The following is a 121,061-nucleotide window of genomic DNA, read 5'->3' as shown; positions in this document are numbered from 1 at the left end:
TTACTTTTATTTTAATTTATATACTTACCTTTTTGCTAATTATCTTACTTTTTTTTATAATATTCTTTATTTTAAGGGTTCTTAACCATTATCTTATAAACTTTGGTAGTTTAATTAGGATTTACTAGTTAAAAGTTAGGGTTTTATAATAGTTTTATATAATTAGGTATAATATAACTAGGTTTTCCACACTTAAAATATATTATAAAAGTTAATTTTAATTAATCCTAATTTAATATTATTTTAGTATAACTTTAAAAGGGTTTTATTATACTAGGAGCTTGTTCTATAGGTATTTTATTATAACTTTTTTTAAAAGTTTATTTTATAAAATAACTTTTTTTTTAGGTTTTTTTACCACGGGTAAATCCGTGTTAATTTTTTTTTAAATTAATGGTGTTTTCTTCTTATTTAGCGGGTTTTAATTATTTATTATAATATAAGGTAATATAAGGTTATAAATATAATATATAAAATTAATATTATAAGGTAAGTTAAACTAAATACTTTTTAATATCTAGGAGTTTTATATTATTAAAATTATAAATTTTATTTTAAAGTAAAAATAAAAGCTTGCTAAAATAGTATTAAATTTATATTTTTTTATTATTTTTTAAAAAATATTATTTTAATATAGCTAAATAATTAGCAAAGTCCCTAGAATCTTAATTTTTTTTTTAATAAGCTAACTTTAGTTTAACTATAGTATTTAGTAAACTAGTTATTAAACTTTTTAAGATTATAGCTATTTATTTTTTAAAGTATTTTTAAAAAGATTCTTGGTATTTTTTATTTATATTTTTTAATTTATTAGCATGTTAAATCTAGTTATTTTTATATACTAATTTTATTATAATTAAAGCTTCTAGAATTTATTATTAGTTTAATCTATATTTTTTAAGTACTTTTTTAAAGTTTAATTTTAAAGTGCTAAGCTAGTTAAGGCGTTACTACAGGCTAAAATTAAAATTATACTTAGGTATATTTTTATTTTTAATCTTACTATAATTTTCTAGTAAATTATCCTAATATTAATATTACTTTAAAGGTGTATTATATTTAGCTAATTAATTTTTTAAATATTTAATATACCTTTTTATATTTTATAATTATTAGGTTACTAGTGTTTTGCAAGTATTTTAATAGTTTTTTATAATAGTACTTTTAATAGTTTTAATAATAAAAGATTATTAAGTATTAAAGGGTCCTTTTCCAGGACTATTAAAATAGTTTTATTTAAAAATAAGGCGTGAGTATACTAGTGGTATAGTACATGTTTTATAGGTAGTTAATAAGTAAAAAAGTTAAAACTATAAAAACCTTAAATAAGCTAACCAGGTATAAAACAAAGTATTAAAAGGGCTATTTAATAAGGGATTAATATTAAATCTTAAGGCCTAAAATATATAAAAACTAACTTTTAGCTAACTATTTTTTGCTAGGGTATTGGCCTTAAATATATTATTAAAATAGTGATAATATTATTGCTGCGTGTTGGGTTAATATTACCATGACTCTTATTTTATTAGTTCCCTTATTTTATCGGGCTTGGCACCCGTGGGTGTGACAGTAATTACTTACTTTTTACTAGTTTTTTTTTACCTATTAGGGGAGCCTTATTTAAAAAAATATTAATATTTTAGTTAAATATAAAATTTAATTTTTTAGGCTTTAACATCCTAGTTCGCGAGAACCTAAAAAAATTTTATTTATTTAACTTTAATTTTAAATTTAATTTAAACTTAAAGCTTAAGCCTGTATAAAAAAAATTAACTTTATTTTTATACCTTATTATAGGTACCTTAAGCTTTAATACTTTAAGTTTAATTTTTAGTACCTTAGGCTTAAACTTATTTACTTTTAATATTTTAGGCCTAAATATATTAAACTTTACTACCTTAGCCTTAGGTATAGGAATATTAACCTTAAATATATTAATTTTAAGTATTTTAGGCTTTAATATTTTAGCCTTAAGTAAATTATTAAATAAAGGTAAAGGCTTAGGCTAAAATAAAAATTTAGCTTAAAAAGTAAAAGTAAAAAAAAAGGGTAGTTACTTAGCTTTATATAAATAATAGTATTTTTAGTTATATTAATAGCAGGTATAATATTATTTTTTATAAGGTTAATATTATTTTATATATTTTTTATAAACTTAGGGCTATTATTATAAGGGTTTAAACTTATTAATAAAAGTTTTTTATTAGCTATTTTATGTTTACACTTTTTTAGGGCGTTATTATTAAAATACCTAGTAATAGGGGCATCCGTGGTAAATAAGATAAATAAAATACTAAAAATATTAATATAAATATATATTATATTTTTATAAAAAAAAGCCCACTAAGGCACTAGTAAATTAAAAAATCTAGCTAATAATTAATATTAAAAACTAAAATAAACAAGTATTATTAATCTTACAGGCAACCTAAAACATGGTATAAGTTAAGGTAAAAAAATTTAAGGTTTTTTTAGTATAGTTATATATTATTATTTTAATAATTTAGGCCTTAATACCTTTTTTATTAGTAACCTAATTAATAAAGTAGTTAATAAAGGTAACCGTTGCCTGTAATAAATTAGGGTAGGTTTTATTATACTTAGGCTTAAAAAAATTACTAGAAATATTAAAAAAAAAAGCAAGTTAGTAAATAATATATTAATAATATAATAAATATATAGTAATATAAATTTTATATAAATAGTAAGAACTAGGTAGCCCTTAATATAATTAATAATAAATAGCTAGCCTTAGTAATAAGTTACTATTTTATAGTAAAAATTAGCGCGCTAGTAATTTTAAAAATTAATAATTAAAGGTATACTATCCCAGGGGTGCTTGGTATTATTATAATAGCCTAAATTTAGGCCTTAAATTATAGCTAAAATACAAGGCTTGCTATTCTTACCCTTATTAATTTTATTTAAGTATAATAAGCCATTAATAAAGTAATAAATATTATTAAGGGTTTTATAAATAAGAAAGGATATAATAATAATAATAGTAGTAGTAATAAAAAAATAAATAAAAAAAAAGGGAAAAAAAATAATTATATAAAAAAAAACTTTAAATAAAAACTTTAATAAATTAATAAAAGCCCGAACATAAAGACGCTAAATTATAAAAAATAAAGGTAAAAAAGGCCAGGCTAAAATAGGGTTACTAATAAAGTAATTTTATAATTAAAATTAAATATAATATTAGGCTAAAAATTTATAGCCCGCGCTAGTTTTTAAAACTAATAATACTTTTTTATTTTAATATACTTAGTATTATCCTATTCCGCCCTTTAGGTGGTTTATATATATATTTTATAAAAAAAACTATATTAGGCTTACTACCCTAGTAGTAACCACCTAGCTATGGCTCCTGGTAGGCTTATAGTAAACTATATATATTAAATAATATAATAAATAGGGGGATAACTTAACCTGCTTTTAAACCTTTAATTTAAAATAATTTTATAAGAAAAACCTAGTATTTTTTATAAATAAATTACTTAAAAATATTAATAACCCCATGTTAATAGGTATTAAGCTTTATATTTTTAGCTATATTAATATTAAAGGCATAATTATTTCCTTGCATAAATTAATATATTTTTTTTATAAAATTTAACACATGGTATTATAGTAGTGGTTAACTATTTAAATTAAAATAAAGGGGGCGGACCTATTACTTTTATTATTACCGCCAGTGTAGATGCTATAAATACTACTAAAAAAAATAGTTATAAAAATAATATAAAAAAGGGAATATTAAAAGGGTTTAAGGTTTTATAAAAATATTTAAAGGTGTATACTTAAATATTATTAGTAATTAATAATAATAATGCCTGGTATAAACAGGTACCTAATTAAAAACAGGGGTTTAGTAGCGCTTTTTAGGATTAAAAAAACCTAAAAAAATAATAAATTAAATATTAGTATTTATTATACTAGGATAATTATAAATAAACTATACTAAGAATAATAATATAACTTTTATTATTAAACTTAAATTTAAATATTATGTATAACATAAAAAGGTTAATATAAAAAATAAAGTTGTAAGGGCGCCCTAGCACCCAGATGTTCTTTACTAATAATAATAAAGCTTGGCAAAGTATCTTTAACTAATAAGAATAAAGTATTTAGAACCTTAATAAATTTAACTAAAAAAATTACTTAAAAAACTAAATATATTATGGCCTTTAGCCTTTTTATATAGGCCTTGCTTAAAGGCCTAAGGCCTTTAAGTAATTTTTTAAGCTATTTTTATTTAAAAAGTAGGTAATATTTAAATATTTTTATATCCACACCCTTTATAATTACTTTTTAGCTATTAAAATAATTTAATATAAGGCATGCCTTTATTTTATTACTTAAATAATATTTAAAACCCAAGGTCCCCAAGCTAAGGTCCCTGGTTAAAACTAATATTATATTAAACTTAATATTATATTAAATTTAACACTATATTAAGTCTTATATAATAATTTATAATAGTAAGGTTTACTAAGTTAAATAAATACTTAAAATATCCCGCATGGGTAATATTAATACTTTACAGTGGTATAACCTAGGTGCCTTAGGTATTATTTAATAATATAACTTAAATTAATATTAGCCCTAATAATTTTTTTTTTTTTAAAAAAATAAATTATTCGCGATCCAGCGCTAGTTATTTTAAAAAAATAATAAATAAGTAATTTATAATACTAACTTATTATTATATTATAATATAATAGTGTTTTTTATTATTACTATTCTTATTATTTATTATTCTTGGTTTAAGATATTAAATAATATTTAATATTTTATTTAAAATACCTTACTACCTATTTACTTTTAGAAAGGTATTTAATTATAAAAATAGCTTTTTTATTAGTTTAACCTAAGTTTGGTTTTTTTAAAATTTTAAACCTTAAATTACTTTTATATAATTAAATTATATAACTTTATTTTAGCTTTTATTTTACCTTTTTACCTTATTTTTTATTTTAATTATACTTAAGTAAAATTATTTTTTTTAGTACAGCACTACGCTTTATTAATATTAAAAAAATATAGCTAGCAGCCCTTTTTATAGGAAATTAAAAAAATAAGGTTTAAATAAAACCTTAAAGGCCTTTTACTTTTAAAAATTACCCTTTTTTAATTACTTATTTAGTTACTTTCTTAATAATAAATTTCCTAAATAATTTTAAATAAAGCTTTTAAGGCTTTTTTTTAGGTAGTAGTAAATAGCTAACTATAAATAATATTTTTTTATTTTACTAATTTTAAAAATAATTTTTTTTAATTTATATTTATATATAGGGCTTTACTTTAATAATAAGTATTTTTTTATTTATAATAGCTTATTTAAAAATATTTTAGTAATAATATATTAGTATTAAAGCATGCTAACTTAAAACTTATTAAAATTAATAATTTATTTTATTACTATTTTTTGTCCCCCGCTGGGCCGCTATTAATTAACTTATAAATAATATATATAATTATTATAAGCTTTTTAAGCCTAATAATATATTTTTTAATTTTTTTTTTTACTTATTAAGCATTTTAAATAAAAATATTTTAAATAATAATAATAATAATATTAATAATAATACTAGTATTACTACGCCCTTTATAATTACTTTTTTTAATTTTATTTTTTTTATTTTAACTTTTTTTACTTTTATTATAGCCAGCCCCGCCCTTTTAATAAAAATAAGTTTTTTTTATTTTTTTTTAAATAGCTTTTAGTATAAATAGCTAATAGCTTTTAAATATATTTTAAATATATTAAAGTAATCTTTTATAATAATAAAAAATAAAAAATAAAAATAATTAATAAATTTTTATTACTAGTAATAAACTAGTAATATTCCCCAAGGGGAATTTTTATAAGCCTTATTATAATTATATTTTTTAGGGTCCAGGTTTAGCATATATTTAATACTATAATAATAATAATAAATACAAGCCTATTTTTATTTATATATATAATAATATTAATATTTTATAATACTTGCCCGCTAATAGGAGCTTAAAAAAATATATAAGCATGTAAAAAATATTTAATAAACACATAAAAAATATTATTAAGGCTTTTAATAAGGTGCTAGTAAAAATTTAATTTATAAATAACTTATGTTATGCTATTTTTATATTTATTAATAAGCTTTATTTATCCGCCGGCAAGTTTCTAGCCGCTTTTAATAAAGGGTATTAAAAAATATATAATAAAAATATATTTAATATAACTAATCCTACTATTATAGTAATCTTAAATTTTATTTTTTAAAAACTTTATATTTTTATCCACGCCCCTTTTTAAGGTTTTATATAGCTAGCTTTTAGGCGGCCTTATRTTACTTTAATATTTTATTTATTTTTTATTTTTAAAAAAAGACTCTTTTTCCTTTTTAATATACTTTTATAAATATAACTTATAAATTTTAATAGTCCGGAGCCATTTAGGTTACAGTTTATTAAATTTTAAAACCATATAAAATAAAAAAAAAGGTAATTATTTTTACCTAGGTTTTTAATATATAAGTTTAATATTATTTTTAGGGCCACAGGTAGTCCGGATTTTATTAAAAGGTATTTTATTTATAATAATAGTTTATTAAACCTTTAAACCTTTTAAAATATAAAAAAAAGGTAATTACTCCACTAGTTCTTTAGCTTTAGTAATATAAAAACCTAGTAAGTAAAAAATTATTATTATTTTTTTTTAAATTAAGGGTGTTCTAGCACTATTCTAGCTAGTTTATAATAATTTTTTAAAGTTTTTTATATATACTTAAGGTTTTTAAGTAACTTTTATAAGTTTTTATAGCTAGGCCAGCCTTTTTATTTAACTAAAAACTAGTTTAGTTTATAAGCATGTTATTTAGCAAGAATAGCTTTAACTTTTTATTTTTACTTTTTATTAATAAGTTTTATATTAAGTATTTTTTTATCCCCCTTAAATTTAAATTACTTAATATAAGGCCTTAGCAAGGACATATAAAATATTAAATAAATTTTTAATTAAGCATAGTAACTAGTAAGCCAAAGCTAATATACCTATTTTTTAATAAGTTTAATAATTTTAAAAAAATTATTAAACTTTTAGTTAAGTTTTTTACTTAGCTAGATTATTTTAATATTATATAGTAATAGTAAAACATTATTCCTAACCTTAAATTTAATAGGGATATGCTTTTTATTATAATAAAGGGCTTACTTTTTTTAAGCCTTATTTATATAGTTTTATAATTTATTTTATAACTTTTATAATTAATAAAGTCTATTTTTTAACAAGAAATATAATATTTTTTTTTATAATTTTTTAGTAAGAAAATAATAGGTTTTTGGCCACGCGAGGCTATTTAGGGTACATACCTAGTTATATTATACTTTAAATTATTATAAGCAAATAATATAGCTAGCAAAAATACAACCTAGTTATTTTATTAAAAGTTATAATAAATACATAGGTATGTTTTAAATATTTAATTTTATTATTTAGTTTAATTATTTAACTATAAATAATATATAATACTAAGGCGTTTTTTAATTTATAGCACTTAATAAAATAATTATTAATAACCTAAGGTAAATAATAAGCCTTAGTTAATAACTAGGCTCCTGGGCGCCCTTATATTATATACTATTTTTTTAATAAACTTATTAGCTAGCTTTTTAATATTAACTTTTTAGGTAGTAAAAATATATTTTACTTTTTTATTAAAATAATTTATTACTATTAATATTATGTTATACACGCGGCCTTTATACTTTAATAAAGGTAGGCTAATAATAAAGTTTATAAAAAAATCTTTTTATAATATATTTAAAACTAGTAAAAAGGTAAGCTAGCCTTGGGCTAGCTATTATAAAGCTTTAAACCTTTAATATAAAAAATACCCTTTAATATACTCTTGTACTTTTTTATTAAGATTTTCTTATTAAAACTTATACTTAAGTAGCTTAATAATATACTTATAATTAAAATAGCCTATATAGGAATTATTATAGTATACCCTTATAATTTTATACTATAATATAAACACGGGAGGGATATAAATAGCTTTTTAGTAAAAAAAATTATTTTTTATATACTAGTGCTTTAAATAGGAGCCCTGCCTTATTTTAATTAAAATTATTTTTTTTAGCTATTACTAAATATAACTAGTATAAGTATTTTTATATTAAGCTTTAAGTAGCTTTTATTAAAGGGGTTTTATAGCTAGTTTAATAGGTTTTTTTTACAGGCTGTTTTTATAACCTATAATTTAAAATATATTAGCCTTAAAAGCTAATATTTTTTTTAATTTTTTTTTAAAAGGGTAGCTAGGCCCTTTAGCGCCTGTTTAGTATTAATTTAATTAAAAAATAATTTTAACTTTTTTTATAAAGTTAGGAATAAACTAACTTAATACTTTTTATTTTTTACTTAATAATCCAGGTGCCTTAATAATATATTTACTAGATTAAACCTTCCTGGCCTATACTTAATTTTAAAGTTATAAACTACTAATAATTTTACTTAATAAGCTTACCTTTAATTTAAGACCTTTATTTTAAAAAAGTACCATAAATTATTATAATTATACTAAATATATATAAAATATGCAAAGCCCTTTAGGTAGTATTATTACTTTTTAAAAAACTTAATAATTATAAATAATTTTTAATTATAAACCTTGTATCTTAGCTTTAGTTTATAAAGCTATTAAAAGTAAAAGGTAATAGGCTACTATTAATTTTATTTTTTTTTACTAAATATTTTTTTTAATTTAATTATATAATAATACTAGCTATAGTAAAACCTAACATATTTATAATAATAAAAATCTCCTTTTTTAAGTTAAAATACTATAATACTAAAGGCTAGGTAAAAGTAGATTTAACCCTTTTAAAAGCTTTTTATATATTATTTAGTTATAAAAAGGGGCTGTTTTTATACCCTTTAACCATACCTTTTAAAAGCTATATTATAGGGTAAGTTACTTTAGTATATTTTTTAATAAATTATTTAAAGTAGTTTACAAACCCTAAAAAAACTTATAACTTATAATATAATATTAATACTAGCTAATTAATAACTATTTAATTTTATACTAGGTTAATAAATATTCCACCCTAGCTAATAATAAAGCTAAGAAACTTTACCTTTTTTTAATAAAAATTATACTTTAATAACTTTATATATAAATTATGCTTTTGCAGGCGTTTTAAAACTTTTTAAATATATTAAATATACTTTTTTTTAATTTTTAAAAAGATTAGGATATTATTTAAGTAAACTATATAAAAATTATTAAGAACCTTACTTATTACTATATTAATATAGGACTAAAATATTACAAGTATATTAATAAAATTAAATAATATAACTATATACGTATAATAGCTATACTAGGTTTAAAATATTATTTTTTACTTATTTTTTTACTTTATGCGGATGCGGTAATACGTGTTATAAAGGTTAAGTTTAATAAAATATTATATATTTATTAACTAATTTATAAGTTTATTAATACAAGGTAATAAATAACAATTTTTTTAGGTTATTATATTTAAACCTTAATAATTAATATATAAACATAAAAATTTATTTACTTTTTAGGTAAAAAAAACAGGTATTTTTATTAAACTTTAAAATAGCTATATTTAACCCCTTGCTAGCATCTTATTAAAATACTTTTTTAAAATTAATAATTTATAATAGAAAAGGCTATAAATAGGCCCCTAAAAAAATATTTTACCTTTTTTTAAAAAAATTTTATAATATACTTTTTTGCTTAAAAATTAAGACACTTCTTTTTTAAAAAAAACCTAACTTTATTTAATATATTAAAAAGGTAGGACTGTAACTAGTACGCCTTTAGTTTTTTTTAATTTATATAAAATTAAAAGCATAAAACCCTTTTTTATTATTTTAATAAATTTTTTTACTAGTTTAATTTAAAAGCACGGGGTATAATACCGCTAACACTATTAATTAATAATTAAAAAAATATTTAAATTTACTTTAACTATTTAAGGCTATTTAAGCATGGCTTAGTACTTATTATAAATAAGATTAATAATATAAAATATTATATTAAATATTTTTATTTTACTAATAAAATTATAAATTTATGTTTTAACCTTAAATTAGCTATAATATAAAGTAGTTTTTTTATTAATATACTAAACTAGTTACAGTATCTAGTTTATAGCTATTTTAATTTTTTACTTTTTTAAAAATTAAATTAAAAAGAAATTTATACTAGCCCTAGTATTTAATAAAGCTTTAAACTATTTATTTAAATTATTTTTTTAAACTTATAAATCCGCTAGAATAGGAAATATAATAGGTTTATTTATATTAATTAAAGTTAATAGCTTAAGGCCTGGTAATTATTATTTAGTTTTTAATTTTTTATTTACTTTTATTTTAATTAGGTAATTTTTTATAAAATACCCTTTTATACTATATATATAGCAATAGTTCTTTTTTTTTATTTATCCTATTTTTTAAGTAAGAGCTAATGCTTAGCTTGCGCTAGCTTTTACCTGCTAGTTTTACTCTTAAAGTTATAATAATTTTTTTAACCTTGCTTTTTTAAGGGCTGCCCTAATAAATTTTAGTTTTTTTTATTTATTAAAATATTTTTATTTTAGCTTTAGTTAGTACCTTTTACTAGATTCTTGTTTTTTATAATAAAAGGGTTCTTATTATTTTTTAGCTACTATTTTTAAATGCTTTTTACTTTTCGCGTGCTAAAATTAACTTATATTAGGTTATTTTTATATTAATACTTTTAAAGATAATTAAAGGATTTTACAGGCGTGCTATATACTACTAATATAGCTTATTTAATATATAAATATAAATAATAGCCTCTTTAGTAGTACCCTAAAGGGGGTTAAAAACTATTTTTTAAAACTTTATTAACCATACTTTTAATAATTAGCTATTTTATTAATTATTTATAAAACACTTTATTTTTTAACTAGCTTAATTTTTTTTTAGGTTAACCTATTAATATATAAACTTCTTAAATATTACCTATATAAGTGGCTTAATAAGCTTTTTTTACTTTACACGTTATTTATATTATATATTTTTTTTAACTTTATTTATTAAATAAATAACTTTACTTATTTTAGTGCTATATTATATAGGGGCTTTATTAAATATATCCCTAAGATTATTAAAAAATATTTTTAGTTTTATTAAGTTCTTATTATTAAAAATCTTAATATTTAAAGGCTTTAATTTTTTTAACTTAAATTTATTTTATAATAATTACCGTGCTAATGCCTTAATAACCTTATTTTTAGTAAATATTTAAGGTTATTTATATACTTAGTTTTAGTTAGGTAGTGTTTTACCTGCAGTGCTATTACTATTATTTAAGCTTAATAAATTAAATAGTTTTTTAGGATTTTTAGTAAGTAAAAGTGGTTTATTTAGCTACTAATATTTTTTAATTTATTAAGCTATTTACTTACCCTTATTAAGCTTTAGTCTTAATAGCATGTCTTATTATAGTATTATAATAAATAGCCTAGCCATAGGTATTTTTAAGGTAATATTTTTAATTAAAATAATATTTATTATAATATATTTAGGGTTAATATATTACATAAGATTTTTAAAAAGGTAAGGTAATAAATAATTTTTTTAAGCCTTACTTACTAAAGGAAATAAGTTATTTAGTTTATAATTTAAGTTATTAACCTTAATAATAAGAGTATTATTATATATTAATAATATAGGTTTAGGTAAAAATAATAGCCCTAAGTTTTTTTATACCTAAGTTTATATTTTAGGGATTTTAACTAAAATAGCTCTGGTTTACCTTTATTTATTTAAAAATTTAGTTTAAAATATTATATTAATAATATTTAAAAATTAATAAAAAAAGTAATCTTAATTATAAGGGCGCCCTAGTACCTAAATATTTTTTACTAATAATAATAAAGCTTGGTAAAGTATTTTTAATTAATAAAAATAAAGTATTTAAAATCTTAATAAATTTAATTAAAAGAATTACTTAAAAAACTAAATATATTATAGCCTTTAACCTTTTTATATAAGCCTTGCCTAAAGGCCTAAGGCCTTTAAGTAATTTTTTAAGCTATTTTTATTTAAAAAGTAGGTAGTATTTAAATATTTTTATATTTATGCCTTTTATAATTACTTTTTAATTATTAAAATAATTTAATGCAAGGCATGCCTTTATTTTATTATTTAAATAATACTTAAAACCTAAGGTTCCTAAGCTAAGGTCCCTAGTTAAAGCTAATATTATATTAAACTTAATATTATATTAAATTTAATATTATATTAAGTTTTATATAATAATTTATGGTAGTAAGGTTTACTAAGCTAAATAAGTACCTAAAACATCCCGCACGGGTAACATCAATGCTTCGCGGTGGCATGACCTAGGTGCCTTAGGCATTGCTCAATGGCGTGACCCGGATCAATGTCGGCCCTGACAAAAGTTAATTAAATAAAAATATATAGGGCTGGATTATATAATAAGTAAATAAAATATAAAAATATACACCAGGAAAAAAATAATAACTTATTAAATTTTATATTAAGAGTTTTAGATCACGTGGTACTAACCAAAAATTAAAAGTAAAATATATAAATTTAAATATATAGCTATAATATATATATTACACATGCTAAGTATATATTATATTATTTTTATATTATTACCTGCCTTAAGTTTCTTAGCTTTTAGGGACATACTATTAATCCTACTTTAAAAATAATATAATACCTTTAAATATATAATATTTTTAGTTTCTTGCTTTATATTTTTTTTAAAAAAAAATATATAAATTATTAGCTAATATAATACAGGAAAAAACTATATATAGCTAGCCATGTATAAATACTAGGTAATAAAAATTAATTTTAATATAAAGCAAGAACTGCCCTTATAACTTATTAATAATTATAGTAAAGGCTAAATATACTAAAAATTATATTTAGTTTAGTATAAAGTAAAAATTATTTTTATTAAATAATAACTTTAGGCATGGTAATATATGCATATGTTTTTTTTAAATACTAGTTATAATATAAACACGTAGGTAATAATACTTAATACCCGTGATAATTAATTAGGTATTATTATATAAACTAAATAAAGGGTTATAATTATATATTAAAACCACGGGGGCTTTAACCTTAAAATATATTTTTTTTAATAAATTTAGATTATGTAAACCGCGGAGAAAATTAGGAGTATAGGTATTAATATTATCCGCTTTTTTAAAATTTATAGGATTAGCCTTAATATTATAAGTATTAATTAAAGGTAAATATATTACCTTACTAGGCAAAGTCTTTAAAAATAAGTAATTAAAATTATTAACCTTTATATTACAGGCGGTTAGGATAGCCTATTTCTTAAAAAAATTAATATATATAAAAAAATTAAAATTATTATAAGTACAGGCGTAAGGATTAGGTATAAAAAGGCAGGATAATATTATTAAAAAATAAATATTATTAATAAACACCTTAATTATATGCATAAATATAATAAAGTCTAGTAAGTAAATTTACTTATATATACTTTTATTTATATAAAGGCTTTAAAGCTATTTTTATAATAAATAATTAGTTTTTAAGGTAGCCTGCAAGCGCATGTTTTACTTTAGTATTAAAATTTATAAATAATTTTAAACTATAATATTTTAAAGGCAGGCACCTATTATAGCTATATAATTACTATATATAACTATAAGTAAAATTTATTAAAAATTATTACTAAGCATGGTTAGCAGCCCCTTAAAAGGCTTTATATTACTAGGTAATTTATACTAGATATTTTAAAGCATAACACTAATAGTATTAAAAATAAATTCTTATATTATTAATATTTTATTTTAAATTACTAACTTGGCCTAGTAAAATAGCTTAGCAAGACTAGTACAATGCTTTATTATATATTTAAAGCTTTTATTACAGGGAATTAAAATATAAAAGTATTTATAAGCTATATAGCTATTAAAAAGTAGTAATAAGGCTATACTAGTTAATATTATATAAAAAATAATTTTTTTTTATAATTAATAATACTTAGCAAGTATATTATAAATATATATTTTACCTAGCAGGTTAGCATAAAAAATATATATATATAAAATTAATAATATACCTGTCTTGCCCGGTCCATGCAGGAAAAAATAAGCATAAGTAGGATTTATATTAATATAATTAATAATAATATTAAAAGCTACCTACTAGCCAGGGTTAAAATTTTTATAATAATTAATATAAAAATATTCCTGGGAAACATAGTTATAAGTTATTTTATTATACATTTTTTTAAATTAATTATTAAGAAAATTGTGCCAGGGCTCCTGTGGTTTAGGTAAATTATATTAAAAAAGGGTTATATTTACTTAAGTAAAAAAATGCTATAAATACTAAAGTGCTAGGTTTATATAAAAATTATTTATATTTAGGTTATACCTAGTATTTTAATTAATAATTTATAATTTAAAATTAAAGCTAATATTCTTAATAAACTAAGCTTAAATAATAAATGCAGCTTCCTGGGTTAGGGAAATATAAATTAATATAATAAAAAATATTTAATATAATATAAATTTAGTCTTAAATTTCTTGGCCTTATTAAAATAATATACTTATTTATTATTTTATTTAAAAATACCCCGGGCATAGCAGGCCTTTTAATAAGTAGGATAAAGCACCCCCTTAATTATTTAAAAATTTTTAAAGCTAGTAACACCATGCACTATAAATAATAAATAATAAATATAATAAGATTTACCCTGGGTAAGCTAAAAGCTATATATATAGTTAATTTAAAATTCCTAGGTCTTGTAAGACTTTTAAATATTTTTTTTAATATTTTATATATAGTATTATGGCATGTTTTAATACTAGTATTTAAGGAAATTATTATTTTTTAGGTTGCTATAAAATTTAAAATAAACTATTAAATATATTTTTTTTTAATATTAAGCAAGTAACTATTTAAGTAACAGCACCCTATTTATATTAAAATATATATTTTAGTTTATATAATTATAAACTATTAAAGGCGTAATAAAAGGTAATATTTTATTTATACTATACTTTATAATACGCTAAAAGGCCTTAGTAAAACCTAAATATTAACTATTAATATAATTTTTAATTTTATTAAAGGTATATTTAACTATTGCATGGTCTAAACCTTTATAAAAATATTTATATAAGTATTAAATAGCCTTAATACTATTATAAACCTTAATATTAATATAAGCCTTGTACCATGCATAAAAATACTTATTATATAATATAACTTATTTATTTTTAACCTTTATTTACTCCTGGCTTTTGTTAGTATTTTAATAAGTAAGGTAATTAATTTAAAAATAGCCCTAATTATGGTAATAATATTTAGGATAATTATTTTTAAAAATAAAAGTTTTATTAAAAAAGGGCTTAAAATAGCCCTTACTATATACTATAGTGCTATTACCTAATTTTTTTATATATATAATATTTAAATTATGCTCCCCGCACGGAATATATATTATAAAAAACTATATAATATTATAAAGTTTTTTACCCCTATAACTAGCCAAATTTAGTAATTTTATAAAAATAATTTAATTAACCTAACCTATATTAAAAAATTAATAGCTATTTTTTAGCTATAATAATATATAGGTATAAGGTAAACCACGTTTTTAATATTTAATAATATAAATTAAAGCTTAACTTAGCCTAAAAATACCATGCTTTTTATTTTAAATCTTTTTTTAAGGCTTTAAGCTTTATATAAAAAACACGTGCCACTAAATTTAAACAAGCCTAGTAATTTTATATTAGCCTGTTATTATTATTTAAAAGTAATTTATATTAAATTTTTTTTTACTTAAAATTAATTATAAAGGTAATAAATAGTATTAGCTTTTTAAATACTTGTATAATAGCTATAAAATTTTAATATTAATTTATTTAATAATAATTATTATTAATATAAGTAAAAGGTAGTATAACAAGCTAGCCTAGCTTATTAAAATTAATATTATTCTTTTTAGTATATAAAAATACCTACTATATATTATAATAAAAATTTATATAGATTTTTTTTTAATGCTTCTGGTGCTATTTTAAGTTTTTTTTTTTAATTATAAAATAGGCCTTAATAATAAACTATTACTAAAGCATGGTACCTTATTAAAAAATATTAAAAGAGCTAGCCCGGGTATATATTACCTAATATACTTATATAAAATTAGTAAGGTTATATTTTTACTAGTTTAAACTATTTTAATTTTAATTTTTAAAAAGCTACATGGCCTAGTAATAGCTAACCCCCCCACGGGGATAAAATACTATAAAAAAAAGGGGTAAATAAAGGGGATAGGACTAATAAATTTAGGTAAAATATTATTAATTTAAGTTTTTTAAAATAGCTATATTATAAATATTATTTATTTTATTAACTACTTGGTTTAGGACTAACCGCATGTTATTTATATAATTAATTATATAATAATTATAGTATAACTAAATTAAATCCTATATATAAAGCTTACTAATACTAGGTAATATAAATAATATAATTATACCATGCATTTAGGGAATATTATAAAAAAAATATATATACTAATAGGACCTATTATACTTAATATTATTTATAATATTAGGTATAAAACCAGCTACCTTATTTAAGGTAGTAATATTATTAAATTAGCAGCCTTTGGCTTTATTTAATATTAGGTTTAAAAAGGGTAAAATTAAAAAAAATTTAATAAAATTATTATATAAAATATTACGGGTATATTAAAAAATCTAAATATATAATTAATACTACCTAATTAACTGCTTGTAGGGAAATACCTTTATAAATAAGTTATACTTATAAAATATATTACCTAAATAGTAAATAATAGCTTATATATTAATAAATTAGTATGTATTTTGCTTTTTTTATAGGGTTTAAGCTATTTTAAAATTTAGTATGTATATACTAGCATAAGAGGGTTTTAAGCCTAATATAATTAATAAAATAGCTTAAAATAAAGTATAAAAATATATATAATATATTTTTTAAGGGGCCCTAGTAATAGTAGGTAAACCCCTAAATTTAAAATATATATTTTTTAGTATAGCCAAGCTGTTTATCTTACGTGTAGCCAAGGGAGGTAAATAATAGCTAATTATTAATATAGTAAATTTATGCGTGAAACATGGTACTTATATAATTATTAAAACTAAAAAGCTATAAAATATAAAAATTTTTAGGTATTAAAGGGGGCTAAAGCCTAATTAAATTATTTTTATAATAATTATTAAAAAATTACTTAATATTATAGGAAATTAATACCTTTACTAGCTAATATAAAATATAATACTTAATATACTTAATATTTATATAGCTAAAGTTTAGATCCTTTTAGGGCTTTATTAAGTTATAAAATATTTTTAAAAAGGCTAGTTTATAATAATAAATAAGGTTAGTATATTAATATTTTTAATATTAAGTATTTTATTTTTTACATTATGGTAGGTTACCCCTACACTTTTTATAAATAAGGCTAATTAAGTAATTTTTAGGATTAATATTATTAATATAAAACTTGAATAAAAAGGGCTAAGTATAAGGGGGCTTACTAAAATAATATTAATTATATTTTACATGGTATTTTTAATTAAGTAAAAAAACCTTATAATTAGGCTTTATATAATAGTATTTAAGCTTGGGAAAAAAAGTAATATAGTTATTATAAATTTAGGTTAGGTATAATTTATATTTTATATTACTAAAGGCCTTAAAGTAGGACTTTTTATATTAAATATAGTAATAAAAATAAAAATTAAAGAAATCTGGCTAGCCATAGACCTAAATAGCCTAATAATAAAAAAAATAGTAAAAAAAGTTTTAATAAAAATTTTTAGGGATTTTCTCCTGGTAATAATTATAGTATATTATCCCTTATTTTAGGACTTTTTAATAAAAAAAAGGGGGGCGAGGGCCCGGGGGATAATAAAATATAAAAAATAAATTAAGTAATAGCAGGAAATTAATTAAAAAAAAAATATAAAAAATAAAAAAAATATTTAGTAAAAAAACCAGGGGGAAGTAATATATTTATATTTTTAAAAAACTTAATTTAAGTAAATATTTTAATTATAATAGGCCTGGTATTTTAGTTAAAACATACTAAAATATAATTAAAGTTATTAATTATAAAAAAATAAGGTTATCCCGGCCGCGGGAAGCTAAAATATATTAAAAAGTAAAATAAGCTAATATATTAAAAGTAAAAAATTTAATATTTAGTATATTATAAAGCCTATATTAATAATTAAAAGCCTTAAATTATTTTAACTAGGGCTATATTTAAAAATAAGTAAGCTTAATAATTTTTTAAAATACCACCCCTAGCTAGCAAGGCTATAAAAAAATTATATTAGTAGTTTAATTAAATAAATAAATTTATAAGCCTAGTTTATATAAAAGTTTTTTTATTATTACCTTTACCTTATATAAACTAGGCCCCCTAAAATAATAATTATACTTTTAAATATTTATACCTACTTTACTAGTAAGAAAGGGGTTATAAAAATAATAAAAAAAATAAAAATAATAAGTTAACTAGGGGTAAAACACTACTAGGAATATTAAATATAAGCTAAGCTATATTTAATTTAAGGATTAAAATACTTAAAATCTAGGAATTAAAAAGCCTAAATAAAGCTAAACTAGCCTAAAAAATTACTAGAATTAGCAGGGATAATAGTATAAAAAAATAAAAAAACATGCTTAATTATATACCGCTAGGGGCGCTAAATATAAGCTAAGTAAAAATAGCTTTAAAAATTATAAAGCTTAAATAAAGCTAAACTAGCCTAAAAAACTACTAGAGTTAACAGGGATAGTAATATAAAAAAATAAAAAAACATGCTTAATTATATACCGCTAGGGGCGCTAAATATAAGCTAAGTAAAAATAGCTTTAAAAATTAAAATACTTAAATAAAGCTAAACTAGCCTAAAGTTCCAGGGATTAAAAAGCTTAAATAAAGCTAAATTAGCTTAAAAAATTACTAAAGTTAGTAAAAATAGTAATATAAAAAAATAAAGGAACATACCTTATTATATATTATTAAGGGTTGTCAGGGCCGGAGCCGAGGGCTCCGGGCTGCCAAGCCCGGGCGCGGCCTAAAGGAGTTAGGTGTCGAGCGCTAGCGGGTTGGTGGGGCAAGCTAGTTGTCAGGTGACCAGAGGAGAGTGGATACATCCATGGAATCGGGATGGCTAGGCCTAAGCCTAGCCATGTTGGCCTTTTGGCTACCGTCACACCTCCATTTCCCGATTAGGAAGGTGAAGATCGCTGGCTTGACAAGGGTATTAAATATAGGCCAAGCAGTGCCTAAAAATCTAGGAATTAAAGTGCTTAAATAAAGCTAAACTAGCCTAAAAAATTATTACTAGGGGTGCTAAATATAGGCTAAGCAGTACCTAAAAATCTAGGGATTAAAGCTAGTTATAAAGGGCTAACTAGGGGTAAAATATTATTAAAGGCAAAAGTTATTAAAGCTAGTATATAAAAAGAATAATATACCTAAATATTTAGGGATTAAAAAACTTAAATAAAGCTAAATTAGCCTAAAAAAACCACTGGAGTTAGTAAGAATAATAATATAAAAAAATAAAAAAAATAATATGCTTAAACATCTAGGAATTATAAAGCCTAAATAAAGTTAAACTAGCTTAAGAAAACTACTAAAGTTAGTAAAAATAATAATATAAAAGGATAAAGGAATTAATATACCTAAAAATCTAGAAATTATAAAGCCTAAATAAAGCTAAACTAGCCTAAAAAACTATAAAAAAGCTAGTAAAAAAGGTAGCTATAAAAAATTAACTAGGGGGTAAAATATTACTAAAAGCACTAAATATAAGCTAAGTAGTATATAAAAATTTAAGAATTAAAGTACCTAAATAATAGCCTAAAAAATTACTAAAGTTAGTGTATAAAGAAAATTAAAGTGCTTAAAAATTTAGGAATTAAAGTGCCTAAATAATAGCCTAAAAAACCACTGGAGTTAACACATAAAAAAAATTAAAGTACCTAAAAATTTAGGAATTNTAATAGCCTAAAAAACCACTGGAGTTAACACATAAAAAAAATTAAAGTACCTAAAAATTTAGGAATTAAAGTGCCTAAATAATAGCCTAAAAAACTACTAAAATTAGTATATAAAAAAAATTAGCGTGCCTAAAGATCTAGGGATTAAAAAGCCTAAAAATAAAGCTAAAATAGCCTAAAAAACCACTAAAGTTAGCATATAAAAAAAATTAGCATGTCTAAAAATCTAGGGATTAAAAAGTCTAAAAATAAAGCTAAGCTAGCTTAAAAAACTACTAAAGTTAATATATAAAAAAAATTAACATACTTAAAAAATTACTAAAGTTAGTGCATGGAGGGGATTAACATGCCTAAAAAACTAGGAATTAAAAAGCTTAAAAAACCACCGGAGTTAGTATATAAAGGGAAATAAAGTATATTAAATAAAGCCAGGTAAATATAGTAATACAAAAAAATAAAAAGGCATGCCTAATTATAGCTAAAGCTAAAGTTAAATAAGAAGTGGCTTAATAAAAGGTATAAAATTATAAAAATAAAAGAAAATACTAAAGGCGGTACACGGGGGTAGAAGGTAAAAGGCGGAACAGGAAGGCAGAAACCAATAATTAAGCTAGAATATCCAGAAATATGGGAGGGGATAGGTATTGATTAGTCCAACAGCTAAAGTATAATTCTAGATCTCTAATATCCTCCCTGATCCACAAGACCCTCTGTATGAACCTGCGCAGGCGGAAGATCGACCTCCACAGGCCCAAAATACTCAGTAAACACCTTCTTCAGATCCTCATCAGCCAACTGCATATGCTCTCCGGAGAGCATCCCAAACTCCAATGCTCCTTTCTCATCCAGCTCCCTCAACCCCAGCCAATCCTCCTTATAGATGTCCCTCTCCCGCAACGGCGTCACCTCCCCTGTAGTCGTATTGACCTCCGCAAACCACGAGCTCTCTTTCGGATGCACAATAGTATCGTCCTCAAACATGAACATCGCAAAGCGGTTCAAGCTGCTCAGGTTCTTTTTGTAGGTCACATTCTTCAGCACCCTCTCGTTATTCACGTCCGCCAGGAAGTTGCTGTTCTCCAGGTACTCGTCCAGCTCGACGGGGTCGCGAAAGTACTGCGCCGGAACGAACCGTGATTGCACAAGATTCGACCACCGTCCGAGGCGGAGCAGGGCCTCTGCGCCCCGGCACACAAAGTCGCCCCAGCTGCACGCTTGGAATTCGAAGATCCCGTTATGTTGGCTGCCGAAAGTGACTAGGTTTCGGATTGGGGGTTTATTGCATCGCTCGACGTATGCGCGGAGAAATTGTCCGCCCTGCGAGAAGCCTAGGGCGTTGATTGCGGGTGCGGTGGAGAGGATCGGTTCGGCGGCGAGCTGGGCGCAGACGGTAGAAACTTGGTCAGAGACATTCCCGAGAAACGTGGCTTGTCGGTCGCTGGATGCGGAGTCGCCGATGTGAATTATGTGCACGTATGTCCCTGGGTTGATGGATTCTGCGAGCGATGCGACCTCTTTGAGGCCTGCGCGGGTGTAGTCATCGCCAAGGCCGTGCCAGATAACGAGCGGGAGGGGGGTGAGCTCGGAGGACGAGGTTGGGAGCGCGGCTGATAAGAATGGAAGGGCGACGAGCGAGACATAGGTAAAGGGTCGCATGTTGGAGTTGATGGTAAGAGATGTAAGATGTAGCAAGAGAGGCGCGAGGTACGACGGTATGGGGCGCGGGCGAAATGCGGAGAAGCTCCCGAGTCTCGTCCCACATGTGATCTGCCCTGTCTCTACCACGGATGGCTCGAACCATCGCAGCCGACGAAGAAACTACTCGAAGAGGATTTGCCGATACAAAACCTCTGCGGCAATTAATGGTCATTGATCAATCCATAACATGACAGAAGCATATCTTGAATGACACCAACCGCCAGAAGGATGACAGTCCCAAGCTAAAGAGATACGCACAAATCTGTAAATTTTCGTACACTGAACCATAACAGAGAGCTCAAATCACAGGGATATAATATAAAGGAAATCTAATAGTGCAGACCGCACAAGGAATGAATATCAGCCTGCCCAACAGGCAGAAATAGCAATGCAGAAGTATGTGCAGGAAGCCCGGAACAAAGAAATAAATGCGTGTGAAGTAGTCAATAGCCATAAAAACCAAATCAAGAAAGAAGGAAAGGTGGAAAGAGAAAGTAAAAGTAGGTTGCCTAGTATGGCGGGCGTCCAATTCCGCCAGTCACATTGCGTCGGCCACTGTAGTTGGAAGCAACTCTCGGTTGAAGAGTAGCAGCTGGGTCCGATGATGATAGAAACCCGTCCAGGAGTTTCTCTACATTGCGCCGCTGAGAGCTCTCCTCTACTCCCTGCAAGCCGTATGATTGAGCCCCGGTGGATTTACCGTTGATCGCTACTTCTGGCACATCAGCACCGTTTGCTAACCCGGCACCGGTCCGAGATTTTTGCCTGTGGAGAGTCTTGTTATCCGCAGACTTTCCATTGAGCGTGCCCTGTTTACGTGATGTAGCTGTCGACGGGCGGTCCGATGTAGGCAAGGAGCGCTGGGAGTCGTTGGGAAACCCGCCTGGGATAGAGATGCCGTGCGGAATCGGTGGGACTGGAGGTATCGAGTAGGAGGAAGCCCAAGAAGTGCTTGATTGCTGTTCGTAACTACCTCCGTTGCTCATCAGAGCCCTAGGTGTTTCCATACCATCGCCATCGAGTGGCTCCTGTCCATCTCTCGTGGGGGGTCGGATTGACACTGCGTCTCCTTCATATTCAGAGTTGGAAAAGCCGCTGACCATGCTCTCGCTGCTGGAAGAGATGATGCTGCCGCTGGAGGCATCTAATCGGCCCCGCAATGGGCTCAATCGTCGATCCCTATCAGGGGCCTGTACAGAGAGAACACGCCTTAGCTCGTTTACACGAACAGGAGAGTCTCTGCTGGAGCTGTGATTTGGGGTGGCCGTCTTATCCGGCATGCTCATACGCCGAGAGGTCTGGAGACCTGCGGTCGCCACGTGGGCGGTAGATGGTGAGTTTGTTGAAGTAGAACTACCAGTACCATTGGCGTGCGCATGGCCGCGCATACCTAAAGTCCCTGTTCTCGACCCGTTAAGAGAAAGGGCCTCCGCCTTTTCTCGTTCAGCGGCTTCCAGTGCGCTTTGCTTGGACCAGGGCGAGAGCATTTGTTCTCTGACAACCGATGGAAGAAGGTCGCTTGAGTGCAGATTGACAGGGTTTAGATGTCCTTCTATTACAGGCTTTCCCAAATTGCGTCCCGGGGAAGTTGGCGCATCATTAGCAGACAGAGTACGGTTGTAAGACTCCTCGATCCGGCGGACGAACTCTTCAACACCACTTTTGAACGGAGTCACGTTATTCGTTTCCCTGGTATTATGGCTCACAGCATGTTGATCTTCTCCGACAATGCTTTCAAGACTGTTGAAAGAGAGCCCGATGCCTTCCAACCAAATGCTTCGAGCTATTCGGTTTTCGATTTCGGTCACAATCTCCTGTCCAACCCTAGAAGTGTCCAGGCCGAAAGTCTCACACAATACCCACAGGTAACCATATACCAGGCTCCCAATGTTCACTTTAGCTGAAGGTGTGCTTAAACTCTGAGAGGTGGCCATGTCGTCTTGAAGCCTCAGGATCATTGGTAGCCCAAATCTAGCCGCATTGATGCCAAGATGTTGCACCAGGCTGCCTAGAAGTAGGTGTAGTATACGGACCTCGGTCTCTTGTGTCGGACGCTGGAGAGCAACTTCATAAATCGTCAAATGCAGCAAGCGAAGGAAGTTTGATTGAGCAACGACCACGGCCTTTTCCCTCGGATGAGCCCCCGTTGCTCGCTTAACACCTCTCTCTGAAGCATCTGAGAAATCACGCCTCGCTGACATTATAGCAGTTTTGGTTGATCGGTCTTTCAGCTTCAGATCGCTTTTGTTCGTCTCTAGTTTCAGCCAGTAAAGGAGTGCATCAACGTACGCGTACCTCACTTCCTTTTGCGGGTCCTGGAGGAGCCAGTGGGTTCCCTCCCAGACATGAATTCCAACAGGGTTCCGCGATTCAGCACCGGCTGACGCCATAGGTCGCTGAGAGTTTGCCACAAGTAGGATGTTTTTAATAGCCCTAAGAGCGCAGACTTTCGCGCTTGTTGAGAAAAAGGATGTTGGGTTTGCTTCCGATAAAGGGCCGTCTAGCTGTTCAGGTACTGCAGGCGATACCTTATCTTGGCCATGCGGCGGTTTTATCCGAGTCAAGATAGCCCTGAGCATATCAACAACCTGGTCCCCATAGTAGATGTGCGTAGTGAGGTCTCCGATGCACTTTTGGAGGAGTAAAAGCAGGTCCTTCTCCTTGTGAGAAAGTTCGGTATCATCATCGTTGCTTGGCTTTTCGTTTTCAACCGGGTGCTCATCGGTGGGTTTTGCAGAAGCCGGCGAGACCAGGATTGCCATGTAGCGCATCAACCCCAGCAAGACATCGATCACGCTAAGCCCAATCATGTTCACTGAAGATTTCAAGAGGTAGTCGATGATGTAAATAATAGTATAAGCCTGATCCAGTGTCTTCTCCTTGGGCGGGAATTCGAATAGGACTTCCATGGCAGCGGTAGAAATGATGAAACGAGCCTGAACGGGGCACCATTTGGCTACAACCTCAATCAACGATGTGGCCCAGTTGTTTTCGTCCGTTTCGAGCGATAGGTAAGTGTTGTTCGCTTGTCCTTTTCGCAGAATAAAATCCAGCACGAGTCTTGTGGTGAGGCGAATCTGACCACGGGTGCTGCCATTAACAATGATCTGTTCCAGACAGCGCAGGGCAAGTAGCCGCATATCTAATTCAGCTTTCTTGTCGACATCCGCAATGTTCTGAGCCGCCAAAGCGGGATCGCCTTCTGCAGTGTCAACGGTCTGCACGGTAACTGCGCTATATCTCCGGCGTACCGCTGGGTCCGGCGCATGCCGCTCCGTTTCCTGGAGTTTGCGCTCGAGAGATGCGATCATTGTGTCTTCTCCATTATACAGGTTTTCCAGGATGACTGGTAGTATTATTCGCAGTGAATCACCGCCATCGGCTGCCAGGCCAGCTTCGGAGCTGACTACTCCCTTGATAGCTCGTAGTCCTGCGTTCTTCCACCGTATCGCCTGCGGAGGGCTGGGAGCCTTTGACTGAAGCTGGTGTTCCTCCTCATGAGCAAATCCCGCATATATCTGGACGACTTCGCGGTACTGGTTGGCGAAGTCCTGTTCAGCAGACAGCGCAGCCATGTCCTGATGCCGGCAAAAGGTCTCGAAAGTGGCGATCGAATCCTCCACCATAGAGATATCACGAGACCGCAGCACAGTTTCGATAACGGTCAAGACAGATCGAGCGAAAATTGGTAGATCGCGGGGAACTTTCTCAATGAGCGCGCTAAGAATTTGGAGCGTAACTTGGACATTTCTAACGAAGAGATTCAAAGTCAGCGCGAACAGTCCAGACGGAGCATCAGGAAACGGTCTCTTGGTTTTTAATCTCCTAACTCACCCCATTTTACGGCGCCAGACGTCTCGGGCGGCTCTTTTCTCCAGGAAGGCGCTGACCTTGGGCAGCTTGCTGCGGCGCGTGCTCACATAGTAAAGAAGGTAGGAAAGTTCGCTGGAATTCGGTTTGACATCTTGGACCCCTTTTTGGTATTGGGGATAGCACTTAAGGACCAGTATCTGGTGTTTCGGCCGACATTTCTGGCGCACCGTTTCCATCGGCATGTTGAGATGGTGTCCGTAGGGGATGCTCCAGGGATACGCGTACCGGTTCCACGAAGTCGAAAAATCCAGGTCAGTCCGATGTAGAAGTCCGCGAATAGCCAAGAGGAATGAAGGGAGTCGGAGCGAGCGGGTCTGAGTGAGATCGTTGTTATACCATCGGGGCTCAGGAGAACTTGATGTCACCTCGCAGCAGTGATGAGCGGAGATTGGTGAGATTGCTGGCTAGAGGAGTTCGCAATCAGTGCGGATAATGCGGATCATCAAGGAGAGAGAAGATCCATCGGCAGAGGAGATCCAATGCGCACTGTGGCCTTCTGCCGCAACAATGTTGCTTGAAGAAGACGACAGTTGTCGTTTGGGAGTGACGAGGGGAACAGGGAAATAACGTGGTTGGGTCGGCGAGTCGGTTTCACCCTGTCAGCGGACGAAGACTTGACGATCAAATTTCCCAGAAGGCAGAGTGTTTAGAGGGCAATTATGGAGCCTTTAGAGATGAAGCATTATTTATTTGTTCTATGGAATATTCTCGGTCGTGTCCCTAAACATTGAGGTTCGTCTGTACCACCCGGCCGACCCTGGCGCCTTCCTGTTTGACCGGGGTTACGCCGCCGGGGCCATTCAAACGAAGAAGCTGTAACTTTATCCATGGATATTCCCAGGACCTCATTCCATTCTTCAGTCTTATTTTTTGTTTGCCAGCCACGATGTCGATACGCCAACTGGTGCGCGGTTGTAGATAGAATCTCCTAGAGACAGGATAGAGTGTACGCCGTATACTTCAGCTTCTTCTCGTTCTTCGCACACTGTTGGTGCTTTGGTTGAGTAACAAGCACGGATGCACACCCTCGGGTTCTCCGAGGATAGCAGTACTGGGAACCTGGTGTGTGCTCCGTATCAGCGTTCCCCTCGTCCTCGAAACTGGCGGCATCTCGATGGGCAATCACGGGAAGCGGACCTCGGTCACACATGATGCAACAAAAGCCCAAACATAGTGTCAGTGGACATTACCTTCGCGAGAAACACCACATATTGATAATAGAGACGCGGAGTATAACGCCGCAGTCTAAAACAGATTATGCCCAACCGAGACATTTCGGTTGCATAGAACCTCCAATCTGCAGCAAGTTCGTCTGGTTTCCAGGGAACAAAATCCATTGGCTCTTGATGGCTACAGAGCGCCCTGAAAAGGTCCAATCCCTGTCACAACAGGCATAATCAAGACTTGCTATCTTGATTTTCAGCGTTTCCCGGTTCCGCTTTATTTTGCTCCGCATCTTGTTCTCCCGATTCAACCACATTCTGCTCGCCGCTGAAGTCGACTCCCGCCAACCCTTCTATCACCTGCGGACGAATAATATCACGACGGAAGTTTTCTTCTTGAAGAAGCCGTAGCGCGCGCAGTGTTGCACCAGGATGTGTCAGGAATTGGGAGTACTCGGGCGTCTTCCAGTAGGAGTATAGATAAGCAAGGTAGGCTGCGAAGGCCTCGGCGTCCGGGTCTGAGTTGTCGTCATTAATTTCGCTCTCGTTACCAGATTTGGATATCCCTAGCAGGCTTGGATAGTTCACGGCAAGGTGAGAAAGGTAGTACGGATTGGCGAGGGAGGACACGAATTCGAGCTCGAGTGTGAACCGAGGATTGGTGAGAGTGGCCGGCGGTGGCTGCGCTTGATCTGGCTGTGGTTGAGCCATGTGACGAAATGACGGTAATTCTCGTAGATACTGAGGATAGTTGATGTATGTTAACGGAATTCTTTGATCCTCTTGTAGTTGTCGTGGGAAGACTGGAAAGTGTCGCGGGGACTCGGCGAGACTGAGAGAGTGAAGAGTGAAGCAGCTCCAGCTTGAACCGCACTAACTTGCCAAGACCGGGGATGCTGGTGTTGGCCGCAAAGGAACTCCGCGCTCTGCTCCACAGCCAACTCTCCCAAGTCTCGACCTGGTCGCCGACATCAGCTTATACGACATGATTGACAGGTAAAGCTTAATATGTGTCTAATCTTGTATAGTATTCACAATGGGATGGCTTATATATTCTTCCTCACCATGGGTTCTGTCAGTTCTGGGCTTCCAGCCGCTCCGCCCCGAATTCCTGAACTATCCACGCACACCATTCCTCAAACGCAGACCTCCATTGAGTCATCCGAAAAGCCTTGAGACCATTGCTGTTGCCATCAATCCCCTGCAGCCACTCGGAGTCCGTCTCGTCCTCGAAGGCTGCCCATCGGATACTATCTTCTGCCATGGTTGCAAGTCCCGCAAGGCCCGTGTTCTCAAAGGCTGCAGTCACCTGGTAGAAGTCATGGCTCAGCCCGTTCTTCCCGTGCCCGAGAACGGCCGGGTCGTCGTTATTCAGCGAAACAGCCACGCCGCGCGACAGCAGCGCTGGCATCGGGTGCATCAGTATATTCGATGTGAGGCGGAGAACTTCATGGGAAATCGGGCACATTTCAATAAGGATTTTCTTGTCCTTGACGAGGTCGATAAGGAGAGGATGTTTGTACAGCGAAAAGGCGTGTCCAATCCTTCGGGAGTTCAACAGGATGGCGTCCACTAGGTTGCTATCGGTGCTATCGCCGTCGCCTAGGCACTCGCCGGCGTGAAAGAAGAAGGGTATCTGAAGTTGCTTTTCGACACATTGTTGCTGGAACCACTTGGCGAGCGGGAGAAGTTCGACCAGAGGACGACCTGCGTCTTCCTGGCCGACGAAGTCAAAGCCCGCGATGATAGAGGGGTATGCCTTCTTACAATCCAGACACTGCATCATGGACTCCTTGATGGGTTCATCGGGAAAACTGCGTATCGCGGTCCAGATGATCCTTGCGTCCCAGAACCCTTTGCCTTGGGGAGAAGACAGATACGCAGTCACTTCTTCATGGAAGCATTGCAAGAAGTATAAGAAATCAGACTCGGCAACGTCCGAGCCTTCTCGGTAGAAGGGGCAAGGAGCTAGACGCAGTTCAACATACTTGATGCCGTCGTCATGAAGCTGCTGCAAAAGCCTGGGTATACACCGTCGAAAGATGGGCTCCGTAAAGAACAACCCACCGATAGCGCCAAAACAGGACTGAAATTTATTCCACACATCCTTGATCCCATGATGATGTTCCAAAGCCTCTTCCTCGTTAATAGTCATCCTCGAAACAGCCCACGCTTTGAAGGCCTCAACACCCCCAGGATAGGCCTTGGCCGCAGCAGCAACCGGCACAAGCTGATCTTGAGTATAATCCGCCTGCCATATATTCATCTCGGCCTCACACCCATTCTGCGCCTCTCCGGCAAATCCAGGCCTATACAAGAACTGGAACGGCTCCGACCATTTCCCGGCAGACCCAATCCCCGGACACAGCGGCACAGGACTCGAAATGTAGAACCCAGGCAACTCAATAGCCTGCTGCACCATCCAGTCGATATCAATCATGGCTTCCATGTGCGCATGCAGCAGACACCCCTTCGGCATCGCAGCAATAATCCTCCACAACACCGTCTTCTCCATGCGCTCTCTCGACAGCGCAAAAGACATACCCGGGAACGTAACATCCTTCAAGTCGAGTTTCCCTTCAGACGTAGATGCAGGCGTCCATACAGACTCCACTTCCTTCTTGCGGATGTTTGCGAGTACTTTCGCGGCGGTCTTCGCGACCGGCGACATGCGCTGACTGAAGGCGTAGTCGTGTCGACTGCTTTTCTCCTGCTCCAGAAGCGCGGCGCGCTTGGACAGGTGCGTTTCAATTGTATCTTGGGCCATGGTGCTGGTAATTGATGTTGAGTGGCGTTCTCTTTGAAAATCTTGGTTTTCAGGTACGAGCACGCAATATCTTTCTTGTGCTTGGTTATCAGACGAGATTGATTTTTTCCCTCGCCAAGGTGATAGCAGCAAAATCGATTGCAACGTCGGATATTGTCCTTGTGATTCTAGACTTGCATGGGACGATTGGCGGGCGCGATATGGAGGGACAATGGAGGGGCGTAAAGATTATCGGTTGGTCCCCCGCGCCAGAGGCCGTTTAACCCCAAAACACCTATTCTGGGGGTCGGAGGCTGCCGAAAGTCAGTGTTGAACTGTGGAAACCATGTTGATATGTTTATTTTTTTTGTCAAGATCCTTAATACCCTCTGATAATATTTCGCTGGGATATGGGAATTTCAGTAATTGTTTTGCTTTGGTAAACCTCCTTGTAGGCAGCGGACGCCATTTATATATTTTCTGGCACCAATATTCTTCGAAACTTAGGATTCTCGATCCTAAACGCAAAGCCCCAATATATTTAATGTAACTGATTGTCATGAGCAAACAAACTGTAGATTAATTTTAGTGACAGAGAACTGAAATCATCCTGTATATCAGGATAGGCCATCGACTTTATCTAGGGTTTCCTACAGGGTACGGAGTAGGGATATGGGAGGTGATCGACTAATGTCTTCAACTTCATAAACAGTCGTTCAAGGGCATCCCGAGAACAATAAATGCTTGCGTAGTAGTCTGGACGGTATTGCTGGTGATGATGGATTCCTCGGGGTAATCATCGCACATATTACTACGGGATTTGCTGAATACATAATAGATTCTGATCGTGGTCCAACTTCAATGTATAGAATGTGTCCAAATCTCGCTGATCAAGACTAACAGGGGCACCGCCCTGCATAAGTAGGCTTCGACAGGGTCATATATTGGTTGCCAAGTTCCGCTGCCCTCAAGGTACGCGCTTTAGAATGACTTGCAGGATAGCTTGGTCGATGAGGACCTTGAAGGGGATCGACAGGGCTCAGGATAAGCTTGAACGACAAGCTTTCTGATGCATGTATCATGAATTAGACCTTACGTCCAATATCAACAGTGATTGGGTCGTTGCGTCATGTCGGGTCGCGTATAACAGCGGTCAGACCAGAGTCAAACCCCATAGCGTCTTTTGATACACGGGGGATCAACAGGGATCGTGCGGGGAAGCTCAGCGACTGTTTATGCAAAAGGGTACTGGAAGGATACCGTGAAGAGTATGGAACAGGAACGCGTGCGTTGGTATCCTGGGGAGTCTCTGATCCCCGGTTATTGATCGCTTGGCCTCTGAACTGGAGGGATTTGGTATTTCGCAGATGGTTTGGATAGAGATCTGACCGGTACAGATATAAGAGCAAGGTTGAACATACGCAGTCACGCGTGTGTTGTCTGTTTTCCTGGCTGTTTTTATCAAGCTATCAGGACACTCCCGCTGCCGGTATAGTCCAGTGAGCTCACGGTTGATGTAGAGCGCGGGTTAGCTGATGAGTTCATCCGGTCCACTGGCCTCCAGTGCGCTACTTTGACCAACAATATTAGGCGAATGTTTCCCAGGTCCCGGGGCAATGTTCCTGACTTCGGATTGCCAGTTCCTGGCCAGTAAACGAAGCATGAGTTCATAACAATTGCCTCAGTGGACCAGGATATACCTACTACCATCGAACCGACCCCTCATCTCCGAGATGCTTCCCACCCTGTGCTGGACAGAGCATGGGTCGTTCAGCCACCGAGATTGGTGGAGTTGAGCATGAGCTGCACCGCATGATGTGAGATTGCATCGAACGTCAAGGTCGAGCATCGGTTACGCCGAAGGATTCTTTCTAGTTCGTGCCCCAACCTTCCATGCGTTTGACCCCACTCGCAGTAGATTGACTCGAGTTATTCTATGATCGCGCGACAAGGTAAGTGCGAGGAACGAAGGCAAGGCGTAGCCGCACGTGTAGGGGTATACCTGGGCCGGTGATACTTGGCGCCAAGCAGCCCGCCGGGCCGTGAGTCCAATCCAAGCTTCATGGCAATGTTTAGCTGCCGCACGTGGATGGCTTCCTCGCTTCTCATTCGCCTCGCCGGAGCTCAACTCTCGGTGCGTCACACTGCCAAGTCCTGCTAGACAGGGCCCCGGAGATGCGGTTGCTATCACTGTCGCTGCTGGGGCCTGGATCCTGGTGCCGGGCGGGAGCAGGTAGGGAATATTTCCCAGCTAAGAATCTGCTCGCAGCTCCCATCCGAGCAGAATCCATCGGAGCTCGCCCCCGGTGTTAATCCTCGGACGGGAGACAAATAAAGGGGCCTCATCCCCCCCTGCTTGAGGTCTCTGTTCCTCCCACCGCTGGTCTGAATCCGTTGACAGTGCTTCACCATCAACATGAAGCCTACCTCTTTCGCCGGTGTGGCATTGTTTGCCTCTGGCGCCTTCGGCCAATACTTCCAACGTCTGGGAGGTTGCCCTTCCCTGGGCTGCGTCTTTCCTCCCGACCAGTAAGCCCCTCCTGCATGCAGCTTCGGCAGGTGCGACAGCACTAACGATTGAGTCTCCAGGGCCGATTTCCTCCCCGGACAACACTTTGATATCCGTCTGGAGGTTCACTCTCCTGTCAATGGATCGGAGGCACGCGATGGCGTCCCCGACTCCAACTTTAAGTTCACCATTGGCAAGAAGGGCCAGGAAGGTGTTGCAGTGACCGAGTTCTTCGACATTGAGGATGCTGAGCTGGAGAGCTGGCAGTTCAGTTGGTACGAAGGTCAGAAGCACTTGATGAATGGGCCTTCATTGCTTTGAGTACTAAGAGGACATAGATCTATTTGCTCAGGATGCCGAGAGGCCCTCTGTGGTCAACGTCACCTCCAAGGCCTACAGAAACCTCGCTCTATACGAGCCCGGCGAGTATGAGGCTATCCTGACTTACTACGGCGAGGAACAGACCGTCGCCAACTGGCTTGTCCGTGATGTCCCCAAGAAGCGCCGCGCTAAGAACGTTGTCCTCTTCATAGGCGACGGAATGACCACCAATATGATCACTGCTGCTCGTCTGATTGCGCACAAGAGCATCAACGGAAAGTATCAGACCAAGCTGCAACTAGACAAGTTCCCCGTCCTTGGTCATCAAATGACCCACTCGATGGACTCCTTCATCACTGACTCTGCTAACTCCGCTGCTGCGCTGAACGGAGGTCACAAGACCACTGTCAACGCCCTCGGTGTCTATGCGGACTCGTCCGAGGATCCCTTTGATGACCCCAAGTTCGAGCTCCTTGCTGAGATTTTCCGCCGCCAGCACAACGCTGGTATCGGAATTGTCTCCACTGCTTTCCTTGCCGATGCCACTCCTGCAGCTCTGACATCCCACACCCGTCTCCGTGGTGAATATGACCACGTTATCAGCAGCTACCTGGAGGGTATTACCAACTACACGTGGACTGCATTCGACGGCCCTGACGTTCTCTTCGGTGCTGGTGCGGAGAACTTCCTCGCCAGCGAGGACGCCCCACGCGACTACTACAAGCTGTTCACCGACAAGGGTTACAGCTTGAGCTTGAACAAGACTTCCCTCGAAGCTGCATCCAACGCGGACAGGGCTCTCGGCCTCTTCTCTCTCTCCAACCTTCCCACTTGGCTCGACCGTAACGTCTACCAGGACAACCTCAAAGAGAGATCCAACCACCCTGATGGTTCCGGCCGCGATGCCGATGATCTTCCCGGTCTCAAGGAGATGACCGTCAAGGCTCTCGACATCCTGGACACCCGTCACAGTGAAGAGGGTTGGTTCTTGATGGCCGAGGCTGCCAGTATTGATAAGCAGATGCACACTCTCGACTATGACCGTTCCCTCGGTGAGCTCCTTGAGCTTGACGACACTGTCCGCGCTACCATTGAGAGACTCGAGAAGCTTGGTGTTCTCGAAGACACTCTAGTCCTCGTCACTGCTGACCACGGCCACGGTTTTGATGTCACTGGCGCCGTTGACACCGTCTACCTTGAGGAGCACGAAGACGACCGTGACAAACGCCGTGCTATCGGTGTTTACCAGAACTCTGGTCTCTCTCAGTACACTGTCGCTGGCTCCAACGCTCTCCGATACTCCGAGGGTGTTCACTTCCCTGCCCGTTGGGACCCCCGCTACGCTATTCACGCCGGTACCGTCGCTTTCCCTGACCACCGTGAGAACTACAAGGTGCACAAGGACGGCCCTCGCACTCCCGCGGAGGAGGGCGGCGATAGCACTGTCTACGCCAGCTACAAGGACGCTGTCAGTGGCTTCCTGATCAACGGGACCCTCGCTCCCAATGCTGACCAGGGTGTTCACTCCTTGACCGATGTCCCTGTTTACGCTCGCGGTCCTTGCCAGGAGCTCTTCGGTGGTACCATCAACTCTGTCGACATCTTCTTCGGCATCGCTGAGTGTCTGGGCTTAGCCGAGACCAAGGGCGGAAGCAACCACAGCGACGAGGGCCACTGCAATTCCAAGCAGTAGGCTTATTTGATTAACGACGGCTATGATAGTCATCTGACGTTTTTTCTATCTCATACCAAGCTGCTTCTGACGAACCGTCGAAACTGTACATTACCTTCGATATACCAATTAGTAGCAATCAACTCTTCATGTTGCCTCACCTTGTTTGCTAGCTAGAGCAGCCGTCGGATGATAAACTTCTCGGGCAAGTGCATGTACACATCATCAATGTAACACCCTGAGCCATCAGCCAGAAGAGCTTGAGCACTTTAGTCTGCCTTAGTATCCAGCCAAGAGAAACTGGTCGAAGAACGCAAGCGTCGACAATCCGCCAAGAAGCCCAGCATTCCTCAGCGACGCCTCTTACCAGCGTCGTCCATGAACCTCTACGCAAGGCGGCACGGAGATACGCAGAATTACTCAAGGTGGAAAATGCAATGACAATCTCGTGGATTGGGCCTGGGACGGGTTGCTTGGGCGATGCCGATCGAAGGCTGGGCTGGGCCAAATGACGGGCACCCAGCATCACCTCAGGCAAAGGGCAAAGGTGGCACAAGAGAAGTCAGTGTACGGAGTACGTAACTGTCTCTGATAACGAGGATGAGTTGACATGCTTGCGTCAATGGATGCTCGCATTCCTGCCTGCTATTTCTGTGCCTGCGCTGACTGCGAGTGATATCATCCATTGCGGGAGGAGGAATGTGCCTGGGGGAGCTGACGTAGACATGTGAAGGCCCTTGGGTTGAGTCCCGACGGTCTGGGTGGCCCTGGATGGAGTAAGCTGCAGAGAGAAGAAGGATAGGAGTAGTGTATCCCAGGGCCAAAAGATCCTTTTTGAACCTTCTGTCCTGAATGTAAAAAGATCCGGATTCATAATCACGAGCCAACAATCCGCACCCCCGACGATCGCTGGCCGCTGCTTCTTCTGTCCACCGTCAAGGGGCATCTCCGGACTCCGGGTCGTCTCCTCGCCGTCGCCTCTTCCTCTCTCCTCTCCTCTTTCATGCTCTCGCTCGCTCCATCCACTGCTGCTCTTCTTTCTTTTTCTTCATCAAACATCCACAGAGAAAAAGCCAGCAAGTACCTTGAGGTCTCGACTCTCGACTTCTCCAGTCCCAAAACCCCACTATTGTCATTCGTGCTTAAATCGCACCCCTCCAATAAACGCATCCCCCTGACCGACTCCCGCGGCTTCGCCGTTTCAGGACCTCTTGCGCTCTCGCTCGTCTTCTCCATCGACCTCCTATTTGGTGGCCCGTCCTCATCCTCCTCTGTGTCTATCTGTTTCTTTTCTTTGATGAGATCTCCTCCTCTCTCCAATCAACCCGCCCTGTCCGTTCTTGAATCGTCGCTGCCTTGCGCATCGCTGGCAAAATGAGCGCATCTCAGCAAACAACTCTTTCCTACTATCCACCCGGCGTCTCGCTGGGCCCGCAAGGTGCGTCATCTACTTGATTTCTTTTTCTTGTGTCCTTGAACTGTCCAGTGTTATCCATTATCGCTGCCAGCGATGTGTTTCAAGTCGAGTGGCGGCGTCTCCCTGACACGCCATCGCGACAACCCTGGTCCCTTTCATCTGTGGTGCATTTGGCTCAGTTCATCGCCAGTTCTTGTCGGTTATTTTTTATTCTGGCATACTGACAGTATGTTTCTGTGTTTCTAGCCTCTCCCTCTCCTTCTCGCCAACAGTTCCCTGTCAACCTGGGATCCAATAACCCTTTCCGAACCCGTACACTGTCTCCCTCCAGCTCTACGACTTCAGGCGGCCGACCTGAACGACCGAAGTCGACGAATCCATTCTTGGACGACAGCGAACCTATTTCTCCCCAATCAGCTCCAATCAACTCTTTGATTGACCAGCAAGATATGACGCAGAATACGCGCGACCTCTTCGTAAGTTCTCCTGACATCCGGAAATGAACAGACCTGACCGATCGCCTTTCCGGAGAATAGGAGAACCTTTCTCTGAACCCGGTTCCCAAAACCAATGGAATGCGACCAGCGCCTCCGCGCCCTGAGAAGCCTGCGCAGAATGTGCCTTTGAAGAGCCGACCGCCGCGCCCCACGAGAGAACGCTCTGAAGGCCGATCCGACGACCCCTTTAATATCTTTGCCGATCCTCCGAGCAAAGCCAGGCCTACTGGATCCGCATCTAAATCTCGAGACCGGGAAAGGCGACCACGTCGAAACTCTGAATCATCCATCATGGAGCGGCGGCCGAAACTTGTTGATGATGACGATGAGCGACGACGCCGTGAAAGGCGTCGGCGAGAGCGCGAGGGTCGCCATCGGGATGGCAAGTCCAGTTCCAAGAAGGCTAACTACCAGCTCGATATCATTGATAAACTGGATGTGACCAGCATCTACGGCACTGGGAGTAAGCACTTTACACTGCCCGTTCTGAAAGCCTGGTATTGATAACCACTCTAGTGTTCCACCACGACGGACCCTTCGATGCCTGCAACCCTAACCGCAACCGCAAAGGCCTCCGCGCCACTCCCATGCAAGCCTTCCCCAAAGACTCTTCCAACATGGCTCTTGGTGGTGCGGGTCCGAACAATGACAAGATAGATCTCGATCGGTTCCACGGCAGAATGGAGGAAGGATACAATGACTTTGCTGCGAGTGGCACGGATAACCGTAAGACTGAAGGAGGGTCATTTGATCCAACTTCTCGCATTGAGCCAATTCACGGTGCGGCCACGATGGGGTTGGGCACCAGTACCTTCCTGGACGGTGCCCCGGCTAGTCGCGCAGCTATCCGTGAGAACCAGACTGAACAGCAGAACTCTCTAAATGGTGCCGGAGGTTTGCAGCGGAAGAAGAGTCTTGCTCAAAGGATCCGCGGCGGTATCAATCGCCCTAACCCTCGGGTGACATCTCCGCAGGCTGCATACGGTTCTCCTTACACCTCTTCATCCCCGCGCAATGAAAAGAACCCGTTTTTCCAGGATTACGATGATGCTTGGGATAAGAAGGGTGCACGTATTAACTCTGAAGAGTCGCACGCTGCCCCTGAGGGTGGCCGGGTCCGTTCATCCAGCAGTCCCAAGCAGGCGACTTCCTCTCTAGAGCGACGGTATACTGATGATCGGGTCAACGGGCTCGACGAGGGCAAGAGCGTGGGCGGCGGCGGCGGCGGCGGCGGCTTTATCAGTCGCATGAAGAGTCTGCGGAAGCCGCCTCAACCCAAGAGACGTGTCACCGATGACTGAACTGTTTAATCATGCTTTAAGATGCCCGTTACCTCGTTTATACCTATGGTTGGCGGAAGAAAGCTAGACGGATGGAGTGCATTGAAACGGCGCTTCTACGCCAATCGCGTCCGTGAACCCGATCGAGACTTTTCAGAGTACCGTACTGTCCAACGCGGCGTGTCTACTGGGTCTACGAAACCACGATGGTCCCTAGCACAGCGAATGTACCTTTGCATGCGGCTTCATCTAGACACAATCTCTTATCACAATAACTAGCATGGCGAGGACCTGGTCAGTACGGTGCAATATGATTTGAGCTTTTTTCTTCTGTTTTTGCAAGCCTGTAAGCACCGCACAGGGTTCAAGAGAGTTGGGCGTTTTACGAGGTTGATTTGATTTGACTTTACAGCTCCTGGTTGGGATGCGGTATGAGGCCGGCCTTTATTCGTTTCTCACCTCTCTGCACTTGATCACATTTGTTATTTCAATGTGGATTGTAGCTACTTTGCCAATTTCGAAATGCATCGCATTTGAATTTCTCTTCACATGCCGTGACCAGTAACTGCTATGATCGCAGCTGAACCAGGAGGCAACTACGAGATATAAAATACCAATAACTACCGAGGTAGCTAGCCTTTTACTGGCAACGTCCTCGGCCACTTCCTTCGAGTTTTCAATCCTACTTCCGCGCTAAGGATTGGTAAACTACATAGAGGATGTTTCCAGATTGATCAATAATACGCCATATTTTCATTGGTATTTATCCCTAAAACTCTAACCCGTATCCTAACTCCATATACCAACACAAAGATTAGATAAAATCAGAGATCATCAGCATCAGCATCAGCATCAGCTTCCAGCCCAGCACCCTGGCGTCGTCGAACAAAGAAAGAGGCGCAAGTGCGAGTGTAAGTGCAAATCACGCAGGTGGTGTATCGTCCGTTAAATAAGTATCATATGTATGCATGTATTAAAAGAACCAGACCGCATTATGAAAGCCAGGAACCAATTGCGGATGGTGGCATGGCATGTCAAGGCAAAGTAGGGTAATCTACCTCGCCGCCTGCGACCTCCTCTCAAAGGAAGCAGGTGCGGCGATGCCAGCTCGTCGCTTTGACTGCGGTTTTGGGCGGGAGAGGGTGTATCTGATTTTCTCGTTAGCGTTGTTCACCGTATCACGATAGAAGGATTGGATTTGGCGGGATGACATACTTGGCGAAGGCCCTTGAAAGAGCGCGCTTCGCGCTGACCTTCTGGCTGCCGATGAAGGAGTCGACGGTCACGGCGATGGCGCGGTCGATGTCCTGGGAGGAACAGTACTCGGACAAGCGCATCTTGCAGAATGCTTCTGCGATACGCATGATGGCTTCGAGGTGACGGACCTGGATGGGGTTAGTGTTTGGTCATAAGAAAAAAGGGGGCGGCGTACAGTAATCGGGTAGGCACCGGTAGCAAGAGACTCGCGGCGCATGTCCGCGAAGAGACGCGCGACCTTGTCCTGGTCGATCTGGTAGAGTTTGGGGTGGCAGTGTTCCCGTGCGTAGAGGATGTACTTCCGCAGAAGCTCCTGGGGGATCTCGCCTTCCTTCTCGTCGTCGTCGCCCATAGCCGTGTCCCGGGAGCCGGATTCATCTGGGCGGAGCGGGAGACGGTTTCCTTCGTTATCGATGCGGTATCCATCCTCGTCGACCCGCTCTCCATCAACGTTGATGAGGTCGCCGTTTTCATCTCGCAGAGGCTTCGTGGGGTTCGCGCGGTGGTGAGACTCAATGACGAAGCTCGCGAGGCGCTCGTCTTCGGAGGGGTCGACGAGGTCGCGGACGACACAGAGGATATCGAAACGTGAGAGAATGGGCTCGGTGAGCTGCACGTTCTCGGAGAATGGCGCGCTGCTGTTGTAACGGCCGCCGATAGGGTTGGCAGCGGCAACGACAGCGCAGCGGGCTTGGAGGGTTGTGACGATACCGGCCTTTGAGATGGAGATGGTTTGCTGTTCCATGGCTTCGTGGATGGATGTGCGGTCTTGGTCGTTCATCTTGTCGAACTCATCAATAAGGCAGGTGCCGCGGTCCGCGAGGACGAGGGCGCCTCCTTCAAGGGTCCATTCGCTGGTCAATGGGTCGCGACGAACACTGGCCGTCAAACCAACGGCACTGGCTCCTTGACCGGTGGCAAAGACGGCACGGTGGGCGGACTTTTCGACGTACTTGAGAATCTGGGATTTGGCGGTACCGGGGTCACCGAGAAGGAGGACGTTGATATCTCCACGAATCGACATCTTGCCCTGTGCTTCCTTACGGACTCCACCGAAGAGAGAAAGGGCAACAGCTGTCTTGACGTCTTGGTGGCCGTAGATACTAGGGGCGATAGAGCGGATGATCTTCTCAACAATGTCGGGGTCGCGAGACAGAGCGCGAATCTCACGCTCGTCTTCTTCTGTCAAGTGGAAACCAGCCTGCTGGTCGTGGGACTTGACAACGTGATTGGCCTCGATGATTGTCGCGAAGACGGGGAATCCGTTCTTATTGTTAAGCTGTGCATCGTAGCTGTTGCGGTAGATACCGGTGATTTCGATCTCATCTCCTGGCTTGGCCGTATCAATGAGATCTGCAAGCAGGATCACCTCTCGTTGCCTGGGAAGTCGACCAGCGGGGACTGAACCGGGAGATTCTTGCAGAGTCAATTTCTGGTAGTTGCGGTAAACTGTCTTCTCGGAATTGACGGTGAATGGACCGCGTGATTGACAATTCTGGCACATTGTGACCTTCACTTCGGAGCTGCTCTCCTGCTGGTAGGGACCCAACGTCATGTTACACTTCTGGCAGGTGAACATGACATATTTGAGCTGTGGGAAGACACCCGTCCGGCGGGTGACGACTCCACTGACACGAACAAGACAGTTTAGATGAGACTGACGCAGTTGGCGGAGGGTGTAAACGATGGGGAGGTCGGTGATTCGGACATGGATCTCGTTATGAATGTCGTGGTATTGGGGGTAGTGGAACAGGGTAACATCCAGAGCGACCTGGTCAAACACCTTGAGCACTTCGGTGGGTTCGTTGGCAAGGAAGTAGCCAAGAACAGCCTTGGTGCTGCTCAAGTGGGTGTATGAAACCTCCAACGAAGCAGAGTTGACCTCACCGAGGGTCTTGATCTTGTTTCCGTAGACGGAGCTACCGGTGGGGTCAGTAAATTCTGTCAAGAAGGCCTTGAATTCTCGGTAGATAGAGCGCAGCACTTGAGGCTGCGTCACCCAGTCTGTGATGTTGGACGATTTGATGTCAACCAGCTCCTCCAAAGAAAGCTCTTCGAGGCCGTCGTCGGCCATCTCAATATCATCGCGGTCCTCGTCATAGGCGTGCCTGCGACGACGTGGCTGCGCAGTCAAATCGATATCGCCGTCCTCGTCGTCTTGGAGGAAGGCTGCTGGCATTCGGCGACGTTGATCAAATGCACGGTCTCTTCGGTCCATCTGAGCCTCCAACGCACGTCGAGCGCCAACATCAAGTTCCTCTTGCTCGTCATCGTCAATATATCGTCCGCGGTAGCGATCGTCTTTTCCACTCCGATAATCTCTCTCAAATGTGTCTCCGAAAAGGTCAATGCCATCTTCATCCTCAGCCATCTCCTCAATGTCGTCAATGTCTAGTTCTGCTTCCTCGTCTCGCTCGTCCTCGTCCTCGTCGAAGGGCAGCATAGGAGGGGACGAAGGGGGGGCTGTATACGTTAGTGAAACTGCATGACTCCTTTTGGCCTCCCCAAAACTTACGACTCGAAGGGGGGACCACGGATGAGGCATCGTCATCGGGCTCTCTGGAGCGCTTCCGCCGACTCAGATTTCCTAAGCCGCGGTTTGCAGCGGATGTGCTTTGACGAAGGGGTGAACTGAGATTATTAGAAAAAAATGAACTTAAAAAAAGGGCGAGTGGATATCGGCGGCATACCTCATTGTGTACGGGTTTGTGTATGTGAAGGGATTTGAGAGCTAAAGCCTCGGTGTGGATTGAAGCAAAAACGAGAGGACGGACAGAAAGGAGCCGAGTTTTTGCTTGGTCGCGTTGGAGCGCGTTTGACACGCGTTTTCTAATTTATGCCCGGTTGGGAGATGGCTTAGGTACGGGCGGAGTAGGGATGTTAAAATGCTGACATATTCTCCACTGTAAACTTACATACATACACGTAACTAGGTAGGCCAAACTAGTCCGTAAACTGCTTAAACTTGCCTAGAACTTCCTTGCCTAGCCTAGTACCTTACATGCCCGCCAAAACCGTTTTGTTTATGGAAGGTGGGGCGCTAATCGGACGTGTTTGATTGCCTTGTGTCAACCCACGTCGGACATATGACATGCGTGGACAAATACAACATAACATTTTGTCTTTTACATAACCGTTATAACATCTCTAGCCGGAAGTTGGAACACCACCAGGCCAGTCCACCATTGCCTGGACAACTGTGGGGCGCCATCTTAGAGTGGCTCGTGAGCCTTGGGAGCTGTCTCTGAGACTTTATCGCTCTGGAGTCACAAAAACCGCAACTCCGGAGAGCTGATTGCAAACCATCCATCCAAGTTTCACATTTCATTACTCAATTCATCTCTTCGATATCTCAGGATAATCTCGCCGGTAGCTTGCGATCATTGTCAAGAAAGATGAGCAACGACGAGGCCGCCACAGCCCCTAGGGATGCTCCGACGAGCAACGGGCAAAACGCCGCCAGTCGCCGTCCAAGCTGCAGCTCTCAGAACTCTCAGACAGCCAAAGAGTGAGTGAGAAAATCCCTCATCTACGCAGCGCCTTATCGCGTATTGTCGCATGGTACAATGTCACAATGCTAATGCCAGTCCCAGATTCATCGAATCTCAGATGCGCCTTGAAGCTGATGCCCGTGAAGTCCTCCCATATGTAAGCCTTCACCCTGCGATCCGATTGCGAACGGAAAGCTAATCATGCAGTCATTTGACTCATGTACACAAAGTTTAGGACCGCTACGACAAACACTCTATGCCTGTTTAACCTGCAACCCTTCACCCGCGACTCCCGACGCGCCCTGCACTCCTGCCGGCGTATGCTATTCCTGCTCAATTTCCTGCCATGGAGAACATACACTGGTCGAGCTCTTCAATAAACGAAACTTTGTTTGTGATTGCGGGACGACACGTATAGCTTCCGCTGCCCCGTGCAACCTCCGAAACGATCCTACAACTGGCGCAAAGGGCGTTCGGTCAGAGAAACCACACCCTGGCAACCGTTACAATGGCAACTTTCAGAACAAGTTCTGCGGCTGCGGCGAGGATTACAACGCGCACGAGGAAAAGGGGACAATGTTTCAGTGTCTTGGTCTAGGGTCACCTGAGACCGGCGGCTGTGGTGAAGACTGGTGGCACCCGGAGTGTCTCATCGGCCTTCCACGGGACTGGTACAAGAATTCGGACAAGAAGGGAACTACAGAAAACGGTGACTCTAATGAACAAGATTACGATGAAGACGAGACGCCGCTGCCTCCGGGATTCCCTGATGAGGATGATTTCGAGACCTTGCTATGCTACAAATGCCTCGAATCCAACCCTTGGTTGAAACAATATGCAGGAACACCAGGATTCCTGCCCCCAGTATTCAGAGAAGGTGGACTACAGAACACCGTCAAGGAAGAAAGCGCAGCAGCTCCAGATTCCATTCCAACTCGGCTCGAAGACCAGCCGAGTGACAACCCAAAGAAACGCAAGGCAGAAGACGACGCCGAAGGCCAAGTCAACGACGAACCTGCCTCAAAGCGACCTAAAGAAGAAACCCAACCGCAGAGCACGGCCTCGCCCTCCGAAACTAAACCAGAGCTCGATCAAGCACAACCACAAACACAAGAACAAAAACCCAAACACGCCTTCCTCCCGCAAACCACTCCAACCGCTCCCTTCTCCCTCTTTCTGAAAGAAGACTTTCGCGACCACCTCTGCCGCTGCCCAACCTGCTACCTCAACCTCGCCCCACACCTCCAACTCCGCGAAGAAGAGGAAACATACGAACCCCCTCTCTCTGAGAACGGCGACGGCGATGGTGCCGGAAGCACAGGGACCGGAAGCCTCCTAGACCGCGGCGAAGCGGCGCTGAGCAATATCGACCGCGTGCGCGCTATAGAAGGCGCCATGGTCTACAACCACCTGCGCGATAAGGTGAAGGAGTTCCTAAAGCCGTTTGCCGAGAGCGGGACGGCTGTCGGGGCGGAAGATATCAAGGCGTATTTTGCGAAGCTTAGGGGTGACGAAGGGCATATTGAGGATGCTGCCGCTGCGGGGAAGGCTTCTGCGGAGGATGATAACGGGGATGGTGGAGGTAGTGGCAGGCGGGAACAGAGCGGTATGTAAATGAGTTTCATGTGTTATGTTACTTCTCCTTGCTAACATGGAGTAGGTTACTGAGCTGTCTGTCACCTGCAACGGGCATATTTCGACTGGTCTTTTAATTTATTTTTGATGGTTTGGGTGTACGAAGGCGTCGAGGCGTATCTGCTTGGGGCTCAATGCAATATAATGATCATGCAATGAGCGGATAATGTGGGAAACTCTAATATTAGCAATGATACTATCAGTTTGTGATGCTACTAGCTGCCGGGTGTTGACAGTCGTCAGAGTCGTACAACAACAAATCCATGCATACAGCGAGATTGAATGACATAGCAAATCTAGAAGCTATTCCACTTGCCTTAACGTGAGCGTATAGTATGTGCTATAGGTTATGGCGCTAAAATGTGATATAAAACAAGCTACGCCAAAACCATGCTAAGCCAAAAGAAAGCTCAAATGCAACCGTGCCAATGTATAACTCCCATAAACGCCAGTACCCTCTAGGTTGATGTAGGGCTTCATCTATAGCCCGGTCATTCCTTCAGGCGTTTCGCCGCCCGACCCATCAAGCTATCATCGGGTAGGCCACTCCGCTTGGTGCCTGGAAGGCTTCCGGTCCTTATATCATTGTCATCATGGGTGATACGCCGGTGTGGATATTTGCCCTCGAATCCTTCAAAACAGTTGGCCGAGATCGGACCGCCGTTCTTGAAGTAGGGGTGTTCCAAGGCCTCTTGTGCTGTGATTCGAGTAGTGGGGTCGTAATCGAGCAAGCGCGATAGGAGATCGAAGCCGTCGTCGCCGGGCGTGCCGACGCTGGACGCGGGTGAGTACCCGCCATTCTTCAAACAATTCTGGTACCAGCTTCCCAGGTTCGAGGTTCGGCTGATATGGTTCGGGGCGCGTGACATTGCCAAGGACTGAAGCTGGTTGAATTCTGGCATGTGGACGATGCCGGGCCAGTTTTCTTTATTCGGTAAACCCATGATATCAATTATCTTCATCATTTGGTTGCGCTGAAATGGGACCGTCTTCTTGCTATCCATCTTGGCTTCTTCTCCTTTGAAGATTGGACGAAGGGAGAGCAGTTCCGCAAAGATGCACCCAACAGCCCATAGATCCACAGCGGGGGTATAATGCCGACTACCCATCAGCAATTCTGGAGCGCGATACCAAATGGTCACGACGACCTTGTCGCCGGAGAAGAGTGAATTTAGTGGCTTGTAGAAAAGCCTTGCAAGCCCTAGATCACCAATGCGGATCGCACCACTTGATGTCACCAGAATATTGGCTGGTTTCAGGTCTCGGTGCAGAACCCAGTTTGTATGAAGGTACAGCAAACCGTTAAGGAGCTGAAATAAGATCGATCTCACCATAGTTGCCGGGATCGGGTGTCTCTGTGGCTGAGTGTGGTGATGGATAATTTGGAGCAAGTCATGCTCAGTGTATTCGAATACCATAAAAATGCACTTGTCTTCCAGGATAATCTCCGCGAGTTGCACTACGTTGGCATGGTCAAGCTCGGAACAAAGCGCCATTTCTCGGATTGCAGACTGCGAAAGGCCTGTGTACTGAATGATATCGCCTTCTTTATCAGGCTTGAATCTAGTTATCGTCAGCAATGGTACAAGACTACAACTGGGGCTGCTGACTTTTTGATAGCGAACTCTCCACCCTGGCCATTTCGACCAAGCGCCTTGTACACTCGGCCATAAGTACCACTGCTGATGAAGCCGACGATGTGGTATTTGTCCCGTACACGAACCTTACTGGTGTATCCAGTTCCAGTTTGTCTCCGTGAGTTTTCTTGTGCAAGCCACGAGTCAGCATCATGAGGCTAGCACTTGCAACAACATAACAATCATGCTCAACCAAGAAAGGCAAATTAGATAATAAAAAATAACATAAAAGCCAACAAGGGGATAGCAGCAAGGTTGAGGTCCCCAAGCCAAGAATAGTTTAATAGGGGTTTAGGGGAAAGCCATTACCACGTGGATAAAACCCGCCAACAGAGTTGAAAAACGGAAAATTCCTTCCAAGCATGATGAAAGAGATACAGTCAGTTGCAACTGGAAAGCCACCGTTGGGAAGTGTTGAGTTCGTATAGGACAGGAAAGACAGATCCAATTCCCTTCAGTCGGTGTACATGGATGCTGGGGAACCCAACCAGATAAGGACCAGTGGCAATAGAAAGTGCCCGAAAAGGAAAGAGCCAAAGGAACAGAAGTTATAGTAAGAATGGATTAAGCGGTATTACCCTCAACAGCAGCCTGTAAACTCCTTTTCAGAGATAGACTTTGGCTGACGGTGGCCGCAGTAGGCCTGGTGGTAGCAGAGAGAGGACCAGATGATGAAGGCGGGTTGGTGAGACTCATGGAGAGTACAGTCCGTTGGCAACACAGTTGCAGCGCCAGCGGCAGTGGCAGTTGGCAGATGGAGGTGGAGGCAACGATGCCCGGCCGGTGGTCAGCTTGACTAGCTATCAATCAAGAGCCAAGCGCACAACTCGGGGCCCATGAACTAGGCAAGCACGGTGACAGTAGGAAACGACGCGGAGAGCCCGAGCCCACTAGAGCATCCTATCACTGAACTGATGCGGGAGGAGTAATTTGTTTGACAGTGATTGATGGACGGAGAAGAGTTGGGGAAAGTAGTGCAGCCGGTGGTTGGCGGCTGGTGAGCATAAGGCCGAGATAGGTAGGAGTGATTAGTCAGCAACACTGCACTCCCAACATTGACAACTCGACAAGCACAACCAGGGAATACGGAGTAATATGCCAGTCTCCTCATTGGCTCTAGTCTCCACGTACTGATGCAATATTGCTTGGTTCAAGTATAGAGGCTGATTTTGGCGATGGCTATATACATAATGCATACGCATTTCCCAGCACCACGGTACTCCGTATCAGTTGACTGATAACTGATAAGACGGACTTAGCCCGTGCTATCAGTTGACTGATAACCGATAAGACGGAGCCCGACCGTGTCCGTGCTACAACGTCACCTCCACGGTCCACCTGCATCTCTCGACCTCTGCCCATCAACTCTTCAGCTCAGTGGCCGTGGCTGAAATCTCGTGGGCAATACTTTCAATCTCACCATGGCGTCCGGTCACATGACCCATTCCAAGGTCACTCCGTACCTCATATACCTGGTGTTTATCACCACATTGGGTCCCCTCCAGTTCGGGTATCATCTGGTAGGTACCTTGAGTCCCTGGGAAGTGGCTCTCTATGGTTTCATCACTAACAATTCAATACAACAGGCCGAGCTTAATGCACCTCAGGCTGTCATTACCTGCGAACGGAAGAGCATTCATTCCTCCGCCAACGGCCTACCGCAATGCATCCCCATGAACTCCTCGCAGTTCGGCCTGGTATCGTCGATATACACTCTTGGTGGCCTTCTGGGAGCCCTGTTAGCAGGGCCCGTGTCAACAAAGCATGGACGTTTGTTTGCTTTACGGGCAACGACTATATTCTTCATCCTTGGGCCGGTGGCCGAAACTCTTGCGCCCAGCATCCCGATACTAGGCCTTGGTAGATTATTGTCCGGCGTCGGGTCCGGAGCAGCTATTGTCGTAGGTCCTATTTTCGTATCCGAAGTTGCTCCGCCCACTGCAAAGGGGTTCTTTGGTGCTTTTACTCAGGTCATGACCTGTGTTGGCATCCTCCTCACGCAGACACTGGGCTACTTCCTTAGCAGGGACAGTATGTGGAGGTTTATACTCGCAATCGCCGGTATTATCGGAGCTTTGGAACTCCTCGGTCTCGTCTTCGTCCCCGAGAGCCCTGCCTGGCTCGCTGACCGACAGAAGCACGATCTAGCCAGAAGGGTCCTCCAGCAGATACGCGGCAGAGATGCAGATATCCATAGCGAACTAGAAGGCATGGGAAGCTCCACAAGATCCGACGATGATGCTGGTGAGCAACAGTCACTGCTCTCACCCCCATCCAGCAACCTGCCCCCAAAGCAACCCCCAGTCACGATGGCACGAGTAATCACGGACCCCGAATACCGCCCAGCAATCGTCGCTGTCGTCGGAATTATGATAGCCCAGCAGTTTACCGGAATCAACAGCATCATCATGTACAGCGTTTCACTGCTCCAGAGTATCCTCCCCACAACCGCAGCGCTCCTCTCCGTTCTAATCTCGGCAATAAACCTCGTAATGACCCTCGTTTGCTCCCCACTCCCGGACAAAATCGGCCGGAAGACATGCCTCCTGTCTAGCATCATCGGAATGGGCACCACATCTATCCTTCTAGCTCTGGGCATCTACTTCAACATAAAAGCCCTTTCCGCAGTTTCTGTTTTGCTCTTCGTCGCTTCCTTCGCGGTCGGCGTGGGACCCGTGCCCTTCATCATGGCCTCCGAGCTGGTCGGCCCTGAATCCGTGGGCGCCACTCAGAGCTGGGCCCTTGCAGCCAACTGGATCTCGACCTTTGTTGTGGCCCAATTCTTCCCAATGCTGAATGATGCCCTGGGTGGACGCGGGAAGATATACTGGCTGTTTGCGGCAATGTCAGGTATTTTTGCTGTATTCATTTACCTCCGTGTTCCGGAGACTAAGGGCAAGAAGAATGCGGATGAGGTCTGGGGTAGAGAGGATCAGAGGAGGAGGGATTAGCCCTCTCCTCTATCTTGGATGCAGCTGAGTGAGCTGAGACCTGTGGATGTTCGTTGTAGTTGGCGTTTTGTTCCTCAACGGGTTCGATTGATGCCTCGGTATGGATGGGGGAACAGAATAAGATTCCAGCGAGCCCAACACAGTCTCGAGGTAGATGCGATTTAAACCTATAACGAAAGGTATCTTGGCGATATGCGCGACAGGGCCATAGTGAACCACTGTATATAGCATAACATATCTGCCATCTAGATTGGTAGCCCTAACTCAACGCCATATTATGATAATTGGTAGACCGGCCGTCACCACAGCTCAACCTTACTTAACATAACATGCACGGAAATTAGATGCGATGATCATTGTGCAGCACTCTATCCATAGAGTCCTACCCTCAGGAGTCGGTCTCAGTGGTTATCCTGATACGCTCAAAACTGACTAGTTCATCATGAATTATTCTACTGTTTAATTGTCAATGCTAAAGTTTAGCTTGGACATGTCCACAAGCACTGAATTAGAAAAGCAAGCAAGTTCGGTCCTCGAGACACCTCCTTCATGTAAATATTGCACAAATCATATGGTGGTCAAACCCACAATTTATTTTTTTTTATTTTCATTCACTTTAGCCTTAGGGATTGTCTCAACGAAGGAGTCGCCGGGCGTAGGCAGAATAACGTGTGAGGCGTAGCATCAGGGAAATAAATACATTAGTTACTAGTAGCAGTGGATATAAACTGCGAATTGATACTGGCAAATGGTATATCAAACAAAATGACCGTAAGGGATAATTAGGTATAGAAGACCAAGAACTCCATCCTCATACAGACAGATCATCACAAGCAGGCGGATATCATATCAATGTAACCCAACGCTCGCGCTCGCGCTCACATCCAAACTCGTGTCATTAGTCTCCTGCTCCGCAAACTGCATACCTCAAGCGACAGTATGACCAGTAATTAGGTGGGTAGGTATGTATACACTGCACCTTGTACTCGACGATTCGATTAACAGCGCCAGGGCAGAAGCCGTCGTCGCTAGGGTCGGCGAATTAGGGGCATTCGGGTTGTGCCGCGCGGATTTAAGGAACGGTCGTGACAGGTCCATCGTGGGGAGGAGCGGCGCCGGTGCCGGTGGTGGTGCCGGGGGGATGCTTCTCTACGACCGGAGTGGCGTGTTCACGGCGGTAGGACCAGAGGGAGTAGAGTTCGAGAAGCATGCCGAAGAAAGTTAAGATGCTAAGGAGATTATTAGCTGCGATGAACACGCACTCAAGTTGTAATGAGTATGGAACATACAATGCCAGGAAGATGAAAGTCTCGTTGGCCTTCTTTCTGCTGCAGCCTCGACCGGGAGGTGCGTTGAGGAAGCAGTTGTGCCAGTTGTAGTCTTGAGCGGCGAAGATGAAGGCCGTGAGCCAGCTGGTTTGAGATGGTATGTTAGCTTTATGCTCATCTTCAACTGAGCAGGGTCGGACGTACAGGTACGAGAAGATGACGTCGATACCGAAGACAAATCGGCTCAGCATGTTGGGCATGAATGGAGAGAGGAAAGCCGGAAGGAAGAAGACAACCGAGGCAACAGCCTGCATTGTACGGTTAGTACTGCGCAGCACGATTGAATGAAAGCTACACGCACAATGACTTCCTGGTAGATGATATGCTGGCCACGCGGGCCCTTGCTGATGAAGTAGGACGTTATTCCCATCACGATGACAGCGCTCGCCCATTGGAGGGCCCGAACTAAGAGCATCACCGGCCGAGCAAGAGCTTGACGAGGCATGCTGGTTGTTTAAAAGTTGAATTGGACTGAAAGCTTGCCCGTAGAGTTCAGAATGCTCGGTAGAATGCGCAGAGGATGGATGGAAACAAAGTAAAATGTGCGGCACACCTCGACCGGGTGGCCAGAACAGAGCTTTATAGTTGCCAGGAAGCAGAAAAAACAAGGATCATTGCATCTAGGTCGTCCAGTCGCGGTCAGGCCACGGGCCAGCTTCAGGCCAGTTCCAGCTTAGGGTTTGCGTCAGGATGCTCGATCGACATCGTGCCGGGAGCCATGCCAGCCAGGTGCTGGAGACCCACGTTGGGCAGGGCTGCCATTATTCCACGGTCCACCAGACACATGATCTCGCTTTTAAGTTTATCTCACGTTCGTCGAAGCTAAGTTGGCAGGGAGCTCCCGCTGAGGATAACTGCTGTATGCGGATGGGGGGGGGAAAGCTCCAGCTCATTTCTGCGTCATTGCAGGAAACCGAGTAGAGATGTCAGCGTACATAGACACAAGACATGCGATCGACCACTAGGGACCCGGGGCAGCGGAATGCAGAGAAGTGATTGACGGAAGTGATTGACGTATCGCGAGCAGAGACAAGTCTTGATGGTGTGGTTGTGTGACCTGAATCTTCATGAGCGAGCAGGTCCAGCTCTGAGAGGTTGCATGACTGCCGGATCCAGCGGAACCACGGCATACCTGTCGTTGACAGGCCAGATTGGAAGATGCGATCCGACTGAACCGAGCCGACACCACGCAACAGCCGACCATTGGATCGGTGGCTCTGATCACCGTCGCAGCAGTCGCATACTCGCAGTGGTCGTACATCGGTCACCGCTCTTCCCCTCCTCAGAGAATCAGAGACAGGGTCGAAGACTGGATTTGGCCCACAAGGCTGAAGCAGTCGAGCCCAGTGACGTCAATTATACTGAAGGATGTAAACATCTTCACATCGAGACAAGTTCGGTAGTCAGACGGATGGATTTCATGACGGATGGATGATGGGCAGGATGGGCAGCAAGGGTGGACGGAAGTGGGAAAGGCCTCATCAATTCCACGGGACCGGAGAAATGATCCTGGGTTCACACCTACAGGCCGATAGAGACGACATTATGGAGTAGGATTGGAAAGATCTCCTTCTCTTTAGGTAATGAAGGTTCGAGTGGTTTCTTTGTCCATTTCTGGACTGCAGTCTCCTTGCTCAGCGCAGAACCAAGGCAGGGCTATTGTGCTGCACACTACAACACTTTGTGCTAGGCAGGTCTACCTCCAAAAGTGAAATATTTGGTCTCAGTTGTAGTCACTGCAAACGCAGATGAAATGCAGATGATCATATGGTAGTATATCCTCGTCTAATTAAACAACTTGACCTGACGCCCGACTCCGAGCTACGCCTGTGCTGCCTGCCTTCTCCTTACCAGGACGTAACGTTGCCCAAATCGTGTTCCTGTTCATCATGTTAGAATATTGGAAGGAATCCATAGGAATGACGTACCTTAAGATATTCACTGCCCTTTTCCAGGTACTCCTCGCGTGTAATGGATGACTTGGCCAGCCCTGATCCAGAAGCCCATTGTGCTGCTCCTTTCCAAGCGTCTAAGATGGGATCCGAGGCGCGACGGACGGCCAACTGTGCTTCCAGAGGGAGGACCGCCCGGAAGTCGTTGCGAAACCGTTCGTCAAAATTCTGGAAAAGGGTGTTACCGCCAGTTAAGAAGACATCGCGCAGTAATCTTGACTGCTCCTCCGGATTCGAGAAACGCTGATTGACGATGTTCGCGGCTATCTCGACTATTCCCGCCTGGTCAATGCCGGCAATGGAAGGCTTGAAGGCCACTTCCGGTACTCGGATTCGTTCCACGTTAAGGTGTATTTGGTGGGCCTCACGCTGGCTCTCTGCATCGAATGGCCACGGACCGCGCAAAAACACATGGATCAGACTCTTTGTCCAGTCAGATTGAGCAGCCAGAGTGTGGTTTTCTGTAAACTCCGGATCGTATTCGAGCAGCTCCTTTTCCACGTTGTCGAGCATCCCGCCCAGGTCCTCTTCCTCTTCATCGTCGCTTTGTTCGCCGGTGGCCACAGTTCGATAGACACCCCAGTCTTCGTCGTTAGCACCAAAGTCATCATCATCTCCTCCTCTTCGTCGCTTCTTGGGACCATCAGCTGCGAGGTTCGCGAGAGTCTTCATGCGCATTTGGCTGGCTAATGACTTGCGATTGCCGAGATCAGCCTTCATGCGGTCGCGTTCCTTGATTCTTTGGAGGAGGTTCTGAGAGTTTGTTAGTTTTGTCTTGTATTCTAAAACGCAGGAGCCCTACCTGGCGTTGTGCTCTTCGTTCAGACACCCAGCCCTCAGGGTCATTTTCGCGCTTCTCACGATCAAGCCGTATTTCTTCATCCCGCCGCGCTTGTTCTCGCTCTTTCTCTTCCTTAGCACGTTGTCGCGCGTCGACGTTGGACTTCATAAGACGTTGATGGCGCTTCTCTTTCAGTCCAGCCTCATCTAATTCTTCGTCCGGTACATCCAGTAATGGAAACGACATCTCCTCCGGCGCTTCTTCCTGTTCTTCGTTTCCGAGGTCCTTGTTTCTCGACCTCTTTATTGAGCGCTCGAGATCCCGGACCAAACGTTCCAAGTGGGCTTCATCCTTCAGATCTTCGGCGTCGAGGATACGCGTCTTCTCTTTCTTCGTCTCTGACTGGAGACCGCGCTGTAAGTCCTTATAGTACTCCAATTCTTGCTCCTTTTTCATCAACTTTTCAAGGCGCATCTTGGCAGCCTGTTCTTGCAGCCGTCGTCCGCTCTCTTTTTTCCTCTCTGCAATCCTCGCAAGCTCCTCCTCGGTTTTCTCTGGCACAATGTGCTCTGTGAATGGGTATTGAATAACATGATCTCTGTCTTCCAACCCGGTCCAGTCCAAGTACCCGGTCAATTCCCGGTCGTAATCTTTCGATACATAACAGTGGCTGTGCACTAAATCTTCCATCTGATGCTCCGTCATCTTTCCCGGAAACGTTGGGTATTTGAGTCGCATAAGCTTTAGCAGGTACTCCGAGGCATGCATGCCACCGAAATTCAGGCGCGAACAGTTCGAGAGCACGGCTTTAGAGTTGAGAACCGGAATGACATGCGTCGATGTGTGCGAGGAGGAAATGATAAGACCGTCCGTTCCGCGATTATACCGGTAGGAAAACAGCGAGTCGATTCCGTAGGCGACCGATGGAGCAGAGTAACACTCGAACAGAATTTCGTTCATCACTAATAACATCAGCGCCGGCCTTCACGTCGCGTGCGTTCTTCTTACTCTTTCTGGGGTAGTTGGGATTCGCAACAGGCTCCGTCATTACGATGGGTCTGTCAACGCCTCCGTTGGCCCCGTCGACACCCAGTTTGATGAACAGGTAATCCAACACCCCTTCCATCACGTCCCAGTTTCCCACTACACTAGAACCGGGATCAAAGGCGTAGCGGAGTTGGCCGCGGGTTGTCGCATCGATGTAGGCATCATGCCCAATGAATTGGCAAGCCTTGTTGAGTTTCCGGTCTCGATACCGGCTCATCACAGGGGGGAGTATGAAACGAGGATTCTTGTCAAATGACCATCCTGCTTTGACGAGGTGAGAGCCTAATTTGTCATAGATTATTAGTTGTCGCCTGAGCTAGATATGGCCGAATGAGATCCCCTTACCATTATCAATGACAATTGCGCTCGTATCAGGCCTCGATTTGCTCTTTTGGTAACCGTCGGGCTGCGGGGGTTGATAGCCTTTAAAAGGACGCTCGTGGGCGTCGAAGATCTTGGGGGGAGGCTTCACAGCACCCTGCTCAGATGAATTGATTGAGGATCGAGCAGGAAGGACGGACTGCACTGATGTGATCGCCATCGTGTGCGGCGTAGGTCACGGAGGTCTCAGGAGCTTCGAGGGAAGAATCACCGCATCGCTGCCTGTCGCATACAGCGGGGCGTTGACCTGGACGAGCTGAGATCGAAACGACTTTCGCGCGCGAGATACAGATTGGCGAAGCGTGGGAAGTGGTTGGTCACAATAAGAAGATGGGCGGAACCCCAGCTTCGGCGCGGTGGAAAGTCTAGCCACCGCCGGTGTTTGTATCGCCAAGCCCGGTCACTAGGTACCCCGGCTCGAACTCTACGAACTATATTGCAGCAGTTTTAGAATATGTTCCTTGTGGCTACGCGACTTGAATGCATAGGTCATTGATTTCGATTATTCATAGGCAAAACTCAGTGGTATCATGTTTACTCATTAACATCAAAAGCTGGGGAGAAATCCTTCAAGCTCTATTCACGACGGCTCCTGCAAGTTCTCCGTGGCTATCCAAGTTAGCCAAATAGCCTCACCATCCAAGATCTGAAGCATACCTTCCAAGTGGAATAGAACATTTGACTGGTAGTTTTTGAACATCTGTGCCACCAGCTCAACGTCCATTGTCTGGATATTGGCCGCCTGGATGAAATGCGTTAGTGGACAGGACATACAGGACTAGGTAACCGTACCTGTAGCCGTTGGTTCATTTCCATGACAGCTTCATTCAGTTTTTGCTGGATGGGTATCAGAACAACCAGATCTGTCATACCGGGGGAACATACTACGTTCTCGATAATTCGAGAGAGGAGAAGGGTTTGCTGTTGCTCGTGGGGGTTTTCCTGGTAAATATCAGATTTGCATACAAGAAGCGGGCATATGTATGCTGTTACACGCTTACCATTGTTGCGGGTCAATTCGTTGTTGTTGCTGGAAAGAAACCCATGTTTTGTTGTCGTCGTTCATCTAACAACGGAACAGCCACGTGACTCTCGGGGATACCTATCTGTAACTGGCCTGCGTCTTCATTTTATTCCTCAAGAAAACGATTCACTGTCTTCCTGAATTATAGCTCTTGTCTGTCTCAATCAACAATTGCTGTGAAGGATTCTGCAGTCATTGACGGTCCATTCTTCGTCAATCGCGCCAAGGCCGAACTCTCCCCGGTCTCCTTCAGACACCCTCAGTTCACAACCCCATCGGCTTGTCATATCGCATTCTCATTACCTCCCTCCCCAAACTCACCGGTTGCCTCAACATGGCTCCTCCGACGGCTGCCGAGAGCGAAGCTCATCAGAAACTCCTTGACCGTCTCGACATTGCGACTGTTCCACGCCCCTTCCGAAGCCACACATGGAGACCATCGCAACGCCGAAACAAGAACGTCAAGCAGCTTCTCTCCGACAGCTCAAGAAAAGAGGCTTCGTCGCTTGCTACGCAAGCAAACTCCGGTGCAACGACCCCTGGAGCCACCGCCAGTACAGATGGGAGCCAAACACCTGCCGAGGGTAACCAGCGAACAGCAAACATTGCCCAGGCCGCCCAGAACCTCCAGACGCTTGTGCTGGAGAAGAATGCACGCGCTGCCTTTTCTTCGGGGCCGTCCGTGACTTATACGAACATCGAATCCGCTCCTTCGCTACACCCGTCGCAGCAACGGCCGTACTGCGACATTACTGGGTTGCCGGCTTCCTATACCGATCCGAAGACGCGGCTACGATATCATGACAAGGAAGTCTTCGGCGTGGTCAGAACCTTGGGACAGGGTGTGCCAGAGAGTTATCTCGAACTTAGGGCTGCCCATGTCGTGCTGAAATAAGGTCCTGGCTGACTTGAAACACATTCCATCAAAGGATAATCTACTAATCAGAGTAAGAAGTCCGTTGGATTCAGTGTCATTACTGCCTATCTAATCTTGCTACTATAGAAGCTACTCCAACGGATATGTACGACCAACACAGTCAAGCTCTTCCACCCACCATGCCCCTTTCGAGACAGGCTCAAGAAAGCGCTCCGGCTTATTCGTGATCTTGTATATTATACGGTTGATCTTCGCCTTGTGCTCGAAGCACTCGACTCATACCGACGCTCCACGAACGGAACGTCAGTTACAGCACCCGAAGATGCTGTTGCCGCGGCGTATGGGCTAGCAAAGCTAGCCAGGTGGGATTGAAAGAAAAGAGAAGCCCGTCTTGATAGACTAGCATTCGAGAGGATTCGCGAATCTCACGCCATGATGTGCGTAATTAGTTGTCGCATCTAATCTGGCTTCGTCAACGTCCCAAGTCCAAAGTTAGAATTATGGTGATATTGTATCGGAGGTTCTTCCAGTGTCGATAAATCGTATGATTCTCGCATCATTTGCTTTCATCATTGTAGCTGGTGATACCGTTGAACTTGGGTGTAGGACGAATAACGGAGATGAAGAGCTTTCCCGCTCGGAGTCGGTCGTTGTGCGTATATAGGATCTGCAGACCGCCTTCTGAGTGCACCCTAGCTGCCAGTCGCCAAGACACAATCCCGGCAGAATTTATGAATGATTGGTCGCGATCGCGGTGGTTGTTGACCAGCACTCCCGAAATTTTGGCAGACTCGCCGCGAGCTTCAAGACGACGTGTCCTCATACAAGCACCTACGACTATACGACTGTCCTAACGGCCTTTTGCTCTTCGAGTAAGTGGCATCCATTCACCACAGAAACCTCCGCTCAAGCCCCAGCGCCGACTCCTTATCAGCCACTTGCTAACCTTCCAAACAAAACCAGACCTCGTGTGCTCCTAGAACCACCTTCGTCGCGCGCCCTGACCTCCTTTCTACAAGTCGTCGCAACGTCGCACTAGAACCCCATCTATTACTTACATCGACATACATACGCAACGCCGAGATGCCGTCGGTATGGATGACAGACAACCAAAGTAAGAACAAGCCCGGTGTCGCCAAGCGGCCCTCCAAAGCCGTCGTCGTCTACGGACATGTCAGTGTTAACGAGTGCCTCAATTGAACAGAAATTGGTGTCATATTCTGCTCCGGCGGTACGTCCAGCCCTATTTTCGCATGCGCCGCGCCATATTCATCCTGCGCAGCCCAACCCAGATGCTAACAGTCACGCGACATAGGAGGATTATTTCTTTTCGGAGGAGTACTAATGTTCTTTGATCGCTCATTGTACGTATACACTGCCCAGGCAATACTCTAGCCCTCACTAACCAATTCGCTTCGCCAGACTCGCCATGGGAAACGTACGTCCAGCGACACCAAGCCCATCCCTCAGCATCTAACAAACAACCCACGTTCAGATCCTCTTCCTAATCGGCCTAACGCTCATAATCGGCCTCGAAAAAACAATCGCCTTCTTCTCCCGCCGCCAAAAGCTCAAAGGCACCGCCGCATTCACGCTCGGTATCATGCTAATCCTCTTCCGGTGGCCGCTAACAGGCTTCCTGATTGAGCTGTACGGCCTCTTCATTCTCTTTGGGGACTTCCTCGTCACAATCGGCCAGTTTGCCGCGAATATACCCGTTGTGGGGCCGGTTATTCAGCGAGTCTTGGAGACGCTGGCTGGGGGGAGGAGGAATGCGGAGTTGCCGGTTTAGTATGCTGGTGATTGATTCGCATTTGTTGTTTGCATCAGGCTGAAGGCGGTTAAGAGGGGCGGAGGGAAGTGCGGGGGAAGGGGATTTCAGTGGCACCTACTTACGAAGATTTGGAGGGCAGGATGATGTCCTTCGATAATGTCTATATTACTATGACGACGTATTATTATGTCTATAATGACCATGGTGTACTGGCTCGTGCACCACTTAATTTTATGAGAATACAACGATACCAGGACCACTCCCGAGTACTAGAAGTTGAACGAATACGGGAAACATCATAGCATATCATGGGAGCCTAGAGTTTGGAAAAATTATCCCAACGCAGGTGAAAATGAAGACGGTGCCTATCCAATAATATGGCGCGTCTACCTCTACCTGACAGAATCGTAAGCGCTAAAGAAGGTAAAAGGCAAGTGGTATCCCCGAGGATCCATTTTGTACTATAGGAGTACATATTACACATATTTACGCGTCTGATGCTGGAGATGAAGAGTAAGTAAAAGACATAAGAAAGCACCCCATCATGATTTACATTAGGCAAGCATATTGTCTGTCTGAACCACGCCCGAATGCCACGTCGTCATGCTCATTTACCGCCGCGGAGGTAGTCGCCAACCTTCTCGATGGCAGCGGCGGCGTTGGTAGTCTGGGTGGCCTCGGAGTGGTGGCCGACCAAGATGCAGGAAGGCGTCCTTACGATGATAACGCCCTCCTTGCCCTATAATAGAACGAGGGGATCAGTATCGAGCAGATAGTCGTGCTTTGGATAGAATATACCTTCTTGCCGTAAACACTCTGCTCGTCGGCCTTGATAGCAAGGAACTTCTCTCCGCCGATTGTGACACCGTTCTGCATGGCCCAGGTGCTGTCACCGAAGGCAGAGCCAATAGCTTGGACTTCCTGGGGGGAGATCTGTGCTCGCCGTCAGCGGTCATGGTCAGGACGACGGGAAGAAAGCAGAAGGCTGGCCGGGGCAGATAGTTTGCGTACCGTGAAGCCAGGAGAGTGGGCCTCAACGCTGGAGAAGTCGTAGCTCAAGATGGCGGCTTTGTCAAATTGGCCGGTTCCCATGATACTGTGAGAATTCTTGGGTCAGAATCGATGCGGAGGACGCGGGGGTTTCCAATGTTGGTTGAGGCGGGGTAATGACGGAGGTACGGTACCTAGAATCGACATATTCTAGAGGCAGGCAAAGGTCAGCTAACGCATCTCAATAATGAAAGATATCCAGGAACAGGGTAAACAGTACGTTGCCAGACAGCAGAGTGAGCACCCATGGTAACGGTTGGAAGAGGCGGCGGAACGCAAAAGGGGAAACGGTGGAGAAGAGGTCGTTCGGAGACGGACAGCAACGACTGCAAAGAAGGGACAGTGAGAGGTGTCAGAGGAATGGAAAGAGATCGACCAGCGATAGAGCTGTTGGGATTATTATTTGTTGTGATAGGGAGAAGAAGAGAGTTGGCGGTGGGAAGCAGAAAGAAGGTGAGGTAGGGTGGGGGGTGGGGTTACCTAGCCCAGTGCCTGAGCGCTGAGGCAACCAAGAGCTGCCCCGCCATTCGCTCTCGGATCAAGCGCTCATCTTGAAGTTGTAACTGACATACGATCACGACCTGAATGTGTGTTCTGAGCAGGTAGTGTTGATCAAATGCCTTTCGCAACGTCTTGGTTTCCTACAGACGGCATACTACTGGGCAGTCTCGACATGCTACGAATGGTTCCCGAAGATCAACGACTCGGCCTCGAGAGTTGAGTCTCACCGCCGCCAGGAGCGTGAGCCGAAGAGCATCCGCAACAGCAAGACAGCCGAGTCAGGGCCGCTGCGCAGGGTCTCCATCTTCAAAGCCAAAACTCGCTTCGAACCTCCTCTGAAACGATGGGTCTTGACGGATTCAACGGGTCCTCCCAGCTATCCAAGATCTAAGTATTTGTAGCCCTAATTTAGCCTCCCTGCTCAGTTGAGCTTCCGGACAAGATGCATACCCAAGCTTTCCTGGCCGGAAACGTATAGTTCCTCAACATACTACGTTTTCATACAAAATATGTACTCTGCAACGCTCTGCAGTGTACTACTCCGTACCTAACGGCACGGCACGTGTTCTTGTGTCAGGTGCCGATCATCTCCAGCTATAGCACTAGGCCATTTTGGGATCGTCCCTGCATCGCCAACTTGCTTGCAGGCCCAACTTATGTTACCACTCAGGACAGCTTGTGGAAATGCCAGCATCTATCAAACTCCGTTGTATAGGCTTCAAGAGAGCGCCACCCCGTCGCCTTCCAGATAGGGTTGACCAGCAGTCAAGGCTGTTGAGAGTATTCGCATCATACAGTAGGTAAGAAGGCCACCACCCATGCTGCCAGCAATGTCTAGTTACTGACCTTCGGAAGATAATTGATCTTGTCGCACATGGCGATCGCTCCGCCGACGACGGTAGAAAGCATCAGATCCTTGTGATAGTCTAGATCTTATGAAGATCCATCTTACTCTTGATACAGTGATACCAAGCTCCCAGCGGTCCACCGTTGCACGAACACTGCATCGGCCATGGTCCATCGAACACCTGGGCACACGAGATTCGACTTGCTCGCAGTTCCAGTTCCACCGATCAAACCGGCCCTTATCTTGCTATTCCATCTGGCATCCTCTCAGCTCGTTTGATTATCTTTATCGGAATCTGGCGTGATTAGTCTTTAATTGGCCGAGTGGGCCCGGTTTCAGAGTAAGATGAAACCAATAATGAATCAGGTCATTTTGCGCCGAGTGCCTTGCCGTCATGATAATTTAACCTTCGCGCAACCACAACGCTCATATTATCTGCGCTCCGATATAAGCAGGTCGTGCGGCACCTGATGGTGCTGGCGTAGGCAACAATGACTGGATCGGCTAATTTCATTCGGCTCATAGGTCCGCTATATGCATGACTCCTGTTGTCTGGTCACTCCCTGTCGACCCTGCGCTAATCACTCTCAGATGTCTCGTCCGGATCTTCGATGTGAGACTTTGGCCCACCAACCCCCCGACACTTTGTCGCGGACACGGGGGATTCAGCTAAATAAGGGCTCATGGGCCTTTTTAATATCATGGCCCGCCGCATCCTCCTCTCATTAACGACTTTATATTTCGCTTCTTTGATTCCTGATTCGCACTCGGCCTTCTGGAAGGCTGTCCATTCCTTGTATATTTATTTTACTTCAGTTCTTCATACAACCAACGCTTTTAATCGAATCTTGCTCTACTTTATATGAACCACGTCTATTGAGAATGGCCAGAGGAGTACTTGTGAAATCGCGCTCGCCACCTCAAGCGCCGGGCATTTCCCAGCCGCTTCTGGAATATACAGATGCCCTGCCTAGGAACGACACTCGGGAAATCCAGCCTGGTATCAGTTACAGCCGTCCAATACATCAAGTCGTTAAAGTCGGACAGCATCCTGCGGTGTCCAGGGGCCGTGATTTCGGAGAAAACCCAGAACCCCAGGCTCGCGAGTTTGATTTCCGGGTCACCAGCCCACCAATCGAAGCTACGACGTCGGACACGCACCTTGGAGTGGATGAGTCTATGATTGGTATTGCCCTGGGTAGCCCTCGTTTGTTGGAACAACATAACATTGCACCCCAAGTACAACGAATGCCACCACCCACACCACCTGAGGACGAACGGCCCAAATCGCCACTGCAACGGAAGCCGAGCAAATGGAAAAAGATTGGGGGCCTGTTCAGGGCAAAGAACGCAGTCGCCCCTAATGCCACTAAGCCGTTTTACCAGATCCACGCTACGAATGAGGGGCCGGTGCAGGAGTCTACGCATTCGGTAGACTACAAGTCTCGACGGAGAGCAGGTACCAGGACCGCGCCGATTGAGAATACAGAAGTGTGGCCGTGTCTTGCCTCGGAGAACGAAGCTACAGCCCACCAACAAGCGTCCAAGCCGAATCCTGGATCTTTCCTTCAGGTCGAGATCCCTCAGGTTGAAATGGAAAGGTATAGCGTCATGTTTGGTGGCCTTCTAAACAACGAACGGCCTTCACTGTTGGCTAGGCGAAGCAAGACACTGGATAATCTGACCATTCCTGGCAAAGAGGTGAGTAGTGGTCGTTCAACTTTGAGTCTCACTTCTGCTCATACGTCACAGTCACCATCTCCTTTGGGTCCACCACGGCGACGAGCCACTTCCCCGGCAATATCCCCTAGTTTCAACCTCTTTCCAACGATGCCAGCCAGCAAGGCTGCAAAGGTTCTCGGGACACAAAACTTATCACGGGTCTCAAATCAGTCACAAGCATTGACGTCTTCTCAAACCAAATCTCAGGAGACACTCCCCGAGCCGAACAAGCTCTCACTGGACAGTCGTCCAAAAGCCCTATCATCCCACCGTCCCCAGGCCTCCGTCACATCCTTTCTCTCTGCAACCTCGATAGGCTCTGATGACGAACCACTTCTCATCCACAAAGTCGAACCGGTCCGCACATATGCCGGCATGAAGGAGCCTTTCTGGAGCGTATCACGCCACAGTCCTGCGCCGGTGGCAATAACAGTGCCACCCTCCGATTTCCCGATGAAGGCCAAAAACCTCACCATCAACACGCGAGAGCTTCACTCACGCTCAGACTCGAATAGCTTCAGCTCAGTAGAAACATACCCATACACACCGACGGCGACATCGGCATCCTCGCCCATCCTCTCACCACTGAGCATAGCATCTCCGGCCAGGGGTCAAACCGAAGCCATAACCACGACAGTACCCACCTTTCCTCCACCACGAACAACATCCCGAGCTGGCCACAATGGAGCACCATTACCAACCATCGAAGTCTCCATCGCGCGCTCCGTCTCTGTTTCAAAGGGCAAAGGGCAGGTTCTGGTCCCCGTCAGAACGAGGGCTCCTCAGCTAAACTCGAGCAATGAGAGGCTTGTTGTGAGACAAGCTAAGACGCCCATGGTTACTGGCCCAGCTTACGGTCATCGGCCCGGTCTTTCCCAAGATGTGCGTATCGAGACAGTGTAGGTTTGTCTACACACTGGTTTTCTGTCTTTTATGAGGGTCTGGATCGGCTTTGGGTTTATTCTGTCTGGCTTAGCGTGGATACAATTATTGTTTCATACCCCTTGTGATTTGAGCAGGTTTAGTATGACAGTCTTCTTTGCTTTCGGTTTTTTGGGTTGATGTAGTTAGGTTTCTTCGGCTTACAGCGCAGCGTAGCGAGCATGAATCTTTTTAATTGAACCCTAGCTTTTTGGTTCTCTCAGCATATACCTGCTTACTGCCCCATGTCTCGCGTTGGCTCTTTTGCTACTCGCTTTGTTCAAACATTTTAACGTCCATGGGGAAATATCGCATTCCTTATGGGTGACCACCTAGTCAAACATACCCTTGCTTGGCACACAGATTCAGCAACTAAAGACATGGAGTGACTCGGTATGATCAACATCCTGACTCTCAATTGTCATATCATAATTACCATCAAATGCTGCCTTATGCAGCTATACTTGGCGACTACAGTTCGGCCAGAAATATATACTGTTTTTTTATGCTCAGTTTTTTGAGTTCTTGAGCCATTACTGACCGCAGCTGGCTGGAGAACGAGTTTTTAAAGTATATCTTCGGCATTGAGTTATATGACCCATTATAAAAATGAACAAGCAACTGCGAGGTCCATGACCAGTTTATAACTCCTGTGGATCAGTCTGCTCTGTTAAGTCAACAGTCATCATTCACTGCAGTCCGGTGGGGCCGAGGATTTCCCCGACTGCTCCAGCTCTTCTTTGTTTCCTCTTTATCCCCTCACCTGCTCGCATCCTTTCTCCCTGATTTCCCCTTCAACAGATTCTCAGATTTGCTTTGGACTACGTCGTCAAGCCTCAAGATGAACGAAACAGGATCCATCGAGTCACAGTGGCTGGCTCAGCTAGCTGCCATGCGCCAAGCCATCGCAGATTTAAACCTTACCAAAGACCCCGCCAACACCCAGCTCGCATACGGCAGCGATCTCGACCTCGACCTAGACGAGCACTCCTCTTCCGCTGGAACCGTCGACGATGTCTGGGACCTGATCAGCTCTGACGATGAGTCGGCGAGCGAAGGACTCTATGAAATCGATGATCTCCCCTCCCCTCCCGCCTCCGAGCAATACGATCAGACGTGGCTGAAGGAGAGATCCCAGGTTCTCGCTTCACAGCAACCTGGGATGGACTCGAGCGAAATAGCGCAGCAAATCATAGCCGCACTAGCTACCGACAGTGGCGATGACGAGCTACAGATGTCCCTAGCCGAAATCGTGGGATTTGACGACCTGGATTTCGTTATCGAGTTGATCGCACACCGGAAGGAAATACTAGGGAGCCTAGATGCTGGTCCGAGGAAAACCCAGGCCCAGACGGATGGGTTGGCGTCTGGACGATTGCAGACAAGGGCTGAGAGAGAGCAGGCACTCCGGCGGCAAGACCTTGAACATAAAAACGCAGTATTGATGCCCGAGCAGACCCGACAGGGACCTAAGTACCCGCATGTCTTCAAAACGCACGACTCGAGGAATACGCTCGCCTTGAATGGAAAAAGCTACGGATTGCCAGTGGGTAGTAGGCAGATTGACGAGCCAAAATATACGGAGGTCGAAGTCCCAGCTGCGAGGGTCGGGACCATTGCACAGCAACAGAAACTAGTTCCGATCTCGTCTATGGATGGCCTTTGCCGGGGTACCTTCAAGGGCTACAAGACATTGAATCGAATGCAGAGTTTACTGTACGATGTCGCCTACAAGACTAGTGAGAACATGCTGATTTGCGCACCGACTGGTGCGGGTAAAACCGACGCTGCTATGCTGACAATCCTCAATGCTATTGGGAAGAACACAATCCCAAATCCTGCTGAGCAGCCCGATGCAACCGAGTTTTCTGTTCTAGTGGACGATTTCAAGATCGTCTACGTGGCTCCCATGAAGGCCCTCGCGGCCGAAGTCACCGAGAAACTCGGGAAACGCCTTGCGTGGCTCGGAGTCAAAGTTCGTGAGCTGACTGGTGACATGCAGTTGACGAAGCGGGAGATTGTGGAAACCCAGATCATAGTCACCACCCCTGAAAAATGGGATGTGGTGACGCGAAAGAGTACCGGAGACACGGAGCTCGTGCAAAAGGTCCGCTTGTTGATCATTGACGAAGTCCATATGCTTCATGATGAGCGTGGTGCGGTCATCGAGTCATTGGTGGCTCGTACCCAGCGACAGGTGGAAAGTACCCAGTCGCTCATTCGTATCGTCGGTCTATCGGCGACCCTGCCAAACTATATTGACGTCGCCGATTTCCTGAAGGTCAATAAAATGGCTGGATTGTTTTTCTTCGATTCTTCATTCCGACCAGTGCCTCTTGAGCAGCATTTTATTGGTGTCAAGGGGAAGCCGGGCTCCAAGCAATCTCGCGATAATATTGATACTGTAGCATTTGAGAAAGTTCGGGCCATGCTTGAGCGAGGACACCAGGTCATGGTGTTTGTTCACTCGCGCAAAGACACGGTGCTGACAGCGCGCATGCTCAAGCAGATGGCAGTCCAGGATGGCTGCGAGGCGCTCTTTAGTTGCCATGAACATGAAAATTATTCCAACGCGCTTCGAGATATGAAACATGCTCGTGCTCGCGAACTCCGTGACCTGTTCTCAAGCGGGTTTGGCACGCATCATGCCGGAATGAGCCGGAGTGACCGAAACCTCATGGAGCGTATGTTTTCTGAGGGGCTGATCAAGGTTCTCTGCTGTACAGCCACGCTTGCTTGGGGTGTTAACCTTCCGGCCGCAGCGGTCGTCATCAAAGGAACTCAGCTGTACAATCCACAAGAGGGTAAATTCGTCGACCTTGGCATCCTGGATGTCTTGCAAATCTTTGGCCGTGCTGGTCGTCCCCAATTCCAGGATACAGGTATCGGTTTCATTTGCACGACTCACGATAAATTGAACCACTACCTGTCTGCAGTAACTTCGCAGCAACCGATCGAATCTCGCTTCTCGAGCCGATTGGTGGATAATCTGAACGCTGAGATTTCCCTAGGAACAGTGACGTCGATTTCAGAAGCAGTGCAGTGGCTGGGTTATTCCTATCTATTCGTGCGCATGAAGCGTGAGCCCCGGAACTATGGCATCGATTACACTGAAATGATAGACGACCCTGGGCTGGTCCTAAGGCGTCGCCAGCTCATCATTCAGGCTGCGCTTGTTTTGCAAAAGAGCCAGATGATTATCTACAACGAGACGACTGAGGAGCTCCGAGCTAAGGATGTTGGACGTATTGCAAGTCAATACTACGTACTCCAGACAAGTATTGAGATATTCAACGAGCTGATGCGGCCCCGGTCTGGCGAGGCAGACGTCTTGCGAATGATTAGTATGAGTGGTGAATTTGATAATATCCAATCCCGCGAAAGTGAGTCGAAGGAACTCACTAGACTTCGCGACGAGGCAACCCAGACTGAAGTGGAAGGTGGGAATGACTCTGCACAAGCAAAGACCAATATCCTGCTTCAGTCTTACATTTCTCGGGCCAAAATTGAAGACTTCGCCTTGGTCTCGGACACCGGGTATGTAGCGCAAAATGCAGCTCGTATCTGTCGCGCTCTGTTCATGATTGCATTGAACCGACGCTGGGGTTATCAATGCCAGGTACTTCTCTCTATGTGTAAGTCTATCGAGAAGCAGATGTGGCCATTCGACCACCCATTCCGCCAGTTCGACCTGCCGCAGCCGATTTTGAGGAACCTGGAAGAGAGGCTGCCGTCATCATCCGTTGAGTCGATGAGGGATATGGAGACCGCGGAACTTGGCCAACTTGTCCATAACAACAAAATGGGCAAAACATTGGCGAAGTTGCTGGATAACTTCCCAACGCTAAGTGTCGAGGCTGAGATTGCACCGCTGAACCGTGATGTTCTACGCGTGCGCCTGATGCTTTATCCCGAGTTCACATGGAACGATCGACACCACGGCGCGTCTGAGTCTTACTGGGTCTGGGTCGAGAACTCAGAAACTTCTGAAATCTACCATCATGAGTACTTCATTCTCAGTCGAAAGAAACTCTACGATGACCACGAACTAAACTTTACCATTCCTCTTTCCGATCCGTTGCCGAGCCAAATCTATGTTCGAGCGATATCAGATCGTTGGTTGGGAGCAGAGACTGTTACGCCGATATCATTCCAGCACTTGATCCGTCCGGATACGGAGAGCGTGTATACAGATCTTCTCGATTTGCAGCCACTTCCCATATCTGCTTTGAATAATCCCATCCTTGAAGAGCTGTATGGGCAGCGTTTCCAGTACTTCAACCCGATGCAAACTCAGCTTTTCCACGTTCTATATCACACCGCGGCGAATGTGCTTCTTGGATCGCCGACCGGTAGTGGAAAGACAGTGGCTGCAGAGCTGGCTATGTGGTGGGCTTTTAGGGAGCGTCCGGGCTCCAAAGTTGTGTACATTGCGCCCATGAAAGCGCTTGTTCGCGAGCGTGTAATGGACTGGGGGAGACGAGTCACAGCACCCATGGGCCTGAAACTGGTTGAGCTGACTGGAGACAACACGCCTGACACGCGCACAATCCGAGATGCAGACATCATCATCACCACGCCGGAAAAGTGGGACGGTATCTCCCGTAGCTGGCAGACCAGAGATTATGTCCGCAAGGTGAGCTTGGTCATCATTGACGAGATTCATCTGCTTGGCGGTGACCGTGGGCCTATTCTCGAGATCATCGTGTCTCGAATGAACTATATTGCCTCACAGTCAAAGGGGTCGGTCCGTTTAATGGGCATGTCGACGGCCTGTGCAAATGCCTCGGATCTTGCAAACTGGCTGGGGGTCAAGGAAGGGCTGTACAATTTCCGGCACTCCGTTCGACCTGTTCCTCTCGAGATATTTATCGACGGGTTCCCCGAGCAGCGAGGCTTCTGCCCTCTCATGCAGTCGATGAACCGACCTACTTTCTTGGCCATCAAGAACCACTCGCCCGAGAAGCCTGTGATTGTCTTTGTCGCCTCTCGTAGGCAGACGCGACTGACTGCCAAAGATCTGATCAACTTTTGCGGAATGGAGGACAACCCTCGTCGTTTTGTTCGCATGTCAGAAGATGACCTGCAGTTGAACCTTGAACGGGTAAAGGATGATGCTCTGAGGGAGGCGCTGTCCTTTGGCATCGGCCTGCATCATGCTGGTTTGGTAGAATCCGATAGGCAACTGGCGGAGGAGCTCTTTGCCAACAACAAGATCCAGATCCTTGTAGCCACCAGCACTCTTGCGTGGGGTGTCAATCTTCCTGCCCATCTTGTTGTCGTCAAAGGAACGCAGTTCTTCGACGCCAAAACAGAGGGTTACAAAGACATGGATCTGACGGATGTTCTACAGATGCTGGGTCGTGCTGGCCGTCCTCAGTTCGATTCGTCCGGCATTGCGCGCATCTTCACACAGGACTCGAAGAAGGCGTTCTACAAGCACTTTTTGCATACCGGTTTCCCTGTTGAGTCTACGCTTCACAAAGTCCTTGATAACCACTTGGGCGCCGAAGTATCCGCGGGAACTATTACCACCAAACAAGATGCTCTAGACTATCTCACCTGGACGTTCTTCTTCCGGCGTCTGCACAAGAATCCGTCCTACTACGGCCTGGAGATTTCAGCAGATCAGCACAACTCTCTCGAAGCTCAGACATTGGCGCAAGACTTCATGATCGACTTGGTCGACAAGTCCCTCGGCGAGCTGTCGGAATCCAACTGCATAATCTTCGACTCGGCAACCGGCGAGGTCGACGCAACCCCTTTTGGCAAGATTATGAGCTACTACTACCTCGCGCACAAGACGATCCGGTACCTTCTCTCGCACGCGAAGCCGTCACCGACTTTCCACGACGTCCTCAGCTGGATGTGCTCCGCCACCGAGTTCGACGAACTTCCCGTCCGCCACAACGAAGACCTCATCAACGCCGAGCTCTCACGGAACCTGCCCCTCTCCGTCGACCCAATGGGCGACCTACCCATGTGGGACCCCCACGTCAAGGCCTTCCTCCTCCTTCAGGCCTACATGTCTCGCATCGATCTTCCCATCTCTGATTATGTTGGAGATCAAACATCCGTCCTCGACCAGAGCATCCGTATCATCCAGGCCTCGATCGATGCAATGGCGGAGCTGGGATACACAGCTGCATGCCGCACGTTTATTACTCTTCTGCAGAGCATTAAATCCGCCCGGTGGCCAACCGACCACCCACTCTCCATCCTCCCAGGCGTCAACCCATCTAGTGACACTGACAACAAGAGCCCTCTCCCGCCAACCCTAACCGCCCTGACTTCCCTACCCCACGGAGCAATCACATCGCTTCCGGGTAAACTTCACCTCCCAGGTCCCTCGCAATCTCAGTTTACCAAGGCAGTGAGCCATCTCCCGCGACTCGCAGTGTCCGTCCCACGATCCTCCGAGCGCGGCATAACAGTCTCCCTAACGCGCAATAACCGCCCCAATAACTCAGAGTTTCGCATCTACGCGCCGCGATTCCCTAAGCCGCAAACAGAGGGTTTCTTCTTGCTCGTTTGTGCCGCGAAATCTGATGGTCAGGACGGAGACCTGGTGGCGCTTAAGCGTGTTTCGTGGCCTACTGGTAATAACAATCACAGCAATAGCGGGAAAGGATCGAGCAGAGGCAACCATAGCGGAAAGGGCCGAGGACACGGGCACGGTCCCGTGTCGACGAATTCAACCGTCAAGTTCCCCCGTGGTCTCCCGGTTCCAGACCGTGTCAATGTCAGGGTCATGAGCGATTCGTATCCGGGGATGGAATGGGTGGTTTCTGGCGTCGAGGTTGTCGCTGAGGCTGGTGGTAGTGGGAAGGGGAAGGGCAGACAAGTTGTGCCTGAGTCGAGTGTTCCTGTGAAGGAGTGATCGCTTGTTCGGTTTGAAGACGAGTTTGGTCTTTTGGTCTGGGGTGATCTGCTGCGTTGTCTGTTATTTAACTGGGGCTGTAACCCCTGCTCATGGGAATTCCAATGCGTATGCCTTATTATTGACAGGTTTTCTAGTATGGACCACGGAAGCATATAAACAAGATCGGCAATAGGCCAGTTCATTTACCTTAAAAAAAACTCAGATTGCTTGGTCCATTTCTCTGAGTTCTTCTTTCTCACCTTGCCTGGCCACCTGATTACAGATTCATGACCTGTTGGGACGCTGAATCGACCATCTGTCTACATGAATCAATTGGCAACGGGACAAGTTCTGTACACTGACTGTGGACGTCGTGACACTTCGTTTATTGGGTCGCCCGTCGTACGGAATGGGAGGGACATATACAAGTGCCGTTTGTCGCACTCAGCTCATCTCGCCCCTCGATATATATCCACTACTCCCACCAGACAAACATGGATATATGGCATAACATACGCTATTGCGGGCCACACAGCACGGCCCAGCTGCCATATTGAAGAGCTTTAAGTATATTGTGAAATAAATTGCTACTTGGTAATGGGATGTGGTACACTGTATAAAGCGCGGGTCAGCAATACTGGATCTACGATGAGCGTTTGAGTCCCGTGTTTTACCTAAAGAGTTTGTTATAGCCTATAAAGTCTACCGAAGGGCTGCAAATCAACAAGTTGGTTCCGTGGCTCAGCTGGTTAGCGCGTGGTGCTAATATCTGACTAACATCGGGTAAACGCCAAGGTCGAGGGTTCGATCCCCTCCGGGACCATCTTTTTTTTCGTTCTTTTTTTTCGCCAATTGACGAAAGGTAAAAAATAACAACTCTCTGAGACTGCATGCAGATTCATGTTTCCAGAGCATCTTCAAGGCAGGCACCGAGCCACTCTGACTGCCGTGTCAGGTTAGACATCCAGAGCGCCAGCTGCAGGTTGCTTCTAGTAGTTCCCTTATAGTTCCAGCTCTGCAAGGTTTATTGACCTCGTGTATTGTCCTCTGGGCGTGTGGTTAGGTCTACCGGAAGACTGGCTCGGATCCTACAATGGATTATGGCTATAGAGCGGCTGGGGAAGGCATCCCGCGGTGGGTGCCATCTCGTACTGACTGCCACTGGCCCGAGCGAGATATGCTTGTATTGCCAATGGAGTGAAGAAAAATGGATTTAGAGCTTCCCAAATCTTCATACCTTCGCCCTCCGCCTCCCAACCTCAGCCTGGACCTTCTCCCATGACCTCCATGCCCTCTCTGCCGCGATCTCAGTCTTATACTTCTCATCGCGCATCCGCCGGTCAAAGATCTCCATCGACACCCACCCCCCGAACCCACTCTCAACAACCCAGGCCCTCACCACATCCACAACAGGCGTATACCCACCGAACTCCGCCTCCAAGGGAAACGGCCTTGCGTGCTTCGACCACGTGAACTCAGGTGCCTCGCCCTCAATATACCAGGGATGGTTCTCGGAGAATGGCGGATCAAAGCGCTCTGCATCAGACAGCTGCACGTAAAACAGCTTGTCGAGCGGGATCGTTTCCACAAAGCGACGCAATGAAGCACCCAGCTTCTCCGGCCCATCGGGGTATACCCCCGACTCGGTGAACGGACTCGCCCACAACTTCGTCACCTCGTGGAAGGTATCCAGGCACAGGCCGAAATTCGATCTGTCCACGAGCGTCGCAAGCCGCAGCGCATCTTCCCACGTCGAGTACCACACCCCCCAAGACAGCGGCTCATAAGCAATGGAGATAACAGGTGAGGACGAAGCAGCCAGGTCCGCGAGCTGCTGCATCTCCGAGACAATCACCCCCTCGTCGCCAACACTGTCTGTTCCGTACTGCGAGGGGATCTGGAGGTACGAAGCGCCCAGGATGCGCGCGAGATCGACCCAGTGCGCGGCGAAGGCGAGCCGCTCGGCAAGCGGGGTCTTTGTGCCCTCGTAGTTCTCGAAGGGCGCGAGCGAGATCAGGACGACGCCGAGGTCGTCGGCGAGCTGCCGGATTTGCTTCGCGCCCGTGAGGATGGGGATGTTGTGTCTCTCGCTGTAGCGGGAGAGGTCGGTGTAAACGATTTCCAGGCCCTGGAAGCCTTGGTGCGCCGCGGCACGGATCTTGTCGTCTAGCCTGTGGGCGGGGTTCTGGCCCAGGCAGGAGGTGCCGACTGCGATGTTGTTTGGGAGAGGCATGGATTCTCCAAGGCTTGTTCTTCTATAGAAAGCCCCAATGGCCTTATTTTCCGGGAAGGGGAATGCGCTGGGTGCAGCCCGAGTCAATATTGTATTGATCTTCGAGCTCTTTAGAGGCTCCAGTGTTGTCTGTTTTGTCTGTTTTAGATATCTATCCAAGCCAGGGCGCCCTAGTGTTCTTGTACGTCGACCCTGGGCGCGGCCGGAAATCGATTTCCAGCGCGGTCTCGGACTTATGCTGCAATGACGCCAGCCAGAACCCCAGACCCCCCGCATCAAGATAAAGACAGTGGACCCCCTCGGCCTCAAAGCCGCGATGTTCCGGTATAGTATGCTAAAGAAATTTGGAAAATATGCAAACGCCCATCGCCAAGCTCACGCACCGTCCGCTAAGCGATCCAGCGCCTCCCCCTCAACCATCATCTTCAACCACTCATCCATCGCCTTCGCACCAACCTGCTTGTAAAACTGAATGCTCGGCTCATTCCACGTAAGCACACTCCACTCCAGCCGCCGCCCCCTGACCTCAATCACCTTCGCCGCGAGCCACCGCAGCAACTTGAACCCGTACCCGTTCCCGCGGGCCGCGGGCTGCACATATAGATCCTCGAGGTAGATGCCCGGCGCCGCGCGCCAGGTGGAGTAGTTGTAGAAGAAGAGCGCCATGCCGACGGGGGAGGGCGAGGGGTTCTGCGCCGTTGCGGGCGGCGTGATCAGGGCTGTGTACACGGAGCCCCGCTTTGGCTCGTCGTCGGGAAAGGAGAGCGTTGCGAGGAGCGACTTCTCGGTTGCTTCGACCTCGTGCAGGGCTTTTTCGTACTCGGCGAGTTCGCGGATGAATTGCAGGATTAGAGGGACGTCTGCGGGGCAGGGGGTTTGGTTAGCGATGGATAGATAGGTGGGGGGCGAATGCGCGCGCGAGTCTTACCCTCCGCTGTGGCGAGTCTGATTGTTGGCTTGTCTGACATTGTGGGCTTGGTGTTGATTGTGAGGATGCGCTGGAGAGGATTGAAAGAGGCAAGGGATGTAACTTGTAAAGCGTTGAATCAGCAATGCGGAGAGAATTTATCTGGAGATCCGTCCAACGGTCTCCGCCCTATGACATCGGCTCGTTGCTCCACTCCGTAGTCCGTACTGCAAGACAGGAAGCAATGGAAATCGGAAGCCTGGTATCTCATTTCTATCCTGAAAGTATGCTGAAATACTCCAAATTAATAGGACAAGACAAGAACGAATTATGTACCCTAGTGTGTCTATACTGCAAGCAGGCTATGTCTCGCCTACTTCGAGGTGATGGCCGCCATCCACTTTTGCTCGTCCGTTCTATTTCCAGTCAGTGATGAGGTACAGGCAGGGTAAAAGAGCAACTCACCGGTCAAAATGCAGAAGCATCCCCAAGACGGGGATTAGTTGCTTCTGATAATTCTTGTCCCTTTGTTCCAAGAACTGGAGGAGCACGTTCTTGAGATAGATGTAGTCGATACTGCCAGTGGGCGTATCGCTTCTTTGCGTGGACGGGCTGCGCGTCTTTGGAACAGGAGACGTTACGCCTTTCCGGGATCCAGAATCAATGGATGAACGTGAAGACTGAGGGGTTGTTCCAAAACGGCTATCATCGGCAAGCATACTTGACTTGCGCATCTTCTCCAACCGCGTGTTCGTCTGCTCCACTGACCGACGCAGCTCAGCCTTCTCCTTCTCCAGATCTCGGACCTGTTTCTCGCTTTCATCCAAGGCTTCGCGCAATCGTGCCATGGCCTGCTGAACATCGTGGAGTTCCTGAGTGGCCGTCTCTGCCTGTGCTTCAAGGTGGTCACGTCTCCGCTTCCAGTCCTTCTGCGAGTGCTCCAGCTCCTCCTTGTCCTCTTCTGCGCTTCGTAACGCCTTCTCCATCTCACGAAGCTTGGTTTTGAGGTCCTCGAGTTCGCGGGCCCGACGTCGACCCTGAGCACTTGCTTCATCCTCAGCACGGTCACGCTCTTCAATGGCCGCCTCCATCCTCTCCTTAAAATCGCGGGTCTTGGCCTCAGCCCGGCCCTCGATATCGTTGAGGAGGCGTCGCATGGTTTCACCTTCACGTGTCCGTTCGCTGAGGAGGCGGTGGGCATCTGCTAGTTCCTCTTCTAGGCTCTCGCATCGCTCCCGAGCTTCCTTCATTTGCATGCCGATTTCGGATGCCTGATCGCGCATGCTGTTCATCAGACTCTGCGCACTGGAATGTTGAGCTGTTTTCAGCTGGATTTCCTCCCGCAGCCCATCCAGATCCTTGTTTAGCTGCGTTGTCTGCTGCTCGTATTCACGTAATCGTGACCGCGCTGCCTTCAACTCCTCCTGTGCGGCTGTGAGTTCCGACATGACCTTTTGCTTGCCCTCAATGGCCTCCTGCTTTCTACTCTCCGAATAACGCAGGTCAGATTGAGCAACTGTCAGATTTTCTTCCGCTTTCAGTCGACTATCCAACTCTTGCTTAATCTTTTGGTTAAGAGTCTTTATTTCTGTCTCGCGATCCGAAACTGAAGTCTTAAGGCTCTTCAACTCTGCTTGCAAATCGTCATGCTTGCCTTCCAATGTTCTCAGCTCTGCTGTCTTGGCCTTTAGCTCATCCTTTGTCAACTTGAGCTCTGCACTCTCGCCTCTCAACTTCTTAAGCTCTGGTTGGATTTTCTGAATGGACTCGCGCAGTTCAGTAACGTCCTTGAATCTTGTAGTCGCCAGCTGCTGTGCAGCAGAGAGTTCTGTTTCAATTGTCGTAAACTTCACCTTAAGACTTTCGTATTCATCCGTAAGGTCGCTATGAGCTTTCGCGGAATCCGCCGACTTCGCGTCATTTGCTCGAAGATCTGTAATCTCTGCTTCCAGCTTGGAGATTGTTCCTTCCAAAGCTGTCTTCTCTGCCACAAGCTCCTTAATCTTGTCCTTGGCCTCGACATGGTCCTGGCCAATATTAAGAAGATCGTCACGTAAAGACTCAATCTCCTCCTTCAAATCTTCTTCGCCCTTCAATCTGGCATCAAGACGATCGATTGCCTCTTCCTTGCTTTTCAGCTGTTGCTCTAGATCCACAACCTTCCTCTCAAGCTCAATCAGGGTCGAGCTCGAATCCGCTGCTGGAACGGTTTGTTCAGCGGGTTCTGGAGCAGCGGTTTCTGCCGGCTTGCCGTTGTCCTCGCCACCTTTGCCGCCCTTCTTCTTCTTGTTCTTTTTCTTCTTACCCGCGCCCGCTCCTCCTGTGGCAGCAGCAGCAGCAGGAGGCTGTGATGTGGTTTCGGGCTTTTCTTTTGCTGGTTCCGAGACCTGCGATGGGGCCAGTGTCTGTCGAAATTCCTCGAAGTTGGCTTCCCGGCCGTTCGTGACTTTGTCCTTGGATTCCTGCCATTTAACGTTGTCCTGCAGGTTTCCGTCAAGGAAGTCAATGACCTTCTTCAACTTCTCAAAATCTTGTGTTTTCTGGTCCATGTTTGCCTTTAGACCTGACAACGTTTCCTGTGATTCTTTGAGCTGAGTTCGAAGACTGTCCACTAGCCCTTGTAGCACCCCAAGCCGCTTCTCATTGGCCTCCTTTTCCTGCTTGACCTCGTCCAGCTTCAATGTCAGCCCTGCCTGCTGATCAGCGTCTTCAGACTTGCTGGCCCGCGCCTGTAGCTCTTTTATCTCGGCGGTCTTGCTCTGCAAATCCTCCTTTAGCTTCTCGAGTTCCGCATTGGTCTCGGTCACAACGGCTTCTGAAGCTTCAAGCTTGGACTTGAGTTCATCCATCTCATTTTGCTTGGAGGTCCTCAGTTGTTCCATATCCGATTCTTGCTTATCCTTGAAATCACGCAGCTCTGTAAGCTCACGCGTAGCAGACTCGAGGTTATGAACCATACCCTCGGTGGACTCGCGTGCCACCGACAAGTCGCGCCTCAAGTTTTCCGTCTGAGCTTTGAGACTCTCGATCTCTTCTTGCCTCTCCTTCAATTCAGACTCCAACCGGGGGATTTCATTGTCAAAGGAAAAGAATTCCTCGGACTCCTCCTTGGTTTCTTTGGAAGACTGCTTCGGCGATGTGGTGCGATCTTTATCATCTTTCGGTTGCTCTTCGCGACTAGCGGCTTGTTTCAAGGTGTTCAATTCATCCCGCGCAGCCTTCTCGGATCTCTCCGCAGACTCCAACTTACCCTTGAATTCGTCTCTTTCAGTTGTGACCCGTTTGAGCTCCTCCGCCACCAAGTCTCCCTTGAGCGAAATCTGATTGAAGTATTCAGTTAGCGCTTTGGGATCGGCGATCGAAGTCAACGGCGTGTTCTCCCGCAGGGCTGCCTCAAAGGGCTCGATCGACAAGACACGAGAATGGGCCGCCCGATATGCCTTCAAGAGCTCTGTGTGCGGAGGACATTAGCAGTCTGGTGAGCACCCATCTCTATCACATGACGTACCCTGGTAACGCGACTCCATTTTATTCAGCCGGCGCAGTTTCGCTTTCACCTCAGGCGATAACTCCGTCGACTGCTGGCTTGCCTCTGTCCCGGGCATGCTCCCCTTCTCGGTTGCTGCATCCGCTGCACCCTCGGCCTTCTCGGCATTCTCTCCTTGAGTGTTCTCAGGGGTGTCCGTCGACTCCGGCAGGGGAGTGGCGGACCTGCTCGACGCATCATCATCCCCAATAGCGAATTCTTGCTCAAACTCGGTAGGGTCGGGTCCGCGCACAGGGGTTCCTGTATTCCTCCGGGGGCGGGAAGGTCGTCTGCTTGGGGAGGTGTTGCGACCCGGCGGGCGTCGAGCGGAGTTGGAGCGGGCGAGAGATTCTTGCGATGATCGTTGTCTAGCCTGTTCCTCCGCTATGCGCGAGTCTATTGCTTCACGTAGACGCTATCCAATCCATCGCCTGTTAGTCCTATGAGCCGCAAAGCCTCTCGGAGCGGAGAAGCAGTAGACAAATCCGGCCGAGTTGACGAACGTACCTGAAACATGACTGTGGCGGGCCTTTGGGCCAAGGCCACAGCAGATACTAATAGGGAGAGGCAGAAGAGAAAGAGACGAAATAATACAACTAGAGCGAGAAGCAAGTAAAAGACTGGCAGAAGGAAGAGCATGAGCTCAAACCGAGCGACAGTCTACAACTTACAAGGAACGTGGCCAGGCGGAGAAAGGCCGGAGTGGCAGAAAGTCTGGCCAAGACACAACGGCACTGCCCAGTGTCTTTCAATGTTGATGTGGGGTCAATTACTCCATAGTCCACTTCTGACGGTTGTTGTATCATTTTCTTTGCGCTAGTTCTGGTTGTAGCAATGCTCCGGGATAAATCCTCGAAGCTGCTCATGTGAATGTATGTGGCTGCGGATCTTACCGTATGGTGCTCTTGCCTAGGTACTACTACCTAGATAGTCCGCAAAGGTGCAACATACATTCTGTTGCGATAGCTAAATAGTGTGTAACTCCAAGTAATTATCAACCTGCTTAGCTTAAAGCCATGCATGAAGAAAATATCGTTGTCATTCTATTACTTGGGCATACTGATTTGCTCGGCAGGCCGTTTGTTAGACGTTATGATAAAGAAATCATGTGAGCTGCACCAGCCGAAGGAGTTCCCGATCAACGGCCCAGGTCTTTCGCTCCGCAACCACACTGCAGTCCTCTCAGACTGGACTAAGAGAAGCAAGAGACCTGGGTCGCGTGGCTCTCTAGATTTTGGAGGCTTTGCGATAACAACGCGCCCTGTCTCGATCATCACGAGCTCATCCTCCCTCGCGATTAACCAACTCCGCAGGAACGCAGATCGACAGCCAGCCAACGGGCCATATGCGGGCACGTTGCGGCTCGCCTTGACGATGGTGTCGCGATTTGTCTGGACCCCGGATCATTATAGCGCTGCCGGGGGAGCAGCCCTGTGGCCTTTGCCTAGTAGCTGCCAGGTTTAGCGTCGTCTCTTCCAAGCTTCGACGTGAGAATGGCCGACAGTGGAGCATGTGTTCCCTCGCCCAACCTCCCGGACCTAGGCTCTCTACATGCGTCACTGTCCTCTCTCCCGGACACCACCACCTCAGTCGCCACGACCCCCTCCCTGTCGACCTCGATTCCCGCCATAAGCGCAAGCATCTCCGGCTTCCCACGCCTTTCTACCCATCTTCCCCCGCCGCCGGTGTTGTCCCTTTCGATCCCTACAACCATGGTGGGGTGGATCGGTTGGGTGTTTTCCCTGGTTTTCCAGACCATTCCAAGTATTCTATACTGGATAATCACCTTCTCGACCATCACGTTGCCAACATGGCTGTTCACACTCTTTTCTATGAGCTTGACGTTTACGATGAATTTCACTACATTGTAAGAGCTACTGCCCCTACGCGTTCAACAATTGTCCCGCGGAAGTAGTTGCTGACATGCGATTGAAACACCTTTAGACTATTGATCGTGCTGGGCCTAGTCTCGACCATCAGTTGGTTCATCCGCTATCGGTTCCTGAATATGTACAGTCGCCTTCCCCCGGAGCCTCAGCGCAAGGAACCGCAAATCGATTTGTTCCCCGATGTACAGGAGGGCGACTCGAAGCCGGGATTGGCCAATTACTTAGATGAATTTCTAAGCGCGATCAAAGTCTTCGGATATCTCGAGAGACCCGTTTTCCACGAGTTGACACGCACAATGCAAACTAAGAAGTTGATTGCGGGCGAGACCCTCCAACTTGAGGAAGAGAAAGGGTTTTGCCTAGTCGTGGATGGGTTAGTACAGATATTCGTCAAATCCATGCGGGGTGGAAAGCACAACCTGAATAGCGAGGTCTTTGAGGTGTCTTCCGACGAGGAGGATCAAGCTCGAGATGGGAGACAAGGGTATCAGCTGCTCACGGAAGTGAAGAATGGCGCCTCCATGTCATCCTTGTTCTCAATACTATCCTTATTCACCGAGGACATCCGATTGAGGGCGAGTGAGGACTCGCAGTCAAGTATGTCCAGCGTTCAGCCAAGTCCCGCCCGGGTGCCCGTGCCGTTTATGGATAGCCCAGGTGGCAAGCTAAATGGATCGCCTATGGGGGTTTCCAAGCATCAAGAGGATGATAGCTCAACCATTAATGGTGACGGGGAATCCCTACCTCCGGTGCCGCCCCTGAATCTAGGAGAAAGCCGTACCTCGTTTTACCGCCACAACGGCCGCTCGACTTCGGAACGGGTGCATGGGAACCGCAGGAAATCAGTTCACCCCGACATCGTGGCACGAGCAATGGTAGACACAACCATCGCGATTATTCCTGCTAGTGCTTTCCGACGCTTGACGCGGCTCTACCCTAGAGCAACTGCCCATATCGTCCAGGTGATTCTTACCCGACTTCAGAGAGTTACATTCGCAACGGCCCACTCCTATCTTGGCCTCACGGATGAGGTCCTCGGAATTGAGAAGCAGATGACCAGGTTCACAACATATGACTTGCCAAATGATATACGCGGATCAGCTCTAGATCGGCTGAAAGACAAATTCCTCAAAGAGAAGGACCGTCTGGGTTCCGAAGAGGTGACCAGAGGGATTGCACTACACAACCCTTATGCCGGCAGAAGACGTCGGTCGAGCAGTTTCATGAGAAAAGAGGCTGCTCTCAAAGCCAAGTTGCCGACGGCAAGGCGACCTATTTCCTTTGTAAACTCGGAAAGGTCTCCCAGTGAGCGCGACACAGCTGGAGTTAGTCCTGGGGACTTACTCTCCACCATTCAGCTCTCTAGGTTTGGGCCTAGGCATGAGCAGTTTACTACCACTCCGAGACTCCATTCCCCACTAACCGAGAAAGAACACTCGCCTCTCCGTCGTTCCTCACTCCAGAGAAAGGATTCAGTCGACGAAGATACCCTATTCCGCGAGTCGATTTTAGACTGTATCATGAATGGCATCGGTTTGACACCCCGCTCACACGATGCGCTTCGAAAAGGGAGTCATTCTGGCGAATCCCCAAAGTTAGTCTCGTATGATTCACGTCGCCAAAAAGCTGTTTTCAGCAACAATGCGTTTGGCTTTATGGATGCCTATGAAGGGTCTGGGGATGCCGAAACCGAGTCCATGATGTCAATGTCCGTCACGAGTGCTGGTGGTACATCACCGATTGTTAATCTCAGGGAAGAGCTACTCAACGACATAGAGATCGTCTACTTTCCTAGAGGCTCAGTCCTAGTGGAACAGGGTGAACGACATCCGGGTCTCTATTATGTGATCGACGGCTTCCTAGACGTGGGAGTCCAGGTTAATGACACGGGGGAGGATCTTGTCGGGACGTCCAGGCCGGGCCATGCGCAACCTGAGGAGGAACCATTCCCAACGTTGAAACGAACACAGACGGCTACATCACGCGTCGCCACTACTGCAGCTCCCGCCAATGAATATAAGCGCAAAAGACCTTCTCGGAAGTCTCTTTACATGATTAAACCTGGAGGAATGCAGGGATATGTTGGCGCCATGGCTTCCTACCGCTCTTATACCGACGTCGTGGCTAAGACGGATGTCTACGTTGGATTCCTTCCGCGCGCGTCCCTAGAGAGACTGGCTGAGCGGTATCCAATTGCTCTATTAACTTTAGCAAAGAGACTGACAGGCCTTCTTCCGCGCCTCCTCCTCCATATCGATTTCGCCTTGGAGTGGGTGCAGGTGAATGCCGGCCAAGTCATCTATCACCAGGGTGACGAGAGTGATGCTATCTATATCACTCTAAACGGCCGTCTTCGGTCAATTCATGAAGGAAAGGCAGGCAAAATGACCGTGGTCGGCGAACATGGACAAGGGGAAAGTGTGGGCGAGTTGGAAGTCATGACGGAATCGACACGGCCCGCCACATTGCACGCCATACGAGATACCGAGCTGGCGAAGTTCCCTCGGTCCCTTTTCAACAGCCTTGCGCAGGAGCACACTGGGATAACCATCCAGGTCTCCAAGCTCATTGCTCAGCGAATGCGAGATTTGGTCGAAAATCCCATGACAGAGCAAGGCGAGCCTGGCAATACAGGTAGTGTCAAGACTGCAACATCAACTCTCAACCTGCGTACAGTTGGCATTCTTCCCATAACCACTGGCGTTCCAGTCGTGGAATTCGGCAATCGGCTACTGAATGCTCTCCAACAAATCGGGGTCACCGACGGTGTAACATCCTTGAACCAAGCGGCTATTCTGAACCACCTTGGGCGGCACGCTTTTAGCAGGATGGGAAAGCTTAAGCTTTCGCAGTATCTAGCCGACTTGGAGGAAAAGTATGGGATGGTTCTATACATTGCTGACACCAACGTGAACTCACCATGGACGCAGACGTGCATTAGCCAGGCGGACTGTATCCTCTTGGTAGGTCTTGCGGAGTCTTCTCCAAACGTGGGCGAGTATGAGAGGTTTCTACTCGGTATGAAGACTACAGCACGGAAAGAGCTCGTCTTGTTACATGCGGACAGATACTGCCCCCCTGGAGTTACACGCAAGTGGCTCAAAAACCGTGTGTGGATTAATGGAGGGCACCACCATATTCAAATGGCTTTTAGACTAACAGCTGAGCCGTCGCATCCTCAAACGAAACGACTTGGCACGGTACTCAAACAAAGAGTTCAGATTCTGCAGGCCGAGATTCAGAAATATACCTCTCGTCGCATTCGACAGACGCCGCTTTACTCGGCCCAGACACCATTTAAAGGTGATTTTCACCGCTTGGCACGTCGCCTCTGTGGCAGGGCCGTTGGTCTTGTTCTCGGAGGTGGTGGTGCAAGAGGTATCGCTCACGTGGGTGTCATCAAAGCTCTCGAGGAGGCTGGAATTCCAGTTGACATTGTTGGTGGGACATCAATCGGTGCCTTTATTGGCGGGTTATATGCCAGAGATGCAGATGTAGTTCCAATGTACGGCCGAGCAAAGAAGTTCGCCGGCCGCATGGGAAGTATGTGGCGATTTGCCTTGGATCTAACCTACCCGTCCGTGTCGTACACCACCGGCCATGAGTTCAACCGCGGTATCTTCAAGACTTTCGGGGATAGCCAGATCGAAGATTTCTGGCTCGAGTTCTATTGCAATACGACCAACATCAGCCGATCCCGGGCTGAGTACCACTCTTCTGGCTATGTCTGGCGTTACGTGCGCGCGTCAATGTCATTGGCAGGTCTTCTTCCGCCCATTTGTGATGAGGGAAGCATGCTTCTCGATGGTGGCTACATCGATAACCTCACCGTAGCCCACATGAAGACACTGGGCGCAGACGTGATTTTCGCAATCGATGTTGGCTCCATCGACGACAATACTCCTCAAGGCTATGGCGACTCCCTATCAGGCATGTGGTCAGTCGTCAACCGTTGGAATCCGTTCTCGTCCGTCCCAAATCCCCCAACCCTATCAGAAATCCAGGCACGCCTAGCGTACGTCTCGTCTATTGATAATCTCGAACGGGCCAAGAACATCCCCGGCTGTCTCTACATGCGCCCTCCAATCGATCGGTATGGAACTCTTGAGTTCGGCAATTTTGATGAAATCTACCAGGTTGGTTATGTCTATGGTAAGGAATTCCTGCAGAAACTCAAGAGCCAGGGATCTCTGCCACTTCCGGAGGAAACGGAAGAGAAGAAGAAGCTTCAGCGTACCCTCGCACCTCGACGTGCCAGCATCTAAGCTAGCGGCTCTCATCACGAAGTTACGGACTCGGTGTTATCGGCGCTCGGTATTTTGAGCCAATATGTGTGATTTGTTAGAGATAGCGTGCTTGATAATGTAACATACATATACTATGATTTGTAAGATGAGTATACGTAGGTAGCTCCATACCTATTGCTGTTTCCTTAACCTCCCCTATCGTGCCATTCAAGCCTACGCTAAACCCACTCTTCAGCTATACCACCTCTTGTTCTCCTCCCCTTGACTCACCCCGTAACTGGGCGCGTGCTCAGCTCAGGTTTTGCCAAATGAGCAAAAAATTTGGAAGAAGAAAAATTAAAAAACAGATGGTCCCGGAGGGGATCGAACCCTCGACCTTGGCGTTTACCCGATGTTTAATCAGATATTAGCACCACGCGCTAACCAGCTGAGCCACGGAACCAACTTGTTGTTGCGGTTGTTTGTCTTCTACACCATATTCCGTAATTGTAGTTCTCTGGTACTCACACCGTACGTAGGGCTTAGACCCAGCAAGTGCATATATTTCGTTGCTGCCCTGAACCAAGCTTTATACGGAGTACCTATCTTATCATCAGGTGTTATTCCACTTCACAGAAGAGTTGATCCCTTCTTGACACTAACAACAAACATCTGCCAGCTCCTCTGTAGCGATGCTTAAAACTTGAACCTGCAATCCACAGATCCAAGCCATGGACCTTGAAGGACAATGATGCCACCAATATGCGCCACCTGATCTGTATGATGCTTGCATACTTCTGATCAGTGAGATCATACAGTGTCAGATGTAGATCTTGCGGCGGTGGCAGTGCCCGTGCAGCGATCGAGTCCCCGGCGGCGCCAAGCCTCGTGAAGCTTCGTGTCCAGCTCGGCTGATGACGACATCATTTCCCCCATCTCCTTTATTTTTATCACCGGCCCTCAAAGCGACGTCTTTCGAACTCTCTCTTTTTCCAGATCTGCGCTACATATCTAAGCTTAAATTAGGCCGTGGAACAGTCATTGAGCAGATGGCTTCCTCCGCCCAGAGCGGCTCCCATAACAACTTCTATGCAGACTACGTCATTCAGTATAGCTATGCCGGTGTGGGTGAGAACAATGTTGTCGCAAGGACAATGAGTACATGCTGACCCGATCAGATCCGACGAGGGCTTCCGAAGAGCTAGAGCTCTTGCTCCGGAAACTATGGGAGGTGGGATTGCAGGCGGAGGTGAGGCCGGGCGAGGACTCGAATCTGCTTGTGTTTGTCCGGGCGTCGAGGAAAAAGAGCCTGCAGCGCGCTCTCTACCAGTCACGGTATGTGCTAGTACAGTTGCTCACTTCAGTATTGTTCTAATATTGCCGCATAGCATTCGCGATTGGCTGCATGGCGTCCGCAATTCCGAGCCCGAGGACGAATCCTCCGCCGAACCGCAGACGGAATCCGAGCGACTGCGCATCATTTACCATATGATCACGCTTGAGCATAACGCGGGTGGTGCTGGTATTACCCCTAAGCATGGCCACTGGAAGAATGTGCTGGCGGTCTTTCCGCTCCACGACGAGGAGAAGAACAAGGAATACTTGGCGGATTGGAGCAAGAAGACTTTCTTGTCGGAGGAAGATCTTGATCAGATAAGGGGTAAATTCGGGGAGAGCGTACGTGTCCTAGCCCGTCGTCAGTCGGGCTGAGCTAATACGTTGCAGGTCGGCTTTTACTTTGCGTTCCTGCAATCTTACTTCAAATTTCTGCTGTTCCCTGCGACCTTCGGATTCTCTTGCTGGCTGCTGCTTGGGTCTTTCTCTATAATTTACACTGTGGTTAACTGTTTGTGGGGCGTCATATTCATTGAATACTGGAAGCGGCAAGAAGAGGACCTAAGCTGCCGATGGCAGACTAAGGGTGTCTCTGTTGTACGCTCCAAGAGGCGGGAATTCAAGCCGGAGACAGAGGTATATGACCAGGTTACTGGCGAAACACGGGGGGTCTTCCCGGCGACGACCCGGTTGCAACGGCAGCTCCTCCAAGTCCCTTTTGCTTTGGTGGCCTTGATTGCTCTAGGGGCCATCATTGCAACATGCTTTGCGATTGAGATATTCATATCTGAAGTCTATACTGGGCCGCTCAAGTCTTATTTGGTGAGAAAACCGATCGCAAGCTTTCTATGGTGTGCTGATTTTCTAGGTTTTTATCCCGACTATCCTGCTCTCCGCCCTCATCCCGACTATGAGTGGAGTACTTGTTCAGGTAGCGACGAAGCTTAATGACTACGAAAACTACGAAACCCAGACCGCGTACGACACAGCGCTGACGCAGAAGATCTTCGTGATCAACTTCATTACATCGTACCTCCCGATCCTCTTAACAGCCTTTGTATATATACCGTTCGCGAGCTTGATCGTCCCCCATCTCGATGTCTTTCATTTGACCGTCCGGCCTTTCGTGTCGAAAGAAAAGGCAACGACCGCACACGAGAACTTCACCATTAACCCCGACAGGCTGCGGAAGCAAGTCATCTACTTCACTGTCACGGCCCAGGTGGTTGGGTTTGCGATGGAGACCATTGTGCCATTCTTGAAGCAACGTTTCGCTCGCGAATACAAGGAGTACAAGAAGAAGAAGTATGGGCGTGTCAATTCTGGCCTGGAGGGTGAGAAGCACAAGGAGCCGCAGCACTCGTATGACGACCACGAAGACGAAGTCCAATTCCTCACCCGGGTCCGCAAAGAGGCCGACCTTGATGACTACAACGTTACCGACGACCTGCGCGAGATGTGCATCCAATTCGGCTACTTGGCCCTATTCTCTCCAGTCTGGCCGCTAGTCCCGGTATCCTTCCTTATCAACAACTGGGTTGAGCTCCGGTCCGACTTCTTCAAGATCATTGTCGAGTGCAAGAGACCCACTCCCATCCGCGTGGATACCATCGGACCCTGGTTGGACACCCTGGGATTCCTCTCTTGGGTTGGAAGCATAACCAGTGCAGCACTGGTTTACATGTTTAACACAAGCACCAACGGGCCAAACGGCGAGCCCTCAGCCATTAAGGGATGGGCGCTGCTTCTGACTATCTTCTTCGCGGAGCACCTTTACCTCATCGTCCGCTATGTCGTGCAAGCCACGATTGCCAAGTTCGAGCCGCACAACGTCCGCCGCGAGAAGACGGAGCAGTATATGCTTCGCAAGCGGTACCTGGAGTCGACCCTTGGCGCGCGCAGCAGCGACGAAGAGGAGGACGTCACAGCCAAGGACGAGTCCATGGAGCTATCCGATATAACGCGCAAGTCGCTTGAGGACGACGCGCGCACTTGGTCGAAGCATGATACGGTTGCCGAGGAGCGGTTCTGGATGCGACAGAAGGGGTGGCGCGAGAGTGCCCGGGTGGGGGCTTCGATCATCGAAAGCCAGGCGGAGCCGGATACGAAGAAGCAGCAGTAGTGCAGTGCATGGCGAATGTTAAGTTCTTGATTGAAAAGGTGTCATTTTTCTTTGAGATGGGGTTGTCTTGAGGCCGTTGTCGTGAGGCCGTTATCTTTATGCATGTTATTTGTTCTAGCCATTTTTACATATTTCTAATTCAAGCATTATGTATATCTGAACCGCTGGGCCCATTCTGGACGGTTATTGTCTGAATGGGCAGCCATAGCAATGATCCATGAGTCCTGATCGCGGAGGACAGTCTCATCTATCTGATTGATCACACCCTCCTCTTCCCATCTACGGCTGCAGACAGGACATGCTACTTGACGGATGGTGTGTACTCGAGCACATTGTAATCTGAAAGTCACTAGAAGCGCAGTTTAACGGCCTTGTGGTGACCAGCAAATGTTTCGGGGTCTCTGCAGGGTTGCAGGAAGAAAAACCATCATCTGTCGAATCAAAAATGCCTTACAGAATAAAAGCAAAAAGGTTGATTCGTGGTTTCTTTCACCCAACCTACATCTTCCAAGCCGGAGCAGCAATAGTGGACCTAGGATGGAGCCCTAGTAAACATCGTTCTCCCTATGGCCAAAATAAATAGGAGCCACCACCCTGCGTCCCCTTTTCAAAAATACGCTGAGTCTCCTCCCTCCGTCTCGCCTTGTCTTCACTTCCCCATCCCGTCCCTCTTTACACCTTCTCCAGCCCAAGTCTCCCAATTCGAACCGCCTCAACCCAGAATGACACCTCCCATCGTCAAAGTCTATGCAATCGGCCTAAGGGCATGTCGTATATCTCACGCGTCTCACTGCCTGATCAACTTCCCGGAGATGAATATGGACCTGGAGATGTACCAGGACAACTGGGTCTAGTTTGACGGACCTCGGACTTTGTTTACCATGCCCACCTCTTTACGCATGACATGGAATGGACTATGGAGAGGCTTTCGCCGGCCACTAGGCCTTGTGCCTACGCAGTTCATTTGCCTCCGCGAAAGTGGCACCGTTGATTATCTGAGAAGAAGTGTGGTGATCGTCATTGATTACGAATGTGATATGATAGGATGTCCTTTTAGTTGACCTGCGGAGGGGATCGACTAGGTCGACTTTTGCCATTGCTGACATCAAGCGCGGACTGGTTGATGCTTTGCTGCAGTGTATGGTCTCCATCAATCAGGATACTTGGACGGGGCCAGGCCTGGAGGAGTTGGGCATTGCTCCACGAATAGTCGTTGCTGCCACAGTGTTGGGGGTGGTAGATGGTCGGAGCCAGCTAGCATTTGTCCAGGCTAGAAGATGCAAGCGGCTCTAGAAGACAGGGAACTCACAACCAGAACAGGTAGGGCCCTGCCGTTCAGCCCTTCTGCACTCTCGTCACCTACAGAGAGGGCAACTAGGGCTATGGTGTCTTATCTTATCTGCTTCTTATCTTATCGCTCTGCCGCACTAGCCCGCCTTCACTCACCGCTCTGATCTGCCACCCCGTCTCTGGCAGTTCCCGAGTTTCTTTTGCTTGACACCTCAAACAGCGCCCTCCCGATAGCACAACCCCAGCCCAGCTGGATTGTCTACGTCTGTCTAGCCGCCATGTCATCTCCGTTCCATCGCCGCCCCTTTCCTGATTACCTCCTCGCATCTCCACTTGCCGCCTTCCTCTACCCCCTCCACCACCTGCTGCTGCGGCTCCGCGGTCCTCCCCGATTGCCTCCCCCAGACGCCCGTCCGATTCGAGTGGTTTGCATCTCCGATACACACAGCTTGCAATGGGCCGACGTCCCCGACGGCGACCTCCTGATCCACGCTGGGGATCTGTGCAATGATGGTAGCGCTCGGGAGATCCAAGCGGCTGTTGACTGGCTGCGCAAGCTTCCCCATCCACACAAGGTTGTCATTTGCGGCAATCACGACAGCTATTTCGATATCCGGTCGAGACTACCCCAAGATCGCGATCAGTCATTTGCCGCTATCTCTTCATCCACAGCTTCCCTCCGCTCTGTTGACGACTTCGATTCCCCGCACTGCATCGACTGGGCCGACATCCACTATCTTCAACACTCCTCTGTCACTATAACCTTTCCTCCCACACCTCAAAATACTTCCCCCTCTGCCGCTCTATTGGCCTCCCGGCCTCGTTCACTTACGATTTATGGTGCGCCCCAAATACCCGCCATTGTGCCGTTTGGCCCAGAACACGCATTCGCATACCCCGCCCATCATGACGCTTGGTCAGGAACCATCCCCGCAAACACCGATATCCTAGTTACCCACACTCCTCCGCAATCCCATCTCGATTTATCTCCAGTCTATTCCACCGGCTGTCCATTCCTCTTGTCAGAGTCCTGGCGCGTTCGGCCCGCGCTGCATGTTTTCGGACACGTCCATGCTGCGTACGGTCGGGAGCCTGTCTACTGGGATGACGCCCAGAAGGCATGGGAACGCATCTGCACTTCTCGTCGACCCCGGGCGCCGGGGTCGCGCTTCAACTCTATTTTTGGACTCCTGCGCGATCTATTCGATGTCTCCGGTTGGGTTGACGCCGCCCGGGTGCTGACATATGGCGTGCTAGGGGTTGTATGGGCCAAAGTCTGGGGCGGCGAGAATCGGGGTGGATGGATGGTGAATGCTGCATGCATGTACCGCGATTCAGGCCGGCTGGGCAATAAGCCACAAGTGGTAGTTTTGTAGCATCTCTCTGCATCATCGCCGCAGATGTATATACGCGTACGGACTGACACAGTCAAAGAGACTACTGACGGGACGCTATACGGAGGAATCACGCATGTCTGAAGAACATCGTCTCAGCCAGTCTGCTCTACGTCACTGTTTGAGTCAGTATACCGGATGCAGTCCGTCAGGATATCCTCCGTACTCCGTACTTCCCCAATGCAATCCCCAGTCTCCAGCCAGTCCACCCCCAAGGCCAGTCCACGCGATTTCAACCCCAAATCAAGCCTTCCACGAGCCACCACCACCACCACGACCACCACCTACCACCGCCATCATCACCACCACACAGCTCGGGCTCGTGCTCCAAGCCCTCTTTATTCAAAGGGAACCACAACCCAGAAAAATCTAGGTAAATGACGTCGATCGCATCTACTCCGTAGTAGTCTGATCACCGCGCAGAAAGTCCCGCAGACTCCACAGGGTCCACCTCCAACTCCGGCTCTGGGCCCACGCCACAGTCCACGCTTGCCAGTCGTGGCCCAATAATGCGCGAACTGCAAATAATGACTCTCTTTTTGAAGTGATATCTCATTATTCTCGGCGCGGGCTTGTTTCTGTTAAGATTGTTAGCGCCTTGGCTCGCGTATGGTATGCACAGCACAGCAGGAGTAGTCCACACAGCAGTAGACTAGTAATCTGGCCTGGCTTTGACTTTACCGTATGGTAGTCCTGGGTGACGGAGAATTACTCGTAGTTTGTCTAGTCTGTGAATGTACCTACTTACGGAGTACACTGCACCCCGTGAAAATAGTTGCCTTTACCTTGTTTCGTATCCAATGTGCCTTGAGTGCACCGGGAGTGGAAATGTAGTGGTGGTGCTAAATGCTCGTGGGGTGTTGTTGGCATTCATATATTGTTGCATATGGCTGGTGCCTCGACCGCTTTTTGCACAGGCAGAGGACGTCGTCTTAATGGAGCTTGGAGAGCCTCGAGACCAATGACATTGATAAAATCAATGAGCTGGACTAGAGCTACTCCGTAGACTAGAGCCAAGAGTCAAGAGTCAAGACTCAAGGGTAAGACACCTGCAGCCTGCTTGACGCTTGTACCGTCCGACTGCCGATCTGTTACAGACGACGGGCACGGCAGAGTCCTCGACGTCGGGATCCTTCTGGAGTATCAGACTTCTGTCTATAAGGAGCACTGTTTTTCCAGATATCCTGCAGTTTTTTTTTTTTTTTTTTTTTTTTTTTTTTTTTTTTTCACGGTCGGAGATATCACTGGCACCTGTCACTCTCGACACCATAAGGACTGTATGCTACCCCGGGTGTTCTGGTCCTGGCTGGAGATACGGTGAGAGATTGATTGAGACATCTCATCTCATCTCATCCCCTCCCACTGCCTCCACCAAGTCCCGGGCCCCCTCGGGGACCGAGTAAACTGGAGAAATTGGAGATTAGATGCATGGGTGGGCCGTTTCCTCGTGTCATATTATTCAACAGTAGTAGTGATCCAGTCTCCGAGTAGGAATCGTGACCCGGAGTCCGACCGAAAAGGACAACAGACGAATATTTCATGGCAGAGATAATGACGGCGCTTGCTGTCAGGAGGGCAGGCGATCATATGCCATATGCCATGGCTGAATAGAGGCGAGAGATACGCTCTGTCACTAGTTCCAAGCAATGACGTCCGTGGGTGACCGGGCGGCGGAAGAGGCGTCGGGAACGGCTTCCCGAATAACTCCCGAACGCTGCAGCTGGGCCGATGGATGCCGAAGCTGCCAAGGCCAGGTGGACTGGGCAGGCTATACGAGCGCACGCACGGAGTCTGAGTAGTACTAGACAGAACGAGTCAGTTGATACTACTTGGTTGTGAGATCCAGCTGCTAGCGCTGTGTTTTGAACCGTCAACGTGGGCGACAGATGCCGATGCCGCGCAAGGGGTTATAAGATAGGAAAGGAATGACACGGCGATGATGAATGCAGAGCGCAGAACTCGGGCCAGTTACTCTTCAGGAATCCCGGTCGAAAAATCTTGTCGCGAAGCTTGATGTCATGGTGGATCCTAGCACGATGCTTAGCCCACAGCTTCGATGCTTGCGAATCGACGTCGGTCTCCACCCTCGCTGAAATTTGGTATGGGCAATCGCTGCACGCACCGCCGTGGGGAGCTGGATACACTTGGGACCCCTCTGGCGCTGATGGCTAACATCGTTGGACGGAATCGGTCTCGTCGCCACACCCACTCTGCACCGTGTGCATCTTATTGGCATGTTGTCGCGCCGTGGAACTGCAATGCGCTGGTTCCTTGCCTCGAGGTTGAGGGCAGCCTGGCGGAGGCTCGCCTCCCCCGTGTTAGGGCTCGAGGGCTCGCTCGTATGGAGATGTAGAAATACCCCGTCTCGCCCACCCCTTGATTCTCCGCGTCTGGAGTTCCTGGTGTTTTCTCCTCCTCCTTACCTGTTTATTCACTCCTTTGTGTCCTTCCCCAGGATAAACCGGCTGTATCTGGGAAGACGGTCCTTACTATTCGATCTGGCGCGGCTCTCATCCTTACCATCATCATGGCACCGAATTTTGCGGGGTTGTCCGGCAGGAAACTGTCGCTGACTATCTCGACTGTTGCCACTATGGGGTTCTTGTTGTTCGGATATGACCGTAAGTTCTGGTCGCTGATCCTTGATGAATGAAGAGGCTAACGGTGCTGAAGAGGGTGTTATGTCCGGTATCATCAGTGACGAGGCGTTTAACAATGTATTCACGGCCACAAAAGGCGATTCAACAATGCAAGCGCTCGTGACGGCCGTTTACGAACTCGGCTGTCTGGCGGGAGCTATCTATGCGTTGGTGTTTGGGGATCGCATGGGACGACGGTGGATGATCTTCACTGGCGCTATTGTCATGATCGTCGGTGTGATCATCCAGGTCACCTCCTTCGTGGGCCACATCCCCCTGCTGCAGTTCTTCTTCGGTCGTGTCATTACCGGTATTGGCAACGGCATGAACACGTAAGTTCAGATTCCCTGATCTTCTGATGGACTGACCTAACGTGCATAGCTCCACCATTCCTACCTACCAGGCTGAGTGTTCCAAGACCAGCAACCGTGGTCTCCTCATCTGTATTGAAGGTGGCATCATTGCCATCGGCACTGCGATTGCCTACTGGATCGACTTCGGTGCGCACTACGGCCCTGACGACCTGGTCTGGCGTTTCCCCATCGCCTTCCAGATCTTGTTTGGTCTCATCATCGTCGTCGGCATGTGGTTCCTTCCCGACTCGCCCCGCTACCTCATTTCCAAGGACCGCATCGAAGAAGGCGAATACGTCCTTGCCGCCCTGGCCGGCTGCGAAGTCCACGACCGCGAGACCCAGGTTCAGAAACAGCTCACTCTCGAGTCACTCCGGGCCTCTGGCGCTCTCGGCCAAAAGACTAGCTTCCGCGATCTCCTGACTGGTGGACCTAGTCAGCACTTGCGCCGCATGCTCGTTGGCTCTTCGTCCCAGGTCTTCCAACAACTCGGCGGTTGCAACGCCGTCATTTACTACCTCCCTGTCCTGCTGAAGTCCAACTTGCACCAGGACAACGACATGGCTCTCTTGATTGGCGGTATCAACATGATCGTGTACGCCATTTTCGCCACCTTCTCTTGGTTCTTCATTGAGCGAATCGGACGCCGCAAGCTGTTCCTCGGTGGCTCTTTCGTCCAAACCATCGCCATGGTGATCACTTTCGCCTGCTTGATCCCCGGCGACGAGGAAACATCCAAGGGCGCTGTTTTCGGTCTGTTCCTGTACATGGCCGCCTTTGGTGCCACTTGGCTGCCCCTCCCCTGGTTGTATCCAGCTGAGCTGTCCCCCGTGCGCACGCGAGCCAAGGCCAACGCCGTGTCCACCTGCAACAACTGGCTGTTCAACTTTGCTGTCGTGATGTTCACGCCTGTAATGGTCGACGCCATCGGGTGGGGTACATATCTGTTCTTCGCTGCCTGGAACGCCCTTTTCATTCCCGTCATCTGGTTCTTCTACCCCGAGACCGCAAACCGCAGTCTCGAAGAGATCGATCTTATTTTCGCAAAGGGATACCACGAGAACATCAGTTATGTCCGTGCCTCGCACGAGCTGCCCAAGCTGTCCGACGACGAGATCGAGGCCGAGGCTGCTAAGTACAATTATACGCCCGAGACCGAGGCCGAGGTCGAGAAGGGGCATGTCTCGCCTACTGGTAGTACCAGTGAGGATGCAGGACCTCGTGCTTAAACTCGCACTCTACCTCGGGTACCTCGACACAAGGTGCCTACCAAACCTGGAACCCGCATGACGTACTTGGTGGGTGCCAACGAACGTCGGATGATGTTCTTCTGCTTCACTGTTTATGATTTGTACAGTCGCTAGGGTTTGATGCGCTGTGGATGGATGACTTTTTTTGCTTTCTTTCGTATACCCCAGAGTCCCAAACCCGTGGATCGGTGCGATTATTTTTTGTTCTTAGAGTATATACCGTGTCTTGGACGATTGAAATTCAACCTAGATGTATCTTCAGTATCTGCAAATAAGCGAAGTTGTTATTTCAACAAGAACACATTACCTAGTCTTGGCTGCCCCCCAGCTGAAAATGGCCTGGCAAAGCAGTCTCGTTTCGATTCCAGCTGCTGGCGGGGAAGCCACAGCCACAATCATGAGGTGATTCGTAGCCAACTCATCGGGTCTGTCCATCCATTGGTTCTGAATGGTCGAGAGAAGGTTTTCTGCATCGACTCCATGCACGATCGGCGATGCACTGCGTTGGGATCGTGGCTGGCGAGCTGCGCATACGTGCAGGGATGAAGATGGCAGCAAGGGGACCAAGCGGACGAACACCTGATTGCCTGCGCTGCGATCGGCTGATCGCTTTCTTTCAGGTTTCAGCCTCTCGTTTCGTCACTTGCTCTTCAGCCCCCTCCCCCGCCTCCGCTCTTTGGTTTCCTTTTCTTCTCCTTACGCTCCTTGAATATTAGTCTTCTCGCTTCTTACTATCGTTTACTTTTCGACATTTTTTCTCTTGTTGCCGCTGGATCATGCAAATCCAGCTCCCCCGCCCCGCCTAACCCCACCATGAGCTCCTCCCTCGAGGCCAAGATCGTTGTCCTCGGCGCTCAAGGTACCCCAAGCCACGTCTTCCTAACAATGTTCTCGGAATCCAAGCTGACAAACCCTCTGAAGGCGTCGGCAAAACCTCCCTCGTGCAGCGGTACGTCAAAAACGCCTTCAACGCATCCGCCACAACTTCCACCGTCGGCGCCTCGTTCGTCACAAAGCGCGTGCTCGACAGTACGTCGGACACGCTCGTGCGGCTGCAGATCTGGGACACGGCCGGCCAGGAGCGCTTCCGGAGCATATCGCGGCTGTACTACCGGGGCGCGAACGCCTGCCTGCTGTGCTACGACATCACCGACGAGTCCAGCTTCAACGAGATGACGGGCTGGCTGCACGAGCTGAAGCGGAACCTGGCGTCCGACGACGAACCCCTCGTCATCCACGTTGTCGGCACAAAGAGCGATATCGTGGCGGATGACCCCGGGCGCCGGCGCGTGCCATTTGAGAGGACGATCGCATACATCGCAGAGCAGCTGTATCCGAGCCGTGCGTCGACGCCGCCGCCGACTGCGACGCCGGTTATGACGCCGGGATATGCGCGGTCATCGGGTGCGACGATCGGGGTGGGGATGGGGGTGGACAGTAAACGGAACAGCGGGTTCTGGGGTCAGGATATCGGGTGGGACTGTTGCCATGAGATCAGTGCCAAGGACGGCGAGGGCGTCGAGGAGGTGTTTCGGGTGATTGCGCGGAAGCTGGTGGAGCAGCGGAATCGACGCGACATGTACGCGGGTGGTGTTTTGTCGCCCGGGGGTGGTCCCTTTACGCCGCTGGACGCGGGTCCGTCTTCTGCGGGGGCTGGGGTTGGAGGTGTTGATGGGGGAGGCAGTTTCCGGCTTGGAATGGGCGATAAGAGACGGAGTTGGCTTATGTTTCCGCCGAGCAGTGCTGGCGATGACGGGGAAGAGGCGGTGGAGGTTGTACAGCGGAGGGGGCGATGTTGTTGATCAGGTTATTGGCTGCATTAGATGCGTTCTTTATGTTTCTTCGGCAGGCAGCGTGAGTTGGTTGGGTTGGCGTTGTGATATACGGAGTACGATGTTTGTATATAGGGTGCTGGCACCCAGACACGACATGATGGCCAAGATATGTAGTTATGACTTGAATAATGCATGGGTACATTTATTTGAACTGACATTTCTAGACCATCGCAGTATGATAGCGGCCGACGATCTGGCAGTCCAGCCAAGGCAGAGCCGTCGCATGTAAATGAGCGCTGACGATCTCGCTTGAAATCTCTTTGGCCGCGCGTCTGATCAAGGACTAGACAGTCTTGGAAGAGTTAGGACCCGTTATACTACTGTCTTTCGCTCATATTAGATAGATTATCAGTTGAATACTTCCAGTCTGAAGAGGGGACCCTAAAGAACTAAATCGTTCAACGGCTCAACCTGAGAAGAAGGACATGGACCCTAGTCGGTCTCGGGGCCCGTTGAGATCGGACCCTGGACGATAATGATGCATAGTATGGGTTTCAGAGTCGGGGTGCTCTGCAGTCTGGCTGTCGCGTTTTCAGCCGAGGGGCTTATACACCTCATCGGCCGAGAGGATGGCGAGATTGCTGAACCAAGACATAATTCCACATGAAGTTATTTTAGGCGATAACAGACTCTGTAGATGGAGAGCTCGCTGGCTGCGCTGCCTTAGTCAAGCTGACGCTGCCGATCGACCAATCGCTGTCTGGGGCGGACCCCCAAGCCTGTCTCACTTGACGGCCGCTGCCTCCATCTTTTTTCTCCTTTTCCCCTCGACCACGCCCAACGCCGCCCTTGTTGTTCTTTCGTCTTTTGTCTTTTTATTCCTCACACTCTTTTAGTATTCTTGCGATTGAGGTTATGAAATGAGATTGTCTTACCGCATCGGGGCGGCCGCCCTCCTTGTCACGCTCATCTTCCTCCTGGGCCGTCTCCTCAACGTCGGTCCCCAGGTCCCACGCCCGCGGACGCCCTGGGTCTTCAATGTCGGCGGCAGACCAGATCCTGCCGAACTTGCTTCATGGAAGTCGCGATGGTCGACAGCAGAGTCTGGTGTTAGCCCGCAGACCTACGATTCGACACCAATCATCGTCCCCAATGACCGGATCATCGTGATGGCTAAATTGGCCGCGGAGGACACGAATTGGGTCAGCGCCGATCTCGCCGAGTACGTCTTTGACAAGCCAAGGAGGCGGGTAATGTGCTGATTCAAATAGTTGGCGGAACTACATCTACGTCGTCGACGACCCGAACGCGCCGCGCCACACTCCCATGAACAAAGGCCGCGAGGCCCTCGCCTACCTCCAGTACATCGTTGAGCACTACGATGACCTCCCCTCCACGATGGTCTTTATCCATAGCCACCGCGACGGGTGGCCCGGCGCCTGGCACACGGACACAATGGACTACAGCAACGTGGAATCGGTGCGCTCGCTGCAAATCGACTTTGTGCAGCGCAACGGCTACGCCAACCTCCGGTGCCAGGAAACCCCCGGCTGCCCCGACGAAATCAGACCGACCCGCGATCCTCCACGCGAGGGGAAGAACGTCGAGAAGTACTACGCGGACGCTTGGAAGGCGCTGTTTAAAAACACCAACGTCCCCGAGGTCATTGGAGCCCCGTGCTGCTCGCAGTTCGCGGTCTCCCGCGACCAAGTCCTCAAGCGGCCGCTGAGCGATTACCAGCGGTACTACAACTGGGTGCTTGAGAATGACCTTCCGGACGATATGACTTCGGGAGTGATGGAGTACACATGGCATATTATTTTTGGACAGGAGCCTGTTTAGTACGTTTTCCTCCTGATTTTCGGAATCCATCGCTAACCGCGTAAAACTCAGCTGCCCCGACGTTTTCCAGTGTTACCAGGACGTCTACGGCAACCCCTACTTCTGGTGATTCTTGTACATACTTTGACCATCGCTATTTTTCCTGACGACGACATACGTGATTCTCTTCTTCTGCCGGCCAAGGCGTCTGTTTTTGTATATTAATCGGACTTGCATTAGGGTGCTTATTCATATTATAGACTTCCAGAGCAAACTTGTTTCGTTCTCATATCGTTCAACCTTTGAACGCGTCGGGTCAGGTCCGCCGACTGCATTCTTGTCCCATCTTTACGGCAGTTATGTGTGTGCCCTTGCATGGAGATAGATGTGACCCGACCTCCGCGGCGTAAGGCGTAACCCGTCTAGCGCGGAGTAAGACATCTCCGGGGCCCAGCCATCCATGGAAAACGCAGCCGGCGTGACAGATACCGAGCTCTGTGCATATGGCGCATGGCGATACCCCGACCTTGGTACATGCTGACGGGAGGCGACCGACGGAGTCGGATTTTGTCATTGCCCGCTAGGTAGGCAGGCGCGACGGGGGCCATGAGAACTCCCAGCACCTTTTACCTTCATTCTCTACGAAATTCATACTCTTTATCGACGTTCTTCGTGTTAGGACGTCGAATTACAATATTCGTCGGTTGTAGCTATACCTAATGCCTACCATACCTCCATTCCCTCGGCACAATCCCGGTACCTCTGCCGGCCCGCCTGCCCAGAAGCTCAAATGCAAATCTCCATTCTCGGCTCTCGGCGATTGGACCATGTCATGAAGCTAAGACTTGATAACTCGAACAACTCTAGCCATCTGCAGTTGCGAAGAGTTTGGGCAAGTTTGAGTATTACCTGCTCTGCGTTGGCAGTCTTCGATGCAAAGCCGTAGAGCTGGTTTGGTGTCCCTCTGAATCGCCACCGCGTCTTGGAACCGAGACGCAAAGGTTGCTATGTAACTCAACTATTCATTTTGTAAGAAGGCAGGATAAGTCCCACCCTCGACGGCAAAGAGCGGATCCAGGAAGCGCGACATCAGAAACCACGTTTTGTCGTCATATCAGCCGCGTCCGCGGTTAGAAACAAAAGGACAACAGCCGGGGCGATTAGGTAGCGGGGAACGATCTTGTCAGAACAACTGCGGCCCATGGACGGCTAGCATGCAGCATGGGTACACCCTGTGGCCTGCATCGATCAATACCCACAGGCTGCCGCCCCACAGCGCTAACAGCCACTAGTTATTATATCCATACAATTACATAGAGATTCTGAATAATAGGCCATAGGCTAAGTAAATTATAAGTAACAAATAGTACTATAAAAAAGGGAGGTATAATTACAACTCTTTGCTCCTAAAAAGTTAATATAAGTGTTAGAAATAAGCAGAGAGAGTTAAATAACAAACTTACTGTTTAGGTATTACATGGCGCTAGCAGCTTACTAAGTGGACCTCAACGTGTGGGTATCGATCGATGCAGGCCAGAGGGTGTACTGAATAAAGCCTGGCCCCTCTTGCGATGGTCTCTGGAAGCCTTACCCCTCCCATTGTGCAATGAACAACCCCAGGAACCAGAAGAACAAACCCAGAGGGTTTTGCATGTTGTACCTTTTATGCTAGTCCTCTAGGACATGAATCGTACTTGTGGAAAAGGATATTACTACATTGTTCCTTCGCTTTAGACTCTAGATTGTGTTTGGGTAGGTAGTGATATGGTAGTAGTAGTACTCGGTGTAGTACTCGGTACTGTTGATGTAGCGGTCTTGTCTTGACATGCACTCTATGTACAGAAAAACGGCGACAGAGCTTCTAATTCCAAGAGAAATACAATAAGAGGTATTCTCTATTTGTAGTAAATAACCCGACATAAAAAAGAGAAACCAAAAAAGAGGAAAGAGCACCCATCCAGCGCCAGTGCTTGGGTATCATGAAATAAGAATATTCTCTATGCACCATCTAGTATGCCCCGAGTTCTGTCCCAGTTGGTTATATTGATAGGCACGGGGATGATTAAATACTATGGGTGGATGGAGGTTTATTGAAGGGTGAAGGCACTGAAGGAGGCAAAGTTGATGGGGGTGATGAGGAAGTTAATGAACTTGAAAAGTCACTGCAAGCAACATAGAAAGTGAATGAAAGCAATGATCAGGTAGGCCAGTGAACGGCATGCCTCTACACATGGAAGCTGGGAAGTTTGAAGGGTTATGTTTCTGAACGCTAGCCTGAGACAAACAAAACAAGTCAAGTAAATACAGTAAATCACAGAAACCACAGATGGACCAGTCTGCCAGCATTCTAGATGGTTGTCCCGACTATTTGTTGGTGAACGTGGGGAAAGGAAGACACATTTGCTGGAGAGAACTGGGAGTGTCCGTCGTTTTGGGGACCGGGTCGGGGACCGCCGTTTTGGCCCTCGGGGTGAAATACAAGGACGGGTCGGCATCAGGCAAGCGGGCAAAAGTCATCTTGCCGGAGAGAGCGGGATCATCGAGGTTGATCACATTGTTGAGAGACTCGCCGGTGGGAATGGTATAGGTATACCAGCAATCGTTTACCTTTTTGACGGGTGAGTTGTCTCCAAGCGGTGAAAATCTCTTGAACCACTGGTCGATGGTTTCCTTGTCGGCCGCGACGAGCAGCAGTCGGTCTCTCCCCCAATGCCTCGAGTGACCTCTCTGGTGGGCAACTCAGCTACCAAGGACCCATGAATATTGTGGTCAGGTTATCACTCACCTCAACTTTAATAAGGTAGGCGTAGGCGGGCGAGTGCATTGCGGCGAACGTTGTCTGGGACAAAGATGAACAGACGAGAAGGAAAGACAGGACTGGAGATGAAGGCAGGAGAAGAAATGCAAGAAGGCCCAGGGCTTTTATCTTCGTGGGCCAACCCTACCCAGGAAACCCACGGTTCAACTCTTACTTCCATGTGAACATTGCATGCACGATGGTGGCGCAGCCTGGACGTTCTGATGTTGCGCCGAGTCTTTCATGCATCAAAGACCGGGGCTGCTTGGCCGGTTTTGAATCTTCAGGTCTTCGGGACCACGAAGTGTGTGGGTCAGAAGGTGATGTTTTGACACCGGCAGGACTGGAAATGCCAGCTTCTTCGTGGTTCGCGATGTTTGCTACTGCCTGGTCCCGTTTGAAATCCAACAGCGCACAACGCGCCCCTCCCTGCTACCCTCTGCACAGAGACAGAGGAAGTAGCGGTCAAGATTTCTCTTAATATGGCCGTCATTCCCGGCTCAGAATTCTCTAATCTTGTCTTCCTGCTGTGCTGTGGCGCATCCTCCTTTGTCGCTCGGTCCTCCCCTCAGAGAGTCCGGTAACGAAAAGCGCCATTTCCTCGTCTTTGAAGAATTCAAACTGGCTAGCGGTTCCTCTGCCCCTGCGAATTTGCCGTTTGTCACTGGGCAAGGTATTCCGGCGAGGATAGACTGTGGTCTGATGACTCCAAGAGAAAGTTGTGGCTCCCAGTTGGCGAAAACGCCTCAGTCATTTGGATCTGGTGCTCGCGCTTGGTCATGGCGCTCATGAGTTTGCCAGTAAACCAGCGACTAGATGCAAACTTCGACCTAGCCATCTCTCAATTGTCTCCGCCATTCGACGGACCCAATGAAGCCACGCTGGCCAGGGCAGTCTTTAACAGCATATGCGTCATCAGCGGCCTGGTTGATCCCACAACGCCGCCGGACCAGCAGACAATAATAGCCCCAGGGAACAGCCAGTTTGCGGTGGAATACGCCGACGGAGCCTCGTTCTACGTAACGGCTGATCCAACTATGTCAATCCGCTGGCCATTCGATATTATGAGGGAAGACCTGTTCCTCGATATCCAAGAGGGGACAGACGAACAGTATAGAGAATTGGACGAGAACCCTCGGATCCTGGACTTCGGGGTCCTGAACCAATGCGGAGGGCTGGGTCTGGAACTAGTGGACTCTCTCATTGAGCATCTGACTCTGAAAACTCGTGGGGGAAGCCGCGTTCTCTGTATTTTTCGATATCCATCGCTGTGTTTGGCACATCTCCGGAGAGATGTGCAAGTCAAATTCGGTCCCTAGTATGTCCCGGACCACCCTCTCGCTACATTGACTTGGTTACTGACCTATCAGTGTTGCTCGCGTGCTCCCGAAGACGCCGCTCGACGTCATTTCCATACGCCCTAACCCTGTAAGCAACGCAGTGCCGGACAACGGAGTATTCGAGGAGATACTCCTTTCATACAGTCTGCTGTTTTCCCAGTCAGGGGAAGCAAGGGTTCTCCTAAAGCAGGCACTGGGCAAGGAGCCTTATGGTAGCATAGAATGCTGCAATGTTTGTTCGACGGATCGGGTATTCGTTCGCGAGAACCGTCTGGGTGGGATCCGTTCGGCTGAGCTGGGGATGGACGACACTTTTTCTTTAGCATGCATACTATTGGGTACCGCTATTGCTTTTAGCACGTGCTTGCTGCATGCCGTTGGCCCAGATCAGAACCTGCAAGTTAATCAATCATCTGCATTTCTTTGTCTCCTGGCCTCGTAGACGGTACGAGTCAGCAGTCCCAAGGATTGGAATGGCGGCTTTGGTAAGTGTAACATCACGACCTCTACTCGACAGACATCGAGCCTTGACGCGTCATGCGAAGGAGAAGGAAGCATACCTAGGTAAGCACCCGGACTATCTCAGACTTTCTGGGTGTTAATCATGCCCATCAAATTGAGTATGCAGACTACAGTTCCGATCCGCCCATCAGTGTCTACCTCTGGCATCGACGTATGTCCTGCATACAGCCTATTCCTGTGTTTAATGCCTGACCCAGAACACCGCTACGCTACATGGCCACAGCAGCAGATCTGGCTGCGTTGTCCGATTGTTACGCCAGAGTCGACGTCGACCCTCTGGGACCATTTCTTTTGTCCTTTTTACATTCACATGTAGCTCAGAGCCCATGGTTCTCTGCGTTACGATCTCTTTATTAAGGCTGCTTATCTCACACCTGATGGCCAAGATTTGCCGTTGACCCTGTCAATAGAAATAGAGACATGATTTTACTATCACCGATCTCTGGACACCTATAGAATGGAGTGGCGTTTCGCTTCAATAGAGACTCCGACAATCAAGGATGGGAACCAGCCTACGAGCTCTACCTATTCAGACCCAACGGAACTCGACTGTATTGGTTCATATGTCTGATTGTTCTTCCTTTGTTTTGGAGAGCGAATCGCTGCTAGGATCGGGCAAGCCTTACCGAGGACGACCCAAACCAAATAATCAGCAACGTTGATCCCACCGTTGATTCAGCATTTTCTTTGTCGTTCTTGAGAGGATTCATACTCCAGATGGCCATGGAATCTTGACGCGACATGCGAAGGAGAAACATAAGTACCCGGACTATGTATCCATTCCTTTACCTCAACTTCTTGAACTCCCGACCATCTGAACCCTCCGAACCCTCCGAACTCCTCTGACTTTCGTCTCTCCGACTTCCCCGCGACTTGATCATGGACTTTGAGGTGACCCCTGAGAAATACAAGTCTGAGACACCTGTCAGCGTCTACCTCTTCGGCTTCGAAGTATGTCCCGCATCACCCTATACTTGATCGTAATTTCCAACTCTTGCTCCTTTGGTAGGAGGAAGCTGGAGACGAGTTCCCAAAATTCACCCGCAACGACCGCCACCTAGTCACTGCACCAAGTCTGGAAGCCCTGAATGACTGGATCAAGGCAGTCAACGAACTCGCCAAAAGTGGATGCGCCAGTGCATTCCAGGGGGTTCCCCTGCTGGAGGCAAGAAGTGCTCGCTGGCTGACATTCAACGTGGCAAGGAAGGATGCAATCTTTGGAGCCGGAGATCTAGCGGTGAAATACAGAGGAATGGTTGCCATTACACGTCTTGCTGCGGAAGCTCAACTGACTGCCGACCAATCTACGGACCTCCGAGTGCTCACCTAACTCTGTGTTTTCTACTATGTATGCGTTTCATGTTATCTGTTCTGTGTATCCTCAAACTCATTGCTCTTGAGCCACGAATAAATGTGTTGCTATCGCGGTGACGGCAAAGATAGTTAGCAAGGGTGTCTGCTTGCACCGTACATATGCAATTACCAATTCCACTTCTACTCATCTGCTCCCGCTTTCAAAGGCCTTGGAAGTCGGGCCAAAATGGTCGTTAGTGAGCCATATTCTTCCTACGTACGCGCAGACTTTCTAGCTAGTTGGCCTAGAGCTAACCCCATAGGGCCCCGCCCTGCTTACCAGGATAGTTAACTTTGTGGGGATGTTCAAGAATGAAGCTATTCAAAGCGAACGCCGGCTCAGAGCACACTAGGCCTAAAAAGGAAAGGCCGCTTGGAGGATCTCGTACCGATATTCCGCCCTCCCTCCAGCAGCGCCTCCCTCCACCTCCCACCTTATTTCCATCTCAGTCCCTGTGGGCGTCTTCGATGCGTCTCGTCTGTCGCGAATTTCCCTCACCGACTCTCCAAACAGTTCGTAACCTCGCTGGCGCAAGCTCATACCGCTCAGTGCTGTCAGCAGCCCCTTTCCTGCCCAGCTCCCTGCGATATACGAGGCCTTGTCTCTCCAGGTCTGGCAAACACGATGCGTGATAGGCCACCTACCGAACGGGACCTGCATGCTCCCGAAACCACATTGGCGTTTCTTCTTGCTGAGAGAAGCACTGCGGCAGACCTCAACCCCAGCGCTTGAACGAACGGGCAGATTGAAGCAAGTTGCTCTGGACCAAATCGATGCTCTTCAAGAAGCACTTAGGCGAGAAGGTCTGCCTGAAATTCCGGCGCAGGATATGGCTTCGTAAGGGTCTGATTTGCATCGTTGAAGAGCCTCCAGTCCGCTGACGGCAGCTGACCAGGCCAGTTTCAGATTCTGGTTTTCGTTGGGGGAAGGATCGGTCTCAGGGCGAGGGAACGGGAGCTGTGCTCCTGGCCAGATCGAGAGCGACCAGCTCGAATGAAGGGATACGATGCGATGCGATGCAATCGCGGCGACCTTGCTCGACCGATACTACGGCTTTCAATTACTCAAGGCATCAGAAGCCAGGAAGAGCTTCAAATCAAGAAGCGCATATAATGGTGCGAGCCAGATTCAGAGTCCACGAGAAGGCAGGCCGCACGATCCGGCAACGATGCAATCCATCCTTCCGGTCTTAGACATCCTGGAATCTGGCCCAGCTTCACCTCGTCTTGTCAGCAAGACACGTTGGCTCGTAAACGGTGAAATACCCCAAGCTTCCCGTTCCCCTCAAGGACGCATCTTCGTGGATTTCGCTTGTTGCGCTCTTACAACTATCATTCATAGTTATCAGGCACACGCTGTCGGGACTCAGATCCTTTCTCACCAGAGCAATCAAGAACGAAAGCACTCTCGCTTTCCAAGAGCCACGACGCATCTCATCAAGCCACAGTCTCCAAACGCTACAGAAGCAATGTCGAGCAGCAGTATTCCTGTGAGTTAGCCCTGAAATGTAAAAAGCATGACTAAGTTCCTGGTCGCGTTTGATACCAGAAATCTCCCACTCGTCGTGACTTTATTCAACGCTTCTTTGGTTCGAGCAATACAGACCCTTACTATCCCGGACTCGATGCTTTTTGCCAACACTTGGAGGAGCAAATCACAAAACTTTTCTTGGATCCAGACTTGCGTGAGATCCAGGAACTGGTTGTTCGACCTTTGAAACCCGACTGCTGGACTTGGTGTTGCGCTGTCGTTGACTGCTGGCAACATTGTGAACAGATGGCCAATCCGAAAATTGGAGAACTGCGCGAAAAACTGGCCCCAGGAGCCACAGGAAATCAGATAGCTTCTGTCCACCATGCAGTTTTGAGCACGCTTATTTTGCTAACCGCGTCCATGACGCCCATGGAACGCAACAAGGACCCCGTTGAGCCTGGACCAGAAGGTCACGCTCGTTACTTGTTGAAGGCCAAGTACGCCGGTCGCCCCTACTCTGTAGAAGCCTCGGACATAGTATCTGTGACGAGTGTGCTGGCACATTTCAGAGAGCTTGATTATAGTACGCGGCCCAGCACGGGAGCCGAGATTTCGCAACCTAAAGCCTCCCAAGATGACATTTTACGTCTAGAAGATGTGAACGCTTCCTCTCTGGCAATGTTTGCGCAGTTGAGAATCCATTGGGTCGATGACCTGCCCTCTCACTTGCATTTCGATAAACGGCACCAAACATTGTCCGTGTTTAAATACCCAACTCTCTGCGCAAGATATATTCTCAAAGGCTGCGAAAACGGGATCTCAAAGTATGTTACTCAACTGCTTGTCTTTTACTCAAATCTCCAGGTTTTAATCTTGCTGTCTTGATGGATCCAGATTAGCGCTTCTTGCCATGGACGGTCGTCTTCTTGACCTCTATCAAGTAAACGGTCTTCTTGACCTCTATCGAGAGGTTATGCTTTCTTATAAGCTACTATTTTCCACGCCGGCTTCACAGCGACTATTGAAAAAGGAATTAGCAAAGTTAAAACACGTCGACCACTTTCTTGAACGCATGACCAAGCCCCACAACAACGGCGAGGGCTGGGACTTGGAATCGCTTTCTGTCTGCGGCAGGTCACGTTTGTTTTCTCGACGGGCAGAGGCGAATCCGCTGTTCATACCTGGACTCTTTCCGCAATCCGTCAAAGCCGATGATGGCCAGCTCTTAGATTTGAAAGCCTTTTCAGTCCGCGGCGACCTTCCAAGATATGGTTCGAGGTTCCTCACCATTCGAGATTACACCAAGCAACAGGAGCCGAACACGCTCAAGGGCGTCTTTTGGGACCAACGGTCCTTCCCAAGATGGCTAACCTTTTGGTCTGTAGTGCTCATTGGGATAATTACTATTGGCTTTGGTTTGGCTGAGTTGATTGTCGCTATAAAGGCGGATTAAAAAGGCTTCTTGTGAACCCCAAGTCCCTCTTCACTGAATCATCTCTCGAATCTCATCATGTTCTCTGATTCTCCCATGCATACATGATATCGCGCACTTCCCATTTCTTTTTTTTTTCTTCTGACTTCATCTTCACCTCTTTGGAAGTGTCCAACCTTCATCCTGTCTTTCCATCCCGTCTTTTCGTTGTCGTCTGTTCGTTGTCGTCTGTTCGTTGTCGTCTGTTCGTTGTCGTCTGTTCGTTGTCGTCTGTTCGTTGTCGTCTGTTCGTTGTCGTNTTCGTTGTCGTCTGTTCGTTGTCGTCTGTTCGTTGTCGTCTGTTCGTTGTCGTCTGTTCGTTGTCGTCTGTTCGTTGTCGTCTGTTCGTTGTCGTCTTTTCGCTGTCGTCTCGTCAGCCTGCTCAAATCCTATCCGCTCTTTTCATTTTCTCATTTTTGATTCATTCCCCCTTTGCCGTATCAGGTCTTCGGCTGAGAAATACTTTCTTTAAGTGCGCTTTAATCTTCAACTCCGACTGTGGAGCCCTGGCTAGTCAAGTGCGGAATTGTGGACCGATCGTTGGTCTTTGCTGCTTGATTCCTTTTGTTGTGGTAGAGGCTTTACCGTCATAGCCAGTCATTTGCGGAGAATAGCGCCTAATCATAATAATATTGCATACTCCGCTGGCGATCTGTTACATTGGCGGCGTTGAGAAACCGTGAAGTCTTTAAAGTTACTCCCCACCGTCGCCCTCGACACATCCTTATGCTTTCATATCACCGTGCACATTGTATCTATTTCGTGTATGTTTTCCCTACTCTAGTAATTTCTTCTTGTCCCCTAGAGTAATGCTTGTCTTATCAGCACTCTAATATTTACTCTACAGCGCCACTTGGCCATACGTCCGGCCTGCCGTAATACTAACCTCTCAATTAGCAGTATCAAGTCGTTGGGTGCGAAATAGCGGGCTCTGTGAAGCCGCCATTGCCGCAACAAAGTGGATTGCTTCACCTCAACGTCCTTCAAAGCGAACGAATTTGCTATGATCGATGGATGAAACCGACGAAATTGCCACTCGACTCTTGCTTTAGTCGAGTCAAGGACGGAGAGAGAAGCGGTGATTGATACCTGCATCCAAGCCTCCCTTTGACGGCTTGACCGTTACCTTGAGTCGTCCCTGGTTGGTGACAGTTTTTGATTATATGCCTTTCCCTTATTGCCATCCTTATTACTGTTTTGCTCACTGTTTGTCTTGCTAAATGAGTCTTTGCGCCTGGGACTGGAGTTCTTATTGGGGTACATGTCTTTTTTTTTCTGGAATTTCTGTCTGTATTCAAAGTTGTTGGAGGTTTGATTAGGGTACAATGCGTCTTTCCTTGCCTTCTTTCGTTCTCATGGTTGTTTTGTTCCAAGGTTGTTTTTCTCGCCGGAAGGTTGGTTTTGCCCTGTATTCAGCTGAGTACGTCTTTGAACCTGGGCAAGAAATTTGATGAGCAGGGGTACATGTTGTTGTTTTTCTCAAATAGCGAGTATAGAGCTCCTGCTTCATGGAAAGGCAAATCTTGCACCGTGGGCTTCAGTGGCTAGATTGTACAGAGCCACATGTTGCTCGTTAATTACTTCAATATCACCCAGTTCACACGCGTGCTCTATTGCTTAATAAATTCAGGAAATAGGACTTTTCACCTAGTAATAACCGCAAGATGGTCATGTTCCTTGCGCTGGAAACGCTGTAGACTGTGTCTCAATGCTCGGTAAGGGCGAATTATTCCGGAACGCATTGTCCCGTGCGCTTCATGGCCACGGACCTGACCAAATGGATGATTAAAAACCGACCGCAGGGCGGGAGCGTCTGAATACTGTATTACGGAATGAAGTTGGATAGGAAAAGCCATAAATAAGCCAGCTTAGCCGTGGAGTTTGAGTCTACTAAACGTCACGACATGACAGGGGCTGAGTAGAGGAAACGAGTGATGGTTCAGTAAGGCGAGGGAGAAAAGACGAGTTTTCTTGGTGAAACCTGTTGGAACTTCTTACTTTTCTCGTTAGGACTCGACTTCCGGCAATTTTGCCAGTGCGCTACCTATGTATACATATGATACGGCAGTCACCACGTACCTATTGACTGTGGCGAGTCTGGACAAGTGCCGCCTTAAGTACCTACCCAGTGATGAATTATGATCGAGAAGTTCTCCGGGGTTTGGTTACATTTCCTAATTCAAAGAAGATAGACATGGAGCAAGGGCATCTCGAAGCTAGCCCTAACCAAGGCTCCCCTTGTCTTCATCAATAATTACACATCCTCATAACTCAGTAGAATTACTTCTATACAAGGTGACTTAGCCCGATCGGCCAAGGCTTCGTGGGTTGAGCAACTGCTAACTATAACTATGTATAGGATATATATCCAGATACATGATAATTACCACAGAAGATGAAGCTATAGACGCGATATATAACAAGAGATACAATAACAAAACATCGCAAAGTCGCCTCGCCCTAGGCCGGGGAGTTTGTTCGCGCATATATATTCCACCTCAGCGTGGTATCCCAGCGCAGTATGGAAAGACTCGCAGTAAAATATTCTTTGAAGACGCTCCATCACGAGCTAGCCCACTGCCAACCATTCCCTTTTATATGGTCCAACCAGTATGCAAGATGCGGAAATTGATAATGGTCGCTGAGATCGATCACGTCCTGATGAAGAGGTACGAGTTGATTGGGATGGCCGGTGGGTTTCTTCCCATCAAAGCGGAAGAACTTGACCTTCTTGCCAATAGCCACGGCTCCGAAGATTTTGCACGAGGCGTTGAGGTTTTCCAAGAGATCGTCGAGGAATTGGCCCTCGATTGTGTTGTCCCATTGGGTCGGGGTGTCCATCGACGGCCGCTTGCATTCGATCATCAGTATATGGCGCTCGGCCCAGTCGGCCGCGACTCTGAAATCGGCATTGGGGTGTGTGGCCAGGACCTGGATGACGGTGACGTCCGGCATGTTGTTGTTGGCCAGGATTGACGCTTTGTACGAATGCCTGTAGGACTGATCGTACGGGAAATAAAGACCGATGATACACTGCCACAGGTCCTGCACTGAATTTTCGATGCTGTTGGGTTTGATTGCATCCAGCGCCATGTGATAGCTTTGTTGGGTCCAGAGCTTTGTTGCGGAGGGACTGAGGTTGGATATCTTGGTAGACAGGATGACGAAGAAAGTGGGTGAAGGTAGATAGATGATAACCTGAAAGAATGGGAAGATCTGATGAGCTGATTGATGGATCAAGTCGTATCATCGGCTGCATCTTGCTCGTTTATATGGCGCTGTCGCGGGTAGCTGCTATTGCGACTTCCTTGAGGAGGATTGCGGGACCAGAAGATAACTGTAAACCAGTGCCAATCGATTGACGCCGTGGTGTCCTGCAGGATTCATCCCGCGCACGGTTGCGACGCCTCTCATGAAGAGTGTAGGTGTATGAGAGCCAGCCAACAGCCGTGCCGCCGTACAATGTGATACTTCTCTCGAGCCGCCGAGCCTGAGACGATTTGCCAGACGCCGTACCGAACTGGCGGGATCACGTCGCGAATGATTGAAGACCAAGCGGGTCTGTCTGATCTTGGCTTCTGAAGCTATTGCCTATAAACTCCGCCATCCGTGAGGTTGAAACGATCTTGAGTTGTACCTATCTGGAGATCGAGGCTCCAGGTGGGGCGACAAAGACTCCTTCTAACAGAGGCCAATTGCCCTCGGGAAGATGGGCCGCTCTATAATCCCCGTCTGTTCTTCGGAAATAGTAGATGCTGTGCATTTTTATCCAACACCTAAGCGCCAACAGCAATTCGTATTATTGTGGATGGATGGATGGACCTGTCATCTTCCTAAGCGACTTGGTTGCTTCCTCCCGACAGAAATCACGTGACAGACCTAGGTACCGTACCGTACGGTAACAAACATGGCGAAGCTCTTGCCTCCTCTCCTTTGCCTTCTTCGATCTTTCCAGCGACCGCGAGGCTGCACCCTTTCTCTGGACTTTCTTGGAAATGCATGGATGGCAATTTCCAACGTCTACTGTCCCTTCTGTGGAGTTATCCTACTCCAGGATCCCTATCCCGAAGCGGACCCACGCCGCACTCGTCCCTGGTACGCAGAGATCCGCGGGCTGGTCATGATGGAGAGCATCTCTCTCACGGGGCTAGGTCTTATCAGCGGACGAAACATCCTGGTTGCCCCGGTTGATAGTGAACTCTCGTACACAGATACCGAGGCGCTGGAGCAATGGGGACTGTCAACTACCTCTCGAGGATCCTGGGCTTTCGGGTTCCACAACTCTTGCTGGCGACTATTGCGCACCAGGCTCGGTTCTCAGCATAGTGAACCTGCCGTTGCTGCGTCTGTGTTCTCTCAGCTTTTCTGCACCCCTTGTCGGAATTCCTCTGCATTCGATCTCGGTCATGACTACGACGGAGCCAGTCACACCCATAAGATAGCTGGGCGCCCAAAACCAGTCGACTTGGACTCACATCTCTACGCTGATCCCTATGTTTTCCTCTCTCTCGATGACTTGGAAGCCGCCGCGCCTTTGGATATCGCCGCATGGAATCGTCAGCGAGATGGATGCACCCCGCAACTCTTTGGCTCGTTCTCACTAGAAATCAAGCACGAGATATTATCATATATGTCTACCAAAGAGCTTGCCACGCTAAGGCTTGTGTCTCGAGAACTGGCTAACCTGGCGGCTGTTGGTAGCCTTCCGCAGTCGTTCTGGCGAAGCAGGTTCCTTGTTGGCCAGGAGGCCGACTTTCTTTTCCCGAATCTCCGCGATAAGCGAGACTGGTGCCGCCTGTTTTGGGGGACTAGGGCTTGCGTACGAAACCAGGGGAGCCTATCTTTGATTAATAGAAGGAGAGTTCGGAAACTTATAGAGCCCTTCGCTGCCATTGTGGAGCTGGACTCGCGTTCACCAACCACTCTATCCGGCTCAACTCTCCGTTTGGCGCAGGGTCAAACGGATTGCTTTCAACTATCCGAGTCTTCGAGCATCGACGGCCCACCTAAACTGCTACAGGAAATTGACTCATTCTCAGGCCAACTCGCCTCTGTGGATGCGGCCGAGCCACTTGTCGATGGATGTCGTACGATCCATCGCAGAGCGCAACTTCCTCAACATTCCTTTGGTAAAGAACACCGATACATAGCAATTACAACCCGCACAATTGGCGCAAGGACTTTTGTGTCCGGAATTGGTTTCTTTCCCTCATATCGACTGGGGAAGGGTTCTCGCATACTTGGATTCCACGATCCTGCCACCGCAGAGTGGATCGCAGTACCATGCGGCTCTTCCCTGTCAGCGCTTGGGGTAGCGTTTTGCTCGCAGGGCCTTACGGGAGTGAAGTTCACATTTACAACCTCGGAGTCGTCTAACTGGGTTGGCGTCATTAATGGACCGGGAGTTGCGCAAGGCAGTCTCGCTGTCCGAGGCGGAGAAGCACAATTTTACTTAACAGCTGGATTGGATGTGAGTTGACATGCCTCTCGTATGATGACAACTTTGTGCTGACCAGACCGTACTCAGCTGCTGAAAATGGTCTCGCTTGGGGTCGGCCAACTTCTTGAGGGCCCTTCCGACGTCTTCCCTGGTACCATCACTTCGCCAGCACAAAGGCATTTGTGGATGCCCTGTCCGCCCCTCTACGAAAAACTAAAGATTAGCACTCTTCAACCACGCCAGGGAAGTCTACCATTCGAACCTCTTCACAACATCGACTTTGGCGGCCCTGGTGGCACGCTTCTACCTTCTCTAACAAGGCTTGTGTTTCACATGGAATCGCAGCCAAATCCGCTTGTTGGAATAGAGATAATCTACAATGAAGGCCACTCTGTTCTTTACGGTCGGAAAATTGGCTGCGCATTGTCCTTTCTGATCGACAGTGTGAACGGCGAACGTATCGATCAGGTTGGTACACTGGGGTGGTCCGAGAACAGTTTCTCGTGGCCGGGCGAAGAAAGCCGGACTCTCTCTCTTGGTCTTTGCGGCTTACAGGTCTGCTTTGTATGATGATCATACATGATTGAAGCTGACCATCGCTTAGATCACAACGGATATCGGCCGCACGTTCACCGTCGCTCCAATCTCATCGACATTAAAGATCAGTGTCGATTCAATACAAACTGCCGAGCCTAAGCACGTTATCACTGGTCTTGTTGCCCTCCAAAAGGTAGGTGCCTTGCGTTATACGCAGGTGGACAAAGTAAATAATACTATTTAGGAGCCAAGGGACCCTTTCACCAAACTAGGTGTCCAAAATCAACCATCCTCGGAACCTCTCGACCAAATTGTACAGAGACCAACCGAATCATCCCATGTTGCCTTGGAAAGGCATCTCGATTCCGACAAGGAGTTCTCGAGGTATATAAGCTGTCCAAGATCGTCTGCTAACTACCAGACCTGGGCCACATTGAAGAACGTACGGAGGATCGAGGTCTCAATCGGAATAGAAGGCTCATCCAGATCCCCGAATTGCATTTCCGGTTTGAAGTTTGTTTACGACAAAGGTGCACCCGCGATAGTCGGACAATGGATGGATGCGCACGAGCAGGGTGTTTTCGAGCTTTCTCCCTATGAGACAGTCTCCTCACTCACCGTTTGGGTAAACCTCATGGCCCAATCGGCGGAATATCCTACTCTACGACTAGGCCGCGTCAAGGCAGTCCGCATCACGACAACTGGCGGTCACAAAGTGTTATTTCATCCGGCTGCAGCTGGCCCGATTTCGATAAGAGATATGCAACACCAGTACGGAGGCGGCTTTGGTGAAGAAATTGTCAGTATCCCTTTCTTCCTTCATACAGGTGGCCTTCTGACATTTCAGCAGACTGATATCCAATGGATCCTAAACTCCTCATATGACCGAGTCCGCGCAATTGTGTCCCAGTCCGACATAGCCGTTGGGCCTGTCGTACTGGTACGGGCTTTGTATCCTCCCTACGATGAAGTGCAGAAACTGTATTTTCAAAGGCCCTGCAACGATGGTTCCAAGGACCAAGTCGTCTGTGCTGAGGCGCGCTTTAACCAAGGAGCACTGCTTGGACTCACGTTCACCTACAAATCCGGTGCGAAAGCACAGATCGGCGATTCTGATATTGTCCCCGGGGGCAGTCGTCAGATGCTTGATTTTCCGGAGCATGGCCGGGTTGTTGGCATGGACGTTGGTGTAAGGGAAGGGGATATCCACTACCTACAGGTAATTCACCTTGCATTGCAAAATTTCATGTGTGTCTTGATCAGCTCTTTGAGCCTACAAACAAGCGACAAAACATATGCTCTGCCTGCATAACCTTTGATTTGTTATTCCATGATGTGACTGACAGCACAACTCTTTACCTTAGTTTGAGATCGAGGCAAATCCCCACGAGCACACAAGAACAGCATCAGAAGTCAATATAGCCGTTCGATACCAAACTCTGAGCGTTAGAATAACACCATCAGCCGAGCAGGACGGCCCCGATCTTCAGAATCAGCACTTTGATTGGCGAGGGACATGGTGCAAAGACGAGGCCCAGGCGAGAAGATGCACAGCACGACCAGGGAAGCACTTTGTCTATGCGCCGCCGAGTCCGCGCTCGAAGATGCTGGGGCTGTATGTTGGGTGCCAGGATCTTTCCTCCGTCGGTGCAGTGTATCAGCTTGAAGACGGGGTCGGGGTGTGACGTGCTTTTCTTGGCTAGATACGTAGGACTACGGATATTCTACTGTATTCTAGCATCGCATGACGATATCTGATTGGCGGACTCTAGTACTGTAAACGATTACATTCAAGACAAGCCTCCATGCTTCCATGATCCATCAATGTCATAACGGGGCGACTCAATCTAAAATCGAGGGAAGTGGAGCCAGCCTTACAGGAAAGCGATGTGACGACGTCATCCATACCCATTACCCACCCACCTAGATCTGTACAGGTCAGTGGTATGGACTGATGGTATACTGTACTGGTAGACCAGACATTGCGACCGTAGAGGAATAGGTATCGAACCGGACCAGTCGTGCATGGACCATTAGTCCTTAGTTTCATAGATGGAAGCCAGGTACCATTACTTCGTCGGTAGAAGAAGACATGGAAGAACCTACTTGGGTAATGGTAGGTTAGGAATGCTAAGTATACTGCAGCAGAACATTGGAGGTCGGAAATATTGATATCGACAATTATCGTTCAATTCATATCATATACAACCAACAGACACACAAGACAAGCATTGTAAATGTACAAGTATGGTAGGATCCTATGTACCGCAGGTAGGGCAGGTAAACAAATCCAAGCCAACGGATGACCTCCACTCCAATCCCATCCCATCGCATCATGACGGGTATAGGTGAAAGGGCCCAAGCCCTTCCACGGGATGTTTTCAAGACATTACGGTATAGTTGGAGGGGTGTATTGCTACCGCTTACAGAGCAGCAACAACACCCATCACGCCCATGATGCCCGCAACACCCATAAACGGCGTCGCATACGCCGCACCGTCATCCGAGTCCGTGGGCTCGCTCTCATCGCCGCTCTGCGTGGCACTCGCGTCCGCGGATGTCGTGGTCGTCACCTCCGCCGTGGTGGTCGTCTCCTGCCCGTCATCGCCCGTGGTGGTCGTCTGAACAGTGGTCGTGTCGACCGCCGAGGAAATCGAATCCGATGCGTCCGTGACGGCCGCGTCGACGGACGAGGAAATCGTGTTCAGCGCGCTCGAGACATCGTCCGTTGCCGTTGAGAAGAGGCTCTCGCCCTGGGACGAGATGGACGACCATGCGGAGTCGATGTCCGACGAGGCGCCCGTTGCCCAGGTCGAGGCGTCCGAGGCGACGGATTCAGCCCAAGAGGAGACGTCCGTGGGCAGGTCTGTGAGCGAGTCCACGGCGGAGGTGACGCCCGTTTCGATCGCGGTGCCGATGTTCTCGGCGCCCGAGGTGATGTCGTCGACGACGTCGCCGATGGTGTCGCCTAGGGAGTTGTCGTCGTCGTTGTTGTTGTTGTCTTGGGCGCGGGCGAGGGCGGCGAGGAGGAGGGTGGAGAGGAGGAGCTTCATTTTGGACTTGGCTTGATGGAGGTCGAGGAGAAGTGATTGGATAGGTTGATATGATAGTGGTGATAGATATGATGTGTTAGGTAGTGTGCAGTGATGATAGACTGATACGATAAGAAGAGAGGAGAGCGTGTTTATATGCTCAGGGGGACTGCGCCACTCCCCGAATAGAAGGCACTGCCTTGCCACTGTGCCCTGATCCATTTCGCCATTCCCTGGCCAGATTGGGGAGGAAAAGCGGGTCCAGCGTCAGCCCAGCGCCGATCGGCCAATTTGCTGCTCTCCATTCTGAAATTGCTCCATCCTGGCTTCAATGACGTTGCCTTGACACGCTTCACAGTTCACACTGCACACGCTGCCCCGGGTTTCAACACTCTACGGAGTACTCTGTGATTCCTCTACGAGATCAGGCGATGGCAGTACACTCTGTGTTCCTGCTCCTGTTATGATTGCTAGCAATAAACATTGTGATTGTGGCCAGTGGCGCACCGCTGCACGAACCATGGACCTCGTGCAACACATGTTTGGCCTCCCACTGGCCGTCAAAGGAATAAGAATCTCGCTGCCTAGCGGTGCAGCGCATTATTGCAGCAATCCAAGCCAGGATGATCCTTCATTACACCAGCCAAGCCAGCCCAGCTGCCGAGATCTGGCCTGAATCCTGCTTGAGACGATCTGACACCCGGAATGACGCGTCCGCTGCGGTTGGACAGCCCTACGCCCCAGACTGAGACCAGTCCAGTGGTTTCGTGCGCTATGCTCATTGCTCAATATTTCCGTACTTGTATCAAGAACAATACGAGTTACATCTGCTTCTCCCCGCCCTTCCTTCGCGCCAGAGCCTTGATGATGCGCATTCCGTCCTCCACAGCAACCCCCGACCAGAACCTTCGCTCGCCGTCCAGCGTATCCTCGTGAAGCACATCGTCTCGCTGCGGGGAAGGTGGATCGGTCGCACTAGTGTACACGCTGACTCGGTCGCGAAAGCGCACTCGGAGCTTCCCCCGTGGCGGGCTGCCCCCAGCGGACGCCTGCAGGTATTCCTTGCGCATCGCATACCGCTTGGCTGACTCTCGTCGCAGCGTTGTGCTGAGGATCGTGCGCAGGCCTGTGCTCACTGCAAACCGCATGCCCAGATACGCCCACTCGGCCGCCAGGACGGTCAGCAGCAGCGACGAGACGCGGACCTCGGCCATCCCGCCGCGGTAGAGGTAGACTATTGTTGCCGTCGACAACGTACCCAGCCAGCTGAGCACCTCTAAGCCTTGCAGGGAAGGTCCAATCGAGTCGGCTCGGATTGGCGGAGGGCGCTGGCACTCGAGGCTGAGCTTGAAAAAGTCCCCACGCAGCTCCAGCCAGTTGTTCAGCAGGAAGCCCAAGGCCACCAGCGGCCACGACGCACCAAAGAGCATCAGATAGCCAAACTGCACGCACATCTCTAGCGTGTCTTCGTGTACATTATACTCGTCAGCCTCGGCCTCGTTGCGGACTCTGGCCAGGAAAGCGCTCTCGTCGGGGTCATCGATCAAAACCTGGTTGGTGGCCGATGACACGCGCCGTCTGCACTTCACGGCCTCTTTCTTTTCCTGGTAGTCCCGCCATCTCTGCCAGATCACTCGCTTCACATACGGAAGTACCACCTCTGTCCCAAAATCCAGCACCTGGCCTGTCATGGAAAGGTAGATGACTTCCTGTTGCAGCCGGGTCGGGTCGACGTGAAAGTCTTGCTTGTCTCCACCACGCCGGGTGATATCCAGGTAGGGCACGATGGCCGCGCCGAACGGGACGTAGACGAATGCTGTCAGGATGGTGGGGAGGAACGCGGTGATGAAATGCATGACAAACTGCTTCGCCGTCTGCGCAAGGTCGTACTGGTCTTGAGTTCGGTAGTTTTCGTACTTGGTCAGCCTCGTCGCGATGGACGTCAACAGCCCCGTGATAGAGGGCAAGCACAGCGAAAAGAGAATCGTCGGGAGGAACTCGAGATATCCTTTCAGCGATCCGGCATAGACTTCGGAAATGAACACCTCCATCGCAAAGGTGACCACAATCAACCCTCCCAAAGCCAGGCTAGCAACCGACGCGAAGGGAATGAGCAGCAACTGCCGCAGAAACTGTTTCCATGGCGAAAAGACCTGCACCGTCTCGCCCGTGATCGGATCGCGCACCTCCTTGTCCCAGACATACTTGTTGCGCGTCACCTTCAACGCCCCAACCCCCTTCACCTGCCAATGCAGCGCAAGATCCGTCTCCCGAATCTTCCAATACTCCACAAACACCAGCGCCCATAGACAGTTCCCCAGCGCAAAGGTCACCGAGTACGGCCCCATATACCACCACGTCACCGCGCCCCAAACCGCTGGCACCACCAGAAACGACGAGTAACTCTGTGTAAACGCAAAATAGAACGCGACCTTCTCGCCGAATAGCGCCCGGATCGCATCAAGGTCCTCCGCCGTCAACAGGACCGTCCTGCTCCATTTCCGCAGCAGCTCCGCATTCGCCGCCTGGTCGTGCAGCGGAAACGCCGACGCAATGCGCTTCCATTTCCCGTGGCCCGGGGTGATGTGCGCGCCGCCCAGCGCCTTCTTCCAGGTGACGGCGTGGTATACAGAACGCAGGGCCTCGGCGGGTGTTTCGGCGTCGGCGATCGTGTCGTCGTCGCCGGCGGGCAGCTCGTGGATGATCCCGTACAGCCAGTCTTTGACGCGCGACTGGTGGACGAGCCGGCCGAGGTGCATGCGTGGGACTTTGATGAAGATGAGCAGCGAGGAGCCGTGCCCGTGTCGGACTTGGGTTTCGAGATGCGCTTCGTGGAGGTGGGCGAGGAGGGACGAGAGTTCTTCGGTCGCTTTGCTGGGGTCTGGTGATATTAGCGGACTTACACTTAACTACCAAGCGTACGCAATTGGGGTCGAGGGAATTAGTGGTAAGTACCGATATCGTCAAACTGGTAGTGGACGACCCAGTCGACGCCGAAGTTGTCCAGCTCGGCCTGGGCCTGCCCGGGCCTGTAGTTAGGCGAGAGGCTCATGCTCACACTGAGAAAGAAATGGAGAGTAAAGACAGCAGCAGCCTAGATAGACTGTAAAGGAGCGACTGGGTCCATTCAGTCTTGCAAATGCTAGGGAGAGCTGGTTGGATTGTAAGGTCGGGCAGGGAAAGAGCGAAGGGACCGCGCTTAAGAAGGCGGGGGTTCACGGCTCTGGGTATTTATAGACAACCGCCGTCTCTCTCTTCTCCATACTCCGACTCCGGATGGATCTGATTGCCCTGCTTGTCGTGTCTAGCGCGCAGAAACGGAGTCAAGCTCGTCAGCCCTACAGGGCTCGGCCAATGCGGTTGATCGCCCTGGCGCCCGCGGGTTCTCGCTTGTGCCAGATGCAGACGGATTGGCAGTTACGGAGCAATGTGGGCTAGTGCTACAGATGGTTTTGTGGTTGCCTGCGGAGGGGCCGGACGGTTGCTCAGTCTGTGACTGCGGGCGCTGGTGCATTGGTGCTTGTGCATACGCTCAACCTTGAGGATACCAGGCTACTCGTCTCCATGGACTAATGGTATGGTACGGAGTATCCTCGGCGAGTCGGGACGCTTGCCTCATGGCAATTCTCGTTCCCAGAGACAAGTGCAATGCTTCATTCTCGCCTCGCGGGAATCCTGCTGCCTATCGCCTTGCATTGTGCTATACAAGCCGCATGCTGTGGAGCCGGCGGTGGAGATGCACAACTTTCCGCGAATTAGATGGCCTTGTTGCCAATGTAATGGAGATCCTACAGGCATCCATGTTCATGCCCATCCTCTGCAAATAAGACCAATTCAAGCCTTGACGTGGATATAAGCATCGGGTGCCGTATCCCCTGCAGCCTTCTACAGAGCCTAGAGATCAAGATCATCCAGTCTAGCCTCTGGGTTTCTGATCGTGAGAAACCATACTATCATCTTCCACGCACCTCATACTCCATCATTGGTATACCGCAAATGCCCATGCTCACCACCCTCGCCGAACACATCATCATGGCGCGCCGGGTCTTCCCCGGCCAGAGCGGCCAGAGCCTCGCCTTCGGGTTGAGTCTGTTCCTCTTTACATTCATGTTTATCCCGACCCTGGTCGTTCTGCTGGCTGTCGTCGTCTTCTTCCTGTTCTACTACCCACAGCTACGAAAGTCGTTATGACGGACGGGACGCTCTCGGATGTACGATGCCTCTCCAATTGTACTAAAACAGACCAGAGTCCTGACTTGATTACAGTTTGAATCAAAAAGATCTGCATGCATGCAGCATGACCTTCACGACGCTCTTTTCCTTCTACGTTCTCGACTGGGGACTGAGGACTGAGGACTGAGGACTTCCTCTGTACCATATTATACGATCGACGCTCCCTTACTCTCCTATCCTATCATAATCTTAATGGCGAGCCAGATACTCCGTGTATGAAGGCGGTGCTGGCATGAAAAACTGTACTATAGCATCTATGTGCACGAAATATTATCAGCCCTAACTATCATACTCAAAGCCTCAGTGCTCTAGTCTTAGTTTAATAACCGGGCAGCAGATACCTACCCCATGATTGTAGCTTGCTGAAGTTGCTTACCTTTTCTACAACGGAACACCTGGGACCTGGTTTCGTCTACTAGACCAGGCCCTTAGATCCCTGTCATGTCGCTCATCAGCATTCCCCTACCAGTCCTTCCCCACTAACGCTTCTAGATACCCCTGCTTGGCCATCGTAATCGAGTCCTACGGTATCTCCTGATGGTGGGCGATTGATCGACGACATATACGTACTCCGTATACTCCGTGCTACCTACGCTTAATCATTCTCCGCTCTTCTCCGCCCTGCATTCTAGAAGCCCCCCGTCGGTTTCCATCCCCTTCCACCGGGCCTTCCCAGCACGGAGCATAGCTTCCAGATACGCTTGCCGAGCCGTCCCAACGAAGTCCTATATCCTGATAGTAGTGGACGACTGATCGACAACACTTCCGTACCCCGTATGGCCATGGGCCTGGCTTAAGCATTCTCCGCTGCCCTGCTCCAGAACCCCCGAGCCGGTTCCCAGGTGGATTGCGACTCGTACCCGTCAACGCTCAAGCCCGTGGTGCGGCGGTGCCGTTCTTCCAGGTCGTAGATCGCCGCTCTAAACTACGTGGACTGCACGACGTGCCGAGTGATGTCCGCGGCCCGCCCAAACACGGCGTCCGTTTCACGCCATTTGACGGGCAGTGATGACGGGGGCTATGTCAAGCATCGCATCTCAGCTGCGGTTACAGCATCTGAGCTCGGGGGCCTATGGTTACTCAAGTACGTAAGGTTAGGTACATGGTGACTCCAACGGAATCCCTAGTTGGCCCTGTGCAAACGGGGAGATTCGACCCCCGGCCTCTTCCACGGCAGGAGCGCCAGCGCCCGTTTGCACACACACACCACCTTGAGGTTTCGGGTTGCGTGTACTTAAGGAGCTTCCTTCCCCGCGCGGCTCGATTTCTGTAAAGATTTTGTGTCTCTTCTACAACGATCTGCCAGGGGGATTTGGGATTTATAAGGATGAATGGAGTTCTCCACAACCCCTGATGATCCAAGGCTGAAACAGCTTAAGGACTCCTGATCGTCCCCGGCGGTATATCGAGGGGTATCTGGGATCTACCCAGCTACAGACCCGACATAGCCTACATGCAACCTCGTCGACGTGCAACTATACTGGCTCCGCTGTCTTGCAACAGAAACACGGGTGCAGACGCGATGGTTTTCCTACACTCTGGCTTGCGGGCTCAGGCGGGCATGCGCCCAATGATCTGACAAAAACATCTTTAACCTGGACGCTCGAAAGTGGGTAAACTGTGGGTAGTCCGCGATATACAACCAGGGAGGAGATCATCCCTATGACGCAGCAAGAGAAGAACAACGCCTTCATGCCAGGCAAACCACTTTGGTAACCTACATGTCATTCTCTCTGAGTCTCCAAATTCCAGAGAACTTTTTGGAAGGATATAGAAGCCGTTGGAATGAGATGTGGCTCATCTAGGCACTAGCCATAGACGCCGAACACAGCCACTCAGTAACATACACGTGGCTTGAGGGGAATTGTCAGGGATGCTTCTCCATGGCCACATCCTTATCCCACGCTAGGAAACAGGTTGATGAGCTGGAGCCCTTCATACTGAGTGATGCGTGGCGGTGCTTCAGGAGAAGTGGCTAGTGCGTGCGTGTATTGTCTGATTGGCTGGAGAGGGAAGCCCTGTATGGCGCCAAGCCCGAGCAGCCTGAGGCCACTTGTTCTGAAGTATACACTGCCACTATTCTGGAGTATAGACACTGCCTGTTCTGAAGTATATACTATAGAGACATGCCACAGATCGGTGTCCAGGGAGCATTTGATGTTTGCTTGACATCTACAACTTGCAGCTCGTGCCACGAAAAGAGCAAGCCACAGGGGATGTTCGGGCCGTTATGCTGCTGCCTATTCTGCTGCAACTGATAGTGATCACTAGCCACTGGACTATTGACAGGACTCCATAACTTGTGGATGCATCCGTTGCTAGCGCCGGCTCTGCCTCCTGACATCTCCTGTGACGAATGGCTGTGCTGGCCCTGTAAGGCCAATTTCACCTGCAACTCAACTGATCCAGCATGCATCCGGCGCGTACAGCTGGCAGAACAGGGGTTAGGAGACTCGGGCTGGAGATGCGAGCTGAAATTAGACATCGACATGTGGGACTGCGTGTTTCTGGAGCCTGATGCCCCTCCATATCTCCCCTCCGAGTTGGAGAACATTATTTAAAGCGCATGCTGTCCTGTCCCCAATCCTCCATTCTCCTGATATCCTCTCTCACTCCCATCTTCACTACACCTCCAAACCCATCCCCCACAATGTCCTACTACGGCGAATCCCGCGACTACTACGGCGAACGCCCGCCCTACGAGCGTCCCCCCTACGACCGCCCTCCCTACGACAGACCCCCTCCACCCGCGGAACGGCCCCCCTACGAGCGCCCTCCCTACGAGG

At 46.8% G+C, this 121,061-nt stretch overlaps 34 protein-coding genes across 34 annotated transcripts in view; 17 read left to right on the top strand and 17 right to left on the bottom strand.

Annotated features, from left to right (window-relative positions):
* Positions 1-20,783: 20,783 nt before the first annotated feature.
* Positions 20,784-21,758, bottom strand: DSM5745_09195 (palmitoyl-protein thioesterase family protein; the record flags this gene model as incomplete). Its single annotated transcript, XM_026751211.1, has 1 exon — positions 20,784-21,758. One exon carries the CDS (start codon positions 21,756-21,758, stop codon positions 20,784-20,786), a length of 975 nt encoding a protein of 324 aa, XP_026600297.1.
* A 551-nt stretch (positions 21,759-22,309) lies between these two features.
* On the bottom strand, positions 22,310-25,855 carry DSM5745_09194 (uncharacterized protein; the record flags this gene model as incomplete). Its single annotated transcript, XM_026751210.1, has 2 exons — positions 22,310-25,550; positions 25,635-25,855. 2 exons carry the CDS (start codon positions 25,853-25,855, stop codon positions 22,310-22,312), a joined length of 3,462 nt encoding a protein of 1,153 aa, XP_026600296.1.
* A 1,215-nt stretch (positions 25,856-27,070) lies between these two features.
* Positions 27,071-27,547, bottom strand: DSM5745_09193 (mediator of RNA polymerase II transcription subunit 31; the record flags this gene model as incomplete). Its single annotated transcript, XM_026751209.1, has 1 exon — positions 27,071-27,547. The coding sequence occupies one exon, from the start codon at positions 27,545-27,547 to the stop codon at positions 27,071-27,073; it is 477 nt and encodes a 158-aa protein (XP_026600295.1).
* A 364-nt stretch (positions 27,548-27,911) lies between these two features.
* Positions 27,912-29,603, bottom strand: DSM5745_09192 (uncharacterized protein; the record flags this gene model as incomplete). Its single annotated transcript, XM_026751208.1, has 1 exon — positions 27,912-29,603. One exon carries the CDS (start codon positions 29,601-29,603, stop codon positions 27,912-27,914), a length of 1,692 nt encoding a protein of 563 aa, XP_026600294.1.
* Positions 29,604-31,998: 2,395 nt separating this feature from the next.
* DSM5745_09191 (alkaline phosphatase) lies at positions 31,999-34,105 on the top strand (the record flags this gene model as incomplete). The annotated part of the gene is made up of 3 exons (XM_026751207.1): positions 31,999-32,111; positions 32,172-32,374; positions 32,430-34,105. The coding sequence occupies 3 exons, from the start codon at positions 31,999-32,001 to the stop codon at positions 34,103-34,105; spliced, it is 1,992 nt and encodes a 663-aa protein (XP_026600293.1).
* A 1,353-nt stretch (positions 34,106-35,458) lies between these two features.
* DSM5745_09190 (Pal1 family protein) lies at positions 35,459-37,299 on the top strand (the record flags this gene model as incomplete). Its single annotated transcript, XM_026751206.1, has 4 exons — positions 35,459-35,522; positions 35,748-35,977; positions 36,038-36,461; positions 36,515-37,299. The coding sequence occupies 4 exons, from the start codon at positions 35,459-35,461 to the stop codon at positions 37,297-37,299; spliced, it is 1,503 nt and encodes a 500-aa protein (XP_026600292.1).
* A 1,033-nt stretch (positions 37,300-38,332) lies between these two features.
* On the bottom strand, positions 38,333-41,230 carry DSM5745_09189 (MCM DNA helicase complex subunit MCM2; the record flags this gene model as incomplete). The annotated part of the gene is made up of 5 exons (XM_026751205.1): positions 38,333-38,426; positions 38,494-38,663; positions 38,711-40,998; positions 41,051-41,166; positions 41,226-41,230. 5 exons carry the CDS (start codon positions 41,228-41,230, stop codon positions 38,333-38,335), a joined length of 2,673 nt encoding a protein of 890 aa, XP_026600291.1.
* Positions 41,231-41,930: 700 nt separating this feature from the next.
* DSM5745_09188 (putative metaphase-anaphase transition protein (Mlo2)) lies at positions 41,931-43,694 on the top strand (the record flags this gene model as incomplete). Its single annotated transcript, XM_026751204.1, has 4 exons — positions 41,931-42,043; positions 42,129-42,183; positions 42,234-43,632; positions 43,687-43,694. 4 exons carry the CDS (start codon positions 41,931-41,933, stop codon positions 43,692-43,694), a joined length of 1,575 nt encoding a protein of 524 aa, XP_026600290.1.
* Positions 43,695-44,152: 458 nt separating this feature from the next.
* On the bottom strand, positions 44,153-45,994 carry ssn3 (cyclin-dependent serine/threonine protein kinase SSN3; the record flags this gene model as incomplete). Its single annotated transcript, XM_026751203.1, has 3 exons — positions 44,153-45,224; positions 45,272-45,425; positions 45,877-45,994. The coding sequence occupies 3 exons, from the start codon at positions 45,992-45,994 to the stop codon at positions 44,153-44,155; spliced, it is 1,344 nt and encodes a 447-aa protein (XP_026600289.1).
* Positions 45,995-46,719: 725 nt separating this feature from the next.
* DSM5745_09186 (putative MFS glucose transporter) lies at positions 46,720-48,249 on the top strand (the record flags this gene model as incomplete). Its single annotated transcript, XM_026751202.1, has 2 exons — positions 46,720-46,818; positions 46,885-48,249. The coding sequence occupies 2 exons, from the start codon at positions 46,720-46,722 to the stop codon at positions 48,247-48,249; spliced, it is 1,464 nt and encodes a 487-aa protein (XP_026600288.1).
* Positions 48,250-49,321: 1,072 nt separating this feature from the next.
* Positions 49,322-50,022, bottom strand: DSM5745_09185 (uncharacterized protein; the record flags this gene model as incomplete). Its single annotated transcript, XM_026751201.1, has 4 exons — positions 49,322-49,478; positions 49,539-49,661; positions 49,722-49,825; positions 49,879-50,022. 4 exons carry the CDS (start codon positions 50,020-50,022, stop codon positions 49,322-49,324), a joined length of 528 nt encoding a protein of 175 aa, XP_026600287.1.
* A 1,402-nt stretch (positions 50,023-51,424) lies between these two features.
* DSM5745_09184 (actin-related protein ARP5) lies at positions 51,425-53,898 on the bottom strand (the record flags this gene model as incomplete). Its single annotated transcript, XM_026751200.1, has 5 exons — positions 51,425-51,457; positions 51,506-52,282; positions 52,332-53,272; positions 53,319-53,639; positions 53,703-53,898. 5 exons carry the CDS (start codon positions 53,896-53,898, stop codon positions 51,425-51,427), a joined length of 2,268 nt encoding a protein of 755 aa, XP_026600286.1.
* Positions 53,899-54,318: 420 nt separating this feature from the next.
* Positions 54,319-54,742, bottom strand: DSM5745_09183 (DASH complex subunit DAD4; the record flags this gene model as incomplete). The annotated part of the gene is made up of 4 exons (XM_026751199.1): positions 54,319-54,480; positions 54,531-54,575; positions 54,624-54,680; positions 54,740-54,742. 4 exons carry the CDS (start codon positions 54,740-54,742, stop codon positions 54,319-54,321), a joined length of 267 nt encoding a protein of 88 aa, XP_026600285.1.
* Positions 54,743-55,096: 354 nt separating this feature from the next.
* On the top strand, positions 55,097-55,657 carry DSM5745_09182 (uncharacterized protein; the record flags this gene model as incomplete). The annotated part of the gene is made up of 1 exon (XM_026751198.1): positions 55,097-55,657. The coding sequence occupies one exon, from the start codon at positions 55,097-55,099 to the stop codon at positions 55,655-55,657; it is 561 nt and encodes a 186-aa protein (XP_026600284.1).
* A 2,363-nt stretch (positions 55,658-58,020) lies between these two features.
* pfy1 (profilin) lies at positions 58,021-58,505 on the bottom strand (the record flags this gene model as incomplete). The annotated part of the gene is made up of 3 exons (XM_026751197.1): positions 58,021-58,152; positions 58,212-58,346; positions 58,425-58,505. 3 exons carry the CDS (start codon positions 58,503-58,505, stop codon positions 58,021-58,023), a joined length of 348 nt encoding a protein of 115 aa, XP_026600283.1.
* Positions 58,506-60,693: 2,188 nt separating this feature from the next.
* Positions 60,694-62,436, top strand: DSM5745_09180 (uncharacterized protein; the record flags this gene model as incomplete). The annotated part of the gene is made up of 2 exons (XM_026751196.1): positions 60,694-61,512; positions 61,564-62,436. 2 exons carry the CDS (start codon positions 60,694-60,696, stop codon positions 62,434-62,436), a joined length of 1,692 nt encoding a protein of 563 aa, XP_026600282.1.
* Positions 62,437-63,295: 859 nt separating this feature from the next.
* On the top strand, positions 63,296-69,334 carry DSM5745_09179 (RNA helicase SLH1; the record flags this gene model as incomplete). Its single annotated transcript, XM_026751195.1, has 1 exon — positions 63,296-69,334. The coding sequence occupies one exon, from the start codon at positions 63,296-63,298 to the stop codon at positions 69,332-69,334; it is 6,039 nt and encodes a 2,012-aa protein (XP_026600281.1).
* Positions 69,335-70,547: 1,213 nt separating this feature from the next.
* Positions 70,548-71,549, bottom strand: DSM5745_09178 (sugar phosphate isomerase/epimerase family protein; the record flags this gene model as incomplete). Its single annotated transcript, XM_026751194.1, has 1 exon — positions 70,548-71,549. The coding sequence occupies one exon, from the start codon at positions 71,547-71,549 to the stop codon at positions 70,548-70,550; it is 1,002 nt and encodes a 333-aa protein (XP_026600280.1).
* Positions 71,550-71,924: 375 nt separating this feature from the next.
* DSM5745_09177 (GNAT family N-acetyltransferase) lies at positions 71,925-72,517 on the bottom strand (the record flags this gene model as incomplete). The annotated part of the gene is made up of 2 exons (XM_026751193.1): positions 71,925-72,409; positions 72,478-72,517. The coding sequence occupies 2 exons, from the start codon at positions 72,515-72,517 to the stop codon at positions 71,925-71,927; spliced, it is 525 nt and encodes a 174-aa protein (XP_026600279.1).
* A 312-nt stretch (positions 72,518-72,829) lies between these two features.
* Positions 72,830-76,788, bottom strand: DSM5745_09176 (putative vesicle-mediated transport protein (Imh1); the record flags this gene model as incomplete). Its single annotated transcript, XM_026751192.1, has 4 exons — positions 72,830-72,872; positions 72,922-75,907; positions 75,965-76,397; positions 76,654-76,788. 4 exons carry the CDS (start codon positions 76,786-76,788, stop codon positions 72,830-72,832), a joined length of 3,597 nt encoding a protein of 1,198 aa, XP_026600278.1.
* Positions 76,789-77,792: 1,004 nt separating this feature from the next.
* On the top strand, positions 77,793-82,136 carry nte1 (lysophospholipase; the record flags this gene model as incomplete). The annotated part of the gene is made up of 4 exons (XM_026751191.1): positions 77,793-77,849; positions 77,927-77,961; positions 77,999-78,244; positions 78,299-82,136. 4 exons carry the CDS (start codon positions 77,793-77,795, stop codon positions 82,134-82,136), a joined length of 4,176 nt encoding a protein of 1,391 aa, XP_026600277.1.
* A 1,010-nt stretch (positions 82,137-83,146) lies between these two features.
* Positions 83,147-85,554, top strand: DSM5745_09174 (anoctamin family protein; the record flags this gene model as incomplete). The annotated part of the gene is made up of 4 exons (XM_026751190.1): positions 83,147-83,205; positions 83,276-83,774; positions 83,823-84,254; positions 84,301-85,554. 4 exons carry the CDS (start codon positions 83,147-83,149, stop codon positions 85,552-85,554), a joined length of 2,244 nt encoding a protein of 747 aa, XP_026600276.1.
* Positions 85,555-87,122: 1,568 nt separating this feature from the next.
* Positions 87,123-88,220, top strand: DSM5745_09173 (metallophosphatase domain-containing protein; the record flags this gene model as incomplete). Its single annotated transcript, XM_026751189.1, has 1 exon — positions 87,123-88,220. One exon carries the CDS (start codon positions 87,123-87,125, stop codon positions 88,218-88,220), a length of 1,098 nt encoding a protein of 365 aa, XP_026600275.1.
* A 2,545-nt stretch (positions 88,221-90,765) lies between these two features.
* On the top strand, positions 90,766-92,459 carry DSM5745_09172 (putative MFS monosaccharide transporter; the record flags this gene model as incomplete). The annotated part of the gene is made up of 3 exons (XM_026751188.1): positions 90,766-90,859; positions 90,912-91,209; positions 91,259-92,459. 3 exons carry the CDS (start codon positions 90,766-90,768, stop codon positions 92,457-92,459), a joined length of 1,593 nt encoding a protein of 530 aa, XP_026600274.1.
* Positions 92,460-93,293: 834 nt separating this feature from the next.
* On the top strand, positions 93,294-94,282 carry DSM5745_09171 (Rab family GTPase; the record flags this gene model as incomplete). Its single annotated transcript, XM_026751187.1, has 2 exons — positions 93,294-93,339; positions 93,402-94,282. The coding sequence occupies 2 exons, from the start codon at positions 93,294-93,296 to the stop codon at positions 94,280-94,282; spliced, it is 927 nt and encodes a 308-aa protein (XP_026600273.1).
* Positions 94,283-95,175: 893 nt separating this feature from the next.
* DSM5745_09170 (DUF3431 domain-containing protein) lies at positions 95,176-96,206 on the top strand (the record flags this gene model as incomplete). The annotated part of the gene is made up of 3 exons (XM_026751186.1): positions 95,176-95,477; positions 95,527-96,096; positions 96,149-96,206. 3 exons carry the CDS (start codon positions 95,176-95,178, stop codon positions 96,204-96,206), a joined length of 930 nt encoding a protein of 309 aa, XP_026600272.1.
* Positions 96,207-98,440: 2,234 nt separating this feature from the next.
* Positions 98,441-98,900, bottom strand: DSM5745_09169 (uncharacterized protein; the record flags this gene model as incomplete). Its single annotated transcript, XM_026751185.1, has 2 exons — positions 98,441-98,803; positions 98,862-98,900. 2 exons carry the CDS (start codon positions 98,898-98,900, stop codon positions 98,441-98,443), a joined length of 402 nt encoding a protein of 133 aa, XP_026600271.1.
* Positions 98,901-101,614: 2,714 nt separating this feature from the next.
* On the top strand, positions 101,615-102,065 carry DSM5745_09168 (uncharacterized protein; the record flags this gene model as incomplete). Its single annotated transcript, XM_026751184.1, has 2 exons — positions 101,615-101,686; positions 101,745-102,065. The coding sequence occupies 2 exons, from the start codon at positions 101,615-101,617 to the stop codon at positions 102,063-102,065; spliced, it is 393 nt and encodes a 130-aa protein (XP_026600270.1).
* Positions 102,066-103,982: 1,917 nt separating this feature from the next.
* DSM5745_09167 (uncharacterized protein) lies at positions 103,983-104,987 on the top strand (the record flags this gene model as incomplete). The annotated part of the gene is made up of 3 exons (XM_026751183.1): positions 103,983-104,386; positions 104,457-104,912; positions 104,948-104,987. The coding sequence occupies 3 exons, from the start codon at positions 103,983-103,985 to the stop codon at positions 104,985-104,987; spliced, it is 900 nt and encodes a 299-aa protein (XP_026600269.1).
* A 2,608-nt stretch (positions 104,988-107,595) lies between these two features.
* Positions 107,596-108,126, bottom strand: DSM5745_09166 (uncharacterized protein; the record flags this gene model as incomplete). The annotated part of the gene is made up of 1 exon (XM_026751182.1): positions 107,596-108,126. One exon carries the CDS (start codon positions 108,124-108,126, stop codon positions 107,596-107,598), a length of 531 nt encoding a protein of 176 aa, XP_026600268.1.
* An 814-nt stretch (positions 108,127-108,940) lies between these two features.
* Positions 108,941-112,695, top strand: DSM5745_09165 (F-box protein; the record flags this gene model as incomplete). The annotated part of the gene is made up of 5 exons (XM_026751181.1): positions 108,941-110,503; positions 110,561-111,028; positions 111,078-111,203; positions 111,255-112,229; positions 112,375-112,695. 5 exons carry the CDS (start codon positions 108,941-108,943, stop codon positions 112,693-112,695), a joined length of 3,453 nt encoding a protein of 1,150 aa, XP_026600267.1.
* Positions 112,696-113,433: 738 nt separating this feature from the next.
* DSM5745_09164 (putative GPI anchored protein) lies at positions 113,434-114,063 on the bottom strand (the record flags this gene model as incomplete). The annotated part of the gene is made up of 1 exon (XM_026751180.1): positions 113,434-114,063. One exon carries the CDS (start codon positions 114,061-114,063, stop codon positions 113,434-113,436), a length of 630 nt encoding a protein of 209 aa, XP_026600266.1.
* An 800-nt stretch (positions 114,064-114,863) lies between these two features.
* On the bottom strand, positions 114,864-117,094 carry DSM5745_09163 (anoctamin family protein; the record flags this gene model as incomplete). Its single annotated transcript, XM_026751179.1, has 2 exons — positions 114,864-116,923; positions 116,998-117,094. 2 exons carry the CDS (start codon positions 117,092-117,094, stop codon positions 114,864-114,866), a joined length of 2,157 nt encoding a protein of 718 aa, XP_026600265.1.
* Positions 117,095-120,925: 3,831 nt separating this feature from the next.
* Positions 120,926-121,061, top strand: part of DSM5745_09162 (uncharacterized protein) — a gene marked incomplete at both ends in the record, with an annotated part of 772 nt that continues 636 nt past the window's right edge. The window contains one exon of the mRNA XM_026751178.1: positions 120,926-120,980. Within this exon, the coding sequence (XP_026600264.1) occupies positions 120,926-120,980 (55 nt within the window). The remainder of the gene's footprint in view (positions 120,981-121,061) is intronic.

Source organism: Aspergillus mulundensis, assembly GCF_003369625.1.
Source record: "Aspergillus mulundensis strain DSM 5745 chromosome Unknown scaffold_11, whole genome shotgun sequence".
In the NCBI taxonomy this organism is placed as follows: Eukaryota; Fungi; Ascomycota; class Eurotiomycetes; order Eurotiales; family Aspergillaceae; genus Aspergillus; species Aspergillus mulundensis.
This window is presented reverse-complemented; position numbering and strand designations above follow the sequence as displayed.